Source organism: Anomaloglossus baeobatrachus, chromosome 3 (genome assembly GCF_048569485.1).
Source record: "Anomaloglossus baeobatrachus isolate aAnoBae1 chromosome 3, aAnoBae1.hap1, whole genome shotgun sequence".
In the NCBI taxonomy this organism is placed as follows: Eukaryota; Metazoa; Chordata; class Amphibia; order Anura; family Aromobatidae; genus Anomaloglossus; species Anomaloglossus baeobatrachus.
In genome coordinates this window covers 177,939,883-178,084,061 of record NC_134355.1, presented here as the reverse complement: position 1 = coordinate 178,084,061, position 144,179 = coordinate 177,939,883, and the positions used below count along the sequence as shown (strand labels likewise).

Sequence of the window (144,179 nt, the reverse complement as noted above, 5' to 3'; positions counted from 1 at the left end):
TCAGGGGTTTAGCTGAGCTGAAGCCAAGTGCGCACATTTACTCAGGAAGCATAGACATCCAGAGGTTTACTGAATGTGGGTTGATCCTTGACCGACCTCTGATCTGGATATGATTCTCCAGCCGGTTTCTCTAATGCACTAATGTAGAGAGCAAGTGCAGATGAATCATGGTGCAGTCTATTGCACTCAGCTACTCACTTAGGCTACTTTCACACATCCGGTTTGAGCCCTGCGGCTCAATCCGGCTGTGAAAACTATGCAACGGATGCGGTGAAAACACCGCATCCTTTGCATAAGTTTTTACATGCGGCCGGTCCGGTTTTTTCCGGTTGCGGCATGCTACTGAGCATGCGCAGTGGAAAATACCGCATGCGGCGACCGGATGCGGTTTTTTCCGCATCGCGCCGCATCCGCCCTCCATAGGGATGCATTGAAAAATGCGCCGCAGCGGCCGGATGCGGCGCGATGCGGTGTTTTTTGCCGGAGCAAAAAACGTTGCAGGGAACGTTCGATCCGGCCGCCGCATCGGCTACATCTGCCGCATGCGGCAAAAACCGGACCGAACGCAAGCCCCTGTGGCACAATACGGCACTAATGTAAGTCAATGCAAAAAAAAACCGCAATCGGCGTTACAAAAGCCGGTTGCGGTTTTTCTGCAGAACGCCGTATTGTGCCGCAGAGCAAAAATCCGGATGTGTGAAAGTACCCTTAGCCTCCTGGTGATGGAGCAGCAAGGCGATAAGGTACAAGTAATAGTGGCATATCCTCGTATAATGGCATCAGATCTGGGTTGGGGAGACCATCTGCATGAGATAGATATGAGTAAGGAGAGTAAAGTGTGGATGATAGAAGTTCTACAGATTGTATTCATTTTGTGCCACACCCTTTTAAGAGCAGTTATGCTGCTAGAAGCAATATATCCCCACATGAAGATGGTGGGTACTGCTGAAGTATTTCGTCCTCAGCTGTTGCAGTGGACTTCGGTTCTGTGCCTTCTTTTTCCAGGACTGACTCACATTGGCATAAAAGAAAAAAAGATCGATTTCACAACTCCCACCACCGCTGTCATGGTTATTCCGGGAGAAACCATAATAGAATGCACTGCTCCTTCAGGGTTATCAAAGTTGTCTTCAGCTGGTGTGAAGGTATGGGCAGCCAATGATGCTCCTTCAAACAAGGATATATTTACAGAAAAAGGATCTTAATGGGGCGGCACGGTGGCTCAGTGGTTAGCACTGCAGTCTTGCAGCACTGGGGTCCTGGGTTCAAATCCCACCAAGGACACTATCTGCAAGGAGTTTGTATGTTCTCCCCGTGTTTGCGTGGGCTTCCTCCGGGTACTCCGGCTTCCTCCCACACTCCAAAGACATACAGATAGGGACTTTAGATTGTGAGCCCCAATGGGGACAGTGTTCCTGATGTATGTAAAGCGCTGTGGAATTAATAGCGCTATATAAATGAATAAAATTATTATTATTATTATTAATACCTTGGTGGTAAAAGCAGTTTGTTTTCTCATCTTCTTCCTCCAGACTAGAGATGAGCGAACATTTCAAGGTTTGGTTCGGTTCGTCGACTTTCCTGGTGTTCACTGAACAGTTCGCTGATCAGTTCTATGAACATATCCAAACTCCATTCAAGTCAATGGAAGGCAAAATCAAAGGCTTAGACAACGCCTTCAGGGGGGCCCAAAAGCTGACAAAACAGCTCAAAGCACAGCCATTAGCTTCCTAGACTCTTAACATAAGAAATATTGAGATGGATGAGTGACAGGTGTAGGCATTAAGGTGTGGGAGCCCTCATACCCATTGCAACAGCTCAAACTGCTTTTCTGCTCAACCACACTCAGGTGGCACCAATATTAGCATCAATTTCCCCACAGTACCAAGAGGTTTGTGGCGTTAACCTTTGTTAAGGGTCTTAGGGGCACGTTACATAGGGCATCTAACTATTATGGATAAGTTGATCCTTTTTACTTGTGGCTTGTCTGTTTAAAGGCAGCATTCTGGAATGTTATATATGGATGGGCTTACAGTTATGACGTTATGACGTTTATGATTCATTTGTGGGTTATACATCATATGGGAACATCAACTTAATATATTTAGCCCCTTTGTATATGCATATGATATATGTTACCTTACAGTTATGCATGTGTGACGCCCTGGCCTATCAGGTCATCACAGGGTATTGTGCAATCTGCCCTTCTGCATGATATCCACCTGCTCCTTGGTTACGGGTCCCTGACCTTTGGTGTTGCTAAGAACAAGCTAATCAAAACCCTAGGAACAATCTGCACCACACCCACCAGACACACCAGTGGACAGCCTGAAGGGAATAGGGTTGGCAACTTGGGGGGGGGGGGGGTTGGTTAAGGGGAGGTCAGGAGTGTTAGGAGACAGTCAGTTGAGGTGTCACAAGTTAGTTGTGGAGTGACTTTCAAGTGGAGAGGTCAGGAGCTGGGCTCCTCGTTTACTAGGTGGCAGACGTTGGTCTGGGCCTGGTAGGAGCTGGACCCCGGTCACAGGGGATCGTTACAAGGGGTACGGACTGTCGAGGAGGACAGGCGGCGGGCTTGTGCCATCACCGGGCAGGGGCCAGGGCACGACGGGGTGCATGGACCCCAGGCCAGGAAGTAGCTACAGGCGTCCTGGTAATTCATCTGACGAGGACGGAGCCTTCAAGATCCGTTCTCCACCCGCTCCATAATCGGGGTACTAGCGCAACGAGGGGGATAGGACTTTCCCACTGCATAGTCCAGAAAATCCCAAGCATGAACCCTGAGAGCAAGCTCACTCCGTTAGCCATATGGGTGAGCGGGACCCGTTTAGTTTTAAGCTGAAAGGGACCAACTACAGAAAGAGGTGCCAAGGTGAAGGTCACAGGCTAACAAGCAACACCAACAGGCACGGGATCCAGGTGTGCTCCCTCCCTGCTGCAGTGGCATCAAGAACTTTGGTTTACCACGGTTGTCCGCTTCAGCGTTATTGGACTAAGTGAGTACGCAATTAACCCTTACCGGCCCGACGGCACCTCCCCGACACCATCACCGAGTCCTGGGGCATTCCACCCTACCCGTGGAGGGGTTAAACACCTGGTTGCCCACACCATCGCCACCGAGTACTCCCAGCCGCAGCGGTGGTACCTTACCACACACCACGGGTGGCGTCACGAGCTTTCCACACCGTCCCCTGTACATAGCCCCCCTTTATTTTAGTGGCCGCATGACCCCCTGGTCCGGACGTCCCTCGAGCCACCGCGGATCCGGATCCGAGCAGCCCGGCTGCTGACACGGGGGCGGCACACATGAGGCTTTTTTTGATAGTTTGCTACGTTACACTGTACCAAATGACATCCATTAATTTTGGAGTAATGTTCTCGCCCATTTTTGTTTTTTGCCCTTTGGCTTTTCTTCAGGGACTCCCTATGTAGCCTTGATTATCACTAATGAGATTTTACACACTGTATTTTACTTTTGTTGTAACTATTTTAATAAAAAGCTTTTCTAATTTTTTGCAAGAAGTTTGTATGTGACTTTTGTATATTGATCATCTAATAACTGGGACTACATATACCCCATATTTCTCTTGTTACAAGTATTCCCTTGTTGGGGTGTAGTCAGTATATATGATTATTATGGTTCCATACTCTGTCCTCATTTGTTTTATTTACCAAGAGCGTTTGTGGCGTTAACCTTTGATGTCTTTTTGTGCTGCCTTACTTCTCTTGCTTTTCTCCTTTGTCACTTACTGTTTCTTCCTGTGAGTTTGCAGTGTGTCTGAGTTTTGTTTTTTCCCTGTCTGTCTAAATCTGTCTTGCCATTATCCTTCCCTCCCTGGGGGGAACAGATTAGCTCTGTTCAGGAGACTAGTCAGGCACGGGACTCTGATATCTCCACCATTAGGGGTAACCCTGAGAGGTGAGTGGCACTGTGTGAGTAGGGGAGAAGAGAGAGAGTAGCAAAGCATAAATGTCTTTCAGGAGAAATTGCACAATAAATTGTGGGGTCCATTTTCACCTTTTAAACCTTTGTAGAATTGACAATTTTGCAGCTAACAAATAAATTACATTTTTACCACTAAAATGTTATATTTCAATGTCCCAATGTTAAAAAATTCTGTGGGGCACATTTGGTTTCAAAATACTCATTACACTCTTAGATAAATTCCTAACGCAGTGATGTTTTCCATATGGGGTCACTTGTGGGGTTTCTACTGATCTGACACCTCAGAGGCTGGGCTAATGGAGGCCACAATCTATTCAAACGGAATCTGTATTTGAAATACAATGTCGCACTTCTTCTCATCCGATCTGCGAAGTGTACTCAAAGCAAAGTGTACAGCCACGTATGGAGCACTGCCATGTTCAGTAAAAATTGCATGACAAATTGTCCTGTCCATTTTCTCTTGATACCCTTTGTATGAATTAAAATTTTGAGACTAAAGTAAAATTTTAGCAGAAAAACCCTACATTTTTGTCATGGGGTGTGAGTTGATAACAAGGTATCTGGGCTCCTAATCTGGCCTTCAGGCTAGGAGGCCCTAGCTGTCCCTGATACCACAGATACTTCTGATGGTGAAGATGTCTGGGTTGCCTTCCTTGCCCTGCTCCTGGACAGTCCTGCACTAATACCCCATCTCCCCAACCTCAAAGGAGGGCCAGGACAGGAGTGGTTGACCCCACAGATATGGACAAACAGGGAAACAAAAACTATCACGCAGCTAGCACACACAGAGATATAAGACAATACGGGATAAGGAGGCAATAAAAAGCAGGGAGGAAATAACCAGACAAAAGGGTTTCCGCAGCATGCAATAAATCATCAGCAACTGGAACACAACAGCACATGAACTAGATTAACAAAAACTAAAGACAGCATGGGAAGACAGATTCCTCCATCTTAAAAAGGTGGGGCGTAACTGTGATAGGTCTCCCACAACATGTAATCAAAAAGGTAACCAGCAGGCTAGTAGAGATTAACTCCTACTAATAAGCACACAGCTTGTCGATACCCAAGCCTGGCTGTGCAACTCAGAAGCAACAGAGGAAGTACAGTATGGCGTGTCAGTCTGTAGTCTGAACAGCATCTGATGCCACCATAACACTCAACGAGTTTAGAACCAAACACTGTGTAACAGTTTTTCATTTTCACAGCCCAATCTAATAAAATTCTGTGAAATTTGTGAGTTAAAAATACCACACCAATAGATGATTTCATTATAGGGTTAAGTTTGCCTTATGGGGTCACATGTAAGTGTTTCTGTATTTTTGGCCCCTCAGGGGCTCTGCAAATGCATTGCGCTGTCTAAATATGTGTTCCAAAAATCAAATAGCACTGTTTGCTTTTTGAGCCCTCTAATGTGCCCAAACATTAGTTTCTTTGACCATGTATTAGGTATCACTGTGTTCTGAAGAAATTGCATAAAACATTTTGGGGTCCATGTTTGTTTCAGGCGGAAAAAAATGAAACCATCATTTCACATCCACATTTTAAAAAGTTCTGTGAAGCAGTCTAGTCAATGGGTCTAGTTTCTAGGGTCACTTATGAGAGTTTCTGATGTTTTGGTACCTTATGCCGGCGTCACACGGTACGATATATCGGGCGATATGTCGGCGGGGTCACATCGTAAGTGACGCATATCCGGCATCGTTTGATATATCGTAGCATGTGACAGCTACAAGTGACGGTGAACGAGCAAAAATACTCACCTTATCGTTGCTCGTTGACACGTCGCTCATTTTCAAAAAGTTGTTTCTTCTTCTGTTCTCTGGTTGTTCGTTGTTCCTGAGGCAGCACACATCGCTCCGTGTAACACCCCGGGAACGATGAACTGCAGCTTACCTGCGTCCCGCCAGCAATGAGGAAGGAAGAAGGTGGGCGGAATGTTTACCTCATCTCCGCCCCTCCGCTTCTATTGGCCGGCCACTGTGCGACGTCGCTGTGACACCAAACGTCCCTCCCCCTTCAGGAAGAGGATGTTCGCTGCCCACAGCGAGGTCGTCCGGGAGGTAAGTGCGTGTGACATGGGGTTAACGACTTTGTGTGCCACGGGCAACTAATTGCCCGTGACGCACAAACGACGGGGGAGGGTACGATCGCTCGTGCGATCGCACGATAGATCGTCCCGTGTGACGCCGGCATTAGGGGTTCTGCAAATCCGATATGGTGCTTGCATTCTATCTTAGCCAAATTTGCTTTCCAATATTCAAATAGTGCTCCTTCGATCCGAGCCCTCACATTTGTCCAAACAGACCTTTTTGACTAACAAACTGTGGGTAACAAACTGTAGGGTTCACTTTTTGGTGATACTTTTTGTAAAAGTGGGAAATTTGTTGGTAAAGCAACATTTTTGTTAAAAAAATTGAAAATTCGACCTAATATTATAAAATTCTGTGAAGTAGTTGTGGGTTGAAAATGATCACTATACCACTGGATAAAATCCATGAGGGGTCTAGTTTCCAAAATTGGGTCACTTTTTTTCTTTACTGTTTAGGCACCGTACGAGTCCTGCAAATGTGACATGGTGCCCGCAATCTATTTTAGCCAAATTTTCTTTCCAAAATTCAATTCCGTTCCAATTCTTCCTGTTTGTCCAAACAGAACTTTTAGATTACATGTGGGGTATCGTCGCGCTCATAACAAAGTGTGTAATAAACTGTATGGCCAACTTTTTGTGATACCTGTTGTAAAAGTGGAAAATTTGGTTATAAAGCAATATTTTTGTGAAAAAATGGAAAATTTTCAATATGACAACCTAATGTTATCAAATTCTGTGAAATACCAGTAGGTTCAAAATGCTCACTATACTCCTGGATAAAATCCTTGAGGGGTCCTGTTTCCAAAATGGGTCACCTGTTGTTTTTTTTTTGCTGTTTAGGTACCTTACGGGCCCTGCAAATGTAACATGATGCCTGCAGTCTATTTTAGCCAAATTTGTGTTCCAAAATTCAAATGGTGCTCCTTTCCTTACGAGCCTCGTTGTTTGTTCAAGCAAAGGTTTTGGACCACATATTGGGATATCAGTGTGCTCAGAAGAAACTGCGCAACAAATTTTGGTGTCCATATTTTTGTGCTATGTCTTTTAAATGTGAATAAATTTGGGCTAAAGCAACATTTTTAGGTAATATAATTTTTTTTTCAATCCACTTTGCATTAATTTTGGTGAAGTACCTGAAGAAATAAAAAAATGTTTTGGATGTGGGTTTGACTACTTTGAGTTGTACAATTTTTAGAATGGTGTCACATTTGGGTATTTTCTGTCACTTAGGCCTCTCAAAGTCACTTAAAATGTGATGTGGTCTCTAAGAAAATGGTTTTGTAAATTTTGTTGGAAAAATTTGAAATTGCTGATAAACGTTTAAGCTTTCTAACTTCCGAAAAAAAATTATATACAGTGGTACCTCGCTTAACGAGTAACCCTCTTAACGAGAATTTCGCTTAACAAGCAAAGCTTTCTGTAAATTTGTAACCCGCTTTACGAGAAAGCTTTGCTGTACGAGCAAAATACTCACCGCACACACTTCCAGTTTCGTCCATCCACCACACTCTGACCCGCACTTGCAGTCCACACAAACACACACATGTATGCACAAACACACACAAACACACACGCACGCACGCACATACAGTATTATGCTCACCTTACCTTCCATTCCACCGCTGGTCTGATGGTTCTTGTAGTTCCCGGGTACATCGCGGCGTCCTCGCGGCGAACTACAAGACCCAGGAGGCTTGCGATGGAACGGAAGGTAAGGTGAGCATATAATATAACATAATATGTTTACCTTTCATTTCATCGCCGGCCTCCTGGGTGCTGTAGTGCGCCGCTGCGCTCCAGTCCACGCTGTATATCTGCATCCATAGCGACGAGGGAGGAACTTACTGTCACCGCTAATGAAAGGCAGAGCGCTGGCCAATCAGAGGCAAGCGGCTCTGCCTTTGACGTCAGTGCTCTGGCTGGGAAGTTCCTGCCTCGTCGGTATGGTAACGCGTTACACAGCCCGGCCCCGTACCAGAGAACAGAAAGTCCCAGCAGACCGGCGATGGAACGGAAGGTAAGGTGAGCATATAATATGTGTGTGTGCATGCGTGCATGTGTGTTTGTGTGTGTTTGTGTGTGTTTGTACGTGTTTGTGCATGTGTGGAATGATAGAATAGGGGCCAGGATGGGACATCTTAGAAGGTGTGGAACGGATCGTCAGCATTGCAATGATTTCCTATGGGAAATCTTGCTCTGCTGAACGAGTACCTTGGTTACCAAGCACAGTCCCAGAACGGATTGTTCTCGTTAAGCAAGGTACCACTGTATTTCAAAAATGGTGCACTGCTGAGGTAAAATAGAAAAGTGGGAAATGTTACTTTCTAACTATTTTGTATGACATAACTCTCTGGTTTAATGGCATGAAAATTCAAAGTTTGAAAATTGCAAAATAATTTTAAAAATCTGCCCAAAATTTATAATTTTTTCACAAATAAACGCCAAAAAAATAAACCTAAATTGACCTCTATCATGAAGTAAAGTATGTGTCAAAAAAGTTCTCAAAATCACTGGGATATGTAGAAGCGTTCCACAGTTATTACATAATAAAGTGACACTGGTCAGATTTCTAAAATTTAACCTGGTCATTAACATCAAAATTGGCTCCGTCATCAAGAGGTTAAACGACTTCTTTGTCCACAGCTCGTGTACCGCCCCTACAGCGGTCGAACCGCTTGGATCCGGGGTCTGCTGAGGCTCGAGGGTCTCCGGACCCGGGGGCTTGCGGCCACTTCAAATGAAAAGGGGGTATTTACAGGGGATAAGAATTCGTGATGCCACCCGTGGTTCGTGGTAAGGGAAGTACCGCCACTGCCGATGGGAGTACCCGGGGGAGATGGAGAGGGGCAGCCAGATGACGTTCTCTCCACGGGTAGGGGAGGCCCCGGGACTCTGGATGATGGAGGTGTAGGGGAGCGTAGTGCAGGTTGGAGGCAGGGGAGGACAGCGTACTCACTCAGGTATTGTTAGTAGTGGTGCAACCGCAAAGCATACTCCGACACAAAGGTAAACCAAGTCTCTGGGTGCCGCTGCCTCTCTGGGGGGAGAGCTCGTCCAGGAATCCACTCCCTTTGATGCTGCCAGTGGTCTTGACCTGTCTCCTTGCACTAATGTTTAGGTGTTTTCGTGTGACCCCTTGGCTTGAAGCTTTCAGGGTCCCGCTCCCCACTATTTTTTAGGTAGGGAAGCTGTGCTCTCAATGGCTGACACTTGGGATTTCAGTGGGCTGCATGGGTTGGAAAGCCCTATCCCCCTCGTTGTGTTGGTGCCTTCGATCTCTGAGCTCTTGGGGACAGTTCATAGAGATACTATCCTCCACAGGTTAATTATCAGGTTGCGTGAAGCTACTCTCTGATCTAGGGTCAAGTACCCCGCCGTGCTTGGTACTGGTTCGGTTATTAGGTAGTCCGGTGTCATCCATTCTCCAAAACTAAGTCTGGCTCCCTTCTCCAATGCCCTGCAACCGGGTCTCCGATTCCTCCAGTCCCAGATCACCGTCTGCGACGTAGCCAAAGTCTCCCCAGGGAACTCTCTCCCTAGCTCCTCACTCTCTGAGGGCTACCACTGTTCTAACTAAGTCCCTCCCACCAGCCTGTCTGACCCCTAGGTGGGTGGCCCTATTCCAGCTAGACCACCCACTGGTGTGCCTGACAGGGTGTGGTGTAGGATGACTAGGGTTTGAATGCTGGTGAAGCAACATCAGAGTTCAGGATCCCAGAACCATGGAGGGTGGGTTATGCACCAGGAAGAAAATATGGTGCAGTTCCCTGTGACACCCTGACTAGTTCAGGGGTGTCACACTCGCACCTCCACACCAATACATACCAAGATATAGCAAGCTATCACTGGCAACTACCCAAGCTGAAAGGTGAATATTTATAGCAGAGGGGAGTTGAAAAATCAGAACAGCTGGGATAACCCAGGACGAAAAGCCTCGTGGTACCCTCATGACTACCACACAGTTTGTTGTACGCCAATATCCTCAATGCAATTCAGAATTATTTTTGAGGCACAGTGCAAAGCTAAGAAGGGAAAGAGAGCACATTTTGATGGAATTGTTTGTGTGTGCCATGTCACATTGGCAGAGCCCTTGAGGTGCCCGAACAGCAGAAATCCCCCACAAGTGACCCCATTATACAAGCTCCCCTCAATGAAATCATCTGGAGGTACAGTGAGCATATTGACACCAGAGGTGAATCACAAAATGTTATGCTTTTGGGCGTTGAAGAAGAAATAATTACATTTTACCACAAAATGTTGTTTTAGCTCCAGATTTCTAACTTCCACAAGGGAAAATAGGTAAAAAAGGCCTCAAAATGTACCAGACAATTTCGCCTAAACATGGAAATGTCCCACATGTGACTGTACAGTACTGTTTGGCCACACGGCAGGGCTCGGGAGGGAGGAGCACCATTTGGCTTTTTGGCAGGTACATTTTTCTAGAATAGTTTGTGGGCTCCATTTTCAGAGCCCTTAAGTGCCAGTTCAGCAGAAACACCCTCAAGTGATTTTATTTTGGAAATAACACCCCTCTGGGAACTCATCTACGGGTGTGGTAATGATTTTGTCTCCGGAAAACATCCATGGAGTCAAATGCAGTGACTGTTGTAGAGAGAAAAATTGCAACTCCTGTCCCGTCCCTCCCTGGGGGTAGGGAGAGGGGAAACCAGATCAGGACTGGTCAGGAACAGGGAGCAGGAGGAGACTCAGGCATCCCCACCTCCCCACCATTAGGGGTATCCCTGAGGATCGGGACAGCATAGGGCCCCTAGCTTAAGGGACAGCTTAGGGGACCCGGTTCCCCGCTATCTTAGAGTCATCATGACAGAAATATGTGATTCACGGATCCATTCACTAGTGAGGCAGTAGAATTATTACAGATTCCATTTGGCCTCTGTTCCGCTGAGTCCTTCTTTTCAAGATGCACAAATCTGTTGTTGACCGCGCTCTTGTGCAGGCCTAAAAAGATGCATAAAAAATGGGCAAATCTGGGCCCACAGGCTTGATGGTAGTTCAAAGTGGCACCATCTGCCTCATTACAGAGAATTTTCAGTTGGGAATTTTGTCTGAATCACGTTTTTTGCTGATTTACATATAAATCTCGATGTAAGTACTCAGCATAGAGTGCAGGGTAAATGTTAGCTGAGCCTTACTGCGATCTTAGGAAGGCAGAATGAACAATACAACAGCAGTTCAAGAATTGGTTTTATTTATTTAACTTTTACGCCATTGACTGTGTGGTATAAGTGATGAGGCGGCTTTATTCCTCAAATCGAATCAGTACAATTATAGCGATACGAGATTTTTTTTATATATATATATATATATATATATATATATATATATATATATATATATATATATTTATTGTTTTCTTCAAGGTTTGGCTATTATTACACACAAAATGCTTTTTTTTTTACAAAATAAAGGGTTTTTTGCATCAAATCTCCATATTTTGAAGGCTATAGTTTTTTTTTGTTGTTCTGCAAACAGTCATGTGAGAGCTTGTTTTTAGAGGGATAAGTTGGAGTTTTTATTGGTATTATTTTAGGGCACAAAATATTTTTTTCACTTTCTTTTCCGATTTTTGTGCGGCGGAATTAAGACGAAACAGTAATTCAGGAACTGTATTTTTTTTCACAGCGTTCACCGTGTCATAAAAATGATAAGACAGCTTTATTCTTCGGGTCACTATGAATACAGCATTAGAGGCTTTGTAAATGGAGTCCGCAAACTATTCTAGGAAAATCTGTGCTCCAAAAATCAAATGGCGCTCCTTCCCTCCCGAGGCATGCGGTGCAGCCAAACAGTACTGTATAGTCACATGTGGTGTATTGCCACGTTCAGGATAAATTGTGTATCGCGCTATGGGGCCTTTTTTTTTTTTTTTTTTTTTTTTAACTTATTTCCCTGGTGAAAATTGGAAATCTGGGGTTAAAACAAAATTTTAGTGGTAAATATGTAATTATTTTATGTTAATCGCCCAATAGTATATAATTTTGTTATACGCTTGTAGTGTCAATATGCTCACTGCACCTCTGGATTAAATCATTGAGGGGTGCAGGTTGTAAAATGTGGGGGGTTTCTGTTGTCCTGGCACCTCAGGGGTTTTTCCAATGTGACATGACACCCACTATCCATTTAAACTAAATCTGAACTCAAATATGGTGCTCCTTCCCTTCCTCACTTTGCACTGTGCCTCAAAAGTAGTTTACAACCACAGATGGAGTAATGGTGAACTCAGCAGAAATTGTACTCTGTCTTAAAATTTTGGGCTAAAATAACATTTTTGTGGGAAAAGTAACATTGTTTTGTGTTTTGTGCAGTTTGAGGGGTTAAATTTTTAGAATGGTGTCACTATTGGGTATTTTCTGTCACCTAGACCCCTCAAAATCACTTCAAATGTTACGTTAGGTCATGGGTTGAACTTGATGGACTTACGCGGGCTTTACATGTTGCGACATCGCTAGCAATTGCTAGCGATGTCCAGCGCGATAGCACCCGCCCCTGTCGCACATGCGATATGTGGTGATTGCTGCCGTAGCGAACATTATTGCTACGGCAGCTTCACACACACATACCTGCTCGGCGACGTCGCTGTGACTGCCGAACAATCCCTCCTTCTAGAGGGAGGTGCGTTCGGCGTCACAGCGACGGCACCGCAACGTCACCAATCGGCCGGCCAATAGAAGCGGAGGGGCAGAGATGAGCGGGACATAACATCCCGCCCACCTTCTCCCTTCCGCATTGCTGTCGGGACGCAGGTAAGGAGATGTTTGTCGCTCCTGCGGGTTTACACACAGCGATGTGTGGAGCTGGGGGAACGACAAACAACATCGTACCTGTGGTCGAACCGACATTATGGAAATGAACAACGTTACACAGATCACCGATATTGTATGCTTCTGTGCTCGTTCATCGTCACACCTAGGATTTACACATTGCGATGTCGCTACCGGCGCCGGATGTGCATCACTAACGACGTGACCCCGACGATATATCGGTAGCGATGCCGCAACGTGTAAAGCCCCCCTTAGACAACTTTAATCTTAAACACTATGAATTGTGATTTGGGCCCTAAAAAATATGGTTTTGTAAATTTTGTTGGAAAAATGAGAAATTTGCTGATAAACTTTGAACTCTTCTAATCCTTTCTAATAAAAAAATGATGTTTCAAAAATTGTGCTGATGTAAAGTAGCCATGTGAGAAATTTTATTTATTAACTATTTTGTGAGACATAACTTTCTGGTTCAAAGGCATAAAACTTAAAGGGAACCTGTCAGGTCCCTTATGCGTTCTAACCTACAAGCAGGGTGATGTGTGGCCTAGTGACCCCTTTCTACCCATCCCTGTGTTGTAATATTGTGTAAAATGAATGTATAAAAAAATGCTTTAGAACTTACGTGTTCCCTATGTAAATGACAGACGGTCTAGTCCCCTGGGCGTTGCTTCGCCCCGTGGACGTGATACTATGGATTTACATGAGCGACGTCACCGTTACCACAAAGAAATCCTGCGCGTGTGTGCTTCTCATTCGCGCAGCCTTCTTAGCCGGGTGCACCTTACAAATATGTCCCCTCCATTTCGTCTTTGGTTCCGCAGTGTACTTGAGCCAGGTTAGAGGTTTCGGGCATGCGCTGTGATGGGTGTTTGCTTCCCGGCTTTAGACGCGCTCTGCCATTTACATAGGGAACACGTAAATTATAAAACTTATTTTATACATTCATTTTTCACAATATTACAACACAGCGATGGGTAGCAAGGGGTTTCTAGGCCACACATCACCCTGCTTGTAGGTTAGAATGCATATTGGACCTGACAGGTTCCCTTTAAAATTTTTGCTAAATTTTCAATATTTTCACAAATAAATGCATAACTATCATCCTCAGTTTACCACTATCATGAAGTACAATATGTCATGAAAAAACAGTCACAGAGTCACTGGGATCTGTTGAAGTGTTCCACATTTATAACCTGTCAAAGTGACACTGGGCAGAATAGAAAAAAATTTGCGTGGTCATGAAGTTGAAAACAGGCTGGGTGGTGAAGGGGTTAATTAAATCTGAAAGTCGACACTTCAATTGTATCTCAGTTGTTTTTTTTAAAAAAGTGACATGCAGTGTCAAATCATGAAGCTTCGGTACCTGTCCAAATATTTCTGGTCCTTAGTTTTTAAAGTTTTTGAATAGTTTTTACTTAAAATTTAGAGACAAAACTAAAACAGTCTAAGACCCCCTTAAAACGGACGTATTAAAGGGGTGGTTTGCTCCCCGTGTGCCGTGTTTGTGGCACATGCGTGTTCTCCGTGTGTTATATGTAATAACACACGGAGAACGGAAAGTTCCGCCTTACCTGATTCTTCTGGAGCTGTCTGTGGTGCTGAATGACAGTGTCCGGCACAGGCCACGCCCCGCTGATGCTGCTTCCGACCCCAGTGAAGAAGATGCGTTGTTCAAATTCATTGGGGGTTGGATGCAGGTGACAGCCGCGGCAGAGACTGCAGGGCTGGTGGAGGTGAGTATGTGTTTTTTTTATTTTCACAATGACACATGTGTTTCTCCGACGCGTCACGTGGGCCCGCATCCACACTACATTCGTGTGGTACGTGTGTGGGCCGCGTGACACCCGTGCTGCCGGAGAAAAATGGACATGCCTCCGTATGGAGCACACGGCCTCACGTCTGCTCCACACGGAGGCACGGGCCAATGGCTGAACACGTGTGTGCACATAAACCCATTGATTTTAATGGGTTTACGTGTGCCTGTGTCTCCGGTACATGCGGGCACGGACCTAGCACGTACCGGAGGCACGTGCGTGTGAAGGGGGCCTAAGGCTATGTGCGCACGTTGCTTATTTGCATGCAGTTACGCTGCGATCTGCACCGCAGCATAACTGCATGCGTCCTGCGTCCCCAGCATAATCTATGAAGATTATGCAGGAGACGTGCGCACGTGGCGTATTAGAGCGCAGCACTTCGGCTGCTGCCCGAAGCGTGCATTCTAAGAAGTGAGATGTCACTTATTCCGTGCGCTCTGCATGCCCGCTGTGTCTATGGGAGGGGCTGCACTCAGAGCGCATGGAATCAGCTTTTTTTTTTCATTACGGACTCTTTCTGCAGCGATTTGAAGCGCACGTGTGCTGTTCAAATCGCTGCAGAAATTTATGCAGGGACACAACGCTACGTGCGCACATAGCCTAAAACAGTTTTCTACACTTGGCCCTTAAAGTCTTAGGCTTGTATCACTTGCTATGCTAAAAATGTGGCCATTGCTGCCATCTAGTGGAACAATGCTATAGTACAAAAATGCTAAATATATACTGTAAATAATAAACACTGTGCTGAATCTATAAATATAGCGGGTGAAATACTTATTCAACACGTCACCAATTTGTTAAGTCAATATATTCCAAAGGTACAATTGACATGAATTCTCACCAGATGTCGATAACAGCTGATCCAATCCACAAAGCAAAGAAATCAAACCATAGATGTCTATAAATTTAGAGATGTGTAATAATGAGAAAAGACACAGGGGAAAAATTATTGAACATGGTTAATGATTTTTATTTAATACTTTGTTCAAAAGACCTTGTTGGTGATGACAGCTTCAGAACGCCTCCTGTATGGAGAATCTAGTTGTATGCATTGCTCAGGTATGATTTTGGACCCTTCTTCCCTACAAACATCAACTTCAACCTATCACTAACAACTGGTGTCTTCCCCTCATGCTTTAAAGATGGCTTAATCACACCCATCCCCAAAAAGCCAGCTCTTGAACCAACCTCTTCGTCTAGCTATCACTCCATATCACTTCTCCCCTACGCCTCAAAACTACTGGAACATCATGTCCATCTTGAGCTGTCCTCTTGCCTCTCTTCCTGCTCCCTCTTTGACTAGTTACAATCTGGCTTCCGAAAGCATCATTCAACTGAAACTGCCCTAACTAAAGTCACCAATGACCTACTAACCGCCAAAGCAAAGCGACACTACTCTGTCCTCCTCCTCCCTGACCTGTCCTCTGCCTTCGAAATAGTGGACCACTCCCACCTATTAAAGATTCTCTCTTCTCCTGGTATCACAAACTTGGCACTATCCAGGATCAGTTCATATCTAACGGACCGGTCATTCAGCGACTCCCACTCTCACACCACCTCCTCATCTCGACCCCTATCTGCCGGCGTCCCCCAAGGTTCAGTTCTTGGACCCCTCCTCTTCTCCATCTACACTTCGACCCAGGAGAGTTCATAGAGCCCTACGGTTTTCAGTATCATCTCTATGCTGATGACACGCAAATCTACCTCCCTGGACCAGATATCATCTCCTTACTAACCAGAATCCCACAATGTCTGTCTGCTATTTCATCAATTTTCTCCTCTTGATTCCAAAAACTTAACATTGGCAAAACAAAATTCATCATCTTCCCCCTACTTCATTCAACCCCCAAATAGATCTATTCATCAACGTCAATGGGTGCTCAATCTCCCCAGTCTCAAAAGCTTGCTGTCTCGGGGTAACCTTTGACTCTCCTCTCTCCTTCAAGCCACATAAGGCTGCTTTCACACATCCAGTTTTTCCTGTGCGGCACAATCCGGCGCTTTGCAGAAAAACCGCAACCGTTTTTTTTTGCCGCTGGTTGCGGGTTTTTCGCATAGACTCTTATTAGTGCCGGATTGTGTCGCATGGGCTTGTGTTCGGTCCGGTTTTTGCCGCATGCGGCAGATTTAGCCGATGCGGCGGCCGGATGGAACGTTGCCTGGCGCGGTTTTTTGTCCGGCCGATGCGGCGCGATTTGCAATGCATGCCTATGGACGCTGCATGCGGTTTTTTCCACTGCGCATGCTCAGTAGCGTGCCAAAAGTGGCAAAAACCAGACGGGCCGCATGTCAAAAACGTATGCAAAGGATGCGGTATTGTCGCCGCAACCGTTGCATAGGCTTTAGAGCCAGATTGGCCGGCTCTGCTAAAACCGGATGTGTGAAAGCAGCCTAACCAATCCCTTTCTACCTCCTGCTAACTCCAACTCAAAAATATTTCCCTGATCCGTACATTCTTTAACCAAGATTCTGCAAAAACACCAGTGTATGACCTCCTCATCTCCCATCTCGACTACTGCAACTTCCTGCTCTGTGGCCTCCCTTCTAACACTCTTGCACCCTTCCCATGTATCCTAAACTCTGCCGTCCAAATAATCCACCTCCCCCCTTGCTGGTACCCGGCCTCTCCACTCTGCCAATCCCTTATCTGGCTTCCCAATGCCCAAAGACTTTAGTTCAAAAGCCTATCCATGACATACAAAGCCATCCACAACCTGTCTCCTCCATACATCTGTGACCTTGTCTCCTGCTACCTACCTGCTCACATCAGATCTTCACAAGACCTCCTTCTCTACTCCTCTCATCTCCTCTTCCCACAATCGCATACAAGATTTCTCCCGCACCTACCCCATACTATTTAACTCTCTACCCAGCATATCAGACTCATGGAAAGCTTCAAAAGGAACCTGAAGACCCACCTCTTTTGACAAACCTACAGCCTACAATAACCCTCAGACCAGTAAACCACTGCACAACCAGCTCTGTCCTCACCTACTGTACCCTCACCCATCCCCTGAAGACTGTGAGCCCTCACGGGCGGGGTCCTCTCTCCTCCTGTACCAGTCTGTTTTTGTAATGACTCATGATTGTTGTACTTATTTTTTATGTATACCCTTTTCACTTGTAATGCACCATGGAATAAATGGCGCTATAATAATAATAGTCATGATCCAGGTCGGTATCTGCTTAGGCAGTGTTCCAGCCCTGGCCTGATCATGTCAAGCGTAAACTTCCCTTTGCCTTGTTCCTGTTACCGGGACACTATATCTGGCCACTCCTCCCTTTGTGACTTGCCAGTTATACTCTACTTTTGGTGTGTGTAGCTGGCTCTGGTGAGTTCCCGATCTGTCCTACCACATTCCTCTGATCCCCTACCTGTGTCTGTTTACCTTTCCCAGCCCGTCCCTCCTATCTTATCTCCTTGTCTTGTGTACATTGACTTCCTGGTATGACATAAGGTCCCATCACACATAACGAGATCGCTAACGAGATCGTTGCTGCGTCACCGTTTCTGTGACGCAGGAACGATCTCGACAGCGATCTCGTTATGTGTGACACTTACCAGCAATCAGGCCCCTGCTGTGAGATCGCTAGTCATTGTCAAATTGTCCGGACCAATTTGTTCAAAGGCGACGTCCTGCTGGGCAGGACGCATCGCTGTGTTTGACACCTACCAATGACCTTCTATACAGGTCGCTCGTCGTTATACAGGTCCCTCATCATTACTGCGTCGTTGGTAAGGTCTGACTGTATGACATCTCACCAGCGACCTCCCAGCGACTTACCAGCAATACTTATCAGGTCGCATCGTTTTCGGGATCGCTGGTAAGTCGTTTAATGTGACGGGGCCTTTAGCTTTGGCCCAGCCTGATTCTGTATCTCCACTCTGACACCTCCGTTACTGACAGGCTCTTGACCTCCTGACTTGTTTCTGACTAAGTGATTAATTGCTCCTCTGTACTTTGTTTTACCTGTAGTGTCCGACCCGGCTCGTCTGGATATTCTATTGCCACCTTGTGGTGGTGACTTCACTGTACTACTCCAGGGCAGGTTTGTTTTGCTCTTTCGCCACTCTGCTGCCAACTAGTGGAGTATGTATTGTACTTCCTCAGAACACCCAGTAGTACAGCGTGACAATAATTATTATTATTTTCATAGTTGCTTTCAGCCAACGACAATTTTTTTGAGAAAAAGGCGCATGGATGCCATTTACTAGGAGACGGCCCTTGAGATAACACAGCCCCAACCCCAACCTTGGATGCATCAACCTCAATGATAAAGGGTAGCGAGTCATCGGGCTGAGTAAGTACAGGTACTATGGCAAAGCATTTCTTCAAGAAAGAAAAGGCCTAGCGGGCAGGGTTGGACAACCTAGAAAAGACTATACCTTTCCTAGTCATGTCCATGAGAGGTTTCACAAGAGGCGAGGATTTTGAGATAAACTTTCGATAATAGTTGGCAAACCCCAGAAAGTGTTTTAAGATTTTCAGATTTTACGGAGGATTCCATTCCAAAACTGAATGGAACTTATCATGATCCATCAGGAAACTCACAAATGATACCAGAAAACCCCAAAATTAAACCTCATCTGTGGCAAATACACACTTTTCAAGTTTTTCATACAGTATAATAGTCTGTAATACCTGCCTGACGTGTATGTGATGTATCTAAAGATTGGGCGAGTAAATCAAAATATCATCGAGATATACAACCAAAAACCTGTCAACCAGATGACAGAAAATATAATTGACAAAATGTTAAACAGAGTTTGGAGCATTAGTCAGAACAAAAGGCATAATGAGATCCTCTTAATGCCCTTCTGGAGTATTAGGCTATGTGCCCATGTGGAGTATTTTCATGCAGTTACGCTGCCATCTGCACCGCAGTGTAACTGCATGCGTCCTGCGTCCCCAGCACAATCTATGAAGATTGTGCCTAGTCCATGCCCACGTGGCGTATTAGAAAGCAGCGCTTCGGCTGCTGCCAAATCGCTGCATTCTAAGAAGTGACATGTCACTTCTTTCGTGCGCTTTGCATGCAGCAACCGCTCTGTCTATGGGAGGGGCTGCACCCAGAGCGCATGAAATCGCCAGTCACCGAAGCTTCAGAACGGAGCTTTTCAGCTGCGCTCTGAAGCGCACATGCAGTGACATTACGCTGCAGTGCAGAGCGCACACACGTGGGCACATAGCCTAAAAAGACATTTTCCACTCATCCCCCACTTTGATTCTAATCAGAATATAGGCCCCCAGAGATCCAACTTGGAGAACCATTTAGCTCCAACAATCTGATTAAATAAATCAGGAATCAGCGGAAGGGGATAAGTGTCTCAAATGGTAATGCGATTTAACTCTAGAAAATCTAAGCAAAAACACAGACCCCCATCTTATGTTTAAACAAAGAAGAATCCCACCACCACTGGAGAAGACGAGGGTCTGATGTGTCCTTTAGAAAGACTTTCCAAGATGTAATCTTTCATTGCTTGTCTTTCAGGGCCAGAAAAATGTTATAATTTGGTCTTGGGTAGTTTTGATTCCAGGAGTAAATTAATAGGGCAATCATCTGCATGGTGAGGAGGCTGTTCCTGACACCCCTTTCCCGATAAAACATCCTCAAAATCAGACAGAAAAGAGGGTACATTTTTTAAAGAGATGGTAGAGATAATAGTATCTAGGCTCTTACAGGAATCACTCCACCAATATCTCTGGACTGCCAGACAATTACAGGATTGTGTATAACCAACAAGGGAAGGCCTAATAGAATAGGGGAGTGAAGACCCTCAAGGATGTACCAAGGAAGGAGCTCCTTATGGTGAGCCCCTATGCAAAGGTTTATATTATGCACCACTTGCTTAAAACTTTCCTGATCAAGGGGCACAGAGTCGATAGCAAATATGGAGATGGATTTCTCCGGCATGCTACAGGTGAGACCAAGGGTCCAAGCAAACTGAGAATCCACCATATTGGCTCCGGCCCCACTATCTAAAAAAGACAGAAATGTTCTCAGTTTTCATATCATAGACCACTTCTGCAGGAAAGATAAACTGAGATACACATGCGGAGGAAATATATTCGCTCAGGTTGTAATCCTCCACACAATCTGGGTTCAGAAGTTTCCCGATGTTTTCCTGCTTGGGTACAGAAGGACAAGACTCAATAAAGTTACCCCATTTAGTGCAAAAGAAAAACACCCCTGACTTACAGCGTACCACCTGAGACCCAGACTGAGGAGAAGCCCCCTAACTGCATGGGTTCATCAGTGCATACAACCGGGACTTTACTACTAGTGACTCAACTGCACCACTTTATCCCTGAGGCATCTATCAATCTGTATGGCAAGGGCCATAGTGGCCTCTAAAGACTCATTAATTTTATAAAATACTAGAGCATGCTTTAATCTTTCTGACAGACCCTGACAAAAATGGCTTCTTAGAGAAGGGTCATTACACTTGGTGTCAGTAGCCCACCTATGCATCTCTGAACAAAACTCCTCAGCGGACCGGTCTCCCTGCTGAAGCTTGCATAGTTTTGACTAGGCAAGAGAGACAGTCAGGATTATCATAGACAAAAATCAGAGCTGCAAAAAACTATCAACGACCGAAATGGTTGAGAGTCAGAAGGAAGGGAAAAGGCCCAGGATTGAGGATCAACTTGTAGGAGGGAGACAATAATCCTTACCCATTGGTCTTCTCCCCCAGAAGATCATGGACGAAGCTTAAAATATAGTTTGCAAGCCTCACAGAAAACCACAAACTTATCACATCCTACAGGAAATCTATTCAAGAGAGCTACTTTTGCTTCCGGAAATCCAACTCTTCTCCAGAGAGAGATTCCACCACATGTGTTGGAAAGATCACAACTGCTTTCCCCAGACAGCGCCTTCTCAGGTCAGCTTAGAATGAACTATAGCCGGCACAAGGAAGAGGGGATATTTATAGCAGAAGGGAATGGCTGCAGCTCAGATTAAAACTAAAATGCCTTGCGAAAGTATTCGGCTCCCTTGAATTTTTCAACCTTTTCCCACCTTTCAGGCTTCAAACATAAAGATAAAAATTTTAATGTTATGGTAAAGAATCAACAACAAGTGGGACACAATTGTGAAGTTGAACGAAATGTATTGCTTATTTTAAACTTTTGTAAAAAATAATAAACTGAAAATTGGGGAGTGCAATATTATTCATCCCCTTTACTTTCAGTGCAGCAAACTCACTCCAAAAGTTCATTGAGGATCTCTGAATGATCCAATGTTGTCCTAAATAACTGATGATGATAAATATAAGCCACCTGTGTGTAATCAAGTCTCCGTATAAATGCACCTGCTCTGTGATAGTGTCAGTGTTCTGTTTAAAGCACAGATAGCATCATGAAAACCAAGGAACACAACAGGCAAGTCCATGATACTGTTGTGGAAAAATTTAATGCTGGATATGGTTACAAAAAGATTTCCACAACTTTAAACATCCCAAGAAGCACTGTGCAAGCGATCATATTGAAATGGAAGGAGTATCATACCACTGCAAATCTACCAAGACCTGGACGTCCCTCAAAAATATCATCTCAAACAAGGAGAAGACTGATCAGAGATGCAGCCAAGAGGCCCATGATCACTCTGGATGAACTGCAGAGATCAACAACTGAGGTGGGAGAGTCTGTTCATAGGACAACAATCAGTTGTACACTGCACAAATCTGGCCTTTATGGAAGAGTGGCAAGAAGAAAGCCATTTCTCAAAGATATCCATAAAAAGTGTCGTTTAACGTTTGCCACAAGCCACCTGGGAGACACACCAAACATGTGGAAGAAGGTGCTCTTGTCAGATGAAACCAACATCGAACTTTTTGGGCACAATGCCAAATGATATGTTTGGCGTAAAAGCAACAGAGCTCATCACCCTGAACACACCATCCCCACTGTCAAATATGGTGGTGGCAGCATCATGGTTTGGGCCTGCTTTTCTTCAGTAGGGACAGGGAAGATGGTTAAAATTGATGGGAAGATGGAAGGAGCCAAATACAGGACTATTCTTGAAGAAAACCTGTTTGAGTCTACAAAAGACCTGAGACTGGGACAGGGATTTGTCTTCCAACAAGACAATGATCCCAAACAAAGCAAAATCTACAATGGAATGGTTCACAAATAAACGTACCCAGGTGTTAGACTGGCCAAGTCAATGTCCAGACCTGAATCCAATCGAGAATCTGTGAAAGAGCTGAAAACTGCTGTTCACAAATGCTCTCCATCCAACTTCACTCAGCTCGAGCTATTTGCAAAGGAAAAATGGGCAAGAATTTCAGTCTCTCGATGTGCAAAACTGATAGAGACATACCCCAAGTGACTTGCAGTATTAACTTAAAGGAGCCAAATAATATTGCACGCCCCAATTTTCAGTTATTTATTTTTTATAAAAGTTTAAAATCTATTATATAAAGCTCAGTGTATGTATGTATGTGTGTATGTCCGCTAAAGGAATCCGCACCGTAGCATTTACAATCACGAAATTTTGCACAGACACCCCATATGACCCAGGGAACGTCATAGACTATGTTTTGACAGAAAAATGTAACCCACGCTTTACAGTTAGGGCCGCTTTACACGCTGTGATATCGGTACCGATATCGCTAGCGTGCGTACCCGCCCCATCTGTTGTGCGACATGGGCAAATCGCTGCCCGTGCCGCACAACATCGCCCAGACCCGTCTCACTACTTACCTGCCCGGCGATGTCGCTGTGACCGGCGAACCGCCTCCTTTCTAAGGGGGCGGTTCGTTCAACGTCACAGCAACGTCACAGCTGCGTCACTAAAACGCCGCCCAATAGAAGCGGAGGGGCGGAGATGAGCGGGATGTAACAACCCGCCCACCTCCTTCCTTCCGCATAGCGGTCGGAAGGCAGGTAATGAGAGCTTCCTCGTTCCTGCTGTGTCACACGGAGCGATGTATGCTGCCGCAGGAACGAGGAACAACTTTGTTACTGCTGCAGTAACGATTTTTGAGAATGGACCCCCATGTCACCGATGAGCGATTTTGCACGTTTTTGCAACGATGCAAAATTGCTCATAGGTGTCACACGCAACGGCATCGCTAATGCGGCCGGATGTGCGTCACCAATTCTGTGACCCCAACGACTTCGCATTAGCGATGTCGTAGTGTGTAAAGGCCCCTTTAGTCTCTAAAACCCTGCCACCATTAAACTGATTGGAGGTGGGAGCTATAGGAACAAAATAATCTGTTAGTTGAAGCTTATGTGTGAGGTTATATGATGTCGGTGGAGAGATGGATAGAGAGAGACAGAAAAAGACACAGACAGACAGAGACACAGACAGAGACAGATGGGGAAAGAGACAGTCCTGGAAAGAGACAGCCTTGGAAAGAAACAGAAGTGCAAAGAGAGAGACGGGCAAAGAGAGAGACGGGCAAAGAGAGAGACGGCCAAAGAGATAGCCAGGCAAAGAGACAGCCGAGCAAAGAGACAGCCGGGCAAAGAGACAGCCCTGGAAAGAGACAGCCGGGCAAAGAGACAGCCGGGGAAAGAGACAGCCCGGGCAAAGAGACAGCCGGGCAAAGAGACAGACGGGCAAAGAGACAGACGGGCAAAGAGACAGCCGGGCAAAGAGACAGACCTAGAAAGAGACAGACCTAGAAAGATACAAACGGGCAAAGAGACAGACGGGCAAAGAGACAGACGGGCAAAGAGACAGATGGGCAAAGAGACAGACCTGGAAAGAGACAGACCAAGACAGACGGAAAAGAGACAGACGGGGAAAGAGACAGCCCTGGAAAGAGACAGCCCTGGAAAGAGACAGACCTGGAAAGAGACACATGGGGTAAGAGACAGACAGGGAAAGAGACAGATGGGGAAAGAGACAGCCGGGGAAAGAGAAAGACGGGGAAAGAGACAGACGGGGAAAGAGACAGACCTGGAAAGAGACAGACCAAATAATTAATTACCAACAACCTACTACACATGGTAGATAGTATACTGCTGCCCAGTACATAGATAGTACATAGGATTAGTGGATATGTGAAAAAACTACCACTGTGCAGATATGGACTATTAAGGGCTAGTCGCAATATTTAACAGAAAAACAACATGTAGCATGTCTAGCAGCTATATATATGTGGGTTCTGTGACCTTGTTTGGGGCTTTTAAGTCCTGTATCATTCCTGTTTCACCCTTTACATGTGCACTTTTCTAAAATAAACTCTTTATATAAAAATTATCTGGGCGTTTGGTCGTTTGACCTCCTTTTGTTTAGCCCCCTGACGAAGGCAACCTCGAGTTGCAGAAACGGCCGTCGGGTGGGTCACGGTCCCCCCTCCTTCCTATTTGGCACCCAGAGTCCCTTCGTGTAGCTCCACAGTGAGTATATATACTGTTTGTTTTGATTATGGTGGGAATCTTCCCAGTTATGTTATATGTACACACAGGGCTATGGCACGGGGTGCTCTAGTGACATCTAGTGGACGCTCCTGATATTTCCATAGTAAAGGGGCCTTATCATTTAGCATGTCTAGCAGCTATATATATGTGGGTTCTGTGACCTTGTTTGGGGCTTTTAAGTCCTGTATCATTCCTGTTTCACCCTTTACATGTGCACTTTTCTAAAATAAACTCTTTATATAAAAATTATCTGGGCGTTTGGTCGTTTGTCCTCCTTTTGTTTTTAAGAGACAGACCAAGACAGACGGAAAAGAGACAGACGGGGAAAGAGACAGACAGACAGAGATAGAGAGAGACAGACACAGAGATGGAGACAGATAGACTGATACAAATACAGACAGAGACAGAGATAGAAATAGTCAGACAGAGACATAGACACAGACAGACAAGGAAAGAGACAGACAGAGAGACAGACAGACAGCGACACACAGACAAAGACTGGGAGAGAGACAGAGAGAAAGTTACTATCCCAGGCAATGCCCGGGTACTACAGCTAGTAAGCAATACATTTCGTTCAACTTCACAATTGTGTCCCACTTGTTGTTGATTCTTCACCATAACATTTAAATTTTTTATCTTTATGTTTGAAGCCTGAAATGTGGGAAAAGGTTGAAAAATTCAAAGGGGCAGAATACTTTCGCAAGGCACTGTACCTGTTTAATCAGAGCGGGGTACAAAGGAACCTTAACCCTTTCAGCACCGGATAGATGGAATTAAATAAGCTTCAACTCCGGGTAAACGACTAGTGGGCACTAAAGAGAATGTGCGATCAACTAAGCGCTGTGACCTTCTGATCTCAGATCCTCCAAGGTCTCGTCAGGCCGTAACACACTCGTGACAATATACTAATGAATGGAACGGGTGAGAGATTCCTAACAAAAGTGGCCTAGCAGGCGTCAGTGAATGTGACGTCATCTGCCTACTGCTCAGTGAGGAAGTGAGCAGTGATGGACACACCCTTTAAGCATATCATTCTTTAGGCGAGGGCAACATATCAACTTTGCCTTAGGCCTCTTTCACACATCCGTGAAAATCACGCACGTTTTTCATGGATGTGTCAAAGGTGCGTTTTGCCCTCCGTGAGCCGTGTTTATGGCACATGTGTGTTCTCCGTGTGTTATCCGTGATAACACACGGAGAAGAGGAACTTTCTGCTCACCTGTCCCTGGCTTCGCTGTCCTTGGTGCTGATCTTCCGTCTCCGGTCCTGCCGCTGCTGCTGCTTCTGGCCGCAGTGAAGTGAATATGCAATGAGCAGCGGTCGGAAGCAAGTGACAGCAGCGGCAGAGACAGTAGGGCTGGAGAAGGTGAGTAAAGGTTTTTTATTATTTTCTCAGACACATGTTTTCTCCGGCGCGTGTCACATGGAACACCTCCGTGTGGTCCATTAGCGTTCCGTGTGACACCTGTGATGCCAGAGAAAAATGGACATGTTTACGTGTGGAGCACATGGGCACACGTATGCTCCACACGGACACACGGTCCATGGCAGAACACGCACGTGAGCGCAGACCCATTGATTTTAATGGGTCTACGTGTGCCTATGTCTCCGGTACGTGAGGAAACGGACCAAACACGTACCGGAGACACGGTTGTGTGAAAAAGGCCTTACTGAATGTGCCTTTTTGCGACTTGCCTGTGGTAGCACCCTAGGGATTGTAATGTGAACCCAATATCTCTTTGTGCTTGGATTCATCAGTGATCTGTGGCATGGGGCGCTGCCAAAGTCACTGTGCAGCCTCTGCTTAACTGACAGGGTAAAACTCTTACTTTGCCCCTAACAAGTTGTTGCTTTGCATTGGTCTATGGATCTCTTATTTTCAGGGGGCAACCTCAAGACCATCCCAGGTTACATACTTCTGCGCTGCCCCTCTGCTAGAGCCGGGAGCTTGGCTGCACATGCGCACTTGTGACAGTAGAGACACTGCTGGAACAGCAGCAGACAACCGGATACAATGATTTGTGTACACCTGCAGACATCACAGCCAGTATGACAGGTCACGCCTTTAGTGGGCGGGGCTTACTGAAAACAATCAGCCGGCCGCAGTAATTCACTTTCAGTTCCTACACTGGCGGTGTAGCCCTACACGTAGAGGGCGTGATCACCTATAAAAAAGGCGTGTCTTTCTATATAGAGGGCGTGTTTTCGTGTAATTAATGATATAGCACCTATCACACGAGAGGAGTGAGTACAATGAGCCAATCGTGTGCGATGAGGGCATGGCTAAGTCTTTCTGTTTGAGGAAATGCGCCTGGATCAGCAGACTGCTAGAGAAGGCCTGCAGCCTGGGCGGAGATTAAAGAAACGTCACGGAGGGGGCGTGGTCAGACGTCAGTGAGTGCGGCCGTGTCGGGCGCAGTGGGCGGAGCTGTCGGGCGCTGAGCCCGGTGTTATGGCGGCGGCTGCGGGCTCTGTGAATGAATTCTCCGGGTGGAAGAGGACACAAAAAGAAACCGGTGACCCCAGCGGCAGACACAGGTCCCGGGCCCTCAGCACCGCCCTCTCGCTCCGAGTCCCCGGTCCAGGGCGCCCCGCCTTCTCCCCATAAGCGGAACCTATTCGTGTTCTCGTACCCTCTGCTCGCCGCCTTCTCGCTCCTCCGGTTCATCGCCTTCCAGCTCGGTCTGCTCTTCGCCTGGTGCTGTGATCGCCTTTCCCGCAGGGTGATGGCGGACAAGAAGCTCCGTGAGCGCAGCGCGCCCGCTGACAGGCCGCAGGAGCCGGAGGTGGTGCGGGGCTACCACCAGCAGGCCTTCCACCACATCTCCATGGCTCTCCGCATAGACGAGCAGGAGAAAGGTGAGGACAGGGCACGGGGGCAGCGCTGGCACCGTCCTCCCTGGCGTACCGGGCTTCTGCTGATTCAGCCCCGGAATGTGTCCCTGCACCGCCTGATCACCCCCGAACCCCTGTATGGGGGATGTGCTTCACCCCAGGGACCTGCACACCTGTCTGATGGGCACAGTGGTGTCTCCTGAGCGCTGTGTACAGGTGACTAGCGGGTGGCACCAGGTCCTGCAGCCTCTTGCCCCACTGGCAGTCAGTCAGTGGTACCTGCCTTTGGTGTATGCACTGTCTGCAGCCTGGGCTTATATATTAGGTGCTGGTCACTGTAATATATGTAGCTTTGGTTCTTTAAGGGGTTGTCATCAATGTCTGATCGGTGGGGGTATGACACCCGGCACCCCGCTGATTAGCTGTGCAGTGCTGTCAGGCGGACCTGCTTAGTTGCAGAGCCGCTGTGCTGTCAGCTTTATAGTGGCCATGGTTGGGTGCTGCATATCCACCCCTAATTGAATCCGTAAGCGGCAGATGTGCAGCACCCAGACGCTATTTTGGATAGTTTCGGTCAGCATTGGAAACAGGTGATTGATGGGACGCAGGGTGTCACACCCCACCGATCAGACATTGATGGCTTATAAGGCTATTTGCCCATGGGACAATGTACCCACGGACCCCCGGAATCCGCAGCTGTCCATTGCTGCGGTATATCTGTGGAGTTGTTGCGGTAAACCTGCGAAAACAGTGCTGATTTCGTGCAGAATTCAGGAGGAGCCCTGTATCTCCATAGTGGAGGAGCGGGAATTCTGCTTGAATAATTGACATGCAGTTGTGTGACTGAGGGACATCCGCACCATATTCCGCAGATACAGCAGCATGGACACAGCACTCCCCAAATCCCATAGGATAACATGGGGAGTGTCTGTACTTGCTAGAACCTGCGGATTTACATAGAAAATCCAGATAAATACGCAGGTTTTCCGCTGCAAAATCCAGAGGTGCGTTGTCCCGTGGGCACATAGCCTAAAGGGTGCTTTACACGCTACGATAGCGTTAATGTTTTATCGTCGGGGTCACGTTGTTAGTGACGCACATCCGGCGTCATTAACGATATCGCAGCGTGTGACACTTAGCGTCCTTAAGTGACCTCAAAAATGGTGAAAATCGTTCACCATGGAGAGGTCGTCCCAAACTCAAAAATCGGTAACTGTTGTTTATCCATGTTCATCGCTCATGCGGCAGCACACATCTCTGTGTGACACCGCAGGAGCGAGGAACGTCTCCTTAGGCTGGTTTCACACTACGTCTTTTTAACATCCGTTGAAAACGTTATTTTAGCGGAAGTACGGATCCAGTGCAAATGCGTTTTCATTTCAATGCATTTGCAATGGACTCGCGTCCACCTGCGTTCACCTGCGTTTGCGTGCGTTATAGTGCGGATCCGGTGACTTGCAGTTTTTTAACATGTTTCAAAAACGCTACTTGTAGCGTTTTTGAGCTGCGTCAAAATACTGCAAGTCACCGGATCCGCACTATAACGCACGCGAACGCAGGTGAACGCTGGCGTGCTGATAGACAGGATCCTGCTTTTGTACTGAGCATGCCCAGAAAGTACTGAGCATGCCCAGAACCAGTCTCGCGTGATCTGTCTCTCTCTCCTCCTCCCTCCCTCACCCTCTCTCTCTCTATCTGTCTTTCCCCCTTCCTCCCTCCCTCCCTCTCCCCCACCTGAGAGCTGCGGACACTCGTAACCAAGGTAAATATCGCGTAACCACTTCTCTTAGTTACCCGATGTTTACGTTGGTTACGCGTGCAGGCAGCCCTGCTCCTAGCAGCTGCAGACACTCGTAACCAAGATAAATATCGGGTATCCAAGGCCGATGTTTACCTTGGTTACCAGCGTCTGCAGCTGTCAGAAGCCGGCTCCCAGTCTAGCTCCCCTCACTCCCGATCACATGACTCCAATGCCCGCCCCTAAACATCCAGTGCAGGATCCTGCAAAATAACATATGCGTTTGCATACGTTATTTGCTGTAAAAGCAGGATCCGTACTTCCGTTAAAAAAACGTTTTCAGCGGATGTTAAAAAGACGTAGTGTGAAACCAGCCTTACCGGCCGCAATGCAGAAGGAAGGAGGTGGGCGGGATGTTACGTCCCGCTCATCTCCGCCCCTCCACTTTGATTGGCCGGCCGCTTAGTGACGTCGCGATGATGCCAAACGTCCCTCTCCCTTGAGGGAGGGATTGTTCGGCAGTCACAGCGACGCTGTCGACCAGGTAAGTGCGATAATGTTTGCTGCGGCAGCGATCACACGATATAGCATGTGCGACGGGGGCGGGTACTTACACACTCGATATCGCTAGAAATTGTTAGCGATATCGTAGCGTGTAAAGCCCGCTTTAGGGTACATCATCAATGTTAAACTCCAGCAGAGCCCCTTCTAGGTCCAGAATAAACCAATTCATGGATCTTAGAATTTTGCCTAGACCACAATGTAATGTGTATTGTGATCAGCAGACCCTTCCCCGGCACCTATCTAGAAACAGGTTTACATTCAAGAGAACCTGACCGCTGATTATCGCAACTTCTTTTTAAACATCTTGAGAAATCCATGTATGCTGAAAGTAAGACACATACGGCTGCATGCTCTACAGTCATACATCACACTTGGGTCATGCCAGACGCTTTTGTCCATCGATTCTCCAAAGATGTGGTCAAAAGCATCTATTGGCACCCACACAAATCTAAACCTATGCTGTGTACATCCCCTTGTAATCCAGGAAGAGTAGCAGTCTAGCGGGTACATGCAGTGCGGCCTGAGAGGCTGAGTATATCCCAAAACCTAATCGCCACCACTGACAACCTCCCGTGCAGGTCCTGTTTTGATGCCAACCTGCTTGGTTCCTACCAGTCTCTACTGCCTGGAAATGACCACAACAGCCTGCCCAGCCAATCGCGGGCCACAGCTGTGACTAAACAGGCACCTCCAGCTATTTCTGGTGTGTACTGACGGGAGACTGATTGGTGCAGGACGTGATGATTCGGAACAGAAGCTGCAGGGTTATTTTTTTCAGATCCAGGCTGAGCCCCATTAAAAATCATGTGGACCACTCCTTTAAAAAATTATTGCCATGTTACATATTTATGTTCTATCCCAAGATAAACTGTAAATAATCCACAAGGACCTGTTACTTGTGATAAGCTGTAAATAATCCACAAGGACCTGTTACTTGTGATAAGCTGTAAATAATCCACAAGGACCTGTTACTTGTGATAAGCTGTAAATAATCCACAAGGACCTGTTACTTGTGATAACCTGTAAATAATCCACAAGGACCTGTTACTTGTGATAAACTGTAAATAATCCACAAGGACCTGTTACTTGTGATAAGCTGTAAATAATCCACAAGGACCTGTTACTTGTGATAAGCTGTAAATAATCCACAAGGACCTGTTACTTGTGATAAGCTGTAAATAATCCACAAGGACCTGTTACTTGTGATAAGCTGTAAATAATCCACAAGGACCTGTTACTTGTGATAAGCTGTAAATAATCCACAAGGACCTGTTACTTGTGATAAGCTGTAAATAATCCACAAGGACCTGTTAATTGTGATAAGCTGTAAATAATCCACAAGGACCTGTTACTTGTGATAAGCTGTAAATAATCCACAAAGACCTGTTACTTGCTCAAAACATTGAGTTAAATAACTTGTAGAAATCCCTGAGTGCTCCTGATTCTGTTTTTTTTCCATGTTGGCCTGGTCTAATCCATCACAGAGATTGACATATGTTTCATGGAGCACAGTATGTGAAATCTCAGCTTGGAGACCAACTAGACATTCCTTCATGGTCGTCTGTTGGGGGAGGGGTGAGCCCTTGCCTTTCTGAATCTGCCAGTCACAGCTCGACAGTGTCTGAGAGATCTGCCAAGCTTCTATTGGCAGTGTCTGGGAGGAAGGGGTGAAAGTGCATGCCTCTAAGTGATTGACAGGCACTTGACAATTACCTGTAGCTGCACTGGAAAAATATTCTGACTATATTCTTAGAAACACCAGACCGTTGGAGAGAAAGGCATAGGTGTGCAGCCCGCCACGGATTCAGGACGCCTGTGGCTTGGGCAGCATGAATCAAATGATAAGGTTCCCTTTTTTTTATAGACAGAGGCAAGTATTTCCCCCCTCGCACTGTATGTGGAAAAATCCTTTGTAATATTAAGCAATCTTCTACTTGTGCTGCATAGAAAATATGCAGCAACTGACCTCTACTGGGGATTTGAGCTGCAGATTTCTGTAGTAAAGGTCATGTTTTGCAATAAAGGATGGAAACTGCAGCAAATCCACAGCATTTGTGCAATATAAATCAGTTGCTTTTTTTTCTCGTGCACTCCGGCAGGTATGAGTGCGTCCTAGTCTATTAGGACAGACGCATGCTACCTGCTGGACATGCAGAAGACCTGCCGTTGCCTCGCAGTCTGCCGGTGACACAATATCCACCAGCTTCTCTGCCTGAAGAACAAAATGATTTTAAGTCAAACTGCCCAATCCTTCTCCCCCCCCCCCCCTCCCCCGACCGCATTGGTTGGAAAGTTAGGAGACCCCCATGTGTATTGATCATTGGGCCAAGTCGGTGGATTTAGCAGACTTTTATCCAATGTGTATGCGCTTTTACTATATTAAAGCATCACTCTGATGTATTTTTTTCTTTTTTCCCCATGTAGTGGTATCATTAATATCTATACTGTACTTCTAGTACTTAGGCCTAAGCCACACGGCGAGAAAAACAGTGCGAGTGGAGTGCTATAAAACATCGCATTCCCCTCGGACCAATTCTAGCCTGTGTGTCAGCACACATGAGCGATTTATTTTCTCAGCCCTAATCGGACCGAGAAAACAATCGCAGCATGCTGCGATTGTAATCTGAGACTTTCTCTCGCACCCATTCCAGTGAATGGGGCGAGAGAAAAATCGCACTGCACTCGCGGTACACCGGTGTACCGCTAGTGCAGTGCAAGAATGGCAATAGCCGGCTACGCAGGAGAGAGGGAGAGAAATCCCTCCCTCCCCCTCCTGAGTGCCGGCCCGCCCCCCCGCAGCTGAGGTCTGCTCGCACGAACGGACCTCAGTAGCAAGGACACACGCATGACACTCAGCTCTGCTGTACTGCCAGCCTGAGCCGAGTGTCATGCAAGTGGATCGCAGTAGTCCCCGTGTGGCCCCAGCCTTACTCTTGCTCTTCCTGACGCGTCTCTGGTCCCGCTCTGCCATCTTATGGCTGTAGCTACTGACTGGCTGTAAGTGAGAGGTAACAGTCACAAGCTCTCGCCGTAGGTCTATTGGGGCCTCGAAGACAATTGTAGAGTGACGTTGAGAAAAGCAGAAGACTGCGACCGTCAGACAGGGAACATACTTCAGTGACACTACTCTGTCGGTGAAATAAAAACAAAACACCGGACTGGTGCTTTAAAAATGTTTTTATCTTACTAGAAGAGGCCATTCTCATTAGAATGAAGTTGGTTGAGGACTGAACATGCAGTGGGCAAATGATTATTTGGTGAATAATCAGTTCATGTGTGGATGTCGGTCCATATTCATCCTTACATGACAGGCCTTTAGGGTGCCTTCACACTACGTTCCTCTCCCCGATCAGTGGTCCTATTAGGGCTTCCATCCAAGCCCCCCAGCAGAACAGGATTCGAACGTATTCGCCGATGGGGCCACTGGCTATATTGGTGCAGATGGAGTCACAGTGTGTTCTGTCATGCACCGTTTTTGGAGGTATACGCTTACTGGAGACGTACTAGACTGGGTCTGGGTGTCTGCCTTCAGTAAGCGTATACCTCCGAAAATGGTGCACGACCGAGCACATGATGAGTTCGTCTGCATCATTATAGTCAGCGCATACATCAAAGTCCTGTTTTTGTGGGGGTGGGGTGGGTGGGGGTGTTTCAGATGACAATTTCGACGGGACCATTGAATAGGGAGGGGAACCCTGTGTGAAAGCGGCCACGTGTTCATTAAAGCCTTGGAGGGGTCAGCTATCTTTCTAAGAACGTTACTTCAATGCGAGAGCTTTTTTGTGGCTATATAACAATATATTTCCAGTTGACTTTTTTTCAAAGGTCTATAGTTTGTTGGCTAAAACTATAGCTTTGGCTGAAGGCATCTGTAGCCAAATTTAACGCAGCCCTAGCCAAAATGTATATACATCTAGATGTTATGGGGTTAAGGAAGCACAGATGGAAGCAGAGTTACACCTCATTAGGCCATTCCTAGAGGGATGCTAGGCCCAGGCTCCTGTCTGGAGTTTATACCCTGCTGTGTTTCCACTAATGTGAATGTGAAGCCGCTTCATGTGGAAACCTGTTATCATAAATTACTTATGAGACTAGACAAATGGCTTTTCCTAAGGATTAAAATAGTCACTTTTATGATACAATTGGCGTGTGTGAGATTTTCTGTATTACATTGTAAGAACAAATGTAATGAAATGTGTGAGGTAATATAGGAATAATAATAATGAGGTCATTAATAATTGACTTGTGAATGGGGATTAGCCACCGAGTGCATAAATGAGCAATTCCTCCAGGTATCTGCGTCCTGTCCATTCGCATATATTATCATGGCTGACAGGATTTGCACACGGGCTTTTCTTGAATGTGGTGTTTTTGTGCTGTCGACAGTGTGCGCCGTGGAGTCTAGATGAAAGCTAGGTGGGCTCTCATTGACAAAGCTCTATAAATTGACTTTGGAGGCAGAGTTTGGGAGAGACTGTCGTTGTGCCTGGATTACCGCACCCTGCTGAGCCTCTCATTCATGTCCTCCGCCCATCTTCCTCCTTTGTGTTTTATTGTCAGTTATGTTTTATCTGATGAAGAGAAGATTATCTGACTGTAAAAGGACAAATGTAGATTATTTTACTCTTATAAACAAGGATGTCATTTTAGTATTGTTTAATTATTTTTTTTTCTTCTTCATGGTTTTATGTCCCTTTTTAATGATGCCTCCATTCATGTTAAGGTATGGTCATCTATCATTTCTTGTTATAACGGCTACAATATTAGGACTTTGGACTAAAAAGTCAAGTATTAAAGTATATAAAATGCTGAAAAACCTAAACTGGCAGTCTGGTAGTTTTGCAATCTTAAAGGGAACCTGTCATCAGATTTTTACCTATTAAACTAAAAGAATCCCCTTCTGCAGCTCCTGGGCTGCTTTCTATGAAGGTGCACCTTGTCCCTGACTTTCCCCCTTCTAGACGAGCAGAAAATGAGCCCGCCCATCTGGCCAACCAAGGTAATTAGCATACCTAACGGCCAAGTTTTAGAAAGTTATATTTGGGGTCTGGAAGGGGAGTCAGTGCCAAGGTGCACCTTCATACAATGCAGCCCAGGAGCTGCAGAACGGAATACTTTTAGTTTAACAGGTGAAAATCTGATGACCTGAACAACAATCCACATTTATTCTTTAACAAAAAAAACATTTATTAATCATGTCATCACATTCTGAAACATCAACATTTTGTGTTAATCCTTTTACTGGTTCAGTGCACATTTTCGTATCTGATTTGCTATTATCATGGCACAGAACAATAGTGATGGTACATGCCATATTTACAAAGGTTTAAATTAAGTACTTAAATGTATTATACTCGATGGACTGCTAAGTTTACCCCCAAAAGAAAGACACCCACTAAGGGTACCTTCACACTTAGCGATGCAGCAGCGATCCGACCAGCGATCTGACCTGGTCAGGATCGCTGCTGCATCGCTACATGGTCGCTGGTGAGCTGTCAAACAGGCAGATCTCACCAGCGACCAGTGAACAGCCCCCAGCCAGCAGCGACGTGCAAGCGACCCTGCGCTTGCACGGAGCCGCCGTCTGGAAGCTGCGGAGACTGGTAACTAAGTTAAACATCGGGTATGGTTACCCGATGTTTACATTAGTTACCAGCGCACACCGCTTAGCTGTGTGTGCAGGGAGCCGCGCACACTGCTTAGCGCTGGCTCCTTGCTCTCCTAGCTGCTGTACACATCGGGTTAATTAACCCGATGTGTACAGCAGCTACATAGCTACATGTGCAGAGAGCCGGCAGCACAGGCAGCGTGAGAGCTGCAGAGGCTGGTAACTAAGGTAAATATCGGGTAACCACCTTGGTTACCCGATGTTTATCTTGGTTACAAGCTTACCTCAGCTGTCAGACGCCGGCTCCTGCTCCCTGCTCGCTTCATTTGTCGCTCTCTCGCTGTCACACACAGCGATCTGTGTGTCACAGCGGGAGAAGAGCGCCTTTGAAGAAAACGAACCAGGGCTGTGTGTAACGAGCAGCGATCTCGCAGCAGGGGCCAGATCGCTGCTCATTGTCACACACAGCGAGATCGCTAATGAGGTCACTGCTGCGTCTCCAAAAGCGTGACTCAGCAGCGATCTCGGCAGTGAGCTCGCTGTGTGTGAAGCACCCCTAAGAGTCGCACTTATCAGACTCCAGACAATTAGAGTTGGTAGGTGAATGGTCTCTCACATACAATCTGTGTCGTGGTCAGGTACCCCTGCGTTCTACAGCGGTTGGCTCCCAATGACTGGAAGCAGTATCACTTGCACGGAGTGATACTGCTACCTGATCTGTTTGTGGTGAGAGCTGCAGTGCAATGCAGCTAGAACAGCGAGGGACCTGACAGTGACGCAGATCTGTGTGAGAGCCCATCCACCATCTGACACTTGCCAATTCTAATTGTTTGTAGACTGGTGAGGTTTTTTTTTTTGTTTTTTTTTGGGGGGGGGGGGGCTCTTTGAATGGTCCTGCTGTATACTCCCTTCCTTGTGTTACAGCAAATATAATTTATTTTTTTTAGTAGTATTTATATTTTAAGCATACTTCAAAAAAATCATACTAGGGCCTATTTCTTTTTCGCTCCTAATTGGGAGACCCAGACAGTGGGTGTATAGCTACTGCCTCTGGAGGCCGCACAAAGAACTACACTCAAAAGTGTAAGGCCCCTCCCCTTCTGGCTATACACCCTCCCGTAGGAGTACGGATTCCTCAGTTTTAGCTTTGTGCGAAGGAGGTCAGACATGCACGCATAGCTCCATTGTTTTTAGTCAGCAGCAGCTGCTGACTATGTCGGATGGAAGAAAAGAGGGCCCATACAGGGCTCCCAGCATGCTCCCTTCTCACCCCACTGTATGTCGGAGGTGTTTGTAAGGTTGAGGTACCCATTGCGGGTACGGCGGCTGGAGCCCACATGCTGATTCCTTCCCCATCCCTTTTTACAGGGCTCTGGGTGAAGTGGGATTTACTGGTCTCCAGGCACTGAGACCGTGCTCCATCTACAGCCCCTGGAGAAGATGCTGGATGGAGCGGAGTACATCAGGGACATGGCCCTGCTTCCTCAAGGTACTCTGTGTCCCCGTGCATTTGGCGCTCACACCGCAGCATGCTGGGTGTTGTAGTGCGCCGGGGACATCAGCGCTGCGGCGCTTGTGCCATGGCCTCATTCAGCTTCGCTGAAGCAGGCACACTTTTGGGAAACGGTCGCGCCGGCCGCTGGGACTGCGGCGCGGCTGGCACTTGTGGTGCGCCGGGGACTTCAGCGCGGGCCGCGCTTTTACGGCGGCCGCGCTGATAACTCGAGTCCCCGGCTTTTGCGGCCTAGTTCCGTTCGTTCCCGCCCCCAGACCTGCCAGTCAGGAGAAGGGCGGGACGCTGGTCAGTGCATCAGCGCTGAGGGCTGGAGTCGTTTTTACATACTCCAGCCCTCACAATAGGCACAGAGGGGACACTGTTTCCCGCACTTTTGTTTGGGAACTCCCACGGACCGCCCCTCTCCACAGACGCCGGCAGCCATTCCTGCTGACACGCTGAGCTGCAGAGGGGAGCCGGGGAGACCCAGACAAGGAATTCTGCGCCTCTTACCCGCTATTCAGCGGGCGGTAAGCAGCCCTCAGGGCTCACCCCCTCTTGTGCCAGTAGTAATCTTAGTATTTTGTTCCTGCAAATACTTTGTACTGCATAGCGCTAGTCGCCCTTTGGCTATAGACTCTCTCACATTGCAGAGAGCCAACAGCATGTCGTCCACAAAACGCAAGGGTGCCAAGGCACAGACATTATATGCTTCCTGTACCGCATGTGGGACTTTTCTACCGGCAGGCTCCACTGACCCCCATTGTGTGCAGTGCTCGGCCCCTGCGGCACTTGCACAGTCGGGACCTCTGCTGGACGTGACCCAGGGTGTACCACCTGTGAATGCTGTCCAGGTGACAGGAACTGAGTTTACAGCTTTTGCTGACAGAATGTCTCTCACTATGTCACAAATTCTTGACACATTGCGAGCTAGGCCTGTACTTCAGGCCACGGACACTGTGCAATCATTGCCCCCTGGTCCCCCTCAGCTGAATTACCTCCAAGCTCCGGGACGGGCACATACACCTCAGGGTGAAGACTCTGACTCGGACGATGGCCCCAGGCAACCTAAGCGGGCTCGCTATGAGGGGCCTTCACATTCATCTCAATGGTCAGGATCCCAGCGAGATGAATCTATGGGTGATGAGGCGGACGTAACTGATCAGGATTCTGATCCTGGGACCGCTCTCAATCTAGATACACCAGATGGTGACGCCATAGTTAATGATCTTATAGCGTCCATCAATAAGATGTTAAATATTTCCCCACCAGCTCCTCTTGTAGAGGAGTCAGCTTCGCAGCACGAGAGAATCCATTTCAGATATCCTAAGCGTACATTAAGCACTTTTCTGGACCACGCTGACTTTAGAGACGCAATCCAGAAACCCCACGCTTATCCAGAAAGGCGTTTTTCTAAACGGCTTAAAGATACACGCTATCCTTTTCCCCCTGAGGTGGTCAAGGGTTGGACCCAGTGTCCAAAAGTGGATCCTCCAATTTCCAGGCTTGCAGCTAGATCCTTGGTTGCAGTTGAAGATGGAGCGGCACTTAAAGATGCCACTGACAGGCAGATGGAGCTCTGGCTGAAATCCATCTATGAAGCGATTGGAGCGTCGTTAGCGCCATCTTTTGCTGCCGTATGGGCACTCCAAGCTATCTCAGCCGGGCTTGTGCAAGTCGACTCAGTCACACGTGCATTTGCCCCGCAGGTAGCACCATTGACCTCGCAAATGGCGGCATTCGCGTCGTACGCAATTAATGCTGTTCTTGACGCTACAAGCCGCACGGCAGTGGCGTCAGCCAACTCCGTTGTTTTGCGTAGGGCCCTGTGGTTGAGACATTGGAAGGCAGATTCTCATTCCAAGAAGTGCTTAACCAATTTGCCTTTTTCTCGTGACCGATTGTTTGGAGAGCGTTTGGATGAAATCATCAAACACTCCAAGGGTAAGGACTCATCCTTACCGCAACACAGACAAAACAAACCCCAACAGAGGAAGGGTCATTCTGGTTATCGGTCCTTTCGAGGACCGGGCAGGTCCCAATTCGCCTCGTCAAAAAAGACTCAAAAAGACCAGAGACGCTCAGATTCTTGGAGGTCTCAGTCACGCCCAAAAAGGACAGCCGGAGGAACCGTTGCCAAGACGGCGTCCTCCTGACTTGCAGTCTCCGATTCCCACACCCTCGGTCGGTGGGAGGCTTTCCCACTTTGGCGACATTTGGCTGTCACGCGTCAAAGACCGTTGGGTGAGGGATATTCTGTCTCACGGGTACAGGATAGAGTTCAGTTCTCGTCCGCCAACTCGTTTCTTCAGAACTTCTCCACCACCAGACCGAGCCGATGCTCTGTTGCAGGCGGTGGCCGCTCTAAAGGCGGAAGGAGTGGTGACCTCCGTCCCTCTTCAGGAACAAGGTCACGGTTTTTACTCCAATCTGTTTGTGGTCCCAAAAAAGGACGGATCGTATCGACCCGTCCTGGATCTAAAGTTGCTCAACAGACACGTAAAAGTCAGGAGGTTCCGGATGGAATCCCTACGCTCCGTCATAGCCTCAATGTCTCAAGGAGATTTTCTAGCATCAATAGATATCAAAGATGCGTATCTCCACGTGCCGATCGCGCCAGAGCATCAGCGTTTCCTACGCTTCGTCATACACGACGAACACCTGCAGTTCGTAGCGTTACCTTTCGGTCTGGCAACAGCCCCCCGGGTCTTCACCAAGGTCATGGCAGCAGTAGTAGCTGTTCTGCACTCGCAAGGTCACTCGGTCATCCCGTATCTAGACGACCTGCTTATAAAGGCACCCTCTCAAGAGGCATGCCAACACAGTCTGAAGGTGGCACTAGACACTCTCCAGAGTTTCGGGTGGATTATCAACTTTCCAAAGTCTCATCTAACCCCGACCCAATCTCTGACTTATCTTGGCATGGAGTTTCATACTCTCTCAGCGATAGTGAAGCTTCCACTGGACAAGCAGTGTTCGCTACGGACAGGAGTGCAATCTCTCCTTCAGAGCCAGTCGCACTCACTGAGGCGCCTCATGCATTTCCTAGGAAAGATGGTAGCAGCAATGGAGGCGGTCCCGTTCGCGCAGTTTCATCTGCGCCCTCTACAATGAGACATTCTACGCCAATGGGATGGGAAATCGACGTCCCTCGACAGGACTGTCTCCCTCTCTCAGACTGCCAAGGACTCTCTGCGTTGGTGGCTTCTCCCCACCTCATTGTCACAGGGAAAGTCGTTCCTTCCCCCGTCCTGGGCAGTGGTCACGACGGATGCGAGCCTATCAGGGTGGGGAGCGGTGTTTCTCCACCACAGGGCTCAGGGGACGTGGACTCAGGAAGAGTCCACCCTGCAGATCAATGTTCTGGAAATCAGAGCAATCTATCTTGCTCTGCGAGCCTTCCAACAATGGCTGGAAGGCAAGCAGATTCGGATTCAGTCGGACAATTCCACGGCGGTGGCGTACATCAACCACCAAGGGGGAACACGCAGTCGCCAAGCCTTTCAGGAAGTCCGGCGGATTTTGACGTGGGTGGAAAGCAAAGCGTCCACCATATCCGCAGTTCACATCCCAGGCGTGGAAAACTGGGAAGCAGACTTTCTCAGTCGCCAGGGCATGGACGCAGGAGAATGGTCCCTTCACCCGGACGTGTTTCAGCAGATCTGTTGCCGCTGGGGGACGCCGGACGTCGATCTGATGGCGTCACGGCACAACAACAAGGTCCCAGTTTTCATGGCACGGTCTCACGATCACCGAGCGCTGGCGGCAGACGCCTTGGTTCAGGATTGGTCGCAATTCCGACTCCCCTATGTGTTCCCACCTCTAGCATTGTTACCCAGAGTTCTCCGGAAAATCAGGTCCGACTGCCATCGAGCCATTCTCGTCGCTCCAGACTGGCCAAGAAGGTCGTGGTACCCGGATCTGTGGCATCTCACGGTAGGCCAACCGTGGGCACTACCAGACCGTCCAGATTTGCTGTCTCAAGGGCCGTTTTTCCATCTGAATTCTGCGGCCCTGAACCTGACTGTGTGGCCATTGAGTCCTGGATCCTAGCGGCCTCAGGTTTATCTCATGAAGTTGTTGCCACAATGAGACAGGCTAGAAAACCATCCTCAGCTAAGATCTATCACAGGACGTGGAAGATATTCTTAGCTTGGTGCTTGGCTCAAGGGTTTTCTCCCTGGCCATTTGCATTGCCAATTTTTCTTTCCTTCCTGCAGTCTGGGTTGGAAAAAGGTTTGTCGCTTAGCTCTCTTAAGGGTCAAGTCTCCGCGCTATCCGTATTCTTTCAGAAGCGCTTGGCACGGCTTTCTAAAGTACGCACGTTTCTCCAAGGAGTTTGTCATATCGTTCCTCCTTACAGACGGCCATTGGAACCCTGGGATCTAAACAAGGTTCTCATTGCCCTCCAGAAGCCGCCTTTCGAGCCTTTGAAAGAGGTTTCCCTTTCTCGGCTTTCACAAAAAGTAGTTTTTCTTGTGGCGGTCACGTCTCTTCGAAGAGTGTCCGAGCTAGCGGCGTTATCTTGCAAATCTCCCTTCCTGGTGTTTCACCAAGACAAGGTAGTACTGCGTCCAATTCCAGAGTTTTCTCCCAAGGTGGTTTCTTCCTTTCATCTCAATCAGGATATCACTTTGCCATCTTTGTGTCCGCATCCAGTTCACCAATTTGAAAAAGGTTTACATCTGTTGGACCTGGTGAGAGCACTCAGGATTTACATTTCTCGCACGGCGTCTCTACGCCGTTCTGATGCGCTCTTTGTCCTAGTCGCTGGTCAGCATAAGGGATCGCAAGCTTCCAAATCCACCCTGGCGCGGTGGATCAAGGAACCAATTCTTCACACATACCGTTCTGCTGGGCTTCCGATTCCATCTGGACTGAAAGCCCATTCTACCAGAGCCGTGGGTGCGTCCTGGGCATTGCGGCATCAGGCTACGGCTCAGCAGGTGTGCCAGGCGGCTACCTGGTCGAGTCTGCACACGTTTACCAAACACTATCAAGTGCATACCTACGCTTCGGCAGATGCCAGCCTAGGTAGACAGGTCCTTCAGGCGGCGGTGGCCCACCTGTAGGAAAGGGCTGTCTGACAGCCCGTTCATGTGGTATCTTTTTACCCACCCAGGGACTGCTTTTGGACGTCCCACTGTCTGGGTCTCCCAATTAGGAGCGAAAAAGAAGGGAATTTTGTTTACTTACCGTAAATTCCTTTTCTTCTAGCTCCAATTGGGAGACCCAGCACCCGCCCTATTTGTTCTTAGGGTTTCGTTTTTCGGGTGCACATGTTGTTCATGTTGTTTCTTAAGTTCTCCGATCTTGTTATCGGATTGAATTTGTTTTTGAAACTGTTATTGGCTTTCCTCCTTCTTGCTTTGGTACTAAAACTGAGGAATCCGTACTCCTACGGGAGGGTGTATAGCCAGAAGGGGAGGGGCCTTACACTTTTGAGTGTAGTTCTTTGTGCGGCCTCCAGAGGCAGTAGCTATACACCCACTGTCTGGGTCTCCCAATTGGAGCTAGAAGAAAAGGAATTTACGGTAAGTAAACAAAATTCCCTTCTTTCGGGGGGGGCGGACTTTTTTTTTTTTCTACAATATATAATGTTATGTACATAGCCTTTGTTTTTTTTTTTTATTTTTATTTTTAAGGTTAGCAGGTCTGTTGTGCATAATCACTATATATTTGTTCCCTTGCAGTGTTGCAGGATGAAATCCTAGAAAAATAATTAGATTTGGGGTTCGTAGTTTATAGGTTTTATGCAGGAGCCATATTCTTTAAGCATGCTCATATAATATGGATATTCAATGCTACTTTTTGCCGGCATTTGATGACCTAAATAGTTGCGCTATATATATATATATATATATATATATATATATATATATATATATATATATATATATATATATATATATATATATATATATATATAGTTACACTCTACCTATTAAATTACAATATGTTTAAATGTATGTTTTCGTTTTATCTACAGATCAAAAGGAGCAAGCTATTGAATGTTACAAGAAAGGTATTCAAGAGCTGGAGAAAGGAATTGCCGTACAAGTTAGTGGACAAGGTAAAAGCATCACTCCATTGTGTGAGGATGATGCATCCATGCCATTGAGCTAGCAGAGGTAATCCCAGATCTGTATGTAGGAGCCCAGCATAACGTCTAGCTTTTGTTGCACCTGGCATAATTTTAGGATGGCTTTGGTTTCACATCCAAAACAGTTATTAAAAAGTTATTCAAGTTTGGAAATTACTTATCTGTGGGATAGGGAATACCTTCCTGATGGCTGGGACCCCCACCGATCCTGAAATCCTATATGAATGGGGTGGTGGTCGATCATGTGCTCTGCGGCTCCATTCATTATTATGGGAGTGCAGAAGATCAGCTGATCGCGGTACTTGGCCATCTCCGGTGGTCCCATTAAGAGCCGCAGTATGCGTGATTAGCTCCCCCTCCATTTACACGGGCTATTCATAAACCCAGTTCTTGGGATTGAGAGAGGGGTTCATAAAGTAATGGTGAAAATAACAAAAGATGATCTGCCATATAGGCACGGCTCATATTCATCCTCTGAATTTGTGAATAAACTGATCTATAGTTTTCTAACTTGAGCTAGTTGCATACATTTGGTGTCTCTGACGGGGCTACAAAACAGGATTGTGATGTATGCACTGAGCCAGCCATTGACTATAATGATACAGGTGGAGTCGCACTGTGGTCTGCCGTGCACTATTTTCTGCCTTATACACCTATTGGAAGCAGGCAAGACTTAGCTAACTAAGAGATGGGTGAGCACTAAATTGCACAGATGCTCAGTATTCAACCAGGTCAGACGCTCTGATAATGCTTAACTCCAGAAGTCGAGGCCCCAAATTTTACCACAAAAAACTGGGAAAACGTTGACTCGAGTATAAGCCTAGGATGGGAAATGCAACAGCTACTGATAAATTTCAAAAATAAAAAATAGATACCAATAAAATGTAATGTGCCCATCCTTGTGCCCTGTAGTAATGTGCTCCCTCCTGTAGTAATGTGGCCCATCCTTGTGGCCCACCCTGTAGTAATGTGCACATTTTTGTAACCCACCTTGTAATAATGTGCCCCATGCTGTAGTAATGTGTCCATTCTTGTTCCCCCCCCCTCCCCCTTCTAGTAATGTGCACATCCTTTTGTAGTGTCCTCATTCCGGTCCCCTTTTTGTCCCCTGTTATGTCGTTGTTAACATACACACACAAAATTCTCACCTGTTCTCCGTTCCTGTGGTGTCCTTTTTCCTAATTCTTACAGACCGCAGGCACACAGACAACCTCGGTGATTGCGACTGGTGCAGGAGCTGCCGCTGTTGTCGTCAGTGCTTTACTTCAGTTGAATGATTTGCGGCGCCGCAAAGCATTCAGCTGCAGTAAAGTGATAACGGCAGCAACTGCACCATGCACCAGACGCGATCGAGGGGTGGTTTTTGCGTACCACAAGCACATAGACCCCTCCATGATCCTGTCCGGTGAACGGAGCTGCCGTCATTGCTTTACCTCAGTTAAATGCCACAAAGTGTAAAAAAAGCCTAAAAAAATGGGCTGAAGAACACTGCTTATACTTGAGTATATATGATATTTATTTATTGTGCTCACTTCTATAGTGCTATTAATTCCACTGGGGCTCAGTTTAAATTCCCCTTCAGTATGTCTTTGCAGGAAACCAGAGTACCCAGAGGAAACAAATACAAACATGTGAAGACCATACCAACTCCGATATTGATGTTGTCCTTGGTAGGATTTGAACCCAGGACTCCAGTGCTGCAAGACTGGAGTGCTAACCACTGAGCCACCGTTCTGTCCTATATAATGTTAGTCAATGATTGGGCTGTTTGTCTCTCTGGTCACATGAACCAGTTCTGTATATGGCTTGGTTTTTTTTTTAAAAAAAGTTTCAACCCCAGTGAGAGCCATTCAGAGACTGTGACTGGCTTTCACTGGGGGTCCTGCACACATCATGCAGTGAAGCAAGCCTGTGCTTGTGGTAATTGTTTCACGAACAACACATCCAAGCACCCGCGATAGTTGATCAAGTGCCACAACTACCCAGGCAGCTTGATTGAGTATCCAACAGTGGCGCGCATGCTCGCTCATCACTGTTAACTACGTCTTGCTGCCCTCCTCCAGTTTGTAAGTATGGCTGAAAATCATGCATAACATCACACCGTTACTGTCTGCATAATTATTCTTATTGTCCGTCAGTGAATACGTCAGAATCCCGTTTTGCAGGGGATTGATCATAAGCTCCTATGGAGCCACCGAATGTATGTGAACACGTTGTGTGAACATAGCTTAAGTTGTAGATTGACACCTTGATTCCTGGTTTATCTGCTCCTTATTTCATCTTGGGGGAAGCTACAGTGATGACATCGCATGTGTAGAGCGAGACATGGCTTCCTGATGTACACACTTAAGGGAGGTCTGTGACTGTAACATCTGCCCTCCATAGGCTATTGGTAAATTGCCATTACTTGCCCATGGCTCCAGCACTGCCTCTGGACACAACGGTTGTGTTGAGGTGTAGGTGGCACAAGACTGCAGAGTCCAGTGATTGTCAGCAGTGGTCATGTAAATGGGATGTTGCCATTCCAGCCTTACCTGGATGTTGGGGTGTGAAATAATTTGGCTATGGCATGGGTAGCTGTCCTAAAATAAACCTAAATATAAAATGACATGAGCAGGCCGTTAGCTGCAGTCACCGATGTTATGTCCTAACAAAGCCGATCTTAAAAAGCATCTAAATGTTATTTCATTACCTGTTAGACATTCCCTTCTTTTTATTCAAAAATATTTTTTTTTTGTACCTAAATTCTTTTTGGTATCATTTGATGTTTAATTGGCTAGACCCCAGAGATTGGGCTTTTTAATTTTTTTTTTTTTTTTTTAAATTTATTTTTGTCATTATTAAGATTTAGTTCCTGTTATTAGATTGAAATTTAAGTTCTTGGCCATGTTACACAATGCATTAAATATGAATCCACTATACTGTAACCTTCGGCACCATTACCTGTATACTTTTACCTTGTATAATCCCTAAGACGTTCTGTTGTCTTTGTAGGGGAGCAGTATGACCGAGCACGACGTCTACAAGCAAAAATGAATACAAATTTAATAATGGCAAAGGATCGCCTACAGTTACTGGGTATGTATATTTTTTTGGGATCCTTAGTGTATTCCTGTGCACTAATATATTCTATAAAGTAGCTTTCTATACCACAATATGGACTGCGATCACATTTGTAAAGGTTTTAGCAGTTAGGACACAATGACCATCATAATCTTACAGGATAAATTACATAACTAAAAACCGTAACCTACATTTTAGAAAGGATTTGCACATATTAACAAATATGTAGGTTGAAATGCTTGCACATTACTATGCGCAGCCCACAGATGAGTGACACTGTCACTCTAAAAAGAATCAGAAGAGACCTCATTCCTCTACTGATCACTTTTTAATGGCACTGTCCAATTTGGCAATCATGTGATTGCAGGGGCGCAGCGCTGTGCATGTCGTAGTGTCATTGACTGGTGCGGCAGACTTTCTCCTGTACAGGTGATTAGCGCAGACCTTGCAGCACCATCATTGCCACTACATCATACCCGAGCTATGTCACCTTACCGGTGCCACAATCCACTCAATCAGCTCATTATTAAAGACTTGAACCCCACTGATACCGATGATTTATTTTAAGAATAGGTAGTCGGTAAAGTCCAGGAAGCCTTGCAAGTTTTGGTGAAATAAAACCAGACACCACCCTATACTATTCATGTGTATCAAACGCTTTACCACTATAGAAATCAATAAGTACATGAAGTTTTTCTTAAGGGCCATTACCATGATGGTAAGTAGTGTAAATGCTAAACTGATGCAATATGTGGCATGGTTTCCTTATACCTTGAATGCTTAGGGAATCCACGCTAGTGGTGTACTACATAAAGCTGCGCTCTTTATACTGATCGCTTCCTTCCATGTGCAGCTTTGGTATTGCATGAATGCTTTGCTAATACTGGTACTGTGCCATTTGTACAAAAAAATCTGTCATGGTTTTGTTTTTTTTTTTTTTTTTTTGTTTTTTTTTTTGTTCTTGCCAGTTGTCACGTTTGATAATTATTTTACCAGCCATATATAAGTAGTCTGTCACCCCCAAAGAGGAGTTTGAACTATTTAAACCTTGATGTAGAGGACTCTGCTCCTATAAAAATCATACTAAAATTGTAATTTTAGAAAAATGTGTTTTTATAGAATTTTGTTTTAGAATTTGATATAAATGATGGCGCTTTGGTGCACCCTTGATGTGGCGCAGTGCTCCTCTACTCTTTCCCTCATGGCGGTTGGCAGTGATTGCTTTGGCGCATGGTCTGATGTAATGCCCCAGCAATGGAAATACTGGAGCAGCCAAGCTCCTGCATACAGTGCCAGTGTGTCCAGTGGCAGAGTTCCCGTTCACCACACACAAGATCACCAAACCGCATTGACCGAGGACAAGGAGATGAAAATGATGTGTCCATGTACACACGCTCTCATCTTCCTCTCCCATATAGCAGCCGCAGCTGTTTACATCTCCTGTGAGTAGCATGCGACTATCGTCAGGAGATGGATGAGAACTTGGCCCCAGCACACTTGACACTGTGTATGTAGGCTCCCAGCTCCAGTGTCATGTGCATGGCGGGGGCATAAAATTGGACAGCGTTCCACAATGATTGCTGCCAATCGCCATGATTGAAGGGCCGCAGTGTTGTACTTGAGGGTGAAAAGGGGCATCAAAGCCCCCTCTTCTACTTATGTAATAAAACATTTAATAAAATCCTATAATACCAGTATGCTTTATAAAAAGGCTCAGTCCCCTATATGAAGGTCTAAGTACAATATCTTTCAGTTTTGGGCCGACAGGCGCCCTAGAGAATCAGCTTTGGGCCTCATTCAGATGTCCATGTGGCACATACGAGTGGCATCCGTTTTTTTTTTCGCAGACACCACATATACCCATTATAATCTGTGGGGCTTTTCACATATCCATTCTTTCCTAGCAGCACGGATGACAAGGGTCAGTATAAGTCTCTGGGTCCTTGAAGAACATGTACAGTACATGGATGGCATCCGTGTTCTGTGCGTATTTATCATTGAAAAGGATCAGAGAAGCTTTGTCATTTTATTCTTTATCCATCTGTGAAAAACACTGATGACTGGTGGTAAAAACGAACACACGAATGACACGCTGAGCCAACACGGACACCGGAACCGGTTTTCTCACTTGTCTAAATACAGATGTGTGAATGAGGTTTTTTTTGCATTCCTGATGACAGATTTTCTTTACTCTGGCTCGTGTAGCAGTTCTGACCTCTTTACTACAGCGCATGCCGCTTACTTTCTGTTGCCATAATCGCTTTTTGGTGAGGTAGACCTCTCTCCTAACATTGTGTGCTAGGATGTATGGTGAGTGGGCACATGTGCCACAGCTGGCGTATGCCATATTTGCATTGCACACCTCAGATGTGTGTGTACACTGATCTGATTAGCAGTGATCTCCATGTGCTGTGCTGTCTTCTCAGCGACAAAGTTCTGCATTCAGTTCTTATACAGGACAATGTTGTGTCCTCTCCCCTCCCCCGATCCTTCTGACTGCTCAGTGAGGTCTATAAATTTAACTCCCAGCCTTATTTTATAGTGTGCCCGTGCATTCACATGGAAGGCACAAACATTAACCATGAGCCACAGGCTACACTGTTATCTATAAAAAAAAATCTCAGCCTGTAAACCTCAATGTTTTCTTTCATGGCATAATGTGCTGGTATGTTCATATAATGTGAATGAGTGCCCAACGTACGTTTATACTTGGGTGTCATACAGGTGCATCTCAATAAATTAGAATATCATCAAAAGTTAATTTATTTCAGTAATTCAATGCAAAAAGGGAAACGCATATATTATATAGAGTCATTACAGAGTGATCTATTTCAAGTGTTTATATCTGTTAATGTTGATGATTATGGCTTACAGCCAATGAAAACCCAAAAGTCATTATCTCAGAAAATTATATAAGACCAACCTAAATGATTTTAAACTCATAAATGTTGGTGCCTACTGAAAAGTCTATACAGTAAATGCACTCAATACTTGGTCGGGGCTCCTTTTGCATAAATACTAAATCAATGCGGCGTGGCATGGAGGTGATCAGCCTGTGGCACTTCTGAGGTGTTATGGAAGCCCAGGTTGCTTTGATAGCAGCCTTCAGCTAGTCTGCATTGTTGGGTCTGGGGTCTCTCATCTTCCTCTTGACAATACCCCGTAGAGTCTCTATGGGGTTTAGGTCAGGCGAGTTTGCTGGTCAATCAGGAACAGTGATATGGTTATTAATCCAGGTATTGGCACTTTTGGCAGTGTGGACAGGTGCCAAGTCATGCTGGAAAATGAAATTCCCATCTCCAAAAAGCTTTTTGGCAGAGGGAAGCATGAAGTACTCTAAAATTTCCTGGTAGACGGCTGCGCTGACTTTGGTCTTGATAAAACACAGTGGACCTACACCAGCAGATGACCTGGCTCCCCAAACCATCACTGATTGTGGAGACTTCACACTAGACCTCAAGCAGCTTGTTTTGTGGCCTCTACTCTTCCTTCAGACTCTGGGACCGCGATTTCCAAAGGAAATGCAAAATTTAATTTAATCTGAAAACACCTTGGACCATTGAGCAAAAGTCCAGTTCTTTCTCCTTGGCCCAGGTAAGACGCTTCTGGCGTTGTCTATTGATCATGAGTGGCTTGACACAAGGAATGTGACAGTTGTAGCCCATGTCCTGGATACATCTGTGTGTGATGGCTCTTGAAGCACTGACTCCAGCAGCTTCCACTCCTTGTGTTCTCTCATTTTAACTGCTTAGGAAACCTTTGCAGGTGCTTTGTGGTATTTCTGAATTTTCTGAGATAATGACTTTTGGGTTCTCATTGGCTGTAAGCCATAATCCTTAACAGAAATAAACACTTGAAATAGATAACTCTGTGTAATGACTATAATATATGCGTTTCCATTTTTGTATTGAATTACTGAATTTTAACTTTTTGATGATCTAATTTGAGATGCACTTGTACATATATGCGTCCCCCCCGGACATGCATCCTGCCAGTCTCCACCGCGAGGGGGAGGAAATTCAGATTTGCTTTGTGAATATTCAAGCTATGTAGATATTTACTGCAGGTATCACCCGTCTGCATTACAATGACTGAAATCAGCGGGAAAATTCCCCAGCATATATAGATAGGTTATGGATCTTCATCTTGGCGTGTGGATGAGATTCTACTCCAAGGGAGTTTAACGATGATTTACCTCTTATAACACTGTTAACGTAATATACGGTGTTTTTCCTGTTCATGTGATCAGCAGTGTCTATGTATAACATGAAAGCAAGGTTAAGGCTACATGCGCACGCTGCGTTTTTTGCTGTGGTTTTGGCTGCAGTTTTGTTGTCAGAACTTTCTTACATTTGACTTCCCAGCAAAGTCTATGAGAAGTCAGATTTTCTATGCGCACATTGCAGTTTATTTGTCAGCGTTTTATTTGTCAAAAGTTTGCGACAAAAAAAATGCAGCATGTTCATTCTTCCTGCGTTTTTGTCAACATTTGTCACAAAAGAGCAGCAAAAACGCATGTTGTGAAAAACGCACCAAAAACGCACCTAAAATTACATGCGTTTTTTGTGACATTTCCAGGCTGTCTCTGACAAGGTGCATTTTTGGCTGCAGTTTGTGAACACAAAAAGATGCAGCGTGCGCATGTAGACTTTAAGCACTACTCCAGAGTGGGTTTTTTTTTGTTTTTGTTTACCACTTCAGTGACTCTAATATAGGTTCCCTGACCCTACTTTTATACTGACCTGCCGCCACTTTCACCTTCTATCACCAACGATCTCTTTGGTCTTTGGCAGTTTGTAACCTACCAGCAAATCCAGTGTTTCATGGTGCGCGCTGGAGGTCAGAAATCAATGCATGTCTATGAGCGCCTCATTCTGGCCTCGTTTTGGCTCTTATAGCCTTGCATTGAGAGCCTGCGATGTAACGTTTGATTTCTGACCAGTCAGAAGTTGCGGTCACGAGATGGCACTGCAGGACATGAGCGGTGTCGATTAAAAGGTGAAGACTGTCGGGTAGGTATTAGACCGGGGCAGGGACCAAAGATTAATAGCACCACTCCAGCTCCGAAAAATGTAATAATGTAACTTTCATTACAGAATCTTCAGTTTACACTTACATTAGTTGATGCAAAAATGAATACATCCCACGTTTTAAAAACTACTACATCTAGTATTTTGTATGACCTCCATAAATAAGGACAACACCAAGTCTTCTAGGTATGGATCAACAAGTAGGTGACATATTGCAACCTCTTTTTCCAATCTTAACCCTAGAACGCATACCTGGGGCCTCGCCTTGTTTTCTATGGTAGATTTCTTTGGTTGCGCGTTCTAGGGTTAAGGAGGGTGATTTTTTTTTTTTTTTGTTTCTTAAGAGATTGGATGGAGAGTGATGCCTTCACATTTTTTATGTAAATAATTTTTTCTTATGTCTTGTGACGTTTCTCTTCCACGTGGTGCCATTGCTGACTGCATGAATTGGGAAGGGGTTTTCTTTAAGTAGTGCCCCTTTTTGTCAGCTGTCTATTTAATAATTTAGGTTTATCTGTTGCTGATTTATTGTTGTTTAGAATTTTGTTGTCAAAACTTTGGGTTTTGCTCCTAAGACTTTTATTGGGGTGTACACACTTTTGCAATATGGTCTTGAATCAGTTTGTTAGGAAAACTGGGTGTGCAAAATAACAAATCTTGTTTGCAATCAATGACCTACAGTTGTGCGAGTACTGTGTAGTATGGTTAGAGGAAATGCTTCATTTCAGAATAAAGAAAGACGTATAAAAGTCCAAACCCCAATCGCTGCAGCATCGGGTTATTATTTTTATATGAAGCTGCTCATTTGCAACCTGAATTTTGTTCCCCATTGCTTCCTTGGAATATTTTTTTTTTATTTTTCTACCTTATGTTTCCATCTATCATATAAGAGATATTTTCAGAGGTTTTTATGTTAGTATTGTGATGAAAATGGCCTTTGTATAAAGGACTATGAGGTTTTGTAAGTATTCCGGCACCTCTTCAGTTGTGTAGTTAAAGTCAATAACACTTATAATGCCGGTAGATATGCTTTTACAGGTTCATAGATGAACTGTATTCATATCTCTATTACAGGTATAGAAAAGTTTTATCAAAAAATTGCATGATACTTGTGGTGCTAAGGCCCTGTGCACACGCTGCGTTTTTTTGCCGCAGTTTTGCTGCATGAATTGCTGCATAAAATGTTCACAACCTTTCTGCAGTCATTCCCCAGCAAAACCTATGGTAAAAAAAAATGCTGTCCGCACTTCGATTTCCCCCCCCCCCCCCCCTTACAGGTTTTGTCACTTCTTTTCTGCAGGTACCATAGATAAGTGAACACCCTGCGGAAAATACACGGAAAACCACGGTAAAACCGCATGCGTTTTTTGGGTGCGTTTTGCTGCGTGTTTTTTTTTTTTTTTTTTTTTTTTTTTTTTTTCACTGCAGGTGCAGTAATCTTTCAGAGGGTGCGGAATTTTCTTAAGAAAATTCCATTTCTTCATCATTCCTATGGGAGACCCAGACCATGGGGTGTATAGCTTCTGCCTCCGGAGGACACACAAAGTACTACACTAAAAAGTGTAGCTCCTCCCTCCGAGCATATACACCCCCTGGATAACCAAATATAGCCAGTTCAATGCTTTGTGTTCAGGAGGCACACATCCACACATGCATTCTCATCTGATTTTTGATTTTAAAGAGTTTGAAGAAAAGCGGGTCCAAGCTGGACCCCCGGCATGTCTCTTCTCACCCCACTGTGTCGGCGGTGTTGTTAAGGTTGATTTCAAGGCTGGAGCCTTACATGCCGCGCTCCTTCACCATCCCTCGGGCTCTGGCTTGAAGTGGGAGCCAGCACGGTTCTCACTGCTTTGCAGGAGACCGGTCTCCATCCGCAGCCCTTTCAGGACCCTGCCGGACGGAGCACTCATCCCTCAGGGACCTGGCCCTGCGTCTCACAAGCTAAGTATTTGAGACGTTATTGTCAGGGGGTCCCTTGCATCTTTATTGTTGGGGAGAGTGTGTCAGTTTACTTTTGTGACATTTCCGGCCGGTTCTCTGGGTTTCACCTGAGAACCGCGCCGAGGGTGCCTGCGCGCCGGCCGCATTGTAAAATTTAGGCTTCGGCTGAGGCCTAGTTTCGTTTTCACTGCCCCTGCATGTCAGTCATGCAGAGGGACAGTGCGGCGCCGCCCACCGGCCGTTCGGCACAGGGGAGGACACTCCTCTCTGAAGAGATGTTTCCCTCCCCTGTATATCTCCTTGGCCCTCCGGTTCCCGCTCTTGGACTAGGCCCCGCCCCCTCTCCTCGCTCCGGCGCCATTTTATCAGCGTTCTCACACTGATCGGCGCTGGCTGCTGCATCTCTGCATAACCTGTCTGGGGGTCCTAGCTGTGGGATCCGGAGGGCACACAAACGGTCTGGTAAGCCACAACCTCTGGTTGTGGACCTTCTTATACACTCTCTGGGGGTCATTCTGAAGGAGTGTGTTCTTTACTGCAGAGCCCCCACCTCAGCAGCATGTCTCACACTAGGAGCAAGGCTGCAAGGCTGTACTCAATATGCACTGCATGTAAGCTTGTACTGCCTGAACCGAGCACATATCCACATTGTGATGCCTGCTCTAACATGGTGGTGCCTCAGCCTGGAGTCTCCCCAGTGGTCCCTCCGGCTGCTCCGGCCCCGGTGGCTGAACCCCCGGCTTGGGTAGAATTGTTTTCTAAGTCTATCTCCCAGTCCTTTGCCGACTCCATGGGAGAGTGGTCCCGGACTCTTCTGAGCATGCATCAGCCCCCTTCTCAGGGCGCCTCTGCTGCTTCGGCTCGCTCTGCAGAGCTCAGAGAGGATTCTTCATCTGCTCCCAGACCCCGTCCTCCTAAAAGGAGACGCAGGGTCCCCTCTCCTTCCTCGTCCCGCGGCTCCGATTCACGAGCTGACTCGCAGGACGAGGAGGATGTCTTTACTGGGGGCTCGGACGCTACCTCCATGTGCCCCATTGATCTGACCGAGGGTGATGCAGATGTTAGTGATTTGATTGCGTCCATTAATTCTGTACTGGACCTCAATCCGCCAGTATCAGAGGAGCAACCCTCTCTGGCAGAAAAGCACCAGTTTACCTCGCCTAAGAGAACAAGGAGTGTGTTCTTTAACCACTCCAGTTTTCAGGCCACTGTGTCCAAGCCCAGAGCCTGTCCTGACAAACTCTTCCCAAAGCGTGGTTCTGATGACCGTTTTCCTTTTCCACCAGAGGTGGTCAAGGAGTGGGCTCACTCACCAAAGGTAGACCCTCCGGTGTCTAGACTCTCAGCCCGGACAGTTGTATCTGTGGCTGATGGCACCTCACTTAAGGATCCCACTGACCGCCAGGTTGACCTCCTGGCCAAGTCTGTCTATGAGGCGGCAGGGGCCTCGTTCTCCCCATCCTTTGCAGCAGTGTGGGCTCTCAAAGCCATCTCTGCTTCCCTAGAGGAGATGCATTCCCTCACTAGGGACTCTATGCCTGAATTGGTTGCCTTAACTTCCCAGGCTTCAGCCTTTTCAGCCTACGCCATGTCTGCCATGCTGGAGGCTTCTCAACGCACTGCGGTGGCTTCCCCTAATTCCCTCGCTATCCGCAGGATCTTGTGGCTTCGAGAGTGGAAGGCAGATGCTTCTTCAAAGAAGTACCTTGCTGGGCTCTCATTTGCTGGGTCCAGGCTGTTCGGTGAACAACTGGATGAAATTATTAAGGAGGCTACTGGCGGGAAGAGTACTTCCTTGCCACAGACTAAATCCAGGAAACCTGTCCAGGGCAGGAACCAGTCGAGGTTTCGTTCCTTTCGTTCCTCTAACTGGTCGTCCTCTAAGCCCTCGGCCTCGTCCACTAACTCAGCCAAGGACCAGAAGCCCACCTGACGCAAGAAGCCGCGTCCACAAAAGTCCGCAGGAGCTGCTGCCACCAAGGCAGCCTCCTCTTGACTATCTGGCCGAGCCAGCAACGTCCTTGGTCGGTGGCAGGCTCTCCCACTTTGGCGACGTGTGGTTTCAACACGTCTCCGATCAGTGGGTGCGGGATATCCTCTCCCACGGCTACAGGATAGCTTTCTCTTCCAGCCCGCCAAACAGTTTTTTTCTGTCAACTCCTCCCTGCTCCAAGGCCGCCGCCTTCTCTCAGGCCGTAGCATCCTTGCAGGCCAACGGAGTAATTGTACCGGTTCCCGCCAGGGAACGGTTCAGAGGTTTCTACTCAAATCTCTTCCTAGTCCCCAAAAAGGACGGTTCCTTCCGGCCCATCCTGGATCTCAAGCTTCTCAACAAGCATGTTCAGGTGCGGCATTTTCGCATGGAGTCTCTGCGATCAGTCATTGCCTCAATGACCCAAGGAGATTTCCTGGCATCCATCGACATCAGAGATGCCTATCTGCATGTGCTAATTGCAGTTTCACACCAGCGTTGGCTACGTTTTGCAATCGGAGAGGAACATTTCCAATTCGTGGCTCTCCCCTTCGGGTTAGCCACGGCCCCTCGAGTATTCACCAAGGTCATGGCAGCAGTGGTTGCGGTTCTGCACCTCCAGGGGTTGGCAGTGATTCCTTACCTGGACGACCTTCTAGTCAAGGCTTCATCCAGTGCAGACTGTCAGCGGAGTGTCTCGCTCACTCTCGCAACTCTTGTTCAATTCGGGTGGCTTGTCAATCTGCCCAAGTCCACTCTGACCCCGACCCAAAAACTCACGTACCTAGGGATGCAATTCGAGACTCTGCCGGCACTTGTCAAGCTGCCCCTAGTCAAACAGCAGTCCCTCCATCTGGCGGTGCGCTCTCTGCTGAGGCCCCGCCGTCAATCCATCAGGCACCTCATGCAGGTGCTGGGTCAGATGGTGGCGTCAATGGAAGCGGTTCCCTTTGCCCAGTTCCATCTGCGTCCTCTGCAGCTGGACATTCTCCGCTGTTGAGACAAGCGGACTTCTTCCTTGCACAGGTTGGTGGCTCTGTCGCCACAGACCAGGAGCTCTCTTCAGTGGTGGCTTCGGCCCCTCTCTCTGTCTCAGGGACGCTCCTTCCTGACCCCGTCCTGGGTGATCCTCACCACGGATGCCAGTCTATCCGGCTGGGGAGCAGTATTTCTCCACCACAGAGCACAGGGCACTTGGACTCCGTCCGAATCAGCCCTCTCGATCAATGTGCTGGAAATCAGAGCTGTGCTTCTAGCTCTCGTAGCCTTTCACCACCTGTTGGGCAAGCACATCCGAGTCCAGTCAGACAACACGACAGCGGTTGCCTACATCAATCACCAGGGCGGGACTCGCAGCCGCCTGGCAATGTTGGAGGTTCAACGCATCCTTCAGTGGACGGAGGACTCCATGTTCACCATATCCGCAGTCCACATCCCAGGCGTAGAAAACTGGGAGGCAGATTATCTCAGCCGTCAAACCGTGGACAGCGGCGAGTGGGCTCTGCATCCGGCAGTGTTCCGGTCGATCTGCCGCAAGTGGGGCACTCCGGAAGTGGATCTAATGCCATCCCGGCACAACAACAAGGTCCCGGTTTACTTGGCTCGCTCCCACGATCCTCAGGCCTTTGCAGCTGACGCGCTGGTTCAGGATTGCTCCCAGTTCCGTCTGTCTTATGTGTTTCCCCCTCTAGCTCTCTTGCCCAGAGTCCTGGGCAAGATCAGAATGGAGGGCCGTCGGGTCATACTCATTGCTCCAGACTGGCCCAGGCGAGCTTGGTACCCAGACCTGCTCCATCTGTCCGTAGAGGTGCCGTGGCATCTCCCGGACCGCCCAGACCTTCTCTCACAAGGTCCGTTTTTCCGCCAGAATTCTGCGGCTCTCAGATTGACGGCGTGGCTCTTGAGTCCTGGATCCTGACGGCTTTCGGCATTCCTCCCGAAGTCATCTCCACTATGACTCAGGCTCGGAAGTCTTCCTTGGCCAAAATTTATCACAGGACTTGGAGAATTTTCCTGTCCTGGTGTCGTTCTTCCGGCCATGCTCCTTGGCCTTTTTCCTTGCCGACCCTTCTGTCCTTTCTACAGTCCGGTCTGCAGCTAGGACTATCCCTCAATTCCCTTAAGGGACAGGTCTCGGCTCTGTCAGTGTTGTTCCAGCGGCGTATCGCCCGACTGGCTCAGGTGCGCACCTTCATGCAGGGCGCATCTCACATCATTCCACCTTACCGGCGGCCTTTGGATCCCTGGGACCTTAATCTGGTCCTCACGGCCTTACAGAAACCCCCCTTTGAGCCTCTTAGGGAGGTTTCTTTGTTTCGTCTTTCACAGAAAGTCGTCTTTCTAGTGGCCATAACTTCTCTCAGGAGAGTCTCTGATTTGGCTGCGCTCTCTTCGGAGTCACCTTTTTTGGTTTTTCATCAAGACAAGGTGGTTCTCCGTCCGACTCCGGACTTTCTCCCTAAGGTGGTGTCTCCTTTCCACCTTAACCAGGACATTTCATTGCCTTCCTTTTGTCCGGCTCTTGTTCATCGCTTTGAGAAAGCGTTGCATACTTTAGATCTGGTGCGGGTGCTCCGGATCTATGTGTCACGCACCGCTGTTCTTAGGCGGTGCACCTCTCTTTTTGTGCTGACCACAGGTCAGCGCAAGGGTCTCTCGGCTTCTAAACCGACCCTAGCTCGTTGGATTAGGTCGGCCATATCCGATGCCTACTAGTGTACTCAGGTGCCTCCCCCCGCCGGGGATCAAGGCACACTCGACCAGAGCTGTCGGTGCCTCTTGGGCTTTCAGGCACCAGGCTACGGCTCAGCAGGTCTGTCAGGCTGCCACTTGGTCTAGTCTGCACACCTTTTCGAAGCACTACCAAGTGCATGCTCATGCTTCGGCAGATGCGAGCTTGGGCAGACGCATCCTTCAGGCGGCTGTCGCCCATTTGTGAAGTTAGGTTTCGCCTACTTCTCAGTTTTCTGTTTATTTCCCACCCATGGACTGCTTTGAGACGTCCCATGGTCTGGGTCTCCCATAGGAACGATGAAGAAAAAGAGAATTTTGTTTACTTACCGTAAATTCTTTTTCTTATAGTTCCGTAATGGGAGACCCAGCACCCTCCCTGTTGCCTGTTGGCAGTTTCTTGTCCCGTGTGTTATCACCGGCTGTTGTTGTAGACAGATGCTCCGGTTGTTCTGGTTTTTTGCTCTATCTCTACTTGTGGGTGGCTATTCTCCTTCAGCTTTTGCACTAAACTGGCTATATTTGGTTATCCAGGGGGTGTATATGCTCGGAGGGAGGAGCTACACTTTTTAGTGTAGTACTTTGTGTGTCCTCCGGAGGCAGAAGCTAAACACCCCATGGTCTGGGTCTCCCATTACGGAACTATAAGAAAAAGAATTTACGGTAAGTAAACAAAATTCTCTTTTTTTCTAGTGCGCACAGGGCCTTAATATTGAAAAATCTGCACAAGCACACCATTACAGGATGCTCTAAATAAAATGCATTTTTTTTTTACTCAGCAAAGTCCCTTTAAGTTCCTGTTTGCATTGTGCAAGTGAAATATCCTTAAGGAAATATCACTTTAACTGTTTGGTGTCCTGAGATCAGTGGAGTGGTCATGTTAGATTGTAATGTAACCTATGGAACCTAGCTGCTCACTTTACATCAGTGTGTCTCCAGTTTCAGTACTGTTGCCAAAGGAAACACTGATGGAATCGGTAGTGCCCATGGCTGCGACGCTTGCCTAGCCCTGATATAGCATTATTAATGCATATAGTGCATAAATACTGCTCGTTACTGTAATTATGTGTGAATGTATACTTAAAGACAACACTATGCAAGATTTTCTAAGAACACTTATGTGGAGATTCAGTGAACACTACAAAGCTCAGAATTGCGGTTTTTATATTGTGATTTTATATGTGGTTATTTTTTTCCCTTCCTTTTATAGGAGTTGTACCAAGTTTACAAATAAAGCCCTAGCCACAGGATAGGCATTACCTTCTCTATCGCTGTGACCCTCACTGATTCCAAGGAGCTCTGTATGAATGGCGTGGTGGTCCATCATGCACACATCTGCTTCTTTCATTTTTAAGGGGGTGCCGATCTTCAGCCAAATGCTGCACTTGGCTATCGCTGGTGATATCCTTAAGAATGAATGAAACGGATGCGTATAATTGACCACCCCTCCATTCACCCAGAGCTCTTAAGAACAACAATTTTCTGAATTAGCAAGACAGGTAAAATATATCTTTGTACCATGTTAGCCAGTAGATGTAAAAAATTGTTTAAAAGGACTGAGAGTCCTCATTGGTTGATACCTTTTTTAATGGTTAATTGAAAAGATGGTAATAAATAACAGCTTTTAAGACTACTCAGGTCTCCATCAGGCTCAATATAACACAAAATCTGAAGTCACATATTTATACACAACAGGACATAGAATAGTGCAGTAAATAAGACAAGTAATGTGAAGCAGAACGGTCAGTATGGGAAGGGGACAATCAGTTGTTGAGTAAGGGTACCGTCACACTTAAGCGACGCTCCAGCGATCCCACCAGCGATCTGGCCTGGTCAGGATCGCTGGTGCGTCGCTACATGGTCGCTGGTGAGCTGTCAAACAGGCAGATCTCACCAGCGACTAGTGACCAGCCCCCAGCGACGCGTGGAAGCGATGCTGCGCTTGGTAACTAAGGTAAATATCGGGTGATCAAGTGCTTGTTTACCTGATATTTACCTAGGTTACCAGCGCAAACCTCTTAGCGCTGGCTCCCTGCACTCGTAGCCAGAGTACACATCGGGTTAATAAGCAAACCGCTTTGCTTATTTACCCGATGTGTACTCCAGCTACGTGTGCAGGGAGCCGGCACTGGCAGCCTGAGAGCGGCGGACGGTAGTAACCACGTTAAATATCGGGTAACCAAGCAAAGCACTTCGCTTGGTTACCCGATATTTACCTTGGTTACAGCTTACCGCAGGCTTTCAGAAGCCGGCTCCCTGCACATTCAGATCGTTGCTCTCTCGCTGTCAAACACAGCGATGTGTGCTTCACAGCGGGAGAGCAATGTCCAAAAAATGAATCAGAGCAGTGTGTAACGAGCAGCGATTTCACAGCAGGGGCCAGATCGCTGCTCAGTGTCACACACAGCGAGATCGCTAATGAGGTCACTGGTGTGTCACAAAAACCGTGACTCGGCAGCCATCTCTCTATGTGAGAAGTACCCTTAAGTATTGGAGCAGTTCATAGATAAGTAGTGTGAATGTTTTATTGTCCTCTGATTGGGCTGTGATACCACCAGATGCTCTGATGAACACATGTCTTAAATGATTAATGTGTCAAAGGTCATCATAAGTTTGTACTCAGAGATCCTTCTGTCACTCTGGGATTTAAAGTCTCTTTTCAATACCAGCAATTTCATGTCCATGATGCTGTGGTCAGTTACGAAAATGTTTGGCCACAGGTAGATCTATCCTTTTATTGGACTAAAGGCCGCTTTACACGCTGCGATATTGGTACCGATATCACTAGCGTGGATACCCGCCCCATCTGTTGTGCGACACGGGCAAATCGCTGCCCGTGCCGCACAACATCGCCCAGAACCGTCACACTACTTACCTGTCCGGCGCGTTGTTGTGACCGGCGAACCCCCTCCTTTCTAAGGGGGCGGTTCGTTCAGCGTCAGTGACTTCACAGTTGCGTCACTGAACCGCCGCCCAATAGAAGCGGAGGGGCGGAGATGAGCGGGACGTAACAACCCGCCCACCTCCTTCCTTCCGCATAGCGGCCGGGAGGCAGGTAAGGTGAGGTTCCTCGTTCCTGCGGCGTCACACGGAGCGATGTGTGCTGCCGCAGGAATGAGAAACAACTTCGTTACTGCTGCAGTAATGATTTGAGAATGGACCCCCATGTCACTGATGAACGATTTTGCACGTTTTTGCGAAATCGCTCATAGGTGTCACACGCAACGGCATCGCTAATGCGGCCGGATGTGCGTCACCAATTCCGTGACTCAGAGTTCGCATTAGCAATGTCGTAGCGTGTAAAGCCCCCTTTAATCTAATTTAATTAGATTTATAATTTAGTTTACACGATTAGCGAAAAAATGATAGATCTACCTGTGGCCCAATATTTTTGTAACCCAGACCACAACATCATGGATGTGAAATTGCTGGTATTGAAAGGAGACTTCAAATCCCAGAGAGACCGAAGGGCCTGGGAATTCAAACTTATGATGACCTTTGACACATTCAAAGCAGGAATGACTGTTACATGGATTTGTCTTTTTAATTCATTTAAGAAAGGTGCTGCTCAGAGCATCTGGGGAAGGGGGGGGGCATCATAACCCTGGACCAGACCTCAGAGGACAATAAAACTTTCACACTCCTTATCTATGAACTGCTGCAATATTTACTGCCACAACTGTTTGCCCCCTTCACATACCGATCGTTCTGCTTCACATAACTTGTCTTGTTTACTGCTCCATTCTATGTCCTGTTTGTATAAATATGTGAGTCTTCAGATTTTATACCATGCCTGATGAAGAGAGCTGAGTAGTCTGGAAAGCTTGCTATTTATTACCATCTTTTCAGTTGGCCATTAAAAGGTATCAACTGCTGAGGACTTCAGTTCTTCTAAACAATTTTTAAAGCATTTTTTTGTGAATGAAATCTGTGTAGGAAGTAGGTTTCAATTACACCTCCTCTGTAGTAATGTTCTTTTGAGTGTGCATGTTTTCTCAATAAGAGGGTAAGATGGAGCTGTCAGACACCTGCTGGCGTGTGAACTGCCAAAGGATTGGGCATGTTATAACTTAACATGTTTTGATCTTTTCCCCATGCTGTTGAGTCAGAGCATCTCCATACATATTAAAGGCTTAGCAGATCCACCAAACTTGGTGGGTTATGCCAACGTATGCCTGCTGTATGTTCACACCCCAATACTTCAGCAGATCTGATGGCCCACTAAGTTATTGCAAATAATCCATTGTGGTTCACAGGTACATATCTTTTGATGCTTCTCCGTAAGTGCAGGATACGGTCTCTTTCCTGCATGATTTGTTGACTTACATCTAATTTTATTTTGTAGATATGAATCTTATGTACACTTTTGCAGAAAAATGTTACCCTTTTGTATGATCATTTCGTCTGTTTTAAGGTAATAAAGACCAAATGAGCAGATTGAGGCCTAAAGCGGGCTTTACACGCTGCGATCTCGCTAGCAAGATCGCAAGCGATCATACCCGTCTCCGTCTGTTGTGCGACACAGGCATATCGTTGCCCGTGTCGCACATCCTCGCTTACCCCCGTCACATGCACTTACCTGCCTTGCGACGTCGATCTGGCCGGCAAACTGCCTCTTTCCTAAGGGGGCGGTTCTTGCGGCATCACAGTGACGTCACACGGCAGGCGGCCAATAGAAGCGGAGGGGCGGAGATGAGCGGGACGTAACATCCTGCCCACCTCCTTCCTCTGCATTGCCGGTGGAGGCAGGTAAGGAGATGTTCGTCGCTCCTGCGGTGTCACACACAGCGATGTGTGCTGCCGCAGGAACGAGGAACAACATCGCTAACATCCTGAAAACAATTTTTTGTTTCAGGACGACCTCTCCACGGCAAACTATTTTGCCCTCTTTTGCGATCGTTTAAGATCGCTAAGTGTTACACGCTGCGATGCCGCTAACGACGCCGAATGTGCGTCACAAACAACGTGACCCCGACGATAATTCATTAACGATATCGTAGCGTGTAAAGCCCCCTTAAGGGTCTCCTCCGCCTTTTAGGATGAATTAGTTCTAGCCTTTCTGTGCTGCTGACACCTCTGTGCGCTTTGCATGTTCTGTGTCTGTTCATTTTATTGCATTTGTGTCACAAGTCTGTGGAAGAGCTTTATGTACAGTATTTTATTTTTGGTTATTCCCATACATACACTTGGTGTCTCTTTATATATAATATGCTTATGTATCTGCATGAAGTTGAGCCTTGTGTTATCAATATAAAGTGTAAAGCTACAGAATGTTCTTGTTCTGTTTGTTTCCTTCTGTTTTTGTCTCCCCATCACACTTTCACTATTCGAGTATTGTCATTCATTGAATGTCTTTGTAAAGCTACAGACATAACCTTTCTAATTGTCAATATTTTTGTTTTAATGGTCATATAAATTGTTTAATTTTCCCCCTCTTCACTCCCTGATTGGTGCTTAGTTATCGTGGCACGCAAACTGCTAGTAAGGAAAATACATTTACACCAATAACTGAACTATACTCCAGGGAACCTACACATGACTACAGAATGCTGTATAAAACTGCATGTACTTTATTGCAACCTCCATAGGATCATATTAGTGGTGATAACTCTGCACACAAAATCTATGCGGCTATATGCTTTACACAAAAGTTCAAGGTAATTTTCCATACAGCTATTCCTCCTGATCTTCTGCGATCTCCCATTCTCTCCCTTCCATGCATGTGTTCTCAATTTGAAGAACAGCGTAAACTGCTTCCATACACCCATTTTGGCAGTGGCTACTTTCCCTTTAAAGGGAAATTCTCATATTATTAATTTACTTTAGTTAAACAACATGAAAATAAACAAGTTTGCAATTGACTTGCTTTTTTTATCTGTTTTCAGTCTCTTGCAATTAGCGCTTTTTTCTTACGTAGTGTACAGCTTGATTCAGTGGAGCTGGGCCACCAGTTCCATGTGTGCACTAGTTTCATTCCAGGAGGGGAATGAACTCCTAAGAGCCCAATCGTCTCTCTCTCCACCCCATTAATTTCTATACAGCAGTTGTTGGAATAAAGATTATTTATTTTTTTAATCTGCGTTACAGCTTCAGGGCTTCTTACCTTTCTGAGCTCATGTCCATCCCCTTCCCTCTAAACCACTGACTGGACTTGTGACAATCCTACATAGCAAAAATCCACTGGCTCCCACCATAGACTATTTTCAAGGCAGTTCTTCTAATCATGACTTCTTCTAATCTTCTAATCATGGCTCTCACTTTCCTGAGCTGTATGCTTGTTCAAAGGCCCTGTTATCTCTGTGTAAATATAGTGATAGCAGTGTGGCACCAGATGAAGCAGGGACACACTGTGTATTAAGCTGGACTTACACACTGCAACATCGCAAACGACATCGCTGTAACGTCACCGGTTTTGTGACGCAATAGCGATGTTTGCGATTTTGCAGTGTGTGAATCCTATCAGCGACCTGGCCCCTGCTGTGAAGTTGCTGGAAGTTGCTGATCACTACAAGTCGTTCAGGACCATTCCTAGGTCCTTTGTTTCCCGCTGTGCAGCATGAAGTGTCAGTGTGTGAATCCTTTTCAGCGACTTTGTTAGCAACTTCCCTTTCAAAAGGCTGCTTATCAACGTCCCCAACAACCAGCCTGGTCGCTCTGCAGGTCCGGATCGCTGGTAAGTTGTTGGCCAGGTTTGCCGGGTTGAACGCTCACCAGAGACTTAGCAGCGACTTATGGAGATCGCTATTGCGTCACCAAACCGGTGACGTTACAGCGATGTCCTTTGCGATGTTGCAGCGTGTAAACCCAGCTTTAGGTACCATCACACATAACGAGATCACTGCTGAGTCACGGTTTCTGTGACGCAGTAGCGATCCCGTTAGCGATCTCGTTATGTGTGTCAACTACCAGCGATCAGGCCCCTGCTGTGAGATCTCTAGTTGTTGCCAAATGGTCCAGGCCATTTTCTTCAAAGGCGATGTCCTGCTGGGCAGGACACATCGCTATGTTTGACACTGTGTGACAGGGTCACAGTGACTGCTGAGATCGTTATACAGGTTGCTACTGCGACCTCTATCGTTCCTGCATCGTTGGTAAGGTGTGACTGTGTGACATGTCACCAGCGACCTAACAGCGACTTACCAGCGATCCCTATCAGGTCGCAACGTTTTCGGGATCGCAGGTAAGTCGTTGTGTGTGACTGGGCCTTTAGCAGGACAAAGCTCTTGACTAGAACTCCGGAACTATCATGCACTTCATGACACCACTTCAGAATACTAATTTTAAACTGGGCAACTTATGGTAAACTATTACATTAAAAATCCCTCCATTCTTAAAATATTGAGAAGAATGTTAAGAGCAAAATTGATAAGTTTTAACAAGCACTTTTCAATTTTATCCATTGAAGAAGTTGAGTAAACTCTTAAACAAAAGGATGGGATGTATTACAGTCCACCTGTCCAATGCTTTTTATATCCCCTGACAGTTAGCATTAGGCGAGCATCCTATTATCTAGTTACCAGGTTCTTCTGATCTTTAGCCTAACTAGTGATGAGTGAATACTAATTATTCGTAACAATCCCAAAGTACTACTCTTCGATTTGTCACAAATAAACCTAATGCAAATCAATGGAAGACCTGAGCGTTTTTCTGGGAAATTTTAATGAAAAATGCTTTGATTCCCTATTGACTTGCATTGGGGTCATGATTTGTAATGAATACCGGAATCGTACTTTGTGATTCATTGCGAATAATCTGAATACAAATAGTTACTATTCGCCCATCACTAACCCTAATGTGCGTGTCCAGCTTACGTTTCTGATGTTTGGTTTACTGATATTTTTATGCTGACCTTGTGGAGTCAGTAATGGTTCCCTGCCGATCACACGATCCCATCCAAATCACTTCCAGTACTACTATTCCCACTAATGTACATGATTAGGAAAGCAAAACTTCATGGCCTAACGTCCCCAATATTTGAAAGCAGTGACCGCACAGTGGCGGTAGTTTTGTTTTTTGTTCATCTTTTGTTTTGTTGTTTTATTTTATTTCTACCTTTTTCCTCTGTTTGCATAGCAACGCTGCAAGCAGACATGCAAGGTCAGAACAAGCAAATGGAGGTGTGTAGTGACAGTACTAACCTACCTTGCCGCAATGGACATCTCAAGCCAGGTGGGTTTAGCTTTACTGATGCCATGTCTTGCTTGTAAATACCTTTAGACAGTCTTTTATTTCATTTTACAACCTGCTAATACAATAGTGGATAAAACAAGGGATTTGGTTGGGTATTCCAGGGCATTAGTGACATTTAGAATAAGTCAGACCATATTTTTTATTTTTTATTTATTTTACTTATTTCTCAGCATGCATTTTTGGGTAAATCCTAATAAAAAATTATTTTTGCAATTGGCTGTGTTACAAGTTTAGTACAGTTTACCCCCTACATTGTCTATTGGCTACCAAAGAGGGCACATATATGTATAATTTAAAGACAACTACTTAAAGCATAACCTTCAAATTTGTAATTTTTATGTTTTTAGATCAATCCATTAGCACCTTTTGTAATATATCTTATCAGGCAGAATTGATCACTCATTATCAAAATTCTCAATTCTGAGGATAAATCTGTATTCAGTGAAGACTTTCCCATTACTGAGATAGGAGATGGCAGTTGGTGCTGATAAGATTCTATGACGAAAAGAGGAGTTTGAGGCGGGCGGGGGGGGGGGTCGGGGGCTAGATGCCGAACACCACCCCCTCCTTTTTATCTACATAGAATCATCAGTAACCACTCTGATCTCCCATGTAGATAAAAAGGAGGGGGTGGTGTTCGGCATCTAACCCCCCCCACCACCACCGCCTCAAACTCCTCTTTTCGTCATAGAATCTTATCAGCACCAACTGCCATCTTCTATCTCAGTAATGGGATAGTCTTCACTGAATACAGATTTTACCAGAATTGAGTGATCTTAGCAATTTTGATAAGCTATATTACAAAGTTGCTTATTTACATGTGTAATATTAAATAAAACTTTAAAACAATGGTTACTTTTTAAGAATTTTAATTTCAATAGTTGTGTGGATGGGGCTTAGTGGGTGTGGTCATTCTCTGCCCCACCAAATTTTCTATAGTCTACGAAAAAGTGTCGTAAATTATAGCAGAAATTGACCCCATATTAAAGGTAACCTGATATCATCAAATTAAAGGGAATCTTACAGTATATCAACACTCCTGTGCCATCTATATGGGCATGTAGGTCATTGAAAGGTGAATAAAATGATACCTTGATCTGTGATCCGATGTCCTACTTCAGAGAAATCCACATGTTGGTTTTATTTTTTATTTTTTTTTTTTTTTATATATATATTATAAAAATGATCTATGGGCCAGACACTGATCTCCCTGAGAATCTGCTTCTATAGCTTATTTTATATGGAAGCTGGCGTTACCAGTGTGCCACATAGAGAGCGCGGACTATCATTACATTCTCTATATAGGCACATTGGGCATAATAAAGAGACAATCAAAATGTATGTAAAGTCCACAAAACTACCAAAGACAGTGCTCATCAGGAAGTTTCATACAGAAGTCCTTTATTTCCCCGTATATCAATGACCACAGCGACATTTCGACCTGTATGGACTTTTTGAACATTTCCAAAGCTTGGCAAAGATCATACAGGTTGAAGCTTTGCTGTTGTCCTGACTATAAGAAGGAATAAAGAACTTTTGAGACTTGCTGATGAGCGCTGTCTTAAGTTTGGTTTTGTCAGTTAGTACATGTCTCACTCTAACGCTCCCCTTTTTGTGACTGGTGAATAACTATATTATCAACTTGAAAAATACACTTGCAATATGGTAATTAGTGGGTGGTTAGTCAGAGGTTGAGTTCTCCCTCATATTATCATGTCCCTGTAGGTGTGACTGGCATGATTTGCAAAAGCAGCATGTAGTGTGCAGTGCAGTGAGGCCGGGGCGCAGATTGTAAGGAGACAGAGCAATTGCTCATCTACTGTTCTCCCGGTGTTGAATTGAGGGGGATGTCAATAGAAGCAGCAGCTGTGTGACTTCGACCGCAAATCACAGCCTTGGCACCACTCACTTCCTGATGTAGCTCAGCTTCTCCCGCCATTCTCAATACACAGCACTCGCTCAGGTTTGAGCCGCTGCGGCCAGTCACCGCGCTCTGCAGCTCTTCTCTCCTACCTACACTGCCTGCTCCAATAACACAAGAGAGGGCAGAGGATCTAGTTTTTGATTTTGTTAAAAATAGAAATCATGCTGACAGTCAATGGCGAACTAATTTGATTGCCCGGTCCTACTACTAAATTACTTTAGCTGTGGCTCTGTCAGTGAGGTCATTCTAATGCTATGTGCCCACAGGACTCTGTACCCGAAAAACCTGAGGATTTATCTGGATTTTCTAGATAAATCCGCAGGTTTTAGCAAGTACAGACACTCCCCATGTTATCCTATGGGACATGGGGAGTGCTGTGTCTATGCTGCGATCTATGCGGCTGTGAAATATGCTGCAGATGTCCCTCAGCCGCACATAACTGTATGTCAGTTATACCTGCGGAATTACCTGCGGAAATCCCGACCCTCCACTATGGAGATAGAGGCTGTGACTTCCGCAGGTAAGTCACGTAAATGTCCGCAGGTTTACCGCAGATATTTCGCTGGAATCCTGCAACAATGTATAGCTGCGGTTTCTGGGAAGCTGCTGCAGGAAATCTGCGGATATACCTGCAGATATATTCGCAGGTACAATGTCCCGTGGGTCATATAGGCTTATAGTAGGTCTCTTATCTGCCTTTCTCTGAGCTCCTCTCAGCCAGTTTGACCACATGAAAGTTTGGTTCATCTTTTTTTGCTGTGTTCGTAAATTTTCATCGGGGAGCTCAGAAAAAGACAGATCTACAGTTAGGTCCAGAATTATTTGGACAGTGACCGAATCATCGTGATTTCGGGTCTGCATGTCACAATTTAAAATGAAACTACTGAGATGAAATTGAAGTGGGGACTTTCAGGTTTCATTAAAGGATCTGAAGAATAATATCCTCTGAAACATTTTAGGAATTGCAACAATGTTTATACAAATCCTCCTCATTTGAGGGGCTCAAAAATATTTGGACAGATTTGTTGTACCATAAATAAAATGTTCATTTTTTAATACTTTTGTAGAGAAACCTTTACAGGCAGTGACTGCCTGGAGTCTTGAAGCCAAGAACATCACCAAATGCTGGGTTTCTTCATTTGTGAGGCTTTGCCGGCCATTACTTCAGCTGACTTCAGTTGTTGCTTGTTTGTGGGGCTTTCTGCAGTTTTGTCTTAAGCATGGGACATGCATAATCAATGGGGTTAAGATTTGTAGATTTCAGCATGTTTCACTTCTTTGCCTTAAGCAAAATTCTTGGTTGCTTTTCCAGTATTTTTGGATTTTCAGGGTCATTGGACAGCTCTTCACAGTACAGATGGACAATCAACCTTTCTGCATTTGGTGGAATCTGAGCAGAGTGTATTGCCCTGTACACTTCAGAATTCATTGGCCTGGTTCTGTCTTCAGTCAAATCATCAATAAACCTCTGTGACCCAGGGCCATTAGAAGCCATACATGCCCGGCTGTCACACTGCCTCCACCATGCATTACAGTATGTGGTGTGCTTTGTATCATGAGATTCTCCAAGCCTTCTTCTTTTTTTTTTTTTTTTTTTTTGCAAAGTCTAATTTGGCTGTTCTATTTTAGGGTTGTTTAATAATTTGTACCCTCTCTATTTGCTCTCATGAACTCTTAGGCGGGCTTTGCACACTACGACATCGCAGGTGCGATGTCGGTGGGGTCAAATTGAAAATAACGTACTTCCGGCATCGCATGCGACATCGTAGTGTGTAAAGGTTCGATGATACGATTTAACGAGCGCAAAAGCGTCGTAATCGTATCATCGGTGCAGCGTGCAGATTACGCTGACGCGACGGTCCGATGTTGTTCCTCGCTCTTCCGGCTACACACATCGCTGTGTGTGAAGCCCCAGGAGCGAGGAACATCTCCTACCGGCGTCACTGCGGCTTCCGTAGGATATGCGGAAGGAAGGAGGTGGGCGGGATGTTTACATCACGCTCATCTCCGCTCCTATTGGCCGCCTGCCGTGTGACGCTATACAACTCGCCCCCTTAAGGAGGCGGGTCGCCGGCCAGAGCGACGGTCGCAGGACGGGTGAGTCCATGTGAAGCTGCCGTAGCGATAATGTTCGCTACGGCAGCTATCACAAGGATATCGCAGTTGCGACGGGGGCGGGGACTATCGCGCTCGGCATCGCAGCATCGGCTTGCGATGTCGTAGTGTACAAAGTGCCCCTTAGTATTTAAGGTAGACTTACTTGTGATACCTACTTGTGTATTTATTCACTATGGAAAGCAGTCTGTGATCATCCACGCTGTTTTCTCCTGTGGACATACAAGCCTTTTTTCTTTTTTTTTTTTTTTTTAAAAATAGGTAGCTACAGATTTAACCCCTTCACTACCATGGACAGAATCTCTTCCACTCGCAACATTTAACCCCTTAAATCTCGCTGCCAAAGTCTGGCAGCGAGATCTATATGCGCGCGGCCATGATTTTTACTTACCGCCGCCCCCACCGGAGGTCACGTGCGTGATCACGTGACTTTCGGTAGTTGCCATCGTAGCACAGGGTCATGTCATGACGCTTGCCGCTATGAAGTTTCACTTTCGTTTTCCCTCGGCTCTGAGCAAAGAGAAACATGAAGTGACTGAATCTGCTGTTTACAGCTGTATAGCTGTGATCAGCAGATAGATAAGAGCGATCGGATTGCTGATCACCATAGCCCCCTAGGGGGACTAGTAAAATGAAAAAAAAAAATTAAAAAAAGTTTTAAACCCCCCCCATAAGTTCAAATTACCCCCCCCTTTCCCCCCCATGGAAAATTAAAGGGTTAAAAAATAAATATACACACCTTTTGGTATCGCCGCGTTCAGAAATGCCCGATCTATCAAAATATAAAAATCAATTAATCTGATTGGTAAATGGTAAATTCCAAACGGCAAAATTACGTTTCTTTATCGTTCCTTTGGGAGACCCAGACCTTAGGTGTTTAGCTTCTGCCTCCGGAGGACACACAAAGTACTACACCTAAAAGTGTATCTCCTCCCTCTGAGCTTATACACCCCCTGGTGAGCCAGTCACAGCCAGTTTATCGCTTTGTGTTCAGGAGGCATACATCCACACATGCATTCTCATGTTTTTTGTTTTTTTTTGGAAAAAGATTGAAGAAGTGCGGGTCCACGTCTGGACTCCCGGCATATCCCTTCTCACCCCACTGTGTCGGTGGTGTTGTAAGGTTGATTTCCAAGGCTGGAGCCTTACTTGCTGTGCTCCTTCACCATCCCTCCTGGGCTCTGGATTGAAGTGGGAGCCAGTGCGGTCTCCATGCTTGGCAGGAGACCGGTCTCCGTCCACAGCCCCTTGAGGACTCTGCTGGACCGGAGCACTCATCCCCAGGGACCTGGCCCTGCGTCTCAGCAGCTAAGTACCTGAGACGTTCATATGTTGGGGGTCCATGTCTTTTATTGTATGGGGAGAGTGTGTTTGCTGTATTTGTTTTGGCATTTCCGGCGGGTCCTCTGGCTTTCGCACGAGAACCGCACCGATGGTGCCTGCGCGTCAGCCTCGCTGCTCAAATTTAGGCCCCGGCTTCGCCGGAGGCCTAGTTTCTGTTACCTGCCCTCGCATGTCACTCATGCAGAGGGACAGGCACGGCTCCTCCCGGCGGCCGTCCTGCACAGGGGAGGGACACTCCCCACTGCTTGTGCGTGACTCCTCCCCTGCAGGTCTCTATGGCCCTCCAGATCCCGCCTTCCTACAGGGACGCCCCCGTCCCGCCCCCTCTCTTCGCTCCGGCGGCCATTTTCTTGGACAGGGTTCACTCTGCGCTGGGCCATCCTGCACTCTGCATCCCTGCTGAGGTGCTGTGCACTGGGGGTCCGGGCTTCGGGATCTGGAGGGCACACAACACCGCTTCCAGCGGTCTGGTAAGCCACAGCCGGTCTCTGGTTATGGACCTCTGAATATACTCCCTGGGGTTCATTCTCTTTGTAGAAGCTGTTTTCCCCACTCCAGCAGCATGTCTCACACGAGGAGCTAGGCTCCAAAGCTTTATACTGCATGCGCTGCATGTAAGCTCCTGCTGCCTGAACCGAGCACCTATCCACATTGTGATGTCTGCTCTAACTTGGCGGTGCCACAGCCTGGAGTCTCACCCCCAGTGGTCTCTCAGGCTGAACCCCCGGCCTGGGTAGAGTCCTTCTCTAGGTCTATCTCCCAGTCATTTGCTGAGTCCATGGGACTTCTGTCCAGGACTTTGATGGATATGCATCAGCCCCCTTCACAGGGTGCCTCTAATGCTCTTGCTAAGGGTCCTTTAGGATCCCTATGCTCTGACCTCCGTCCACTGGAGCTCACAGAGGATTCATCATCAGGGCACAGACCCCGTCCTCCTAAGAGGCGCTGCAGGGTTTCCTCTCCCTCCTCATCCCGCTGCTCTGAATCAAGAGCTGACTCGCAGGATGAGGAGGATGCCTTTACAGGGGGTTAGGAGGCTAACTCCATGTGCCCCATTGATCTTTCTGAGGGTGACTCAGAACTTAGTGACTTGATTGCTTCCATGAATTCTGTACTGGATCTCAATCCGCCAGTATCAGAGGAGCAACACTCTCTGGCAGAAAAGCACCAGTTTACCTCGCCTAAGGGAGTAAAGAGTGTGTTCTTTAACCACTCCAGTTTTCAGACCGCTGTGACCAAACCCAGGGCCTGTCCTGACAAACGCTTCCCAAAGCGTGGTTCTGATGACCGTTTTTCCTTTCAACCTGAGGTGATCAAGGAGTGGGCTAACTCCCCAAAGGTAGACCCTCCGGTGTCTAGGCTCTCAGCCCGGACCGTTGTGTCGGTGGCTGATGGCACTTCCCTTAGGGATGCCACTGACCGTCAGATTGACCTTCTGGCCAAATCCGTGTATGAAGCGGCGGGGGCCGCGTTTTCCCCAACTTTTGCAGCAGTGTGGGCCCTCAAAGCCATCTCTGCTTCTCTAGAGGAGATGCATTCCCTCACCAGAGAATCTATGCCAGAGATGGTTGCCTTAACTTCTCAAGCTTCAGCTTTTTCTTCTTATGCCAGGTCTGCCATGCTAGAGGCTTCTCACCGCACTGTGGTGGCTTCGGCTAATTCCCTCGTTATCCGCAGGATCTTGTGGCTTCGAGAGTGGAAGGCAGATGCTTCTTCAAAGAAGTACCTTGCTGGGCTCCCTTTTGCTGGTTCCCGGCTGTTCGGTGAACAGCTGGATGAAATTATTAAAGAAGCTACTGGCGGGAAGAGTACTTCCATGCCACAAACAAAGACCAGGAAACCTGCCCAGGGTAGGATTCAGTCGAGGTTTCGCTCCTTTTCGTTCCTCCAACTGGTCGTCCTCTAAGCCCTCCGCCTCGTCCGCTAACTCAGCTAAGGACCAGAAATCCAACTGGCGCTCAAAAGCGCGTCCACAGAAGACCGCAGGAGGTACTGCCACTAAGGCAGCCTCCTCGTGACTCTCTGCCCGCTCCAGCAACGTCCTTAGTCGGTGGCAGGCTCTCCCACTTTGGCGACGCTTGGTTTCAACAAGTCTCTGATCAGTGGGTGAGAGATATCATCTCTCATGGCCAGGGCTGTATTTTGCCTTCGTGCTGCCCTAGGCACTTTAAGTGGTCGCGCCCCTTAGTGACAACGTAACACTGAGTTTTCGCACACGACATCTGTTTAAGGCAGATCTACTCTGTAAAACACTTGAAAAAGTATCAATGAGAAACGAAGGGCACTAACCCCCCCCCCACCCCCCCAATGGGGATCACCACGGGCACATCAAAACATAGCACGAGTATAAAATATTCCCACCACACCGTCCCCACTTATATACTGTGACTGTCACGCTGCCCCTAATAAACTACACACTACCCTCCCTTATAAATTATACCCACCACACCTTCCTCAATTATGAAATATGATCTGCACATTGTTCTCACATCATGCTGCTCCCTCCTCAGTGTCCCATGCATGCTGGCCTCTCCTCAGTGTCCCATGCTTGCTGCCCCCTCTTCACAATGTCCCATGCATGCTTCCCCCTCTTCACAATGTCCCATGCATGCTGCCCCTTCCTCACAATGTCCCATGCATGCTGCCCCCTCCTCACAATGTCCCATGCGTGCTGCCCCCTCCTCACAATGTCCCATGCGTGCTGCCCCCTCCTCACAATGTCCCATGCGTGCTGCCCCCTCCTCACAATGTCCCATGCGTGCTGCCCCCTCCTCACAATGTCCCATGCGTGCTGCCCCCTCCTCACAATATCCCATGCGTGCTTCCCCCTCCTCACAATGTCCCATGCGTGCTGCCCCCTCCTCACAATGTCCCATGCATGCTGCCCCTCTCCATGAGCTCCTAATGCTGCCTTTCTCTTTTTCATAATGACACCTCCATGCTGCCCCATTCATCATACTAAGACCACCACACTAACGCTTATGCTGAGACACACACACACACACACACACACACACACACACACACACACACACACACACACACACACACACACACACACACACACACACACACTACCCCACTCTTGATATTGACTCCCCTACATTGCTCCACTCTATACTGAGCCCACACATGCTGCCCCTTCTCCATAATGAGCTCCCAATGCTGCCCCCCTCTCATTCTGAGTCCTTACACTCCCCCGCCATCGATTTTGTCATTGCACTATCCCTCAACCCTTGTCCTCTGTCTCTAGGATTGGCCCCTCTCTCCCATTCCCCCAGCAGCAGCCTCTCTCCCCCGCCTTCAGCAGCAGCCTCTCCCCCAGCATCAGCCTCTCTCCTCCCAGCCTCCTCCAGCATCAGCCTCCCCCAGCACCAGCCTCCCTCAGCATCAGCCTCCCTCCTCCCAGCCTCCCCCAACATCAGCCTCCCCCCTCCTAGCCGCCCCCAGAATCAGCCTCCCTCAGCATCAGCCTCTCTCCTCCGAGCCTCTCCCAGCATCAGCCTCTCTCCTCCGAGCCTCTCCCAGCATCAGCCTCTCTCCTCCCAGCCTCCCCCAGCATCAGCCTCCCTCCTCCCAGCCTACCCCAGCATCAGCCTCTCTCCTCCCAGCCTCCCTCCTCCCAGCCTCCCCCAGCATCAGCCTCTCTCCTCCCAGCCTCCCTCCTCCCAGCCTCCCCCAGCATCAGCCTCTCTCCTCCCAGCATCAGCCTCTCTCCTCCCAGCCTCCCCCTCTCTCCTCCCAGCCTCCCCCTCTCTCCTCCCAGCCTCCCCCAGCATCAGCTTCTCTCCTCCCAGCCTCCCTCAGCATCAGCCTCCCTCCTCCCAGCCTCCCCAGCATCAGCTTCTCTCCTCCCAGCCTCCCCCAGCATCAGCCTCTCTCCTCCCAGCCTCCCCCAGCATCAGCCTCTCTCCTCCCAGCCTCCCCCAGCATCAGCCTCTCTCCTCCCAGCCTCCCCCAGCATCAGCCTCTCTCCTCCCAGCCTCCCCCAGCATCAGCCTCTCTCCTCCCAGCCTCCCCCAGCATCAGCCTCTCTCCTCCCAGCCTCCCCCAGCATCAGCCTCTCTCCTCCCAGCCTCCCCCAGCATCAGCCTCTCTCCTCCCAGCCTCCCCCAGCATCAGCCTCTCTCCTCCCAGCCTCCCCCAGCATCAGCCTCTCTCCTCCCAGCCTCCCCCAGCATCAGCCTCTCTCCTCCCAGCCTCCCCCAGCATCAGCCTCTCTCCTCCCACCCCATACGCAGATCTCCAGTCTGCATTAGAGACACCCCCACGCTTCTTATGAATTTTCAGCTCTGCGAGCACTTACCTGCTCCAGGGCCCGCCGTCATCTTCCTGGCTCACGTGAGTATCCTCTTCTGACACCGGCTTCCATCGCGGCGTCCTCTGTGGCGTCCTGCTGTGAGCTCTGCATGTGAAATCCACACAGCATTGGACGCAGCACAGAGGAAGGAGCTGATTGGCGCGCCTGTGACCCCGGAAGTGCAGGCGCCGGCAGTTCCGGGATCAATCAGCTCTCTGTGCCCGGCCGCCGCAGTTTGTCTGCATTCGCGTCTTAATTGATGCGGATACAAATAAATAAAGGTGCGCCTCTCCCCCCTCCCCCCTCCGAAAATACAGCAAATTTAATGAATGTGTAAAAAAAAAAAAAAAAAAAAAAAAAAATTTTTTTTAACTGCTAGAAGGTGCCGCCCCCTGCATCCTGCCGCCCTAGGCACGGGACCACGGGTGCCTAATGGTAAATACGGCCCTGCTCACGGCTACAGGATAGAATTCTCTTCCAGCTCGCCAAACAGATTTTTTTCTCTCAACTCCCCCCTGCTCCAAGGCCGCCGCCTTCTCACAGGCCGTGGCAGCCTTGCAGGCCAACGGAGTAATTGTACCAGTTCCCACCCGGGAACGGTTCAGAGGTTTTTACTCAAACCTCTTCCTAGTTCCCAAAAAGGACGGTACCTTCAGACCCATCCTGGATCTCAAGCTTCTCAACAAGCATGTTCGGGTGCGGCACTTTCGCATGGAGTCTCTGCGATCAGTCATTGCCTCAATGACCCAAGGGGATTTCCTGGCGTCCATCGACATCAGAGATGCCTATCTACATGTGCCAATTGCAGTTTCACACCAGCGTTGGCTACGCTTTGCAATAGGAGAAGATCATTTCCAATTCGTGGCTCTCCCCTTCGGGTTAGCCACGGCCCCTCGGGTATTCACAAAGGTCATGGCAGCAGTGATTGTGGTTCTGCACCTCCAGGGGTTGGCAGTGCTCCCTTACCTGGACGACCTTCTAGTCAAGGCTCCATCCAGCGCAGACTGTCAGCGGAGTGTCTCGCTCACTCTCGCCACTCTAGCCCAATTCGGGTGGCTTGTCAATCTTCCCAAATCCACTCTGACCCAGAGTCTCACGTACCTAGGGATGCAGTTCGAGACTTTGCCGGCACTTGTGAAGTTGCCCTTAGTCAAACAGCAGTCCCTTCAGCTAGCGGTGCGCTCTCTGCTGAGGCCCCGCCGTTATACCCTCAGGCATCTGATGCAGGTGCTGGGTCAAATGGTGGCGTCTATGGAGGCTGTTCCCTTTGCACAGTTCCATCTGCGCCCCCTGCAGCTGGACATTCTCCGCTGTTGGGACAAGCGGCCTTCCTCCTTACACAAGTTAGTGGCTCTGTCGCCACGGACCAAGAGCTCTCTTCAGTGGTGGCTTCGGCCCCTCTCCCTCTCCCTGTCCCAAGGGCACTCCTTCCTGGCCCCGTCCTGGGTGATTCTCACCACGGATGCCAGTCTATCCGGCTGGGGAGCGGTATGTCTCCACCACAGAGCACAGGGCACTTGGACTCTGTCCGAGTCAGCCCTTTCAATCAATGTGCTGGAAACCAGAGCCGTGCTTCTTGCTCTCCTAGCATTTCACCACCTGCTGGCGGGCAGGCACATTCGAGTCCAGTCAGACAACGCGACAGCGGTTGCCTACATCAACCATCAAGGCGGGACACGCAGCCGTCTGGCAATGATGGAGGTACAACGCATTCTTCAGTGGGCGGAGGACTCCAGGTCCACCATATCCGCAGTCCACATCCCAAGCGTGGACAACTGGGAGGCAGATTATCTCAGCCGTCAAAGCGTGGACTGTGGCGAGTGGTCCCTGCACCCGGCAGTATTTCAGTCGATCTGCCGCAAATGGGGCACTCCGGACGTGGACCTAATGGCATCCCGTCACAACAACAAAGTTCCTGTTTATGTGGCTCGCTCCCACGATCCTCAGGCCTTCGCCGCGGACGCTGTGGTTCAGGACTGGTCCCAGTTTCGTCTGTCCTAAGTGTTTCCCCCTCTAGCTCCCTTGCCCAGAGTCCTGCGCAAGATCAGAATGGAGGGTCGTCGAGTCATCCTCATTGCACCGGACTGGCCCAGGCGAGCTTGGTATCCGGACCTGCTCCAACTGTCCGTAGAGATGCCGTGGCATCTCCCGGACCGTCCATATCTACTCTCGCAAGGTCCGTTTTTCCGCCCGAATTCTGCGGCCCTCAAATTGACGGCGTGGCTCTTGAGTCCTGGATTTTGACGGCTTCTGGTATTCCCCCTGAAGTAATCTCCACTATGACTCGGGCCCGCAAGTCTTCCTCCGCTAAGATCTATCACAGGACTTGGAACATTTTCCTGTCCTGGTGTCGCTCTACCGGCCATCCTCCTTGGCCATTCTCCTTGCCGACTCTTCTGTCTTTTCTACAGTCCGGTCTGCAGCTAGGACTGTCCCTCAACTCTCTCAAGGGACACGTTTCGGCTCTGTCAGTTCTGTTCCAGCGGCGTCTCGCTCGGATGGCTCAGGTCCGCACCTTCATGCAGGGCGCGTCTCACATCATTCCGCCTTACCGGCGGCCCTTGGACCCCTGGGACCTTAACTTGGTTCTCACGGTCTTGCAGAAACCCCCCTTTGAGCCTCTTAGGGAGGTTTCTTTGTATCGTCTTTCATAGAAAGTGGCCTTTCTGGTTGCCATAACTTCTCTCAGGAGAGTCTCTGATTTGGCTGCGCTCTCCTTGGAGTCACCTTTTTTAGTCTTTCATCAAGACAAGGTGGTTCTCCGTCCGACTCCGGACTTTCTTCCTAAGGTGGTCTCTCCCTTCCACCTTAACCAGGACATTACCTTACCTTCCTTCTGTCCTGCCCCTGTTCATCGCTTTGAAAAAGATCTACATACTCTAGATCTGGTGCGTGCTCTCCGGATCTATGTGTCTCGCACCGCTGCGCTTAGGCGGTGCACCTCTCTTTTTGTGCTAACCACAGGTCGGCGCAAGGGCCTTCCTGCTTCTAAGCTGACCTTAGCCCGTTGGATTAGATCGACCATTTCGGACGCCTACCAGAGTACTCAGGTGCCTCCCCCGCCGGGGATCAAAGCACACTCGACCAGAGCTGTCAGTGCCTCTTGGGCTTTTAGGCACCAGGCTACGGCTCAACAAGTCTGTCAGGCTGCCACTTGGGCTAGCCTGCATACCTTCTCGAAGCACTACCAAGTGCATGCTCATGCTTCGGCAGATGCGAGCTTGGGCAGACGCATCCTTCAGGCGGCGGTCGCCCATTTGTGAAGTTAGGTTCTGCCTACTTCTTAGTTTTTTCTGTTTATTTCCCACCCAGGGACTGCTTTGGAACGTCCCAAGGTCCCAAGGTCAGGGACCCAGCACCCTCCCTGTTGCCTGTTGGCAATTTCCTTGTTCCGCGTGTTTTCACCGGCTGTTGTCGTGGAGAGAGTCTCCGGTTGTTCCGGCTCTTGCTCTGTTCTACTTGTGGGTGGCTATTCTCCTTCAGCTTTTGCACTAAACTGGCTGTGACTGGCTCACCAGGGGGTGTATAAGCTCAGAGGGAGGTGCTACACTTTTAGGTGGTGTACTTTGTGTGTCCTCCGGAGGCAGAAGCTAAACACCCAAGGTCTGGGTCTCCCAAGACGGAGCTATAAGAAAAAGAATTTACGGTAAGTAAACAAAATTTCTCTTTTTTTTTTTTGGTCGCCGCAAGTTTTACGCAAAAGGCAATAACAGGCGATCAAAACGTAGCATCTGCGCAAAAATGGTACCATTTAGAAACGACAGCTCGAGACGCAAAAAATAAGCGGTCACTGAGCCATAGATCCCAAAAAATGAGAACTCTACGGTTTTCGGAAAATGGCACAAAAAGTGTGCCACTTTTATTGGACAAGCTTGTGAATTTTTTTTTAACCCCTTAGATACAAGTAAACCTATACATGTTTGGTGTCTACAAACTCGTACCGACCTCAGGCATCATACCCACACATCAGTTTTACCATATCGTGAACACAGTGAATAAAACATCCAAAAAACTATTGTGCCATCACACTTTTTTTGCAGTTTTTCCACACTTGGAATTTTTTTGCTGTTTTCCAGTACACCATATGGTAAAACTTGTGTTCATTTAAAAGTACAACTTGTCTCTCAAAAAACAAGCCCTCATATGGCAAGATTGACAGAAAAATAAAAAAGTTACGGCTCTCGGAAGAAGGGGAGCAAAAAACAGAAACGGAAAGTGCCCCGGGGCTGAAGGGGTTAAAGAGCTGTGATTCCTAAACCTTTTACTCAAATTAGGATGTGAACATCCTCAAATTTAAAACTGAGAGTCTGCAGTTATGTCACTTTACAAGTATTTCTGGATATAACTGTATATATGTGAATTGAGTCACCTATTTTGTACTTTCGTGATATACTGTAAAACAACTAAAGTGATTACACTGCTCACATTTTTTATAAATATTTTTATATAGTTTCATGGGACTTTGATACAATGTGAAGTAGTCAGTGTACAGCTTGTATAATAGTGTAAATTTCGTGTACCCTCTAAATAACTTAACACACAGCCATTAATATCTAAACTGTGGGCAGCAAAAGTGAGTACACCCCTACCTGAAAATGGCCAAATTGTGCCCAGTTAGCCGGTTTCCCTTCCCAATGTCATGTGGCTCTTTAGTGTTAGAAGGTCTCAGGTGTGTTAGATTTGGTGTTGTCACTCACATACTCATTCTAGTCAATGGAAGTTTAACATGGCACTTCATGGTGAAGAATTCTGAAGTACTGGAAAAAAATAAATTGTTCCTCTACATAAAGATGGCCAAGGCTATAATAATGCCTACACCCTGAAATTGAGCTACAGCACGAAATCCAAAACCATACAGCAGTTAAATAAGACAGGTTCCACTCAAAACGGGCCTCACCATGGTTGACAAAAGAAATTGAGTGTACGTGCTCAGTGTCCTATTGTGAGGTTGTCTTTTTAAAAATGGACATGTGTACTGCCAGCATTGCTGCAGAGTACAGGGGTGGGGGTCAGCCTGTTAGTGCTGAGATCATACACTGCTTCAAATTGGTTTGTCATGGCTGTTGTCCCAGAAGGAAGCCTCTTGTAAAAATGACAGTTTGCTGAAGACAAGCAGACGAAGAACATGGATTACTGGAACCATATTCTGTGGCCTGATGACACAAAGAAACTTATTTGGTTCAGATGGTATCGGGGATTGTGGTGGGAGTGTCATGGTGCGGGGCTACATGAGTGCTGCCGGATGTGGGGAGCTGTAGTTCATTGATGGAACCATGAAAGCTAACATGTACTGTGACATGCTAAATCAAAACATGGTCCCCTCCCTTCGTATTCCAACATAACGATCCTAAAAAACATCTCTAAGATGACCACTGTCTTGTTAAAGAAACGGAGGGTAAAAGTGCAGCACTGGACAAACATGTCTCCGAACTTGAACCCTATTGATCATTTGTTGGGCGTCTTCAAATGGAAGGTGGTGGATGGCAAGGTCTCTTAACATCCACCAGCTCCACATGTCAGGGAGGAGTGCTAGAGGATTCCAGTGGCTCTTCTAAAGCTCTGGTCAACTGGCTAAGAGCGTTAAGGCTGATTGAAAAATAATGGTGGCACAACAAAATATTGACACTTTAAGCACAATTTGGCCATTTTCATTTACAGTCATTCCTTTTGTTGCCAGTGGTTTAGACAGTAATGGCTGTGAGTTATTTAGAGAGCACACCAAATTTACACTGTTGTACAAGCTATATATTGATTACTTTACAGTGTATCAAAGTCATATCTTCAGTGCTGTCCCATGAAAAGATATAATGCATTTAAAAAATTGTGAGGGGTGTACTCACTTTTATGATGTACTGTATATGATAGATGGGAAGAAAAAAAAATATTTCAGAATTTCTTAAAGGAGTTATAAGGGGTACATTTCTCTTTTTCTTTGTCGCTCCTAATTGGGAGACCCAGACAATTGGGTGTATAGCTATGCCTCCGGAGGCCGCACAAAGTATTACACTAAAAGTGTAAAGCCCCTCCCCTTCAGCCTATACACCCCCCGTACTGCTACGGGCTCATCAGTTTTTATGCTTTGTGCGAAGGAGGTCAGACATCCACGCATAGCTCCACAGCTTAGTCAGCAGCAGCTGCTGACTATGTCGGATGGAAGAAAAGAGGGCCCATAACAGGGCCCCCAGCATGCTCCCTTCTCACCCCACTTTTGTCGGCGGTGTTGTTAAGGTTGAGGTATCCATTGCGGGTACGCAGGCTGGAGCCCACATGCTGCTTTCCTTCCCCATCCCTCAATTAGGGCTCTGGGTGAAGTGGGATCCCATCGGTCTCCAGGCACAGGAGACCGTGCTCCATCCACAGCTCCTGAGGACCCTGCTGGATAGGAGCCGAGTATCGTTCAGGGACATGGCCCTGCTACTTGGAGGTACTCTGTGTCCCCGTGGGGACCGCGCACAGCAACACTCCAGCATTGCTGGGTGTGCTAGTGCACCGGGGACAGCAGCGCTGGCTGCATGTGTGCCACTATACACTCAGCGTCGCTGAGTGTATTTGTGTAGGGGGACTGCCGCGCTGACCGCCGCTGCCATGGTTATCCCTGCGGCGCGGCTGGGACTGTTAGTGCGCCGGGGACTTCCGCGCCGACCGCGCTTATACGGCGGCCGCGCTTATAACTATAGTCCCCGGCTTCTGCGGCCTAGTCTCATTCTTTTCCCGCCCCCAGCCCTGCCAGTCAGGGGAAGGGCGGGACGCTGTACAGGTCGGCAGCACTGAGGGCTGGAGCATGCTTTGCATACTCCACCCCCCTCACTCTGCACAGTGGGGCACCAGTTCCCGCACTTTTCTGGGTCACGCCCACGGCTCCCTCCTCTCCTCAGGACGCCGGCAGCCATTCCTCTCAGCTCTGCTAACGCTGGAGAGGAGAGACAAGCTCAAAGAGACCCAGGCAGGAATTCTGGTGCCCACACAAACGCTTTGCGCAGGCGGTAAGCAGCACCTGTGGTGCTGGCCCCACTAGTGCAGAAGTGTATTTATAGTTTTATATGATTATAGTCTATACTTTACACTGTAGGGTGCACTGTTGATTTGTGGCTATTTACCCTCCTGTATTGCTCAGAGGAGACAACAGCATGTCGTCCACAAATAGCAAGGGTGCCATGGCACAGACTTACTATGCTGCCTGTGCAGCATGTACGGCTATACTGCCGGCAGGTTCCACTGACCCTCATTGTGTGCAATGCTCGGCCCCTGTGGCACTTTCTCAGCCGTAGCCTCTGCTAGGGGTGGCCCGGGGAGAACCACCTGTTAACACTGTCCAGGTGACAGGGACGGAGTTTGCAGTTTTTACTGAAAGACTTTCTGAGACTATGGCTAAGATATTAGAAGCCTTGCAGTCCAGGCCGGCATCTCAAGCCAGGGGCACTGTGTTATCATTGTCCCCTGGTTCCCCTCAGTTGGAACAGCAATGTCTTCCCGGGGTGTCTCATGGATCCCAGGGTGAGGTCTCTGACACGGACCGCAGCCCCAGACCGACTAAGCGAGCTCGCTATGAAATTCCCTCGACATCATCACAATGTTCAGGGTCTCAGCGAGAGGACTCTCTGTATGATGAAGCGGAGGTAGCTGATCAGGATTCTGATCCTGAAGCCGCTCTCAACCTTGATACTCCTGATGGGGACGCCATAGTGAATGATCTTATTGCGTCCATCAATGAAATGTTGAATATTTCTCCCTCAGCTCCTCCAGTGGAGGAGTCAGCTTCTCAGCAGGAGAAATTCCGTTTCAGGTTTCCCAAGCGTACAAAGAGTATGTTTCTGGACCACTCTGACTTCAGAGAGGCAGTCCAGAAACACCGAGCTTATCCAGATAAGCGTTTTTCCAAGCGCCTTAAGGATACACGTTACCCTTTTCCCCCTGACGTGGTCAAGGGCTGGACTCAGTGTCCCAAGGTGGATCCTCCAATCTCCAGACTGGCGGCTAGATCCATAGTTGCAGTGGAAGATGGAGCTTCACTCAAGGATGCCACTGACAGACAGATGGAGCTCTGGTTGAAATCCATCTATGAAGCTATCGGCGCGTCTTTTGCTCCAGCATTCGCAGCCGTATGGGCACTCCAAGCTATCTCAGCTGGTCAGGCGCAAATTGACGCACTCACGTACGTCTGCGCCGCAGGTGGCGTCCATAACCTCTCAAACGTCGGCATTTGCGTCCTACGCTATTAATGCTGTCCTGGACTCTGCGACCCGTACGGCGGTTGCAGCCGCCAATTCGGTGGTAATACGCAGGGCCTTGTGGCTGCGGGAATGGAAAGCAGATTCGGCTTCCAAAAAGTGCTTAACTGGATTGCCATTTTCTGGCGACCGTTTGTTTGGTGAGAGATTGGATGAAATCATCAAACAATCCAAGGGAAAGGAAACATCCTTACCCCAAGCCAAACCAAAAACACCCCAACAGAGGAGGGGACAGTCGAGGTTTCGGTCCTTTCGGGGTGCGGGCAGGTCACAATTCTCCTCGTCCAAAAGGCCTCAGAAGGATCAGAGGAACGCCGACGCATGGCGGTCTAAATCACGCCCTAAAAAGACCGCCGAAGGTGCCGCTACCAAGGCGGCTTCCTCATGACTTACGGCCTCCTCACACCGCATCCTCGGTCGGTGGCAGGCTCTCCCGCTTTTGCGACACCTGGCTGCCACAAGTAAAAGACCGTTGGGTGAGAGACATTTTGTCTCACGGTTACAGGATAGAGTTCAGCTCTCGTCCTCCGACTCGATTCTTCAGAACATCTCCGCCTCCCGAGCGAGCCGAGGCTCTTCTGCAGGCGGTGGGCATTCTGAAGGCAGAAGGAGTGGTGGTCCCGGTTCCTCTTCAGCAACATGGTCACGGTTTCTACTCCAACCTGTTTGTGGTTCCAAAGAAGGACGGGTCCTTCCGTCCTGTTTTGGACCTAAAACTGCTCAACAAACACGTAAGGACCAGGCGGTTCCGGATGGAATCCCTCCGCTCCGTCATCGCCTCAATGTCCCAAGGAGATTTCCTAGCATCGATCGATATCAAGGATGCTTATCTCCACGTACCAATTGCTCCAGAGCATCAGCGCTTCTTGCGCTTCGCCATAGGAGACGAACACCTTCAGTTCGCGGCACTGCCGTTCGGCCTGGCGACAGCCCCAAGGGTTGTCACCAAGGTCATGGCTACAGTAGTTGCGGGCCTCCACTCTCAGGGTCACTCAGTGATACCTTACTTAGACGATCTGCTGGTCAAGGCACCCTCTCAAGAGGCATGCCAACACAGCCTCAACGTTACTCTGGAGATTCTCCAGAGTTTCGGGTGGATCATCAATTTTCCATAGTCAAATCTGACACCGGTCCAATCACTGACATATCTTGGCATGGAGTTTCATACTCTTCCAGCGATAGTGAAGCTTCCGCTGGACAAACAGCGTTCACTACACACAGGGGTACAATCTCTCCTTCAAGGTCGGTCACACCCCTTGACGCACCTCATGCACTTCCTGGGGAAGATGGTGGCAGCAATGGAAGCAGTCCCTTTCGCGCAGTTTCACCTGCGTCCTCTTCAATGGGACATCCTACGCAAGTGGGACAGGAGGCCGACGTCCCTAGACAGGAACGTCTCCCTCTCTCAAGCAACCAAAGCTTCCCTTCGGTGGTGGCTTCTTCCCACCTCATTATCGAAAGGGAAATCCTTCCTACCCCCATCCTGGGCGGTGGTCACGACGGACGCGAGCCTGTCAGGGTGGGGAGCAGTTTTTCTCCACCACAGGGCTCAGGGTACGTGGACTCAGCAAGAGTCCTCACTTCAGATCAATGTTCTGGAGATCAGGGCAGTGTATCTTGCCCTAAAAGCGTTCCAGCAGTGGCTGGAAGGCAAGCAGATCCGAATTCAGTCGGACAACTCCACAGCGGTGGCTTACATCAACCACCAAGGTGGGACACGCAGTCGGCAAGCCTTCCAGGAAGTCCGGAGGATTCTGCTGTGGGTGGAAGCCACAGCATCCACCATATCCGCAGTTCACATCCCGGGCGTAGAAAACTGGGAAGCAGACTTTCTCAGTCGCCAGGGCATGGACGCAGGGGAATGGTCCCTTCACCCGGACGTGTTTCAGGAGATCTGTTGCCGCTGGGGGATGCCGGACGTCGACCTAATGGCGTCACGGCACAACAACAAGGTCCCAACATTCATGGCTCGATCTCAAGATCACAGAGCTCTGGCGGCAGACGCCTTAGTTCAGGATTGGTCGCAGTTTCAGCTTCCTTATGTGTTTCTTCCTCTGGCTCTGTTGCCCAGAGTGTTACGCAAGATAAGGGCCGACTGCCGCCGCGCCATCCTCGTCGCTCCAGACTGGCCGAGGAGGTCGTGGTACCCGGATCTGTGGCATCTCACGGTCGGCCAACCGTGGGCACTGCCAGACCGACCAGATTTGCTGTCTCAAGGGCCGTTTTTCCATCTGAATTCTGCGGCCCTCAACCTGACTGTGTGGCCATTGAGTCCTGGATCCTAGCGTCTTCAGGATTATCTCAAGAGGTCATTGCCACTGAGACAGGCTAGGAAACCAACGTCCGCCAAGATCTACCACAGGACGTGGAAAATATTCCTGTCGTGGTGCTCTGCTCAGGCGTTTTCTCCCTGGCCATTTGCCTTGCCCACTTTTCATCTCAATCAGGACATCTCCTTACCCTCGTTTTGTCCTCATCCAGTTCACCAATGTGAAAAGGATTTGCACTTGTTAGATCTGGTGAGAGCACTCAGACTCTACATTTCTCGTACGGCGCCCCTGCGCCGCTCCGATGCTCTCTTTGTCCTTGTCGCTGGCCAGCGTAAAGGGACACAAGCTTCCAAATCAACCCTGGCTCGTTGGATCAAGGAACCAATTCTCGAAGCTTACCGTTCCTCGGGGCTTCTGGTTCCCTCAGGACTGAAGGCCCATTCTACCAGGGCCGTGGGAGCGTCCTGGGCCTTGCGACACCAGGCTACGGCTCAGCAGATGTGTCAGGCAACTACCTGGTCGAGCCTGCACACTTTCACGAAACACTATCAGATGCATACCTATGCTTCGGCAGATGCCAGCCTAGGTAGGCGAGTCCTTCAGGCGGCAGTTGCCCACCTGTAGGACGGAGCCGTTACGGCTCTATTATGAGGTATTATTTATCCACCCAGGGACTGCTTTTGGACGTCCCAATTGTCTGGGTCTCCCAATTAGGAGCGACAAAGAAGAAGGGAATTTTGTTTACTTACCGTAAATTCCTTTTCTTCTAGCTCCAATTGGGAGACCCAGCACCCGCCCCTGTTTTTTGTATACACATGTTGTTCATGTTAAATGGTTTCAGTTCTCCGATATTCCTTCGGATTGAATTTACTTTAAACCAGTTTATAATTTTTTCCTCCTTCTGGCTTTTGCACCAAAACTGATGAGCCCGTAGCAGTACGGGGGGTGTATAGGCTGAAGGGGAGGGGCTTTACACTTTTAGTGTAATACTTTGTGTGGCCTCCGGAGGCATAGCTATACACCCAATTGTCTGGGTCTCCCAATTGGAGCTAGAAGAAAAGGAATTTACGGTAAGTAAACAAAATTCCCTTCTTTGTGGGGAGTGTCAAGCCATGTAAGGAGACTTGCAGGCTATATAATACTCCTGGGAAAAAATAAATGTGCACATATCCTTTTCAGAGAGGAAGAGGACAAAAACTCTCAAGTGTCATTCATTGGGGGTAGCAATCCCAAAAGTCATTTAATTCTTTTAATGAGCCTTGCCGCATGACTTCTGAGAAAGCCAAACCAGACACTCAATTTGCAGATGTATTTTGGGGTATTTGCCCCTAACCATTGCAAAGCAGTAAGTCTGACTTGACTGGGTGGGAGGCCTTTGACAGGAAATCTAAAGAGGTACGTTTCGCCTTCTGGAGAGTACAGCGCCAGCAAAATACTCATTCAATGCTCCTTTTGGAAATTTAATTTCCTAGTGCTTTACACTGATGAGGGGCAAGACCTTGAAACACGTCTTCAAATGGTTAGTTTTTTTTTTTTTTTAATCGTCATGTGGCAAGGCTCATTGAAGATTCAATACTGATTATTTCTACATTCAAATTTAATAGGTGGCACTAGAGTTCTACAGTGGAACCTCGCTTAACGAGTAACCCAGTTAGCAAGGTATTTCGCTTAACGAGCAAAGCTTGCTGTAAATTTGTAACTGTTTACGAGCAAGCTTTGCTGTAGAAGAAAAACTCACCTTGCATACTTCCGGTTCCGTACATCCACCTCGCTCTAACCCGCTCTTGCAGTCCACACACACACACACACACACACACACACACACACACACACACACACACACACACACACACACACACACACACATTATGCTCACCTTACCTTCCATTCCCTTGTTGGCCTCCTGTAACTTGCAGTTCGCCCGTACAGGCTGTGTATCGGGTAACCATTGCAACCGATGCTGGACCATCCGCTCCCAGCGCGCTGACATCAAAGGCAGGAGCCACTTGCCTCTGATTGGCCAGCGCGCTGCCTTTGAGTAGCGTCTGACAGGGGAAGTTCCTCCCTCGTTGCGATGCTTGCCGATACACATCCTGTAGCGGCAAACTGCAAAAACTGAGGCCGGCAATAGAACGGAAGGTACACACATTATGCTCACCTTACCTTACCTTCCGAACCATCGCCGGCCTCAAGGTTCTTGTAGTTTGCCGCTAAATAATGTGTATCCGGTAACCATCGCGACGAGGGGAACTTCCCCTGTCAGCCGCTACTCAAAGGCAGCCCGCTGGCCAATCAGACGCAAGCGGCACCTGCCTTTTGACGTCAGCGCGCTGGGAGCTGAAGGTCGCGATGGTTACCCGATACACATCCTGTACTGGCGAGCTGCAAGTTCCAGGAGGCCGGCGATGGAACGGAAGGTAAGGTGAGCATAATATGTGTTTGTGCATGTGTGGAAGGGCACAACAGGGGACCAGGATGGGACATTTAACAAGTTGTGGAACGAATTGTCTGCATTGCAATGATTTCCTATGGTAAATCTTGCATTACTGAACGAGTAACTTGGTTAACAAGCACAGTCCCAGAACGGATTGTTTTTGTTAACCAAGGTTCCACTGTATTTCTCATTCTCCCTGAAGAGGATATTTGTATTGTTGTGTAAATGCAGATATGCTTATAATTTTCCTGTGGTAATTATCTAATGTAGGATTAACCATTTTTGTTTCAATTTCTACTTTCAGAAAAAGGTGCAGTTCCAAAAAAGAAAGACCCTGTTTCTGTTACCAGCAACTCTCTCCCACGGGCTAAGGTCACTCCTAAGGCTATGTCCCCTGGTATTTCCAGTGCACCTAGGATACCCAATTGTACCGCTTCGTCATCTTCTTTTAATAGGCAAACTGGTTCAAATCCTTCAGCTCCAAGGGTATGCTAAAGGCCAGCCTGAATGTCTCTTATGTTATGTTGTTCCTTCAGTCAATGTTTTTATATTGTAGTTTTGCATACTGTGAAATAGTATTCATCACACTTCAGTACTTTCCCATCATAGTTGTTTAGTTTAATTTTAGGACGTTAAATGCCTAAGACAAGAACATAATGATGTGGTGATGTTTTTTCCCTGAAACGGGCAACCACATCTTTGTATGTATGGCTTGCAAATCTAACTCTTGTGTGAGACAGTGCATGAATGAGTACACCCCTTTTGAATTAGTAAGATTTTAATCAATGTCTTGCTGAAAACATGAATTCTTATTTTCATAATCGTTGACATGAAAGTAAGGTTAAAGTGGATTTTCTGGGGAGAAAAACAAAAAATTCAAATGGCCATAACTGTAATTGTGGGATGTTGGCGTTGCTCCCCCCTTTTTTTTGGGACATTACATCACACAATAGGCGGCATGGCCAGCTCCATGCTGTCAGTAATAGCCAGCCTCCTGGTAATATCTGCTTTCCTGCAGTCCTGTACTCATTTATGCTGAGCACTGTATTTATACTAATTATTTTTTTTTAATTCTAATTTAAGGGAGCTGGTGTAAAACACACCAGACCGAACAATAAACCAACAACACCCACTACAGGTCTCAGGAAAAAAGATATGAAAAATTTGAAAAATGTGGACAGCAATCTTGCAAACCTGATTTTGAATGAAGTTGTAGATAGGTAAGTTATGTGCTTTCGCAACTATGCATGGACTGAGTGGATTTATGTACAGCCTTCCATACACACTAACCTAAGGTCAACCGCATCCTCCAGTATTGATGGGTTTAACCTACCAGTAGTCTGTGTATGGGGTACCAGTCAACTAGATGTTAGGCGTGCTTTACACGCTGCGACATCGCTAGCAATTGCTAACTATGTCGAGCGCGATAGCACCCGCCCCCGTTGTACATGCGATATCTGGTGCTTGCTACCGTAGCGAACATTATCGCCACAGCAGCTTCACACACAAATACCTGGTCGGCGACATCGCTATGACCGCCGAACAATCCCTCCTTCAAGGGGGAGGTGCGTTCGGCGTCATAGCGATGTCACTAAGCGGCCGGCCAATAGAAGCGGAGATGAGCAGGACATAACATCCCGCCCACCTCCTTGCTTCCGCATTGTCTGTGGAGGCAGGTAAGGAGAGGTTTGTCGTTCCTGCGGTGTCACACATAGCGATATGTGGTGCTGCAGGAACGACAAACAACATCGTACCGGCAGCAGCAGCAGCGATATTATGGAAAGGAGCGACGTATCACCAATCAGCTATTTTTGACGTTTTTGCGATCGGTTATCGTTGCTCCTATGGTTTACACGCTGCTATGTCAGTAACGACGCCGGATGTGCGTCACTAACGACGTGACCCCGACGATATAACGTTACTGATGTCGCAACGTGTAAAGCCCGGGTAGATGTTGATCTGACATGTCCGATTTCAGACTGCCTTGTTCTTCTGGTGATGAGTTGCCAGCAGAGAGAAATCTGGAATTTTCATAGAAAACACAGGAGCGCTGAGGTGTATGGGAGAGACAGCAAAGTTGGCTGTCTGTTGACAACCATTTATTATATATAGGGCCCTCAAAAGCTCCTTCCCCCACCTTGGAGCCATTTGCTGTACCTTTCTTGAACCAAATTCGTTGTGATAGCATTGTGAGATCTTGACTCCTGCTTTATGAATGTACTAGCTGTAGTACCCGGGATAGTAACGGCCTCTGTCCCCCCTCCCGGCCTCTGTCCCCCCTCCCGGCCTCTGTCCCCCCTCCCGGCCTCTGTCCCCCCTCCCGGCCTCTGTCCCCCCTCCCGGCCTCTGTCCCCCCTCCCGGCCTCTGTCCCCCCTCCCGGCCTCTGTCCGCCTCTCCGACCTATTACCTCACACATAAGCTTTTATACTAACAATGTCCTTTGTTGCCTATAGCAACCAATCACAGCTCCTATTAATGACCTGTAGCTCCCAGCTCCATTTACTTTAATGTAAACAGGTTTTTTGGTGAATAACTGTAAAGCGCAGGGTTAAATTTTTCCCTCAAAACATAGTCTATGATGTTCCCTGAGTCAAATAAGGCGTCTGTGCAAAATTTAGCGATTGTAAATGTGACGGTGTGGATTCCTTTAACGGACATACACACTTACACTCAGCTTTATATATTAGATTGTTTTGCATCGTCACTGACTCTCTTGCAGGATATTGTAGGAGGGTGGAATCTGCACGCTCTCCAAATCCATCTCATTGGAGTGTTTGGACCACTTTCAGGCTCAGTGTCTAATAATACAAACAAAGTTATTTTCTACATAAAGTTTCTTTCTTTGTCGCTCCATTGGGAGACCCAGACAATTGGGTGTATAGCTTCTGCCTCCGGAGGCCACACAAAGTATTACACTTAAAAGTGTAAACCCCTCCCTTCTGCCTATACACCCCCCCGTGCATCACGGGCTCCTCAGTTTTTATGCTTTGTGTTGAAGGAGGCACACATGCACGCAAGCTCCACAATTTAGTCAGCAGCAGCTGCTGACTATATCGGATGGAAGAAAAGAGGGCCCATAACAGGGCCCCCGGCATGCTCCCTTCTCACCCCACTCTGGTCGGCGGTGCGGTTAAGGTTGAGGTACCCATTGCGGGTACACAGGCAGGAGCCACATGCCGTTTTCCTTCCCCATCCCTTAGGGGCTCTGGGTGAAGTGGGATCCTAACCGGTCACCAGGCACTGTGCTCCCTCCGCAGCCCCTGGGGGAATCTGCTGGACAGGAGACCGGGTATCGTCAGGGACAGGCCCTGCTCCTCTGAGGTACTCTGTGTCCCCTTGGGGACGGCGCATAGAGCGCCTGTCTAATGGACGCTGCAGCAGCTGCTGGTTGTGTTTGTGCGCCGGGACTACCGCGCTGACCGCGCTTGTTTGCCGGCCGCGCTTATAACTTTAGTTCCCGGCTTTTGCGGCCTAGTACCGCATATTCCCGCCCCCAGGCCTGCCAGTCAGGGGTAAGGGCGGGACGCTGCACTGGACGTCAGCGCTGAGGGCTGGAGCATACTTAGTATCCTCCTCCCCCCTCACTGAGCACCGTGGGGCACCAGATTCCCGCACTTTCTAAGGCACGCCCACGGTTCCCTCCTCCTCTCAGAACGCTGGCAGCCATTCCTATCAGCACTTCTGACGCTGGAGAACTTCAGAGACGAGCTCCAACAGCTCTGGGAGGCCCAGGCAGGGAATCTGGTGGTCACACAAACGCTGAGGGCGGTCGGTAAGCAGCACCTGTTACTAGGTGCTTGCCCCCCTGGGTGCCGAAGTGTATATTTATATGCTTATATTGTATACATTTACTCTGTACGGCCGCACTATTACTTTGGCTATATACCCTCTCTGATTGCTCTAAGAGGAGACACAGCATGTCGTCCGCAAAAAGCAAGGGTGCCAAGGCACAGGCTTACTTTGCAACCTGTACCTCATGTGCGGCTATGCTACCTGCAGGTTCCACCTACCCTCATTGTGTGCAATGCTCGGCCCCTGTGACACTCACTCAGCCGGAGCCTCTGCCACTGGTGGGACCCTCGGCCCAGGTGGAACTGTGTAGCCCCACAAGTGTTGTGTCGGTGCATGACCTTCAGGGACTCCACGTGGATGGAACAGTCTGGTCACAGGTAGGAAACCTTCTTTTAGGATTGTCGTGACGCCACTCTCAGAATTGCGGTCAGTGGAGACCGCCACTGCAGATTAAGGGAGGCCTGGGGCTGATGGTGGGTGCAGTCAGTTGTAATAGCCTCCTGAGAGTGAGGCAAGCCCCAGGGCCCTGTGTAGGTGTGTGGAACCACAAGGCGCAGAATAACTCAACACAAGCAGAATATGTTTCAGAGGTTTTACTCACTGTTGATGGCAGGGTGAGTAACCCGGGCGTAGCTGGGATGAACCAGGCTGGAACCAGGCGTCCTTCAGGCTGACTGATGAGGGTGGCTACTGACTCGCCTTCCTTAGCCCTCTGTTGTTTGTGGTAACCCCGACTTGCAGTCCCTATGGGGGTCACCCAGGGAAGTTGCTGCTCCCCTCGTTTCGGCCCGTTTGCTTGTAGCCTGGACCAGGTCACTCCGGCTGCTTGCCTCCTGTGAACTATGGGCCCTCGCTTTGCTACGTGGCTGCGGACTCTGTGGTGTTGTCTTGGGGGTGTAAAGTGCCCCCTCAAGCAGGTTTGGCAAGGGAAAGGTGAATCTATCCCTGCACTGGGACCTGTTACCCCTGCGGGCCTGGTACCTCCCTAGCAGTCCTCTTACTCTCCACTCCGTTGCTCTCTCTGTAGCCTTGTGTGGATTTCGGACGGCACCACTAGGTGACCGTTCTCCCCCGTCAGTAGTCACTGCGCGGACGCTGTTAGACTGCAACAGCTCCAGGGTCTGCTTCTGCTCTCCCTGAGCTGCACACTAAACCGGCTCACTCGTGGGACCTGCACTGCTGCTCCTGTCTGAGCTCCACTTCCATGCTCCTCACTCCTCCACACTCTGCTTCAGACTTACTCCTCCTTCTCTTTTCCCTTTGTGCCTGCCTACGCCACCTAGCAACCAGGCTCTCTACCACACCCCTTGAGTGGAGATGGAGGCCTCGCCCCCTCCTGGGATCCCCAGGGGTCCTCCCAAAGGTACATGTGTGAGACCTGATCACTATGCGCCTGTGTAGTCACACCTCGGTCAGCCTTCTGGATTACCTGTTTTGTACTGTCCCCAGCATGGGTGCAGTACTCAGTGGTGCCTGACCAGGTCAGGGGCGCCACAGAACCACCTGCTGCCACTGTCCAGGTGACAGGGACAGAGTTTGCAGTATTCGCTGACAAACTTTCTGAGTCTATGGATAAATGGTCTGCTAAGATACTGGAAGCTTTGCAGTCCAGACCTGTAACACAGGCCCCGGGCACTGTTGAACCTTTTCCCTCAGACCCCCCTCGGTCGGCACAGCAAAGTGCTCCTGGGGCGACTCATAGGTCCCACGGTGAGGACTCCGACACGGACCGCAGTCCCAGACCGGCTAAGCGGGCTCGCCGGGAGCTTCCCTTGACTTCATCACACTGTTCAGGGTCTCAGCATGAGGACTCTCTGGATGATGAAACGGAGGTGGCAGATCAGGGCTCTGATTCTGACGCCGCTCTCAACCTTGATACACCTGAAGGGGACGCCATAGTAAACGACCTGATAGCGTCCATCAATCAGGTGTTGGATCTTTCTCCTCCAACTCCTCAGATTGAGGAGTCAGCTTCTCAGCAGGAGAAATTCCATTTTAGGTTTCCCAAACGTACACGGAGTGCGTTTCTTGATCACTCCGACTTCAGAGATACAGTCCAGAAACACCGAGCTTTTCCAGATAAGCGCTTTACTAAGCGCCTTAATGACACACGTTATCCCTTTTCCCCCTGACGTAGTCAAGGGTTGGGCTCAGTGTCCCAAGGTGGATCCTCCAATCTCTAGACTGGCGGCTAGATCCATAGTTGCAGTGGCAGACGGTGCATCACTCAAACATGCCACTGACAGGCAGATAGAGCTCTTGATGAAATCCATCTATGAAGCTATCGGCGCGTCCTTTGCTCCGGCATTCGCAGCCGTATGGGCACTCCAAGCTATCTCAGCTTGTCAGTCTGAGATTAATGCAGTCACACGTGCCTCTACTCCGCAGGTTGTGTCCTTAACCTCTCAGGCGTCGGCATTTGCGTCCTACGCCATGAATGCCGTCCTGGACTCTGCGAGCCGTACGGCGGTAGCATCCGCCAATTCGGTGGCAGTCCGCAGGGCCATGTGGCTACGTGAATGGAAGGCAGACTCTGCTTCCAAAAAGTTCTTAACCGGTTTGCCATTTTCTGGCGACCGCCTGTTTGGCGAGCAATTGGATGAAATCATTAAACAATCCAAGGGAAAGGACTCGTCCTTACCCCAGTCCAAACCAAACAGACCTCAACAACGGAAGGTACAATCGAGGTTTCGGTCCTTTCGGCCTGCAGCCAGGTCTCAATTCTCCTCGTCCAACAGGCCACAGAAGGGTCAGAGGAACTCTGATTCATGGCGGTCTAAGTCACGTCCTAAAAAGACCGCCGGAGGAACCGCTCCCAAAGCGGCCTCCTCATGACTTTCGGCCTCCCCAAACCGCATCCTCGGTCGGTGGCAGGCTCTCCCGCTTTTGCGACGCCTGGTTGCCACATGTCCAAGACCGATGGGTGAGAGACATCCTGTCTCACGGTTACAGGATAGAGTTCCGCTCTCGTCCTCCGACTCGTTTCTTCAGAACATCTCCGCCCCCGAGCGAGCCGATGCTCTTCTTCAGGCGGTGAGCACTCTGAAGGCAGAAGGAGTGGTGATCCCTGTTCCCCTTCAGCATTGGGGTCACGGTTTTTACTCCAACTTGTTTGTGGTGCCAAAAAAGGACGGATCTTTCCGTCCCGTTCTGGACCTCAAACTGCTCAACAGACACGTGAAAACCAGGCGGTTCCGGATGGAATCCCTCCGCTCCGTCATCGCCTTGATGTCCCAAGGAGACTTCCTAGCATCAATCGACATCAGGGATGCTTATCTCCACGTGCCGATTGCACCAGAGCATCAGCGCTTCCTGCGTTTCGCCATCGGGGACGAACACCTTCAGTTCGTGGCACTGCCTTTTGGCCTGGCGACAGCCCCACGGGTCTTCACCAAGGTCATGGCATCCGTGGTGGCGGTCCTACACTCTCAGGGACACTCGGTGATCCCTTACTTAGACGATCTTCTTGTCAAGGCCCCCTCTCGGGTGGCATGCCAACACAGCCTGAACATTGCTCTGGAGACTCTCCAGAGATTCGGGTGGATCATCAATTTCCCAAAGTCAAAATTGACATCGACCCAATCGCTGACATATCTCGGGATGGAGTTTCATACTCTCTCAGCGATAGTGAAACTTCCGCTGGACAAACAGCGTTCACTACGGACAGGGGTGCAATCTCTCCTTCGAGCCCAGTCGCACCCCTTGAGGCGCCTCATGCACTTCCTAGGGAAGATGGTGGCAGCAATGGAGGCAGTTCCATTTGCGCAGTTTCATCTGCGTCCACTTCAATGGGACATTCTCCGCAAATGGGACAGGAAGTCGACGTCCCTCGACAGGAACGTCTCCCTTTCTCGGGCAGCCAAGGCCTCCCTTCAGTGGTGGCTTCTTCCCACTTCTTTGTCAAAGGGGAAATCATTCCTACCCCCATCCTGGGCTGTGGTCACGACGGACGCGAGTCTGTCAGGGTGGGGAGCGGTCTTCCTCCACCACAGGGCTCAGGGTACCTGGACTCAGCCAGAGTCCTCCCTTCAGATCAATGTTCTGGAGATAAGGGCAGTGTATCTAGCCCTAAAGGCGTTCCAGCCGTGGCTGGAAGGCAGGCAGATCCGAATTCAGTCGGACAACGCCACGGCGGTGGCATACATCAACCACCAAGGCGGCACACGCAGTCGGCAAGCCTTCCAGGAAGTTCGGCGGATTCTGCTGTGGGTGGAAGCCACAGCCTCCACCATCTCCGCAGTTCACATCCCGGGCGTAGAAAACTGGGAAGCAGACTTTCTCAGTCGCCAGGGCATGGACGCAGGGGAATGGTCTCTTCACCCGGACGTGTTTCAAGAGATCTGTTGCCGCTGGGGGAAGCCGGACGTCGACCTAATGGCGTCCCGGCACAACAACAAGGTCCCGGCATTCATGGCACGGTCTCAAGATCACAGAGCTCTGGCGGCAGACGCATTAGTTCAGGATTGGTCGCAGTTTCGGCTGCCTTATGTATTTCCTCCTCTGGCACTGCTGCCCAGAGTATTATCGTAATAGCAAAAAACCTTAATGAAATCCCCCTAGCAAGAGAGCAGTAGGTAGCAAGTGGGGTCAAACAAGAGATACAAAACTCCTAAAACATAACATTTATTTCATATGCAAATAAAAGGTGGACTGCCACCATAAAAGAATAAAAAGTGTTTGTCATGGGCTGCAAAACTAAGATAACAGCCTCAGACCAGAACACTCAAGGCACAAACAGCAGGAGGTATGAAATAAGTCACACACAGACCTGCATTAATAATCACAGCTAGAATGGTTACTTAGTCGGAATCATACACCGACCACAACCATGTGGGCAAAGAAAAAACGGCCTTACCGTGTTTTCAAGGGCATAGGACGATATGGCTCAAACTCAGGTGACCTCACACAGGTCCTACACAAATACCTTTAGTTGGCTCAAACCATACCAATGTACCTCCCGACGCGTTTCAAGAAATAATCATCAGGGGAGTCTTCTTAGGGTACTATTCATCATATCAGTAGTGGTGACAGGACTGATAGACAGTAAAATTGCCCCATGGACGGACTGTAAAGCAAAGATCACGAGTTACAGCCCATCCAAATAACCAAAAATAGAGAACAGTATCAAGAACCAAGCTGCTTACCCTATATACGTCCAGCAAGGAAGAACGCCAAGCTGCAAGTGCCGCGCAGGTTAACTGAAAACCGCGCTATTTTTATGGGGACCGCGCATGCGCGGTGAGTCCACCGCAGTATCATGACGTCAATCCCAGCATGCACCATGCCGGAAACCGCGACGTCACAATGATAGCACGTCGGCCGCATCAACAGACATGCGCCGCCGACGTCATAGACAAGAGCCTGGAACGCAAGCCGATATTCAAAGTGAAACCGGAAGTATACGGTAATGAAAATAACTTATAACCAGGCTATGTCCGCATCACATTACAACATCAAGGTATAAACCCTTGTGTTTGGTAAAGGTACACAGGGCCTACACAATCGCAGGATCCTCCAGGACACTTAGGATACTAATCCAAACAGTCAGGTCAGGTGTCCTCACAGACACCTGACCTGTGAGGACACCTGACCTGACTGTTTGGATTAGTATCCTAAGTGTCCTGGAGGATCCTGCGATTGTGTAGGCCCTGTGTACCTTTACCAAACACAAGGGTTTATACCTTGATGTTGTAATGTGATGCGGACATAGCCTGGTTATAAGTTATTTTCATTACCGTATACTTCCGGTTTCACTTTGAATATCGGCTTGCGTTCCAGGCTCTTGTCTATGACGTCGGCGGCGCATGTCTGTTGATGCGGCCGACGTGCTATCATTGTGACGTCGCGGTTTCCGGCATGGTGCATGCTGGGATTGACGTCATGATACTGCGGTGGACTCACCGCGCATGCGCGGTCCCCATAAAAATAGCGCGGTTTTCAGTTAACCTGCGCGGCACTTGCAGCTTGGCGTTCTTCCTTGCTGGACGTATATAGGGTAAGCAGCTTGGTTCTTGATACTGTTCTCTATTTTTGGTTATTTGGATGGGCTGTAACTCGTGATCTTTGCTTTACAGTCCGTCCATGGGGCAATTTTACTGTCTATCAGTCCTGTCACCACTACTGATATGATGAATAGTACCCTAAGAAGACTCCCCTGATGGTTATTTCTTGAAACGCGTCGGGAGGTACATTGGTATGGTTTGAGCCAACTAAAGGTATTTGTGTAGGACCTGTGTGAGGTCACCTGAGTTTGAGCCATATCGTCCTATGCCCTTGAAAACACGGTAAGGCCGTTTTTTCTTTGCCCACATGGTTGTGGTCGGTGTATGATTCCGACTAAGTAACCATTCTAGCTGTGATTATTAATGCAGGTCTGTGTGTGACTTATTTCATACCTCCTGCTGTTTGTGCCTTGAGTGTTCTGGTCTGAGGCTGTTATCTTAGTTTTGCAGCCCATGACAAACACTTTTTATTCTTTTATGGTGGCAGTCCACCTTTTATTTGCATATGAAATAAATGTTATGTTTTAGGAGTTTTGTATCTCTTGTTTGACCCCACTTGCTACCTACTGCCCAGAGTATTACGCAAGATCAGGTCCGACTGCCGCCGCGCCATCCTCATCGCCCCAGACTGGCCGAGGAGGTCGTGGTACCCGGATCTGTGGCATCTCACGGTGGGTCAACCGTGGGCACTACCAGACCGTCCAGACTTACTGTCTCAAGGGCCATTTTTCCACCTGAATTCTGCGGCCCTCAACCTGACTGTGTGGCCATTGAGTCCTGGATCCTAGCGTCTTCAGGGTTATCTCAAGAGGTCATTGCCACTATGAGACAGGCCAGGAAACCAACGTCCGCCAAGATCTACCACAGGACGTGGAGGATCTTCTTATCCTGGTGCTCTGATCAGGGTTTTACTCCCTGGCCATTTGCCTTGCCCACTTTTCTGTCCTTCCTTCAATCCGGAATGGAAAAGGGTTTGTCTCTCGGCTCTCTTAAGGGACAAGTCTCGGCGCTCTCTGTGTTTTTTCAAAAGCGTCTAGCCAGGCTTCCGCAGGTACGCACGTTCCTGCAGGGGGTTTGCCACATAGTCCCTCCATACAAGCGTCCGTTAGAACCCTGGGATCTTAACAGGGTGCTGACGGCTCTCCAGAAGCCACCTTTCGAGCCAATGAGAGATATTTCTCTTTCACGCCTTTCGCAGAAGGTGGTCTTCCTAGTGGCAGTCACATCACTTCGGAGAGTGTCTGAGCTAGCTGCACTGTCATGCAAAGCCCCCTTCCTGGTGTTTCACCAGGACAAGGTGGTTCTGCGTCCGGTTCCGGAATTTCTCCCTAAGGTGGTATCCCCTTTTCATCTCAATCAGGATATCTCCTTACCTTCTTTTTTGCCCTCATCCAGTTCACCAATGTGAAAAGGATTTGCACTTGTTAGATCTTGTGAGAGCACTTAGACTCTACATTTCTCGTACGGCGCCCCTGCACCGCTCGGATGCGCTCTTTGTCCTTGTCGCTGGCCAGCGTAAAGGGTCGCAGGCTTCCAAGTCAACCTTGGCTCGGTGGATCAAGGAACCAATTCTTGAAGCCTACCGTTCTTCTGGGCTTCCGGTTCCTTCAGGGCTGAAAGCCCATTCTACCAGAGCCGTGGGTGCGTCCTGGGCATTGCGGCACCAGGCTACGGCTCAGCAGGTGTGTCAGGCGGCTACCTGGTCGAGTCTGCACACTTTCACGAAACACTATCAGGTGCATACCTACGCTTCGGCAGATGCCAGCCTAGGTAGGCGAGTCCTTCAGGCGGCGGTAGCCCACCTGTAGGAAGGGGCCGTTTTACGGCTCTATTACCGAGGTATTCTTTTACCCACCCAGGGACTGCTTTTGGACGTCCCAATTGTCTGGGTCTCCCAATGGAGCGACAAAGAAGGGAATTTTGTTTACTTACCGTAAATTCCTTTTCTTCTAGCTCCTATTGGGAGACCCAGCACCCGCCCCTGTTCCCTTCGGGCTGTTGTTCTTTTGTGTACACATGTTGTTCATGTTGAATTGTTCTGGGTTCATGGTTTTCAGTTCTCCGAACATCCTTCGGATTGAATTTACCTTAGACCAATTTATAAGTTTCCTCCTTCCTGCTTTTGCACCACAACTGAGGAGCCCGTGATGCACGGGGGGGTGTATAGGCAGAAGGGAGGGGTTTACACTTTTAAGTGTAATACTTTGTGTGGCCTCCGGAGGCAGAAGCTATACACCCAATTGTCTGGGTCTCCCAATAGGAGCTAGAAGAAAAGGAATTTACGGTAAGTAAACAAAATTCCCTTCTTTATTTCCAAAAAGTGCAATGGGTCATGTATTTCTTACAGGCTGATGTGTTTCAGGCACTTCAGCACATACTGTATAATCTTATAGCTTGCAGGGAATCTGATGCTCACATTAGAGTTGTCCGGTCTAAAGTGCTAAGTCTGCAGTCACTCTGTGCCTGCAGAGTTATGAATCCTCACAACGCATGTACTGTGCGCTGCAAGGATTCACCAGTTTCTAAGTAGGTTACGGCAGTCACGTGACGGCAATATTTATGTTCCCTTCCAGAACCCGATTAGTGGGCAGTGGGCACAGCCTCGCTCCATACAAATGTATAGAGTGAGGCCGTGCCCACTAGTCTGATGCATCCATTCCAAATACTTATATTGAGTTAGGCCGTGCCCACTAGTCAGGTTCTGGCTAGGAACATGCATATTGCACAATTGCTGTGACTTGACCACCATTCCCGGCTCAAACTGTCATATCCTCGCAGCGTACATTGCGAGCACTGGGAGGATTCTTAAGTCTTCAGTTACATAGAGTGACTGCAGACTTATTACTTTAGACCGTACAACCCCTGTATGGCCTCATTCACAAGTCTGTATATTTGAAATGGTGTTTGTTGGTCAAAACCAGGAGTGGAACTTGCAGGAAAAAATATGATTAAAAGATTGACATCTGTTCTATGTTTTGGTTTTTTTGAGACACTCCTGGTTTTGACATGGCTACTGATCAAAAATACTTGTGTGAATGATGCTTAAGATTGTTTACTGTACAAGTTTTAAACTGGTTTTCTCAAGAGCCATTTATAATGAAACTGTTGTGAGAAGCGAATCGGACCCCTATTGAGCAACTGTTTTTGCTTTTAGTTAAAGTTGTCCAACATAAACTCCCAACTTTTTTTTTTTTAATCTAATTTGCGCTGTATTGTCATCTAAAATACCCCCTACGTTTTTTTTTTTGTTTGACTTTATACCTCTTGAATTATCACTGACATCTAGCAGAGGACAATATGGGCACATCTAATGTAGCAATGTGCCCATCCTAAAGTAATGCCCCATCTTGTAATACTGTGCCCATCCTGTAGTATTGTGCCCATCCTTCTGCTCATCCTGTAGTAATTTCCTGGTCCTCTTCTTGTTCTGTGCAGCACCCAGAAATCAGTCACCTGATATAAAGCATTGACTGCACGGGCCCCCAGCACAGGCAGCAATCATCACGGGGGCTGTGGGCCTGAGCGCTGCAAGAAGCATCACGGGCGCATGCAGCATACGGGCAGTGTCCATGTGTGGGAGGGTGCGGAGTAAGGGGGATGGGGACATCCGACACACTGTACATGCCCAGCAGAGCAGCAACAGGTTGTCGGCTGCGATGCCCGTCAACAAGGTCCTGTCCATGTCAACATGACATCACAGGAAACCGCAAAATCACAGCAGGAGCGGTCACATATGACCACTCTGAGCCATGGGAGAGGGTCTGACAGCAGGGCAGGTAGGTAGTTGCTATCTACTTACCTGCCCCTATGTAGCCCAACAGTGAAATGACAAAAAAACCCCAAACAAAATAAGCCAATAACCCCTTTAAGTTGCAGCTAGCCATTCAAATGAATGTTCATTCATGCAATATATAAATGGGTTAGTGCTGGCTAAAATAGTGGCGTCCATATGCCATAATAGAGGTGGAGGCTGCGCACATGAGGTGGGCTTCTACCGGGTATCGATTAATTTTTAATATTAAATATTCCATATGATGACTTTATAAGTTTAGGCCATAGCTACTAGTGCTATCCCCTAAAAAGTCCCAGTCCATCTTTCTGGGGGAAAAAAAAAAAATAAAAGATCCTGTCTTGTCTTCACTGAAACACTATACTAATACTGACCTACAAAGCTGTCCATTATCTGCCTCCTCCGTGTATCTCCAACTAATCTCCCCGATATATTCCACCAATGTAATCTCCGGTCCTCCCAGGACCTCCTTCTCTCCTCCACACCTATTCATTCCTCACCACCGCTGCAAACTTTCCCCCCAACCTACTGTCTCCTCCATCATTCTGCAGAATGTAAGCCCACAAGGGCAGGGCCCTCTCCCCTCTGCACCAGTCTGCCCTTGTTGGTTTGTTCATTGTCCTTTTGTATGTAGGCCCATCTCATGTACAGCACCATGGAATCAATAGTGCTTTAAAAATATGTATGTACGTTGTGTCTCTTACATGTATGTAAGAGTTGAGTTGTTAATGTATAAAATAATAACATAAGAATGGCACTTTCTTTTTTTATTTAGTGGGCCATCTGTCAAGTTTGCTGACGTTGCGGGACAAGACCTCGCCAAGCAAGCCTTGCAGGAGATTGTTATACTGCCCTCTATTCGCCCAGAGGTATTTATATGTGTAATAAATTACATAGCTAGAAATTATTCCTGATAACAGAAATCAAAGGAAAACCTGCTCAGTCAGCTCTTATTAGCCTAGAATACTTCTATTCGACTTGGTGCTGAATCACACTGACAGCCTATGCCTGCGGCAGCCTTCTGTTGGAGGTGTGTGTCAGAGGATCCCCTTCTTTTATATGACAGCCTATGTTGGAGGTATAAGATTATATTTTCCTGTAAAAAAAAAAAAAAAAAAGTTTTGTTTAACCCCTTCACGACCTTGGACGGATCTATCCGTCATAGATCGTGTCCCGTTAAGCCCCGCCCCCTGCCACGGGCAGGCGGCGTGGATCGGCACACATATCAGCTGTTTTCAACAGCTGACATGTGTGCCTGCTAGCCGCGGGTGGAATTGCTTCCACCCGCGGCCATTAACCCCTTAAATCTTGCTGCCAAAGTCTGGCAGCAAGATTTAAATGCGCGCGGCCATGTTTGTTACTCACCGCCGCCCCCACCGGAAGTCACGTGTGTTATCACGTGACTATCGGTGGTTGCCATCGTAGCACAGGGTCATGTGATGACGCCTGCTGCTATGATCTTTCACTTTCATTTTCCCTCGGCCGAGAGCAGAGGGAAAACCAAAGTGAGTGAATCTGCTGATTACAGCGGTATTGCTGTGATCAGCAGATAGCGATCAGCGATCGGATTGCTGATTGCTATAGCCCCCTAGGGGGACTAGTAAAATAAAAAAAAAAGTAAAAAAAAAAGTTTTAAAAAATAAAAAAAAAACAAAAAACCTAAAAGTTCAAATCACCCCCTTTCCCCCCATTGAAAATTAAAGGGTTAAAAAATAAATAAATATACACATATTTGGTATCGCCGCGTTCAGAAATGCCCGATCTATCAAAATATAAAATCAATTATTCTGATTGGTAAACGGCGTAGTGGCAAAAAAATTCCAAACGCCAAAATTACGTTTTTTGGTCGCCGCAAGTTTTGCGCAAAATGCAATAACAGGCGATCAAACGTAGCATCTGCGCAAAAATGGTACCATTATAAACGTCAGCTCGAGACGCAAAAAATAAGCCATCACTGAGCCATTGATCCCAAAAAATAAGAACTCTACGTGTTTCGGAAAATGGCGCAAAACGTGCGCCACTTTTATTGGACAAACTTGTGAATTTTTTTTAACCCCTTAGATACAAGTAAACCTATACATGTTTGGTGTCTACAAACTCGCACCGACCTGAGGCATCACACCCAGACATCAGTTTTACCATATAGTGAACACCGTGAATAAAATATCCCAAAAACTATTGTACGATCCCACTTTTTTTGCAATTTTTCCGCACTTGGAATTTTTTTGCCGTTTTCCAGTACACTATATGGGAAAACTTATGATTTCATTTAAAAGTACAACTCGTCCCGCAAAAAACAAGCCCTCATATGGCAAGATTGACGGAATAATAAAAAAGTTACGGCTCTTGGAAGAAAAGGAGCAAAAAACAAAAACGCAAAAACGGAAAGTGCCCGGGGGCTGAAGGGGTTAAAAGAACTGAAGTCCTCAGTGGTTGATACCTTTTTAATGGCTAACTGAAAAGATGGTAATAATTGCAGCTTTCGAGACTACTCAGGTCTCTTCTTCAGGCATGGTATAACAAAATCTGAACACGGCACAAAGATATATTTTAACTGTAGTTTCCTGTACAAATTCATAAAGTATTAGTTGGGGTGTGTGATGCCATACTCTGTCCAGTCAGTGCTGACCGTGTACAGACACCACTCTTTGACAACAGGATTCGTAACTCAATAATTAAGATTTATTTATCAACTTCTAGGAGGCAAAACAGAGGAATGGTGCAATGCCGAGGAGTTAGATCAACTCAATAATCTCTTAATGTCAACAAGTGGTGTACAGTTTTTGTGTTCAACGACGTCTCTTTGGAATTCCACCACCAAACATCATGTTACTGTTGAGTTTGGCTAGTGGAGTGAGACAGTATGAAGGGGACTAATTTTCTATAACAGTCAGTTCTAAGCTTGTAACGCCTTTTTAATGGATTTTTCAACCTCCCAGAAAACTTTTTTTTTTTTTTTTTTTTTTTTTTAAAAGTTGCTTATTACTATATTGAACTAACAAAGTTTTATTTAAAAACTTGCACCTATGTTAAAGGGAATCTGTCAGCAGATATTTGCTGTGTATTTTGAGGGCAGCATGAGGTTGGGGTTGAGACACTGATTTCAGGGATGTCACTTATTAAGGTCCAGTCACACTAAGCAACTTACCAGCGATCCCAACAACGATAGGGATCGCTGGTAAGTTGCTAGGAGGTTGCTGGTGAGATGTCACACTGCGACGCTCCAGCGATCCCACCAGCAACATGACCTGGCAGGGATCGCTGGAGCGTGGCTACACGAGTTGCTGGTGAGCTCACCAGCAACCAGTGACCAGCCCCCAGTCTCCTAGTTACAGCACACATCAGGTTAATTAACCCGATATGTGCTGCAGCTAAATATGCACAGAGCAGGGAGCAGCGCACAATGCTTAGCGCTGGCTCCTTGCTCTCCTAGTTACAGCACACATCGGGTTAATTACCTGATGTGTGCTGCAGCTAAATGTGCACAGAGCAGGGAGCAGCGCACAATGCTTAGCGCTGGCTCCTTGCTCTCCTAGTTACAGCACACATCGGGTTAATTACCTGATGTGTCCTGCAGCTACATGTGCACAGAGCAGGAGCCGGCACTGACAGTGAGAGCGGAGGAGGCTGGTATCAAAGGTAAATATCGGGTAACCAAGGACAGGGCTTCTTGGTTACCCGATGTTTACATTGGTTACCAGCCTCCGCAGAAGCTGGCTCCCTGCTCACTGCACATTAGTTGTTGCTGTCTCGCTGTCACACACAGCGATCTGTGCTTCACAGCAGGACAGCAACAACTAAAAAATGGCCCAGGACATTCAGCAACAACCAACGACCTCACAGCAGGGGCCAGGTTGTTGCTGGATGTCACACACAGCAACATCGCTAGCAACGTCACAAAAGTTGTTCGTTACCAGCGATGTTGCTAGCGATGTTGCTTAGTGTGACGGGGCCTTTAGGCTGTGTGCTATTTCAATACAATGAGTGTTATATCAGTAGGAGATTCTCACCGCCCAATCTGAGGTTTTGTCCCAGCACTGATTAATAGCTTAGGGTCCCGTTACACATAGCGACGTACCAGTGATCCGACCAGCGATCCGACCTGGAAGGGATCGCTGGAATGTCGCTGGTGAACTGTCAATCAGGCAGATCTCCACAGCGATCAGAGATCAGCCACCAGCGACCCATGTAACGACGGCTCCCTGCTGGCTACCGGAGGCATCTCCAGTAATGCCAGGCCTGGATTCGGTTACCTGCTTTGCACTCTGGAGCTCTCACCTGCAGCCTGGTCTGATCTCCGAGTTTGCAGGACTGCACCGCAAGCGCCGAGTGATTAATTCCCCGGCGATTGCGGTTCAGTTCATAACCGCTGCGGACAGGCTGGGCTGCAATCTGGAGTTCAGGTGATGGCACTGGAGATCAGCCCTGCATGTCTTCAGCTGTCATGAACTGAACCGCAATCGCCGGGGAATTAATCACTCGGCGCCCATGGTGCAGTCTAGGCTGCAGTCTGGAGCTCAGGAGTGCAATGCAGGTAACTGAATCCAGGTCTGGCATTACTGGAGATTCCTCCGGTAGCCAGTCCGACGCTGGGCGCTTGTTGGTCTCCCGCCGTCAAACGCGCTGATGCGTGCTGCACAGCGGGAGACCAACGAGCAAAAAATGGTCCAGATCGTTTTGTCACGATCAGCGACCTCGCTGCAGGGGCTCGCTCGCTGCTGCTTTTCACACAGCGATATCGCTAGCGAGGTTGCTGATACGTCGCAAAACCTGTGACGTTTCAGCGATCTCGCTAGTAATCTCGCTATGTGTGACGGGGGCTTTACTGTCACGATACAATGTAGACAGAAAGCTGTTGTGTGGGCAGGGTTAGCTTTCTGATCTCTGCTACATCTAAAACTCTGTCAGAACCGCTGCACCCAGTAAACAAAGTGATACATTGCTGGAATTAGGGTCTATTTCCTTACACTATGCTGTGCTGTGATGAGGTACCAAAAACTTGGTGACAGATTTCATTTTAACCTCCATTTTATTAATTTTTTTTTTGCTAGACTTAGTAGTGTTTACTGTTTTAGGTTTTTACATTTATTAATGCTTTTAATATTATGTAAAAGAAAAAAAAAAAACATTAAAAATTCCCCCACACCACTACCCAAACATCATAAGAGCTCTTGAATTTTTTTCATTTACTGTAACTGGGGCATCCACTGGAGCCCTATTTAAAGGGACAACAGCCCAATGCAGTGGCATCAGAGCTAAATTTTACCTAGTCTCCCTAGATTGCATTAAAACAGTCTTGTCAAAATACAGTGGTGGGTCATGAGAAAGTGTTTTTTTTTTTTTTTTCCCCCCTCTTTTTCTTAAATTATACATGCACAGAAGGAACCCTTTACTTGTCAGAATACAGATTGTTGCCCCTGGATGTGATGGTTCTGTTCTGAGGGGTGACCTTTTTCCTGCGATTTGTTATATCACATATATGGAGTATTTTAGACACTTGTGTTTGCGTGCAGGTTTAGTCCTAAAATAGGAAATGACTTATTAACATGGGTGTGATTGTGCTTTATTTGCTTACAGTTGTTCACTGGGCTTAGAGCACCTGCTCGTGGGCTACTACTCTTTGGTCCTCCAGGAAATGGAAAAACCATGTTGGTAAGATTTCCTACACAGCAATAAAGTCAGTTGCGAGATATGTCGATGATTGCACTTAGTGGTTTTCTCCAATTATTTTACAGGCAAAAGCAGTAGCAGCTGAATCAAATGCAACCTTCTTTAATATAAGTGCGGCGAGTCTCACCTCTAAATATGTAAGTCACATATGCATGCTAACTGTAAAATATACCGTATTTTTCGGATTATAAGATGCACTGTTGAAATGAAGGGTGCGTCTTAAAATCCAACTATAGCTTTACCTGGGGGGGGGCTGTCTGTGTGGCGATCGGTTGCGTTCGGGCGGGTGCCTGTGTGCGGGCGTCTGCCTCTCTGTGCGGGTGGGCTGGCAGCCTGCTAGCTGCCACTTTCTGCGTGCGCGCGTCTGGCGGCAGGTTTGCCAGTGTGTGTCCGCGGTCCCAGTTTCAAATGATGGCGCGTGGAGCAGGCGCATGCGCAGATGGAGCCCTTGGATGAGAGCTCATGCCATCATTTCAACCGGGACTGCGGACACTGGGACACTCACCGCAACGGCCTGCTGCACCATTCACCCGCCGCTGCTGCTGCCACTACTGACCCACCACGGACACCGCCGCGCCTGCCAGCACAACCTCTGCCTCCTGTGACCCCGCTTCACCACCACTGCTGCCCCCCTCCGGTAAGACAACACCGGAGTACAAGACGGACCCCATTTTTATTTATTTATTTATTTTTTTAAATCTCTAAATGTGGTGTGCGTTTTATAATCCGGTGCGTCTTATAAAGCGAAAAATACGGTACATAGTACTGTTCAAAAGTTCTAGGCATGTGTAGAATATAGAATATAATACCTAGAATTGTTTTATTGCTGTTTTGAAGACAGTGGTCATCCCAAATATTGATGTGATTGAGATCTAGTTTGTTCATTTTGATGATTTAAAAAAAAATAGAAATGTTAATTTTTAATTTACGTTGCAGCATTTTACCACACCTGCCTTAAACTTTTGCACATGAGTGTAACATATATACGATATATATTAAATTCCTATATGCTGTTCTTTACTTCATTATTTGTGTATTGTAAACAAATGAATTATGCAAATCCACAGATGTGAAACGTGGAGCACGGCTTCTATTTTGTCTTTGCACCATGTACAGATGCTCTAAACACTTTTTGAAATATTTATTTTTGTTCATTTCTAGGTAGGAGAAGGTGAAAAATTAGTGCGTGCACTGTTTTCTGTGGCTAGAGAACTACAACCATCCATTATATTTATAGGTAGGAATTTGGCTGATCCGCTTTGTAACAAATGGTGGTTTCAAACGTGAATTGTTTTTGTCTTTCCTTCTATGGTTTGTAAGAAAATAGATAAAACTGAGGAAATTGTGTGCGATTGGAGATCTTACAGATAAAACAAAGAAAAACCTACAAATGTAAAGCATGCTATAAAAACCTTAGTTTTCAGTAGGATTTTGTTGCCATTATCCTTCCAAATCTTCTCTGCGTTACAACATCTGGGATAATATCACGGCAATAGTCAAATTACAATTCTGGTGCATTAAGCATTATTTGTAACTGCACCCTCCACTGCTGTGAACGTCCGGCATTGGGACTGCAGCCACCGTATAACTGGTCTCTGATAATGCGCAGTAATGCAAATGTCACCACCGAGGTCATTGATGCTGCAGTGATTACATGAATGGTGGGCAGGACATCAATGCCGGACTGCTAGGGACTAGTGGAGCAGGGTGGGATTCAAGTGTTAAGTGATACGCGTTTTTCTTTTTACAGTAGATCATTCTTTACTTTGCCCGCCTGAAAATCGTGCAAAACCTTCTTGATCTATCATTACAGGAAAAAAAAAAATTGGGCAATTGGCTGGAGATAAACATGTCTATAAGAGACTAGGCTTATGACCAAAGCTGGGTATCCTTCTTACTGATAATTTGTGTTTGGTCATAGTGGAGGCGCTTTAAAGTTCACTGCCAAGGACATGTCTTACATTTCAGTAACCAAGGATATACGAGATCTGTCTTGGCTACTGATAACCAAATCTCAAGATCTCCGCTAAAGCAGTGATTCTAAGCTTATATTAAGGGCTCGCTCACATTGGCGTATATGCTATCATGCGGGAGAATCTGCCCGTTTGATCACGCTTGGAGCAGACTTTGTACACAATAGCATTTGCATCAATCTACAGTGAACAGATTCCCTTTCATGCTAGAATCGTATCACCGGTGCGGAGAAGATGGAGAACTTAATTTCTCAATCTTCTCCATTGTCTGTGTCGGCGTATATCGGACTGCTCTCTGATGTCATCCACGTGCAGCCCAATGTTTTGCACACATCCATTGACTTAACTTGAATTAGAACCACCTCCACGCCCCACCTCTCAAAAAAACAAAAACTCCTGACAATGAATTACTAAAGATATTGCCTTTTTGTTTTGTATTTCTATTCACTTCTGCCTGTTGTTTTCTTTACAGATGAGGTAGATAGCCTTTTATGTGAGAGGCGAGAAGGAGAACATGATGCAAGCAGGCGATTAAAAACTGAATTTTTAATAGAGTTTGATGGTGTAAGTACCTGTTCATATTTCTGTAAAGTGCTCATATGCCTAACCCCTTCACACCATGGCAATTTTTAGTTTTTATTTTTTTTCCTCCCCATCTTCCCAGAGCTGTAACTTTTTATGTTTGAATCAATAAAGCCTTTTGAGAGCTTTTTTGTGGGTTGAGTTGTACTTTTGAATGACATTCATTTTGCCATATATTGCACTGTAAAACAGGAAAAAAATTCCAAGTGCCATGAAAAAGCAAAAAAAGTGCAATTTCCCCAATTGTGTGTTTTGTGTTTTTTTTTTTTGTTTTTTTTTCACCTCTGTATCATGGTGACTATATGGTAAAACTGATCGGTCAGTGTGATTCTCCAAGTCAATATGTGGATACTAAACATGTATAGATTTATTTATTTTTTTTTTTCCTGACCTCCTGCAATGGAAGGGTGAGGTCTTCCGGAAAAATGCTAGTTTCACATTGACGTCCGTTATACTCGAGCCCGTCTGACCTGCTCGATTTGAGTACCGAGCACCCAAGTATTTTAGTGCTGCCTCTTCACTAGAGGTAAGCAGTAACATTGTGCAATAACAAGCCATGTGTATAGTCACCAGGTAAACTGGCTGATATGGCAATGATGACCTCATGCTTTTTGTCACAGGCGGTGGCGTCCTCAGGGATGCACTCAGATCAGCAGAGTACAGTGCTCCTAGTTAAAAGGGCTAACAATGCAGTGAACTCTTATGTAATTTTGGTAATGGAAGTACCTTTTATGACGATTTCTTTCCCTCAGATCTTACTGCTTGGCTGTTTGTGGTTTTTTTTTTTTTTTATTCAACCCTAAACAAAAAATTTTTTTATCTGTGAATACTGCTGAGACGAGTCTCCTGTCTCCTTATTGCGCTCTCTCCCTCCTCCAATTGGTTGCTGTATGAGAGTTCAAGCCTATCACAGGCTTAAAGGGAACCTGTCACCACTTTTTTGGGTTATAAGCTGCGGCTACCACCACTGGGCTCTTATATACAGCATTCTAACATGCTGTATATAAGAGCCCAGGCCGGGGGTATAACAAACACTTTATAATACTTACCTAACGGTCGCGCGGTGGGCCTTATGGGCGTGTCTGTTGTCCGGTGCCGTCGCATCCTCTTTCGGCCATCTTCGTCCTCCTTCTGAAGCCTGGGTGCATGACGCGGCTGCGTCATACACACTCGCCGGTCCTGAGCAGGCACACTACAATTCTTTGATCTGCCCTACTCAGAGCAGATCAAAGTGCGCCTGCTCCGGACCTGAATGCCGGCGAGTGTGGATGACGTCGGACCCGTCATGCAGCGCGGCTAGAGAAGGAGCGCACAGATGGACAAAAGAGGCGGCACTGGACAACGGAGACGCCCATAAGGCCCATCGCGCGACCGTTGGGTAAGTATTATAAAGTATTTATGTTCTAAACCTGGCCTGGGCTCTTATATACAGCAATCTAACATGTTGTATAGAAGAGCCCAGAGGTGGTGGCTGCAGCTTATAACCCAAAAAAGTGGTGACGGGTTCCCTTTAACAAGTCAATGCATGGAAAGCTGATGGGGCAGATAATTATACAGTACAGATTATGATGCCAGCAGTCCTCAATGGAGGTTTAGCTTGTAATTTCTTAACATATACTGGGGTAAGTGAAGGTTTGGAGGGGCCGCTTTAACATAGTTTGACTTAAGCCACTTAATTTTATTTCAAAATATTAATACTGAATTTATTCTTGCAAATCCTTTTTTGAACGTAGTTGATTTTCAATTACTTAATTTAATACTGTAACACCTTTTAAAGACCAGGCCTATTTAGAACTGTGCATTCCAGGAGCTAAAATATTATCTTTATTTTTGTTGGTGTAGCTGTGCAAGGGATTATTTTTATTTTTTTATTTTATTTTTTTCTGGATGAACTGTGCCATTTCTTTATCGTTCCTATGGGAGACCCAGACATTGGGTGTATAGCTTCTGCCTCCGGAGCACACACAAAGTACTACACTAAAGTGTAGCTCCTCCCTCTGAGCATATACACCCCCTGGATAACCAAATCTAGCCAGTTCATTGCTTTGTGTTCAGGAGGCATACATCCACACATGCATTCTCATCTGATTTTTCATTTTGGAAAGTTTTTGAAGAAAAGCGGGACCAAGCCTGGACTCCCGGCATGTCCCTTCTCACCCCACTGTGTCGGCGGTGTTAAGGTTGATTCCAGGGATGGAGCCTTACATGCCACGCTCCTTCACCATCCCTCGGGCTCTGGCTTGAAGTGGGAGCCAGCACAGTTCTCCATGCTTTGCAGGAGACCGGTCTCCATCCGCAGCCCTTCAGGATCCTGCTGGACTGAGCACTCATCCCCAGGGACTTGAAACCCTGCGTCTCACAAGCTAAGTATCTGAGACGTATATGTTCGGGGGGTCCCTTGTACTTTATTGTTGGGGAGAGTGTGCTGTGTAACTGTTCTGACATTTCCGGCCGGTTCTCTGGTTGTCACCTGAGAACCGCGCCGATGGAGCCTGCGCGCCAGCCGCATCGCTTAAATTTAGGCCCCGGCTTCGCCTGAGGCCTAGTTTCGATTTTTCACTGCCCTTGCATGTCAATCATGCAGAGGGACAGTGCGGCTCCGCCCAGCGGCCGTTCGGCACAAGGGAGGGACACTTCTCTCTGAGTAAATGTCCCCTCCCCTGTAAATCTCCTTGGCCCTCCAGATCCCGCTCTCAGAGTAGGTCCCGCCCCCTCTCCTCGCTCCGGCGCCATTTTATCAGCGTTCTCTCAGCGATCGGCGCTGGCTGCAGCATCCCTGCTAATCTGTCTGGGGGTCCGGGCTGTGGGATCTGGAGGGCACACAAACTGTCTGGTAAGCCACAACCTCCGGTTGTGGACCTGCTTATATACTCTCTGGGGGTCATTCTGGCTCAGAGCCCCCACTTCAGCAGCATGTCTCACACGAGGAGCAAGGCTGTACTCAATATGCACTGCATGTAAGCTCGTGCTGCCTGAACCGAGCACATATCCACATTGTGATGCCTGCTCTAACCTGACAATGCCTCAGCCTGGAATCGCACCCACAGTGGTCCCTCCGGCTGCTCCGGCTCCGGTGGCTGAACCCCCGGCTTGGGTAGAATCCTTCTCTAGGTCAATCTCCCAGTCTTTTGCTGACTCCATGGGACAGCTGTCCCGGACTTTGCTGAACATGCATCAGCCCCCTTCTCAGGGCGCCTCTGCTGCTAGGGCTCTCTCAGCGGAGCTCACAGAGGATTCTTCATCTGGTCCCAGACCCCGTCCTCCTAAGAGGAGACGCAGGGCTCCCTCTCCTTCCTCGTCCCGCAGCTCTGATTCAAGAGCTGACTCGCAGGACGAGGAGAATGCCGTTACTGGTGGCTCGGAGGCGGCCTCCATGTGCCCCATTGATCTGTCCGAAAGTGACTCGGATGTTAGTGATTTCATTGCGTCCATTAATTCTGTACTGGACCTCAATCCGCCAGTATCAGAGGAGCAACTCTCTCTGGCAGAAAAGCACCAGTTTACCTTGCCTAAGAGGACAAGGAGTGCGTTTTTTAACCACTCCAGTTTTCAGGCCACTGTGACCAAGCCTAGGGCCTGTCCTGACAAACGCTTCCCAAAGCGTGGTTCTGATGACAGTTTTCCCTTTCCACCAGAGGTGGTCAAGGAGTGGGCTCATTCACCAAAGGTAGACCCTCCGGTGTCTAGACTCTCAGCCCGGACCGTTGTATCAGTGGCTGATGGCACCTCTCTTAAGGATTCCACTGACCGCCAGGTTGACCTTCTGGCCAAATCTGTATATGAGGCGGCAGGGGCCTCGTTCTCCCCATCTTTTGCAGCAGTGTGGGCTCTCAAAGCCATCTCTGCTTCTCTAGAGGAGATGCATTCCCTCACCAGGGAATCTATGCCCGAAATGGTTGCCTTAACTTCCCAAGCTTCAGCTTTTTCATCCTATGCCATGTCTGCCATGCTGGAAGCTTCTCACCGCACTGCGGTGGCTTCGGCTAATTCCCTCGCTATCCGCAGGATCTTGTGGCTTCGAGAGTGGAAGGCAGATGCTTCTTCAAAGAAGTACCTTGCTGGGCTCCCTTTTGCTGGGTCCAGGCTGTTCGGTGAACAACTGGATGAAATTATTAAGGAAGCTACTGGCAAGAAGAGTACTTCCATGCCACAAACTAAAACCAGGAAACCTGTCCAGGGCAGGAACCAGTCGAGGTTTCGTTCCTTTCGTTCCTCCAACTGGTCGTCCTCTAAGCCCTCGGCCTCGTCCACTAACTCAGCCAAGGACCAAAAACCCAACTGGCGCACGAAGTCGCGTCCTCAGAAGACCGCAGGAGCTGCTGCCACTAAGGCAGCCTCCTCTTGACTATCTGGCCGCGCCAGCAACGTCCTTGGTCGGTGGCAGGCTCTCCCACTTTGGCGACGTGTGGTTTCAACACGTCTCCGATCAGTGGGTGCGGGATATCATCTCCCACGGCTACAGGATAGAATTCTCTTCCAGCCCGCCAAACAGATTTTTTCTGTCAACTCCCCCCTGCTCCAAGGCCGCCGCCTTCTCTCAGGCCGTGGCATCCTTGCAGGCCAACGGAGTAATTGTACCGGTTCCCGCCCGGAAACGGTTCAGAGGTTTCTACTCAAATCTCTTCCTAGTTCGTTCCCAAAAAGGACGGTTCCTTCCAGCCCATCCTGGATCTCAGGCTTCTCAACAAGCATGTTCAGGTGCGGCATTTTCGCATGGAGTCTCTGCGATCAGTCATTGCCTCAATGACCCAAGGAGATTTCCTGGCATCCATCGACATCAGAGATGCCTATCTGCATGTGCCAATTGCAGTTTCACACCAGCGTTGGCTACGTTTTGCAATCGGAGAGGAACATTTCCAATTCGTGGCTCTTCCCTTCGGGTTAGCCACGGCCCCTCGAGTATTCACCAAGGTCATGGCAGCAGTGGTTGCGGTTCTGCACCTCCAGGGGTTGGCAGTGATTCCTTACCTGGACGACCTTCTAGTCAAGGCTTCATCCAGTGCAGACTGTCAGCGGAGTGTCTCGCTCACTCTCGCCACTCTAGTCCAATTCGGGTGGCTTGTCAATCTGCCCAAATCCACTCTGACTCCGACCCAGAAGCTCACGTACCTAGGGATGCAATTCGAGACTCTGCCGGCACTTGTGAAGCTGCCCTTAGTCAAACAGCAGTCCCTCCATCTGGTGGTGCGCTCTTTGCTGAGGCCCCGCCGTCATTCCATCAGGCACCTAATGCAGGTGCTGGGTCAGATGGTGGCGTCAATGGAAGCGGTTCCCTTTGCCCAGTTCCATCTGCGTCCTCTGCAGCTGGACATTCTCCGCTGTTGGGACAAGCGGACTTCCTCCTTGCACAGGTTAGTGGCTCTGTCGCCACAGACCAGGGGCTCCCTTCAGTGGTGGCTTCGGCCCCTCTCTCTGTCTCAGGGACGCTCTTTCCTGGCCCCGTCCTGGGTGATCCTCACCACGGATGCCAGTCTATCCGGCTGGGGAGCGGTATATCTCCACCACAGAGCGCAGGGCACTTGGACTCCGTCCGAATCAGCCCTCTCGATCAATGTGCTGGAAACCAGAGCTGTGCTTCTAGCTCTCTTAGCCTTTCACCACCTGTTGGCGGGCAAGCACATTCGAGTCCAGTAAGACAACGCCACAGCGGTTGCCTACATCAATCACCAAGGTGGGACACGCAGCCGCCTGGCAATGTTGGAGGTCCAACGCATCCTTCAATGGACGGAGGACTCAAAGTCCACCATATCCGCAGTCCACATCCCAGGCGTGGAAAACTGGGAGGCAGATTATCTCAGCCGTCAAACCGTGGACAGTGGCGAGTGGTCCCTGCATCCGGCAGTGTTTCGGTCAATCTGCCGCAAGTGGGGCACTCCGGAAGTGGATCTAATGGCATCCCGGCACAACAACAAGGTTCCGGTTTACGTGGCTCGCTCCCACGATCCTCAGGCCTTTGCAGCGGACGCTCTGGTTCAAGATTGGTCCCAGTTTCGTCTGTCCTACGTGTTTCCCCCTCTAGCTCTCTTGCCCAGAGTCCTGCGCAAGATCAGAATGGAGGGCCGTCTGGTCATCCTCATTGCTCCGGACTGGCCCAGGCGAGCTTGGTACCCAGACCTGCTCCATCTGTCCGTAGAGGTGCCATGGCATCTCCCGGACCGTCCAGACCTTCTCTCACAAGGTCCGTGTTTCCGCCAGAATTCTGCGGCTCTCAGATTGACGGCGTGGCTCTTGAGTCCTGGATCTTGACGGCTTCTGGTATTCCTCCTGAAGTCATCTCCACTATGACTCGGGCTCGGAAGTCTTCCTCGGCCAAAATCTATCACAGGACCTGGAGAATTTTCCTGTCCTGGTGTCGCTCTTCCGGCCATGCTCCTTGGCCTTTTTCCTTGCCGACCCTCCTGTCCTTTCTACAGTCCGGTCTGCAGCTAGGACTATCCCTCAATTCCCTCAAGGGACAGGTCTCTGCTCTGTCAGTGTTGTTCCAGCGGCGTATCGCCCGGCTGGCTCAGGTGCGCACCTTCATGCAGGGCGCGTCTCACATCATTCCGCCTTACCGGCGGCCCTTGGATCCCTGGGACCTCAATCTGGCCCTCATGACCTTTCAGAAACCCCCCTTTGAGCCTCTTAGGGAGGTTTCTTTGTCTCGTCTTTCACAGAAAGTGGTCTTTCTAGTGGCCATAACTTCCCTCAGGAGAGTCTCTGATTTGGCTGCGCTCTCTTCGGAGTCACCTTCCTTTTTTGCTTTTTCATCAAGACAAGGTGGTTCTCCGTCCGACTCCGGACTTTCTCCCTAAGGTGGTTTCTCCTTTCCACCTTAACCAGGACATTTCCCTGCCTTCCTTTTGTCCGGCTCCTGTTCATCGCTTTGAAAAAGCGTTGCATACTCTGGATCTGGCGCGGGCGCTCCGGATCTATGTGTCTCGCACCGCTGTTCTTAGGCGGTGCACCTCTCTTTTTGTGCTAACCACAGGTCGGCGTAAGGGCCTCTCGGCTTCTAAGCCGACCTTTTAGCTCGTTGGATTAGGTCGGCCATTTCCGATGCCTACCAGTGTACTCAGGTGCCTCCCCCGCCGGGGATCAAGGCACACTCGACCAGAGCTGTCGGTGCCTCTTGGGCTTTCAGGCACCAGGCTACGGCTCAGCAGGTCTGTCAGGCTGCCACTTGGACTAGTCTGCATACCTTTTCAAAGCACTACCAAGTGCATGCTCATGCTTCGGCAGATGCGAGCTTGGGCAGACGCATCCTTCAGGCGGCTGTCGCCCATTTGTGAAGTTAGGTTCTGCCTACTTCCCAGTTCTCTGTTTATTCCCACCCATGGACTGCTTTGAGACGTCCCAATGTCTGGGTCTCCCATAGGAACGATAAAGAAAAAGAATTTTGTTTACGTACCGTAAATTCTTTTTCTTATAGTTCCGTATTGGGAGACCCAGCACCCTCCCTGTTGCCTGTTGGCAGTTTCTTGTTCCGCGTGTTTTCACCGGCTGTTGTTGTAGACAGAGGCTCCGGTTGTTCCGGTTCTTGCTCTGTCTGTACTTGTGGGTGGCTATTCTCCTTCAGCTTTTGCACTAAACTGGCTAGATTTGGTTATCCAGGGGGTGTATATGCTCAGAGGGAGGAGCTACACTTTTTTAGTGTAGTACTTTGTGTGTCCTCCGGAGGCAGAAGCTAAACACCCAATGTCTGGGTCTCCCAATACGGAACTATAAGAAAAAGAATTTACGGTAAGTAAACAAAATTCTCTTTTTTTGAGTACCTCAATCATCTAACCTCTTAATAAAGTTGTCGTGTTTTTTTTTTTTTTTGTTTTTTTTTTTTGTTAAATTATACTTTGCATACTGCACACAGTGTTACCTTTATTTTATAGGTCAGTACTTTTTTGACAATGTAACATTTCTGCGGCTTTATTATGTTTCATTATAGCATCCTTTTTATTTTAGCTTTGCATTTTTCATCACTTTTTTTTTTTTTTTTTTTTTCTTTAGTGGTAAAAATTATTTTTTAATCCTTGTTGCTGCTCTTTATTGGCTGTCAGACAGGGTGTTTTTTTTTTTCTTTAACTTTGTTCATCACGGTTTACCTTTTTTTTCTGAGGACCAGAGAGGTTGACTAGTGATGGGTAAACCTGCAGATGTTCGATGTCGCTGGGCCTTTATAGTTCAGGCATCGCTAGATATGACAATACCAAACTTAAGCAAGCGGTGGTTTTGTTTTTGTTTCGTTTTTGTTTTTTTTTTCTTTTTTTCTTCAATACAGCCTTTGCATGTAAAATCATTATTATTAAAGATAAAAAAAACATGGGATTTTATTTTGACATGCAATAGCAAATACTAGTTTTTTAGTGCGATTTTAAATTCACTTATGGTATACACAATACTTTTATTAAAAAAAAAAAAAAGTTCTGCACCAAAATTTTCTTTAAAGGGGACCGGTCGCCATGTTTGTCTCCTATAAGCTGCAGCCACCACCAGTGGGCTCTTATACAGCATTCTAGAACACTGTATATAAATTCCCAGCCGCTCTGTAGAATGTAAGAGTTTTTATTCTCCCCTATGGGGTGGTTCGGTCCAGTAGGTGTTGCTTCTCTGTCCGGTGCCTCCCCTATCTTTTGATCACCGGCCTCCTTGTTGCTTCGTGTTGACAACTCGTCTCATGTCATCCACACAGAATACTCAATTATGCTCCTGTGTACGCGCACTTGTCTCTTCCCTGCTATAGGCAGAGCAAAGTACTGTAATGTGCAGATGTGGGGAAAGGTCCAAGATCTCAAGCGCATGCGCACTACAATGCTTTGGTCTGACCTTAACACACAGGGCAGAGAGAAGTGCACATGCGCAGGAGCTCAGTGGTGACATAGGACGCATCATCCACTTGGTGCTGAGACGGAGGACTGTGATTACAAGAAAAGAGGAGATGTCGGATGAAGACCAGTGATGCCCATTGGACCGCACCGCAGACGAGTATATCTGTTTTCTAGATTATACAGATCGGTCTGGGCATTTATATTCCGCATTCTAGTCAACTGTATATAAGAGATTGCTGATGGTGGCCACAGCTTAGAGGGGACAAATCTGGTGACAGGTTCCCTTTTTAAAGAAAATAGTTTCCAATGCAAGATAAGCTTTACTACATGTTGGAGCGGATTCCAGCTGTGCCTGCGCCATCTGTGGGGTGGGTACATTCATCCTGAACTGAACTTACTCTTTATCTGAACAGATATGTATGTGTATGCTGTAAAGGGTTAATTGAATCAATGTTTTTATTTTTTTACTGACATCCTGTTTTTTTTTTTTTTTAACAGGTACAGTCTGGAGGTGATGACAGAGTTCTCGTTATGGGGGCTACTAACAGACCTCAGGAGTTGGACGAGGCTGTTCTCAGGTATGACTATGTACGAAATAATTAAAAGTAAACGTTTTAGAACAAAGTAAACTGTATAATTGTGCCTGTAGTATCATAAGGGATTAAAAAGGGATTGTTTAGACAAAGGCTCTCTTTTATATATCCTGTTATAAAGACGTAATGCGTTGCCTTTAAATAGTGCTAGTGTTAGGATATCCATGAAGGCATGCGTTCCCCCCAGGACTTAAGGTCCAGTCACACTAAACAACTTACCAGCGATCCCAACAACGATGGGGATCGCTGGTAAGTTGCTAGGAGGTTGCTGGTGAGATGTCACACTGCGACGCTCCAGCGATCCCACCAGCAACCTGACCTGGCAGGGATCGCTGGAGCGTCGCTACACGAGTTGCTGGTGAGCTCACCAGCAACCAGTGACCAGCCCCCAGCGCCGCGTGGAAGATGCTGCGCTTGGTAACTAAGGTAAATATCGGGTAACCAATCCGATATTTACCTTGGTTACCAGCGCACGCAGCTACACGTGCAGGGAGCAGCGCACACTGAGCGCTGGCTCCCCTGCTCTCCTAGTTACAGCACTCATCGGGTTAATTACCCGATGTGCCCTGCAGCTACATGTGCACAGAGCAGGAGCCGGCACTGACAGTGAGAGCGGCGGAGGCTGGTAACAAAGGTAAATATCGGGTAACCAAGGACAGGGCTTCTTGGTTACCCGATGTTTACTGTGGTTACCAGCCTCCGCAGAAGCCGGCTCCTGCTGCCTGCACATTTAGTTGTTGCTCTCTTGCTGTCACACACAGCGATGTGTGCTTCACAGCGGGAGAGCAACAACTAAAAAATGGCCCAGGACATTCAGCAACAACCAGCGACCTCACAGCAGGGGCCAGGTTGTTGCTGGATGTCACACACAGCGACATCACTAGCAACATCGCTGCTACATCACAAAAGTTGTTCCTTAGCAGCGATGTTGCTAGCGATGTTGCTTAGTGTGACGGGGCCTTTAGTTTCAGGCTCAAATATTCATGCCTTGATTCATTTTCAGACCTGACATAAACCAGTAATCTAATTATCTGATGTCTGTCTGCGGATTAGCTGCAGCATTTGCAAAGGCCCATGATTGGGAATGAAAGTTTTCATGAAACGCTTGTTTGGTGGTTATCCACACATGGGCCTTAGGCCTCATTCACACACTGGTATTTGTGTTTCATTAGTATTTGGATGCCTTAATCAAGAGTGTCTCCAAAACACAGAACAGATGTCAATCGTTCAGTTGTTGGTTTTTTGTTTTTTTTTGGGGGGTTTTTCCTGCACGTTCCTGTTCTGCATTGACAGACACTGATGCAAAAATACTGATGTGTGAATGAGGCCTTAAGTGAAGTTTGCAATCTCCTTTGTTTCCTATATTTCATGAGTGTTATTCCCAGTAATAAATGCTGTGAGTTTTGTGCTCCAGATGCTGCTCTCTTCACTAGCGCTTTTGTATGTGCACAGCTTCATTCCTGGATGGATTTCCCCTTCAGCCAATGAGTGATGTACTCTTTGTGCTGACTCATTGAGAATTGGGAATGCAGTGCTCTGCATATTAGGATTTGTAATGGATGAAGCAGATATCAATAATGTTGTCATTATCACATTCATTATCCGCTTTGCATATATTTCTTACAAAATAATTCTGTTTCGCAGGAGATTTACTAAAAGAGTTTACGTATCCTTACCAAATGAAGAGGTATGAAAAAAAAAAAATATATGCTTAGATATATTTGTTAGGATTTGTTCCCTTATCCTCTTCCTGTAATTGAACGGAGCTGTATGTCTAGATTCAAAGTTATTTATTGCAATTGTGCATACAGTTCTGTGCCAGGTATGGCAGGAGCACGGGAGCTGCGCCAGTGCGATCTACAGCAGGAGGCAGCTGTATTACTCAGTAAGGCTATGTGCGCACGCTGAATCTTTGTGGTGACCACAAGGATGCGGCTAAAAAAACTGCAACGTGCGCACAGCAAAAATGACATCTCATAGACTTTGCTGGGAAAGGAAATTCATACAGTTTTGAGACAAAAACTTCACCCGAAAAACGCGGTAAAAAAAAAAGCCTAAAACTCCTGTTCTGTTTGCTGGGAATGGAGTTGACTTTGATCCAAACACTTTAATCTCAAATACTTGCAGCATTGGAGGAATTTACAGCAAGATTGCTGCCTTTGTCAGCCCATTGCCACCACAATCATGGCATGGATAGATTCTATGGTAAAAAGGAAGTCTAACGATGGCCTCCATGTCTACCATATACCACAAGCTACCAGATTCTGCCAGAGGCGGAGTGCAATGGGGGATGTGTCAGTAAAACACTGACTGCTTAGATAATGTATGGTAGTACACGAGTAGTACAGTGTATTATCAATATGCTCAAAGGATCAGATGTTAAAGTCTCCTTGTGGGACTAATCAGCATAGTAAAATATCTTTTTTTAAGTATTAAAGAAAAATTTAATTTAAAAAAAAAAACAAAACAAAAAAAACTCCAGCTTTAAAATGTATATTTGGTGTTTCCTGTTCATAACGACCCAAACTACATAATTTACTCCTTGTGATCACTGTTGAAAATATTTGAAAACCAAGCCAGAAGCACTGTTTTTATTAATCTTGCTGTACCCAAAAAAATGTCATATGGATCCTAAAATAGCCCTCATATTGTTTTGTAAACAAAAAAATGAAAAGGTAATTTCTCACACTATCACAAACCCCCAAAAAGTTATTACAGTGGAACCTCTGTTTACGAGTAACTTGGTGTGCGAGTATTTCGCTTTACGAGCAAAGCTTGCTGTAAATCTGTAACTCAATTTACGAGCAAGCTTTGCTGTACGAGCAAATACCGCACACACTTCCGGTTCCGTAATTTCACCGCACTCTGACCCACTCTTGCAGTCTACACACGCACGCACACGCAGATTATACTCACCTTACCCTTCCGTTCAATCCCGGTCCTCCTGGAACCTGTAGTTCGCCTGTACAGGATGTGTATCTGGTAACCATCGCGACCGATGCCGGACCTTCCGCTCCCAGCGTGCTGACGCTTGCCTCTGATTGGCCAGCACGCTGCCTTTGTGTAGCGGCTGACAGGGGAAGTTCTCCCTCGACGCGATGCTTGTCGATACACATCCTGTAGCGGCGAACTACAAGAATCATGAGGCCGGCGATTGAACGGAAGGTAAGGTGAGCATATGTGTGTGTGCGCGCGTGTGGAATGGCACAATAGGGGACCAGGATGGGACATTTAACAAGTTGTGGAACGAATTGTCTACATTGCAATGATTTCCTATGGGAAATCTTGCTTTGCTAAACGAGTAACTTTGTTAACCAGCACACTCCCACAACGGATTGTTCTCATAAACCAAAGGTTCCACTGTATCTGTAAAAATGCTACTAGTAAAACCACAGCATGTCCTGCAAAAAAGAACCCTCAAAAAGCTCCATGTACAGATAAATAAGTGGTGTATCACAATATGGTGAACACATTTTTATTTTTATTTTTATTTTTTTGTGGAAATGTACCAAAACTTAAACATTATTAATTTGGAATTTAAATAATTCCATTGACTTGCATTATAAAGATAACATGTCAGTCATACCTAAAAAATGAGTGGTGTCAAAAGCAAAATCTAAAATGTTTAGTTTTATTCATTTTGCCTCCCAAAGTGTGTGATTTAAATAGTGATCAAAACGTTGCATGTTCCAAAAAAATAGCACAAACAAAAACTAAAAACTTGATTGTCATGCACATAAGGCTGTGCCCACAGGAGATTAAACCTGCGGATTTCTGCGAAAAATCCGCGTATTTTCTGAATTTTCCAGATAAATCCGCAGGTTTCAGCATGTACAGACACTCCCCATGTTATCCTATGGGACATGGGGAGTGCTGTGTCCATGCTGCGGATACGTGCGGCTGCGGAATATGCTGCGGATGTCCCGCAGCCGCACGTAATTCAATGTCAATTTCTTCTGCGGAATTGCCTGCGGAAATCCCGGCCCTCCACTATGGAGATAGAGGCCGGGACTTCCGCAGGTAAGCCGTATGAATGCCCGCAGGTTTACCGCAGCTATTTCGCTGTACTACCGCAGCTAAAAATCGCTGCGGATTCCGGCGATCAGCTGCGGGAAACCTGCGGATATATCCGCAGGTACAAATTCCCGTGGGCACGTAGCCTAAGGCCCTGTGCCCACGGGAGAAACCTGCGGATTTTCTAGTTTTCAGATAAATCCACAGGTTTGCTCAAGTACAGACACTCCCAATGTTATTCCATGGGATTTGGTGTGTGCTGTTTATATGCTGTGGATTTTGCACCTGCGGAAAATGCTGCAGAATTTCCACTGCCACAAAGAACTGCGTGTTAATTATTCCTGCGGACTGTCCTGCCTTTCTACTATGGAGATACAAGGGGAAAATCTGCAGTACAAACGCACGAATTCCGCACATTTTCCATAGGTTTTCCACAGCAATTTCGCATGAAATCCACATAAATGGATAGCGGCGGATTCCGGGGAGCTGCTGGGGGTGACTCTGCAGTAAAAATCCACAGGTATGTTCTCCCGTGGGCACTGGGCCTAAGACCACACTGCACCGCTGACTAAAGATTGTAAAATGTATTGCTTTCATAATATGGCGATTCCAAAAATATATATATTTTTTTCTTCAGTGTCTATTTTACAGAAATAAACCATAGAAATTTGGTATTGCCATAATCATAATGCCCTATAGCCTAAAATGAACATTTTATTTGTGCAGCACCTTGAATTACATTAAAATTTAAAACCTTGCAATTCTGCTAAAGTGTTTGTTATTCATTCATTCATTTTTTTTTTTTTTTTTTTTTTGCAGTGCTGAAGTGGTGCTACTAGTAATGAGAGAATAAATACTAACTATTCAGGTTCACATTATTCGTAAAATACTATTCCAGTATTCATCACAAATAACCACCTTTAATGCCATTTAATGGGGAACTAATGACACTAATGTAAGGTCCCTACACCTAGTCTAATTCTTACTAGCTGCTGTCTTCATCTTTTATTGGTGCCGCTCCAGTCGGTCTCCAGCAGTTTGCTGCTCAAGCCTGGAGTCACTTGTCAATGCAAGTCTGTAAGAGCCTTGTTCTGGCTCTCATAGACATGCATTGAGAGCTTATGGCCGTTACCACTGACCTTCAGTTACTCAGAAGTTGCAGTCACAAGCTGGTACTGTGGGACTGGACCGGCGTCTGGAAGAGCTGAAGACGGCGGGTGTGGAGTACAGCATAAGACTAGGTGCGGGGATTTATTGTTAGGAGCACCACTCCAACACTGGAATAAAAAAAAAATCAAAACCCTGCAGTGTTGACTTAATAAACATCTGTTATATGTACTGTGAAATTATGCTACCGACAAATATAACTCCAGCTTTTTTTTTTTATTCTCAACCTGACTGAGTTCACAATTGGATTTGCACCCTAAAATTGTCTGTTGATTGATTTGTGTGTGTGTGTGTGTGTGCGTGCACGCGTGTGCGCGTGCGTGTGTGTGTGTGCGTGCGTGTATATATTTAGCCGGTTTAATAAGTATTGAACACGTCACAAATTTTCCAGGTAAAAATAGTTGTAAAGATTCTTTTGACATGAATTTCTCACCAGATGTCTGTAAAAACCCATCCAATCCACCAGGGCTGTGGAGTCGGAGTCGGAGTCGTGGAGTCGGAGTCGGAGCTCATTTTGGTGGAGTCGGAGTCGGTATAAAATGCACCGACTCCGACTCTTAAAATATATAATAAATTGGGGACAGTAGTGCAATGCAGAATGTGCTGAATATTTTACTAAATAATAACATTTAGTATAATGCTTATATTTAAGTGAAAAATTTATTGTAGTACAATGTGAACATCAGACATTTAATTGTTTTTATGATACAATAATCAAGATATTTGGATAGAACATAAAATATTTATTGGAATACAACTTTAGAACACAAAAAACTAATAAATTGTAAATATGTAATATATATATATATATATATATATATATATATATATATATATATATATATATATATATATATATATATATATATATATATATATATATATACATACACACAGTGTATATACACACACAAGATATATATGTAATCTACTGTATATTACATAGTGTATTACATATTTACAATTTATTACAGTTTTTTGTGTTCTAAAGTTGTATTCCAATAAATATATTTTATGTTCTATCCAAATATCTTGATTTATCGTATCATAAAAATTATTAAATGTCTGATGTTCACATACACATATTCATGTACTACAATAAATTTTTCACCTAACTAAGCAATATATGTAGGAGTCGGAGCCGGAGTCGGAGCCGGAGTCGGAGTCGGTGCAAGAGAATTTGAGGAGTCGGAGTCGGAGTCGAAGGTTTGGCTTACCGACTCCACAGCCCTGCAATCCACACAAGCAAAGAAGTCAACCATATATATCCATAAATCAAGTGATGTATAATAATGTAAAATGACACACGGAGAAAGTATTGAATACTTTTACTAAAGTTTAATTAATACTTTGTACAAAAGCCTTTGTTGATGATGACCACTTCAAGATGCCTCCTGTATGGAGAAAATGGTCAAATGCATTGCTCAGGTGTGATTTTTGGCTCACTCTTTCACACAAACACTCTTCAAATCCTGGTGGTTCCGTGGGCTCCTTCTATGAACACTGAGCTTTGATTCCTTCCAAAAATTTTCTATTGGATTCTAATCATGTGATTGGTTGGACCATTGTAGCAGTGTTATTTTCTTTCTCTGAAACCAGTTGATAGTTTCCATGGCTGTGTGTTTGGGATCATTCTCTTGCTGTAATGTGTAGTCTTGTTTCATCTTTATTATCTTGGTAGATGGTTGCAGACTTTTATCAAGAATGTCTCGGTATACTTGTCCATTTATCCTTCCTTTTAATTATATGAAGTTTGCCAGAGCAGTATGCTGAAAAACAGCCCCACACCATGGTGTTCCCACCACAAACTTCACTATTGATACGTTTTTGGAGTGATATGCAGTGCCTTTTGGCCTCCAAATCTGGTGTGCATTATGGTATCCAAAGTGTAGAATTTTGGTCTCTTTTGACCAGACTATGCTCAACAACATTTAGACAAACCTGTAATATATACTGAGAGAATAAACTTTAAACAAGCTTGAACATGCCTTTTCTTTTTCGCTCCTAATTGGGAGACCCAGACAGTGGGTGTATAGCTACTGCCCTCTGGAGGCCGCACAAAGAACTACACTTAAAAGTGTAAGGCCCCTCCCCTTCTGGCTATACACCCTCCCGTAGGAGTACAGATTCCTCAGTTTTAGCTTTGTGCGCAAGGAGGTCAGACACGCACGCATAGCTCCATTGTTTTTAGTCAGCAGCAGCTGCTGACTATGTCGGATGGAAGAAAAGAGGGCCCATACAGGGCTCCCAGCATGCTCCCTTCTCACCCCACTGTATGTCGGAGGTGTTTGTAAGGTTGAGGTACCCATTGCGGGTACGGCGGCAGGAGCCCACATGCTGATTCCTTCCCCATCCCTTTTTACAGGGCTCTGGGTGAAGTGGGATTTACTGGTCTCCAGGCACTGAGACCGTGCTCCATCTACAGCCCCTGGAGAAGATGCTGGATGGAGCGGAGTACATCAGGGACATGGCCCTGCTTCCTCAAGGTACTCTGTGTCCCCGTGCATTTGGCGCTCACACCGCAGCATGCTGGGTGTTGTAGTGCGCCGGGGGACATCAGCGCTACGGCGCTTGTGCCATGGCCTCATTCAGCTTCGCTGAAGCAGGCACACTTCTAGGAATCGGTCGCGCCGGCCGCTGGGACTGCGGCGCGGCTGGCACTTGTGGTGCGCCGGGGACTTCAGCGCGGCCCGCGCTTTTACGGCGGCCGCGCTGATAACTCGAGTCCCCGGCTTTTGCGGCCTGCTTCCGTTCGTTCCCGCCCCCGGACCTGCCAGTCAGGAGAGGGGCGGGACGCTGGCCACGTCTAGGAAAACTGGGAAGCAGACTTTCTCAGTCGCCAGGGCATGGACGCAGGAGAATGGTCCCTTCACCCGGACGTGTTTCAGCAGATCTGTTGCCGCTGGGGGACGCCGGACGTCGATCTGATGGCGTCACGGCACAACAACAAGGTCCCAGTTTTCATGGCACGGTCTCACGATCACCGAGCACTGGCGGCAGACGCCTTGGTTCAGGATTGGTCGCAATTCCGACTCCCCTATGTGTTCCCACCTCTAGCATTGTTACCCAGAGTTCTCCGGAAAATCAGGTCCGACTGCCATCGAGCCATACTCGTCGCTCCAGATTGGCCAAGAAGGTCGTGGTACCCGGATCTGTGGCATCTCACGGTAGGCAACCGTGGACACTACCAGACCGTCCAGATTTGCTGTCTCAAGGGCCGTTTTTCCATCTGAATTCTGCGGCCCTGAACCTGACTGTGTGGCCATTGAGTCCTGGATCCTAGCGGCCTCAGGTTTATCTCATGAAGTTGTTGCCACAATGAGACAGGCTAGAAAACCATCCTCAGCTAAGATCTATCACAGAACGTGGAAGATATTCTTAGCGTGGTGCTTGGCTCAAGGGTTTTCTCCCTGGCCATTTGCATTGCCAATTTTTCTTTCCTTCCTGCAGTCTGGGTTGGAAAAAGGTTTGTCGCTTAGCTCTCTTAAGGGTCAAGTCTCCGCGCTATCCGTATTCTTTCAGAAGCGCTTGGCACAGCTTTCTAAAGTACGCACGTTTCTCCAAGGAGTTTGTCATATCGTTCCTCCTTACAGACGGCCATTGGAACCCTGGGATCTGAACAAGGTTCTCATTGCTCTCCAGAAGCCGCCTTTCGAGCCTTTGAAAGAGGTTCCCCTTTCTCGGCTTTCACAAAAGGTAGTTTTTCTTGTGGCGGTCACGTCTCTTCGAAGAGTGTCCGAGCTAGCGGCGTTATCTTGCAAATCTCCCTTCCTGGTGTTTCACCAAGACAAGGTAGTACTGCGTCCAATTCCAGAGTTTTCTCCCAAGGTGGTTTCTTCCTTTCATCTCAATCAGGATATCACTTTACCATCTTTGTGTCCGCATCCAGTTCACCAATTTGAAAAGGGTTTACATCTGTTGGACCTGGTGAGAGCACTCAGGATTTACATTTCTCGCACGGCGGCTCTACGCCGTTCTGATGCGCTCTTTGTCCTAGTCGCTGGTCAGCATAAGGGATCGCAAGCTTCCAAATCCACCCTGGCGCGGTGGATCAAGGAACCAATTCTTCACACATACCGTTCTGCTGGGCTTCCGATTCCATCTGGACTGAAGGCCCATTCTACCAGAGCCGTGGGTGTGTCCTGGGCATTGCGGCATCAGGCTACGGCTCAGCAAGTGTGCCAAGCGGCTACCTGGTCGAGTCTGCACACGTTTACCAAACACTATCAAGTGCATACCTACGCTTCGGCAGATGCCAGCCTAGGTAGACAGGTCCTTCAGGCGGCGGTGGCCCACCTGTAGGAAGAGGCTGTCTGACAGCCCGTTCATGTGGTATCTTTTTACCCACCCAGGGACTGCTTTTGGACGTCCCACTGTCTGGGTCTCCCAATTAGGAGCGAAAAAGAAGAAGGAAATTTTGTTTACTTACCGTAAATTCCTTTTCTTCTAGCTCCAATTGGGAGACCCAGCACCCGCCCTATTTGTTCTTAGGGTTTCGTTTTTCGGGTGCACATGTTGTTTCTTAAGTTCTCCGATCGTGTTATCGGATTGAATTTGTTTTTGAAACTGTTATTGGCTTTCCTCCTTCTTGCTTTGGTACTAAAACTGAGGAATCTGTACTCCTACGGGAGGGTGTATAGCCAGAAGGGGAGGGGCCTTACACTTTTAAGTGTAGTTCTTTGTGCGGCCTCCAGAGGGCAGTAGCTATACACCCACTGTCTGGGTCTCCCAATTGGAGCTAGAAGAAAAGGAATTTACGGTAAGTAAACAAAATTCCCTTCTTGGCAAGCAATGGAGTCTTGCGTAGTGAGTGTGCATACAGGCAATTGAGGTGGAGTGCAGTATTTATGATTTTCTTTAAAGCAGTTTTTTACCTGCTGATTCCAGCGTCTTCTGTAGCTCTCTACAGGTGGTCCTTGGCTCTACCTGAAGTCTTGCTGAGACCAGGTCTTAGCTGATTTATGGTGAAATGATCTTCCCACTTCTGGATTATAGCCCCAAATGTGCTCACCGAAACATTCAGTAGTTTAGAAATTCTTCTGTAACCAATGCCATCAGTATGTTTTGCAACAATAGGATTGTGACAGTCTTGAGACAGCTCACTAGTTTTTCCCATTGTGAGATGTTTCTTGTGTGGCACCTTGGTAATGAGACACCTATTTATAGGCCATCAGTGGAACCAGCTGATATTATTTTTCACTAAGTGGCAGGATTTCTTTTTAATTTCTGATAGATTTCAGCTGGTGTCATGACTAAGCAATGGATTTTATTTGCATTTTTCATAATTACATATAACTTAAATTAGGGCGTCAATAGCTTGATTCCTTTATCGGTGTAGATTGGATGGGTGGTTGCTGACATCAGGTGAGAAATTCATGTCAATAGCACCGTTTAGAAATGTATTTCCATACATTTATTTATTTTATTTTTCCCCCCCACAGACTAGACTTCTGCTTTTACAAAATCTTTTAAGTAAGCAAGGTAACCCACTGACACAGAAGGAACTGACGCAGTTGGCGAGGTAGGTACTGTTCCAAAATTCCTGGTCCTCTATGCCTCTTACGATGTAACTTCTAGCAGTTCAAAGTTGTAATTTGTGATCTTGTAGAGAGACTTTGTAATGTCAAGTTAAAAAAGTTTATTATTCTAATAGGCTGGCTGAAGGATATTCTGGGAGTGATATAACTGCACTAGCGAAGGATGCAGCTCTCGGACCAATAAGAGGTAATTGTTATGTTCCGTTTTTGTATATGTATTTTGTATTAGGACCAACAAATATTGTATTACTTCATACATGGATGAAGCATTTCTATCTTGGCTTGTACCCACTTGCCAGCAGACACACTGCTGGACTGTGGAATGTTGATATAAAATGGCAACTCTTGGTTTAGAGGACTAGAAATTACAACTCTTTGTTTTCTCTACTTAGAATTTATAGTTTAACATTGCAGTCTATATAGTGTAGTGGTTATCACGTTCGCCTAATATGCGAAAGGTCCCCAGTTCGAAGCTGGGCAGAAACCTGATGTTAACTTTCCTTAATGTTAGGATTTGGTGTAGCTACCACCTTTACTATTTCTATGTTTGTTACCTGAATATGGGGACACTGCAGCTATAGATGAAGAATTTAGTCCTTCCATGATTTGCTCTTAAGGGCCATTTCACACATCCGGCTTTTCGCCGGTTTGCTGTATGCGACGCACTCTAGTACAGTGTGATACAGTACAATGGCAGTGCTGCAACGTCCGGGTCACATGCTCGGGTTACGTGCTCCGGTCACATGGCTGCATGTGACCGGAGCTTGTTGCGCTGCCACTGTATTGTATACACTGTACTGGAGAGTGCCAGATGTGTGTGAAACGGCCCTAAGCCACTGGTACATGGGAATTTAAAAGGACATTTCTTATTGTAGAGAGGGATAACTTTCATGTACATTGGATTTCTGTAATGGCTGTGGGCTATCTTATTTATTTTATATTTTTTTTTTTGATAGAGCTAAAACCTGAGCAAGTGAAAAATATGTCAGCAAGTGAGGTAAGGCAACTCTGTGTATTAGAGTTTTTATATCATCTTTCCATCTATAATATATGGACTAAAGTATTGGTACCCACTTCTTAGGCATTGAATTCAGGATCTTCATTCAGCAATATTGTCAGTTTTATAAAATCCAGCATCTAACCATGCCGTCTGTCTTTACAAACAGAATGGCTTGTCCTACAGAGATTAGTGAATTTGGGCAAGGTACTGTAATAGGATGCCACTGTTGTAATTAATCAATGTGTAAAACTTCTGTCTTCCCCACCCCCCCCCTTTCCACACAGTGCCTTCTAATAATTATGCAATCAGACGTTTCCACTTTTCAATACCAGTCATTTGATAAAGTACCATAGGTACTCTGCTATAACATGTCAGACTGCATAAAGAGACGTAAAGTGTGTCCAAGTCACAAATGCTCAATATCTGCTGAGCTCCAAACCTCCTCTAGCAATAACATCAGCACAAAAATTGGGCACCAGGAGCTTTATAGCATAGTTTTCTTTAGCTGTGCAGCTGCATGAAAGCCTTAAATCACTAAGCACAATGTGAAGCATGGGATGCAGTGGCATACCCACTGGAGTTGGTTGCACATCACACCTCCACATGACTCTCGAGCAATAAAATAATGTGCTCAAAAGAGTGACAGATCATGCTTCACCATCTGGCAGTCTGATGGACGAGCCTGGGTTTGGCAGATGCCAAAAGATTGTCCGCTGCCTGTATTGTGCCAACTTTAAGTTTGATGGAGGATGACTTATTGCTATGAGATCTTCAGTTGTCCTCCTCGGCCCCTTAGTGCCAGGGAAGGAAAATCTTAATCCTTCAGCATACCAAGACACTTTGGAGAATTTTGCTTCCGTCTTTGTAGGAACAATTAGGGGAAGGCCCATTCCTGGTCTAGGGTAACTGTCCCAGTACATAAAGCGAGGTCCATAAAGGGACTTTGGTGTAGAAGAACTTGACTGGCCCTTACAGAGCCCTGACCTTAAGCCCATCAAGGTGTACTAAATTGAAGTTTGAGGATGACCTTCAGTTTCTGACCTTACAAATGGGCAAGAATTCCCACAGACTAAATCTAACGTCTTGTAGAAAGTCTTTCCAGAAGAGTAGAAGCTGCTATAGCTACAAAGGAGGGCCAATTTCATGTTTTTAGCGACTGTTGATTTAGATTGGGATGTCATAAAACCACCTGTGGGTGTCCAATTTTGCTTTTGTGTATCTATCTGATTGATCTTTGTGAAAGTGATTAAACTTAGGCTATGTGCGCACGTTGCGTACTAGCCCTGCAGAAATTTCTGTAGCGATCTGAAGAGCACACGTCCGCTTCAAATCGCTGCAGAAAATGTCCATAGAGAAAAAAAAGCCGATTCCATGCGCTCTGCCTGCAGCTCCTGCCATAGACAGAGCAGGAGCTGCCGGCAAAGCGCACGGAAGAAGTGACATGTCACTTCTTAGAACGCAGCGCTTCGGGCAGCAGCCGAAGCGCTGCGCTCTACGACGCCACGTGCGCACGGCCCCTGCACAATCTCCATAGACTGTGCAGGGGACGCAGGACGCATGCAGTTACGCTGCGCTACAAAGCGCAGCGTAACTGCATGTATTTACGCAACGTGCGCACATAGCCTTATTTTGCACATGATGCGTTTCAGTAGATTCTGATTGTCTTCTAGAGGACACCTATTACACATTGAATCCGAGCAGTATACAGCCAATAGAACTTTTGTTTTATCAGGAATAACTAAGTCCAGACTGTTTTACCATTAATTACCTGTCATGTCCCACCATGCACTGTACTAAGTGTTTCTTTTTGCATTTTCCAGATGCGGAACATCAAATTTTCTGATTTCCAGAATTCTTTAAAGAAGATAAAGTGCAGTGTGAGTACTGCTACACTGGAGTCTTACGTCCGATGGAACAGAGAATTTGGGGACACCACCGTATGAAAGGCAGAACTACTGTGAATTTTGTCAAGCTTCACACTGGAGGTCTATGACAAGGAGACTTAAAACGAAAAATTAAAAAAGTTAAACCCTGAAAGGCGTGCATTAAATCTCTAGAAGTCTAACGATCAGAATGATCTCTTTATAAATGGAAATCTTAACAAACATTTTTACCTGTAGATTGCAGTTAACTCTATGGTATTTCTCATTGGCCATGTGGAGCTGAAAGAAGAAGAAATCTCCATGTGCTCAGAAGTGATATTGAAGTTGGGTAGTGGCAACCTTCCAGTGAAATGTGCGCAGAAGAGTTACATAAAGGAAGACCTGTGCCTTGAGTTTATACTCTTCTGTGCCTGCCCTTCTTTTTAATATTTTGACTCCTTGTACACTCCTGGTTGTTTACTAACTGTGACTTTTTTTTGTAAATGTACATTAGATTGTGTTGGGGCAAAAAAGACTGTGGGTCGAGGTTAGCTTTACAACAGTAGCACTGAGTTCTGTCTTGTGCCAAAGGAACACTTTTGGTGGCACAACATACCAAGATGATTAAAAGCACATGAGAAAAATACCTGAAGCAGCTGGCTTGCTTTAACATCACTAGGCAGTGTAGTCCTCTCTTGTAATGTGAGTATTTAAAGAAAAGCATTTGGTAAAGTGTTGTCCAGTTATTCTGTCATCTCCAAAACTGATTTTAAGAATGTCTCCAACAATATTTGAAGCATGGCAGTAGATCAATTCCACAAACATCGCTTTTGACCTTTATTTTCTCTGATTTCTGAATTATTACCATTACATCTTGTATCTGCCCTGCAGAACGTTCTGCAACTTTAAGTTTCAAACAGCAGAAGGACGTCAATACGACTTTTTTTTTGTTTTATTCCCCATTTGCGATATTCTATTTAATGTCTCAGTCTTAATGTGTGTTAGAAAGCAGCTGCCTTTTATAATGGCTGATGCAAATCATTCGATCTTTTCAGATTATGCATATTGAATTGCAGAAGTACTTAGAAATATTTTTCTTTCATATCCGTATTGAAGTCTAGCCAAGTTCAAGAAGGACAAACACAGTAGAACCCCCTCCCCTTCCCGCCATTGGAATCCATATAGATTATTTTATTTGTTTTTTTGTTTTTCTTTCTTTTTGCCGTGAGCAATGGTTCTTGTCTGTTAAATTAATATATGTAAACTATGGTAAAACTAATGCTTGTCTATTGTAGTGGTCAATGATCTGCCCAGGAGGTTGGATGTCAAGAGGATTCACAATAAAACAGATGGGCAATTTTGTGTTTTCTGTATTCCACTAGACTGAAAAGTTATGCAAACCTTACACAAGAGAAATCTAAGATTTTCTGCTAAAGGACCTACATGTCTACTGAACTAAATAGTGACTCCTATTAGTTTGTATGGACCGCAGACATACTTTTATCATAAGACTCTTTTGACACCTAATACCCATTAGTAATAGTATTTGGGGGAAAAGTTGTTGGAAAAAAACTGCAGTAGGTGCTTACCGACCTGCTTATTAATTTTCCAAATGGCTGACATGGACTTCAGCTTTTCCCGTGCACTATTTATTTTTTTTGTTGCGTATCGAAGCTGTTATAAAGTTGTTTTTTTTTTGTTTTGTTTTGTTAGAAAAAGGTTCTTGGAACTGCAACTCGACATGTAAAAAGTAATGAAAAATCAAAAATACCAGATCACTACATTTAAAGGGAGTTTGCACAGGCAACATACGTTTTAAAGGGGTTGTCCACTACTTTGGCAACCCATTCTTATTCACCTTGTTTGCCCCCTTAAAAATAAATAAACCTATACTCCCCACCGGTGTGGCCGCGGTTCCAGCAATTGTCTGAAGCCGCACTGCTGGGGCCCACGTGACAGGTCAGAGGGCTCGAGTGTCATTACAATCAGCGCTTGGCGTCTGTCTCCATGTCTTCACACATTTGAGCAGGATGTGAGCGCTGCGCTGACTTTCTGTTCAAACGTCTGAATGTGGAGAGCAGGAAGCTGGTCCTGATTAGGATGCAGTGTTTGCGTGTCATAACAATGTCACTTGGGCCCCAGGAATGCGGCTTCAGACATTGCTGGAACCTTGGATGCACCGGAGGTGAGTATAGACTTATTTATTTTTACAGGAGTGAACAAGGGGAATGAGAAGGAGTTGTGCAAGTAGTGTGGACAACCACTTTTAAAAGCCAGTTGGGTACCATGCCGCTTGGGTGATGAGTCACGGAAGCTCATGTCCAGACATATTATTTTTTTTTTTTTTCTGCCACTGAAAGGTCTATTCCCACATGCTACCTGTAGTTCGGGCAGCATGAGTCCTTTGTCTGACTCATTTTAAATGTTTGTGACATCCCTCCCAAAAACAAGTGACCGTGCTCCAACCTTCACATTAGTGTGTTCTCGATTTTTAAGCATCTGCCTTGTCAAGAAATGTGCAGTATTGATAATTAGTAATGAGCGAATAGACCAAATGTTCGGATTATTGTACCGAATACCTAGTACTTTTCCAAAAAGTAAAATTGTTCAAGCTCCTCCAATCCTGAGGGGGTCATCCCAGATCAGAATGTGCACAGACAAGCTATGTTTACCAAAACACTCACATGGACAAGAGGAAAGGATATCCAGCAAGCTTGTCTCTATCTTCATAAAAACTAAATCTTTATTCAATGTTCATTCATGTTAAAAATCAATCTGTAAGGTTAATCCATGTTGAAATCCTTTAAATATAGCCAGGATGCGTTTCAGACTCCATGTTTGAGACTAAGGACACGGATAAAGATTTTGTTTTTTATGAAGATCGAGACAAGCTTGCTGGATATCCCTTTTTGTTTTAGTACTATTACAGTATTCGTCATGAATAATGAACTTGATGCCAGACCATGAGGAACAGGAATGCTTTTCTTGAAGATGTTTCAGAAAAATGCTCAGGTTCTTCATTGATTCCCATTAGGTTCGTTACTTGTGACGAATACTGGCATAGTATTAGGTATTCAGTAAGAATAACATAAATTTTAGTATTTGCTCATCACTATAGATAAAATGACTCCTAAAAGGAGTGCAAAACATTAAGTGACCCCCTCCCCAAATAAACATAATTGAAGACTTCCTAAACTAACTTTTACATGTATCAATGACTTGCCCCACTAGTCCCCCAAAAAGCCTCAAGTCGTGTATTTTTCCATCCTTTTTTTTTTTGCCATTTAGTGACTATTTTTTATTATCAGGACAAACATCTTTTTCAACAAAATGTTGCATGTTTGTATACCTAATGAGAAAAGCAACTTTTGGGAGACAGAAGTGTAGTATAAAAACAAATTCTTAATATTTGGCAATAAAGAATGTTTCATTAACTAAGCTGTCACTGAGAATTTCTGTTTGTATTAAAGGGATTGTAAACTACTGAGAGATTGATATCGTTTGGCTAGGTCATAAATATCTGGTTGTTATGTATCAGACACCCCGCACCCCCACTGATCAGCTGATAAATGGCATAGGAAGTGGTAGGATGTAAACCTTGTAGGGTAGCAGAACACCATATACAGTGTGTCCACCCATATCCTGTCCACCGCCATTAACTTGAGAACAGCGGCAGCTATAGGCATAGAAGTGGTGTCTAGGTATAGTAAAGTAGCCATGTGCTACTCTATGAAACCACCTATAGCGCCACCTGGTGGAAAACAATGGAGTTAGCATTGTTATTTCGAAAACAGAACAAGATAGAGAAAAATTGAATTAAAAAAATTGTAGGGCATCAATGCAATACGAATCGACACCTTGCATACAGAAATGCTATGATATGAAACCCATGCCCCCCCTCCCCCCCAAATATTGAGTGCTGGTCACGCATATGGTGCTCATTTAACTTTGATGCTCAAAGTGGCCACCATCAGCTGCAATGCACATCTGGACTCTGAACAGCATACTGTATCTTGCACGTTCGCAAAAGCATCTGTGATTCGTCGTCGTAGGTCCTGCAATGTTTGTGAAGGGGTCGCATACACGTGTGAGGTCACATCAAACAACAACATAAGTCCAATGGGGTCAGGTCAGGTGAGCGTGGAGGCCACTCCACGCAACCACCATACCCAATGTCTTGTAGGAAGGTCTCCATGAGGTATCGCTTCACGTCCGCAGCCTTGTGAGTTTTACACGTTCCAATCATAGCATCTCTGTATGCAAGGTGTCGATTTGTATTGAATTGATAATGCCATACAATTTTTTAATTCACTTTTTTTTTTCTCTATCTCGTTCCGTTTTCGAGATAAAAATGCTAACTCCGTTGTTTTCCACCAGATGGCGCTATAGGTGGTTTCATTGCGTAGCCAATGGCTACTTTACTATAACTAGACACCACTTCTATGCCTATAGCTGCCGCCGTTCTCAAGTTAATGGCGGCAGACAGGATATGGGTAGACACACTGTATAGCCATTTGAATAGGAGCTGATCTGCAGTACCTCGGAGTGGCCACTAATGTTATGGAATGATGATGTCCTGCTGGAACTGGTAACATGTCCAGTGGGAGTATTGGATGTTGGATTTCCAACAATTTTGATATTCGTGACCTAATCTAACAATAGGTTCTCGACAGCATACTTGTGGGAAAACGTTTTAAATCCACTTTTGGTGAGCTTTCATGATTAAATGCCTAAATTAAAAGTAAAGCACCAAATAAATCCTTTGCTTCATAACAAGATCTGTTTAATAGTCCTAGAATATACTGGGGTAACTTCCAGTACAACCATGGTAAAGAATATTCACCATCATTCTTGGGGAGTTGTTTTATTCTAAGCGCCGTTCACACCATGGAGTCCACTGCTAGAAATTGTGATGGTTTGATCATTGCATCTGAAATCTGGGGACAGGTATAGTTGAATTTTTCAGATCTCAAACATTTATAGTTTCTTAGCGCTAATGAGGCTGGTGTGGATTCATGAAAAAAAAATAAAAAAATGGCTGCATAATCCTCAAATTAATGAGCATTTTATGAACTCAAATGGAAATTTTAAAACTAGGTCAGAATATTTTCAGGTTGGAAAATACAGCAATTCTGTGGGTTGTTTTCTTTAAAACCCTTTTAATGACTGGGCTATTTTTTTTGTATATATATTACACCCCCCTGTATATTCGGCTTATAAAACGCACCCCCCTACTTCCCCCAAAATTTGGAGGAACAAAAGTGCGTCTTATAAAGCGAAAAATACACTAATTATATATAATATATATAATATATATATATATATATAGATAGATAGATAGATATACACACATACACACTGCAGGGTCTAGGGGAGGTGGGGGCAGCTCTGGAGCGCTGCTGGGTGCAGGTGAACGCTGCGGGCGGCAGCGTTAGATCTCGTGCTCCCGCTCATATAATATGCACAGCCGCTGTCCATCACCATGGTGCTGAAACCGCACCACAGTGACTGGCTGGGGGAGCGGTGCATATTATATGAGCCTGCGCCCCCCCTGTGTTGGCACATGCCCTACCCCCCCGTGTTGGCACATGCCCCCCCCCCCCCCCGTGTTGGCACATGCCCCCCCCCCCCCGTGTTGGCACATGCCCCCCCCCCCGTGTTGGCACATGCCCCCCCCCGTGTTGGCACATGCCCCCCCCCCCCCGTGTTGGCACATGCCCCCCCCCCCCGTGTTGGCACATGCCCCCCCCCGTGTTGGCACATGCCCCCCCCCGTGTTGGCACATGCCCCCCCCCCCCGTGTTGGCACATGCCCCCCCCCCCCGTGTTGGCACATGCCCCCCCCCCTGTGTTAGATATGGCCCCCATGCTGCTGATCATCCTAAAAAAAAAAAAAAGCTTTCCTTCCCCCCCCTCCAGCGTTTCTCCCCGGTGTCCCTGCTTCCACTGTGATCAGGCACGCAGAGATGAGATTACTCTGCTGTGCCGATCACATGACTGGCACCAAGAACCAGGAAGTGGAGGAACAGAATCACGGAGGGAGACAGGAGGGAGATCAGCGCTGGAGGAGGTAAGGAAAGAGTGTTTTATTTTACTATGGGCAGCAGCATGGGGGCGATATCTAACACAGGGGCATGTGTGCAATCCATAGGGGGCCATAGGCAGCACAGGGGCATGTGTGCAATCCATAGGGGGCCATAGGCAGCACAGGGGCATGTGTGCAATCCATAGGGGGCCATAGGCAGTACAGGGGAACATGTGCAATCCATAGGGGGCCATAGGCAGCACAGAGGAATGTGTGCAATCCATAGGGGGCCATAGGCAGCACAGGGGCATGTGTGCAATCCATAGGGGGCCATAGGCAGCATAGGGGCATGTGTGCAATCCATAGGGGGCCATAGGCAGCACAGGGGAACGTGTGCAATCCATAGGGGGCCATAGGCAGCACAGGGGAACGTGTGCCAGCACAAGGGGGCTGTATTCAATATAAGGGGGCCATATCCAGATTAAGGGGGCTAATTTTAGGATGGGGTGCTATGAGGGACATATACCCTATATGATTTGTTAGACTGACACTGGCATTATAACATGGACCCTATTTAACATTAAAAAAAAATCTCTTTTCCTTCACCAAATTTGGGGGTGCGTCTTATAATCAGGTGCGTCTTATAAAGCGAAAAATACGGTAAATAAAAAAATACATTTTCCAGCAGCCATAACATTTTCAATTTTCATGATATGAGGCTGAGAGGCCTTGTTTTTTTGCGCTCTGTGCTGACATTTTTAGAAATACCATTTTACCATAGCTACGATGTATTGCCTTTTATTGCAAGATGGTGTTATGTTTGCATAACCCCAAAGCAAGACTGATCCACCCCCATGCTTTATGGTTGGTGACCTATTCTTTTCCAGAAATTCTGTGCCCTTTATCCCCCCACGCATACTTTTGATCATTGTGGCCAGAGCATTCTATTTTTAACCTCATCCGGCCACAGGACTTGTTTCCAAAATGCATTAGGCATGTTTAGACATTCTTTTGCATAGTTCTGACTGAATTTTATGGTGAGGGCGCAGGAGAGGTTTTCTTCTGATGAGCCTTCTGTGATGATCATATTTGTGCAGGTGATGTTGAACAGTAGAACAATGTATGACATCTCCAGAGTCTGGTAAATCTTCCTGAAGGTCTTTTGCAGTTAATCAAACAGTGCTCTGATTTGCCCTAGTCTTTAGCAATCCTACGATTAGCTGTTAAAGAAATTTGCTTGGTCTTCTAAACGTTTTCTTGAACGCCGTTGTTCTTGTTAACCTCTTACCGACATTGGACGTACTGGGTACGTCCTGCTTCATGTCTTTAATATCACTGCCGGCTGCTGCGGTGAGTCAGCGCTGAGTCTTGTACATGTCTGCTATCAGGTGCGGGTGGATCCATGGTCCACTTGTGCCTGTTAACCCCTTACAGAGCACTGTTGAAGTGTAAAAGCACAATGTAAATAGCCGTGGTGAAGAAATTGCCTTTCCCCACTGCTAGCGGAGGCCCCAAGACATGATTATAGGGAGCCCATGGTTGTCATGGAAACACAGACCATGTGATTACTCCTGTCACTATCATGACTCGCTTCCGCTTTAAGCCAGCAAGAGCGTTGGATGTAAAAGAAGAGCAGCATTTCTCCTGGTCTGAGCTGTGCAGCAATGATCAGGAAAAATGAACAAGCGAACAGACTGCTGATCCTTATAGCCCCTTAGGGGGACTAGTAAAATGAAGGTTTTAGGTTTTTAAAAAAAAAAGTTCAAATCACCCCCCCCCCATTCGCCCCATCGGAAATTAAAGGGTTAAAAAATATACACATTTGGTATCGCTGCATTCAGAAATGCCCGCTTTATCAAAATATAAAAACAATTAATCTGATCGGTAAACTGTGTAGCTGCAAAAAAAATTCCAATGGCCAAAAATACGTCTTTTGGTTGTAACAAATTTTGCGCAAAGTGCAATAAAAGCCAATCAAAACATAGCATCTGCGCAAAAATGGTACCATTAAAAAGGTCAGCTTGAGACGCAAAAAATAAGCGGTCACTGAGCCCCATTTCCTGAAAAATGAGAACGCTACGGATTTTGGAAAATGGTGCAAAAGTGCATCACTTTTTTTGGACAAACTTCTGAATTTTTTTTTTTAACCCCTTTAGATAAAAGTAAACCTATTCATGTTTGGTGTCTATGAACGCTTACCGACCTGAGGCATTGCAACAACACATCAGTTTTACCATGTAGTTAATGCTGTGAATAAAATGCCCCCAAAACTATCGTGCAATTGCACTTTTTTTTTGCAATTTTTCCGCACTTGAAAATTTTTATTTTTGTGCCGTTTTCCAGTACACTATATGCTAAAACTAATGGTTTCATTTAAAAGAACAACTCGTCTCACAAAAAAAAAAAAAAACCCTTATATGGCAAGATTGACAGAAAAATAAAAAGTTAGGGATCTCGGAAGAAGGGGAGCAACAAAAACGGAAAATCGCCCGGAGGTAAATGGGTTATATGCCATTTCTAAATTACATTTCAAATTGCTTTGGGGGCCTCCATTTTCATTTACAGAGTGCTAGGCAGCTGATAAGAGCCCATACCTGCTGTTTTTGGCACAAGGTTAGAGGAGGCTGCGTTTTTATAAAATTGTGAAATTTGCATCACCTGGCCTTTCTAACGATGATGGTAGACAAGCCATAACCCTAGTAGGCTAATTAAGGTCTGAAATCCTGGTCAAAGTTATCTGAGCACACAAATCTTCCAGGGTGTACAAATGTTTGCATCTGCCCATTTCCCTTTTTGTAATTTTTAAAATGTAAAAGATGAAAATATATATATTTTTTTTTTTATTTTTGTTGTTGCTGAAAATACAAAGAAAATGTCATCTGTAACCCCTTAATGATACAGCCAATTTCGTACTTAATAACCAGGCCATTTTTTTACAATTTTGACCAGTGTCACTTTAGCAGATTATAACTCTAGAACACGTCAATGGATTCCGGTGATTCTGAGATTTTTATTTTTCATAACATATTGTACTTAATGATGGAGGTAAATTTAGGACGATATTTTTTTGCTTTTATTTGTAAAAAAAAAAACCCAGAAAATTTACAAACTTGGAAAATTTTGCAATTTTCAAACTTTTAATTTGTATGCTCTTAAACTAGAGAATTATGTCAGACAAAATAGTTAATAAATTATATTTCCCACATGTCTACTTTACATCAGTGCAATTTTTGAAACAAGTTTTTGGGGTTAGGAAATTAGAAGGGCTCAAAGTTCATCAGCAAATTCCCATTTTTTTTTTCCAACAATTTACAAAACCATTTTTTTAGGGACCACATCACCTTTGAAGTGACTTTTAAGATACCTAGGTGAAAGAAAATACCCAAAAGTTACCACCATTCTAAAAACTGCACCCCTCAAAGTACTCAAAATCACACCCAAGAAGTTTATTAATCCTTCAGGTGCTTCACAGGAACTAAAGTGATGTGGAAAGGAAAAAAAATTATATAATTTTACCTAAAAATTTTACTTTAGTCCCAATTTATTAACGTTTAGAAGAAATAACAAAATGAACCCAGAATTTGTTACCCAGTTTCTTCTTAGCACGCTGATACTCCATATGTGGACAGGAACCTCTGTGTGGACAAATGTTAGGTGCTGAAATAGATTGCAGACACAATGTTGCATTGGCTGGGCCCCTTTAATACCTAAACAGCAGAAATTTCCCACAAGTGACCCTATTTTGGAAACTAGACCCCTCAAGGATTTTATGTAGGGGTATAGTTAACATTTTGAATCCACAGGTACTTCACAGAATTTGATAACATTAGGTTGGCATATTGAAAATTTTCATTTTTTTTCCCACAAAAATGTTTTAGCACCAAATTTCTCACTTTTTCAAGAGGTAACCCCAAAATGTGTACCCCATGGTTTGTTACCCACATTTTTATGAGCGTGGCGATATTACACATGTAGACAAAGTTCTGTTTGGACAAATGGGAGAGCTCAGAATCGAAACAGCACTATTTGAATTTTGGAAATCAAATTGTTGCATTTGTAGAGCTCCTAAGGTACCTAAATAGCAGAAACTCCCCAAAAAAATGACTCCATATGGAAACTAGACCCCTTAAGGAATTAATCTAGATGTTTGGTGAGCACTTTGAACCCCTGGGTGCTTCACAGAATTTTATGATGTTGAGCTGTGAAAATACAAAATAAACCCCCCCCCCACACACATTTTTAACAAAGAATTGTTACTTCAACCAGATAGCTTTTTTTTTTTTCTTTTTTTTTCTCCCCCCTCACAAGGGTAACAGGAAAAAATGCACCATACAATTTCTCTCTCCTGAGTACGCTGATGCTTCACATGTGGTGGAAATCAACTAGGCACACAGCAGGGCTCGGACGGGAAGAAGCGCCATTTGCCTGCAAAATTGGCTGGGATAATTAGCGAATGCCATGTCATATTTGGAGA

The 144,179-nt window shown here is 46.8% G+C and overlaps 1 protein-coding gene across 2 annotated transcripts; it reads left to right on the top strand.

Moving 5' to 3' along the window:
- Nucleotides 1–27,387: 27,387 nt before the first annotated feature.
- On the top strand, nucleotides 27,388–137,252 carry SPAST (spastin). 2 transcript variants are annotated; one of them, XM_075339595.1, is made up of 17 exons: nucleotides 27,388–27,872; nucleotides 43,243–43,326; nucleotides 46,351–46,434; nucleotides 66,166–66,261; nucleotides 89,202–89,383; nucleotides 89,981–90,117; nucleotides 103,258–103,351; nucleotides 108,060–108,134; nucleotides 108,218–108,289; nucleotides 109,314–109,389; nucleotides 110,598–110,689; nucleotides 120,007–120,086; nucleotides 121,746–121,788; nucleotides 130,724–130,803; nucleotides 130,936–131,006; nucleotides 131,776–131,816; nucleotides 133,640–137,252. In XM_075339595.1, the coding sequence occupies exons 1-17, from the start codon at nucleotides 27,491–27,493 to the stop codon at nucleotides 133,760–133,762; spliced, it is 1,812 nt and encodes a 603-aa protein (XP_075195710.1). In that variant the 5' UTR covers nucleotides 27,388–27,490; the 3' UTR covers nucleotides 133,763–137,252. The 2 variants fall into 2 exon arrangements, with proteins under 2 accessions (XP_075195710.1, XP_075195711.1); XM_075339596.1 differs by lacking the exon at nucleotides 66,166–66,261.
- Nucleotides 137,253–144,179: the final 6,927 nt, after the last annotated feature.

Coding starts and splice junctions, on each gene's coding strand:
- SPAST (XM_075339595.1), top strand. CDS start 27,491: ATGAATTCTCCGGGTGGAAGAGGACACAAAAAGAAACCGGTGACCCCA. Junction 108,135..108,217: donor GAAATGGAAAAACCATGTTG/GTAAGATTTCCT, acceptor ATTATTTTACAG/GCAAAAGCAGTAGCAGCTGA. Junction 120,087..121,745: donor TTGGACGAGGCTGTTCTCAG/GTATGACTATGT, acceptor TCTGTTTCGCAG/GAGATTTACTAAAAGAGTTT.